General features: G+C 42.5%; 2 protein-coding genes across 3 annotated transcripts; one reads left to right on the top strand and one right to left on the bottom strand.

Annotated features, from left to right (window-relative positions):
* The first annotated feature begins 50,989 nt into the window (after nucleotides 1-50,989).
* LOC135543509 (pinopsin-like) lies at nucleotides 50,990-81,348 on the top strand. The gene is made up of 4 exons (XM_064970825.1): nucleotides 50,990-51,383; nucleotides 74,092-74,417; nucleotides 77,894-78,127; nucleotides 80,508-81,348. The coding sequence occupies exons 1-4, from the start codon at nucleotides 51,014-51,016 to the stop codon at nucleotides 80,841-80,843; spliced, it is 1,266 nt and encodes a 421-aa protein (XP_064826897.1). The 5' UTR covers nucleotides 50,990-51,013; the 3' UTR covers nucleotides 80,844-81,348.
* Nucleotides 78,367-104,231, bottom strand: LOC135543507 (beta-galactoside alpha-2,6-sialyltransferase 2-like). Of its 2 annotated transcripts, XM_064970823.1 has the most exons (7): nucleotides 104,024-104,231; nucleotides 102,873-102,927; nucleotides 91,192-92,056; nucleotides 88,956-89,053; nucleotides 88,473-88,574; nucleotides 84,621-84,795; nucleotides 78,367-80,219 (listed from the first exon to the last, which is right to left on the bottom strand). In XM_064970823.1, exons 3-7 carry the CDS (start codon nucleotides 91,961-91,963, stop codon nucleotides 79,972-79,974), a joined length of 1,395 nt encoding a protein of 464 aa, XP_064826895.1. In that variant the 5' UTR covers nucleotides 91,964-92,056; nucleotides 102,873-102,927; nucleotides 104,024-104,231; the 3' UTR covers nucleotides 78,367-79,971. The 2 variants fall into 2 exon arrangements, with proteins under 2 accessions (XP_064826895.1, XP_064826896.1); XM_064970824.1 differs by lacking the exon at nucleotides 102,873-102,927.
* Between the last annotated feature and the right edge of the window lie 39,948 nt (nucleotides 104,232-144,179).

Below are 144,179 nucleotides of genomic sequence, written 5' to 3'. Positions count from 1 at the left end.
TGTGGTTGGAGTCGGCCAATGACGCACAGCTGCAATGCGGTCACTCTCCATTTCCACTCCTGATGTGGAAATCCGATGCCCTAGGAAGGAGTTGGACTGTTGAAAGAACAAGCATTTCTCAGCCTTGACATCTAGATCATGCTCAAACAGGCGTCCAAGCACTTTGCGCACCAGGGACACATGCTCAGCTCGTGCAGCGGAGTATATCAGGATATCATCGATATACACCACTACACCCTGCCTGTGCAGGTCTCTGAAGATCTCATCTACAAATGATTGGAAGACTGATGGAGCATTCATCAACCCATATGGCATGACACAGTACTCATAATGACCTGAGGTGATGCTAAATGCTTTCTTCCACTCATCACACTTCCGAATACGCACCAGATTGTACGCACTCCTGAGATCCAATTTTGTAAAGAAGCATGCCCCGTGCACGTGCCCCGTGTAACTGTACTTATAAGAGGTAGCTATATTTCACTGTGATTTTATTGAGACCTCGATAATCAATGCACAGGCGTAAACCGCCATCCTTCTTCCTCACAAAAAAGAAACTCGAGGAGACTGGTGAAATGGAGGGCTGAATGTACCCCTGACGCAGGGATTCGGAGACATATGTCTCCATAGCTAACGATACACGTGACTCCTGGGATATGCAGTGTCTACCAGGAGATCTATCGCACAATCCCCCCGTCGCTGGGGTGGTAATTGAGTCGCCTTCTTTTTACAGAAGGCGAGAGCCAAATCGGCATATTCTGGGGGAATGCGCAAGGTGGAGACCTGGTCTGGACTCTCCACCGTAGTAGCACCAACGGAAACCCCTAAGCACCTACCTGAGCACTCTCGCGACCACCCCGCTAGAGCCCTCTGTGGCCAAGAAACAGCGGGGTTGTGACAAGCTAACCAGGGTAGGCCTAGCACCACAGAATACACAGGAGAATCAATAAGGAAAAGACCAATCTTCTCCTTGTGACTCTCCTGTGTTATCATACACAAAGGAGCGGTGACCTCCCTGATAAACCCTGACCCTAATGGTCGACTATCTAAGGCATGAACAGGGAAAGGCATATCCACAGAAACAATAGGGATCCCTAAACTATAAGCTAAACTTTTATTAATGAAATTCCCAGCCGCATCTGAATCTACTAGCACCTTATACTGGGAATGCAGGGGGGGGGGGGGAGTCAGGAAAAGTGACAGAGACAAACATTAGTGCAACAGAGGGCTCTGGATGAGAATGGTGCCTACTCACCTGGGGTGATGCCAGAGTGCCTTGCCTGCCATCTCTATTCCCAGAGGAACCAACCCGGCACCGACCAGCGGTGTGACCTCTGCGACCATATATGGTGCTCGAGTGGCAGCCCCCTCCCATCTCCCGGGGCACCATCCCTCCCAATTCCATAGGTTCGGGAGAGAGGGTGCGGGAGGATGGAACAACCAGACCCCGATCTAGACGTCCACGAGTAGCCAGCATGTTGTCCAGCCTGATGGACATGTCCACCAGCTGGTCGAAGGTGAGGGTGGTGTCTCTACAGGCCAGCTCCCGACGGACGTCCTCACGTAAACTACAACGGTAATGGTCGATCAGGGCCCTGTCGCTCCATCCAGCGCCGGGCAGCCGGGGCCCTAAACTCCAGAGCAAACTCTTGTGCACTCCTCGTCGCCTGCCTCAGATGATAGAGGAGCTCACCCGCTGCTTTGCCTTCAGGTGGATGTTCGAATACTGTCCTGAAATGGCGGGTGAACTCCTCAAAATGGTCCAACGCCACATCCTCCTCTCTACACACATCGCTGGCCCACTCCAGGGCTTTCCCGGTGAGGCACGAGACGAGGGCACAACTCTTCTTTCGGTCCGATGGAACTGGGGAGACCGTGGCCAAATACAAATTCAGTTTAAGGAGAAAACCCTGGCAGCCAGCAGTATCTCCGTTGTATCCCATGGGTAGGGATAAATGGATCTTGTTAAGTTCAGGAGGGGAAAAGTGTTCAAGGAAGATCCCAGTTGTGGTGGTGGAGGCGCTGGAAAAACTGCTTGTCTCTCCCAGTGGTCCATACTCTGGACAACTTGATCCATGGCGGCGCTCAGACTGTCAACCTCCTCCACTTGTTCCATGACGCGTTCCTCCACCTCCATGAGTGAAGTACCTTCTCCTGCTGATTTCATATTAGGTCAGAGATTCTGTCAGAGTCGTGCGTATAGGTGGCAGGGAAGTCAGGTGCAGGAGAGTAAAACGAGTGGAATGGATTCTTTTTAATATACAGTGCCTTGCGAAAGTATTCGGCCCCCTTGAACTTTGCAACCTTTTGCCACATTTCAGGCTTCAAACATAAAGATATAAAACTGTATTTTTTTGTGAAGAATTAACAACAAGTGGGACACAATCATGAAGTGGAACGACATTTATTGGATATTTCAAACTTTTTTAACAAATCAAAAACTGAAAAATTGGGCGTGCAAAATTATTCTGCCCCCTTAAGTTAATACTTTGTAGCGCCACCTTTTGCTGCGATTACAACTGTAAGTCGCTTGTGGTATGTCTCTATCAGTTTTGCACATCGAGAGACTGAAATTTTTTCCCATTCCTCCTTGCAAAACAGCTCGAGCTCAGTGAGGTTGGATGGAGAGCATTTGTGAACAGCAGTTTTCAGTTCTTTCCAAAGATTCTCGATTGGATTCAGGTCTGGACTTTGACTTGGCCATTCTAACACCTGGATATGTTTATTTTTGAACTATTCCATTGTAGATTTTGCTTTATGTTTTGGATCATTTTCTTGTTGGACGACAAATCTCCGTCCCAGTCTCAGGTCTTTTGCAGACCCCATCAGGTTTTCTTCCAGAATGGTCCTGTATTTGGCTCCATCCATCTTCCCATCAATTTTAACCATCTTCCTGTCCCTGCTGAAGAAAAGCAGGCCCAAACCATGATGCTGCCACCACCATGTTTGACAGTGGGTATGGTGTGTTCAGGGTGATGAGCTGTGTTGCTTTTATGCCAAACATAACGTTTTGCATTGTTGCCAAAAAGTTCAATTTTTGTTTCATCTGACCAGAACACCTTCTTCCACATGTTTGGTGTGTCTCCCAGGTGGCTTGTGGCAAACTTTAAACAACAATTTTTTATGGATATCTTTAAGAAATGGCTTTCTTCTTGCCACTCCTCCATAAAGGCCAGATTTGTGCAATATACGACTGATTGTTGTCCTATGGACAGAGTCTCCCACCTCAGCTGTAGATCTCTGCAGTTCATCCAGAGTGATCATGGGCCTCTTGGCTGCATCTCTGATCAGTCTTCTCATTGTATGAGCTGAAAGTTTAGAGGGACGGCCAGGTCTTCGTAGATTTGCAGTGGTCTGATACTCCTTCCATTTCAATATTATCGCTTGCACAGTGCTCCTTGGGATGTTTAAAGCTTGGGAAATCTTTTTGTATCCAAATCCGGCTTTAAACTTCTTCACAACAGTATCTCGGACCTGCCTGGTGTGTTCCTTGTTCTTCATGATGCTCTCTGCGCTTTTAACGGACCTCTGAGACTATCACAGTGCAGGTGCATTTATACGGAGACTTGATTACACACAGGTGGATTGTATTTATCATCATTAGTCATTTAGGTCAACATTGGATCATTCAGAGATCCTCACTGAACTTCTGGAGAGAGTTTGCTGCACTGAAAGTAAAGGGGCTGAATAATTTTGCATGCCCAATTTTTCAGTTTTTGATTTGTTAAAAACGTTTGAAATATCCAATAAATGTCTTTCAAGGGGGCCGAATACTTACGCAAGGCACTGTATGTCCACTAAACATGCTCCAAACACTAAATGTACATACACATTACACATGGGTACGAGGACCCCGTCGCACACCTATACAAACAACACTGACATAAAACAATCTCTGACAAAGACATGAGGGGAAACAGAGGGTTAAATGCACAACAGGTAATGAATGGGATTGAAACCAGGTGTGTAGGAAGACAAGACAAAACCAATGAAAAATGAAAAATGGATCAATGATGGCTAGAAGACCGGTGACGTCGACCGCCGAGCACCGCCCGAACAAGGAGAGGCAACGACTTCAGCAGAAGCTGTGACAGTGTGTTACCATAGCCCCTGACCCCTTAACAGTACACAAGTACGCACACAACTGACCATTTCACCTTACCGAGCGCAAAACATTGGCAAACAAAATGTCATTGATTAAAGTATTATGAATCCAATAAACTATTGACACTTCCTGAAGGTTAGGATACACTATGTGAATGGACTACAGAATACATAACCTCCATTATTAATTGTTTTCTGTCAATATGACATTTAGGGGTAAGCTACCACAAACATGAAATAGAAGAGAAAGGCATGCATGATTGGTTGCTATGGTGAGGAATTGGCTGCTCAGCGTTGTCAAAGCAGATGTGTTATTAAAGCTCATGCTCAATAATAATCATTAAAGGGAATATGAGCCCCATGGTGACTGGCTCGACTGCAGTGTACTTCCCCCATAGTGAATTGATGGATGTCATGAACCTGTTAATGATGATCATAAGTGAGATGGTGGGATAGATACTGTATAGGTCTGTGTGATATGAACAATGGTCAGTGGAGAGTTAGTCAGTCAGGAGATCCAGTGGCTGAAGGTCTGTAGAAGATGGATACGACTCTCTAGGCTAATGTCGTATTTACATGCAATACTGCGTAAAATTGTGCTTTCACATTATTCAATGACAACAGTAAGTGAAAAATGAGCTTACGGTTAATAACAAATGTTTCTTTCGAATGGGAAGAATGTGCTCAGCTCGTTAGCAAAATTAATCAACCCAAACAAAGCACGCTTCACTTCAGTTGGTCTCAATCACATTGCTGATAAGAGAGAGTGGAATAGAATATGTACACATTTGTGTGTGAACTAAATGAAACTTGAGTTGGATGGCTGAAAGAAAGTCTTCATTATTTCCCCTTGAACAAATTCTGACCTTGATAACAGACACTGTCATGCATAACACCATTCAGAACATCGGTGTAGCTTTGGCAACACTTGAAAGACGTGAGGTTACACTCAGCATTCTGTACATGGAGAACTTCTGCAGTCTGTTGTCCTATACCTACTCAATTCTCCGTCAACCTTGGGTACTTGTTGTCCTGGAGTTGTTGTTACGTGTGATGCTATGTTAAACAGATGAATATAGTCATGGTGACTGGCAAAAACAATCTTCAAAACAGATTCATATATGGTTATGCTTGTATTTAGAAAATCATCTTCCAATCTCCGTGGTAACCCTTCGTCCCAAGCCTCGCTGCACTCGCTGCCTAGAACTGATAATTTTCTGACCCATGACTAAAATTCATTGTTGTCATATTACACTGCTCAATTTCAGCAAAGGTTTGAGACCGACATTTCAGAAACGTGTTCCGGCATTTTGAGAGCATTCCAGCACTTTGAGAATTCACATTCAACCTTTCCCTAAGTGCCTGTAATGTATGACCCCTTTTACAAATAGATTTATATTCCTTTGGATTTATTGTCTTCTTGGACGCCTTTTTCCTCTGCCCTGCTCTGCCTTCACCTGACATGGTTGCTGTAAATAGACCGTGTTCTGTCCCTGATAAACTCTGCCTATCCGGGCAGGGTGAGCTCATCTTTCTACAGGCTGGTTCCTCTCAAAGAAACATTTTCCTACATGTTTGACATTAGAATTCTTTGGGAATTCCTGTACTTCAGCATAACGTTTCTCCAATAGGTTACTTCGTGGTCCTAATAAAAGTCATGTTCTCAAACTGTTTCAAGAACATTAAGAAAGTGTCACAACCTGATCTATTTCACCTGTCGTTGTGATTGTCTCCACCCCCCTCCAGGTGTCGCCCATCTTCTCCATTATCCCCTGTTTATTTATACCTGCGTTCTCTGTTTGTCTGTTGCCAGTTCGTCTTGTTTGTCAAGTCAACCAGCGTTTTTGTTCTAAGCGCTTGCTTTTCCCAGTCTTTGCTTTTCTCGGCCTCCTGGTTTTGACCCTTGCCTGTCTTGACTCTGAGCCCACCTGCCTGACCACTCTGCCTGCCCCAGACCCTGAGCCTGCCTGCCGACCTGTACCTTTGTCCCACCTCTGGATTGTTGACCTCGACCTACCCAGACCATGACCCTGAGCCTGCCAGCCGTCCAGTACCGTTGCCCCACCTCTGGTTTACTGTCCCCTGCCTGCCTTGACCTGTCTATTGCCTGCCCCTGTTGCAACATTAAACCATTGTCAATTTGACGTGTCTGCATCTTGATTCCTGAAAGAAATAATGGTCTTCTGTGGGAATTTCAGTACTTCAGCATATGGTTTCCTACAGGTTTACTCGTGGCTCTGTAAAAGGTAAAGTCACAAATAAAATAAAATATTCTGTTCTAATATACACTGTACAGTGCATTCGGGAAAGTATTCAGACCCCTTGACTTTTTTCCACATTTTGCTACGTTACAGCCTTATTCTAAAATGTATTAAATATTTTTTTCCCTCATCAATCTATACACAATAACCCATAATCACAAAATAAAAATGGGTTTTTAGAAATGTTCCACATTCATTAAAAATAAAAAATAGAAATACCTTATTTACATACTGTAAGTTTTCAGACCTTTTGCTATGTGACTTGAAATTGAGCTCAGGTGCATCCTGTTTCCATTGATCATCTTTGAGATGTTTCTACAACTTGATTGGAGTCCACCTGTGTTAAATTCAATTGATTGGACATGATTTGGAAAGGCACAGACCTGTCTATATAAGCTCCCACAGATGACAGTGCATGTCAGAGCAAAAACCAAGCCATGAGGTCGAATGAATTGTCTGTAGAGGTACAGATCTGGGGAAGGGTACCAATTTTTTTTGCAGCATTGAAGGTCCCCAAGAACACAGTGGCCTCCATCATTCTTAAATGGAGGAAATTTGGAACAACGAAGCCTCTTCCTAGAGCTGGCCGCCCGGCCAAAGTGAGCAATTGTGGGAGAAGGGCCTTGGTCAGGGAGGTGACCATGAATCCGATGGTCACTCTGACAGAGCTCCAGAGTTCCTCTGTGGAAATGGAAGAACCTTCCAGAAGGACAACCATCTCTGCAGCACTCCAGTATTGGCTAGATGGAAGCCACTCCTCAGTAAAAGGCTGAATGCCAAGCCTCACATCTGGAGGAAAGCTGTCACCATCCTTACAGGGATTCACGGTGAGGGCAGCATCAAGCTGTGGGGATGTTTTTCCGCGGCAGGGACTGAGAGACTTGTCAGGATTGAGGGAGAGAAGAACGGAGCAAAATACAGAGAGATATGATGAAAACGTGCTCCAGAGCTCTCAGGACCTCAGACTGGGGCAAAGTTTCACTTTCCAACAGGACAATGACCCTAAGCACACAGCAAAGACAATGCAGGAGTAGCTTCGGGACAAGTCTCTGAATGTCCTTGAGTGGCCCAGCCAGAGCCCGGACTTGAACCTGATCGACCATCTCTGGAGAGACCTGAAAATAGCTGTGTAGCGACGCTCCCCATCTAACCTGACAGAGCTTCAGAGGATCGGCAGAGAAGAATGGGAGAAACTCCCCAAATACAGGTTTGCCAAGCTTGTAGCTTCATACCCAAGAAGACTCAAGGCGGTAATTGCTTCCAAAGGTAGTTCAATAAAGTAAAGGGTCTGAATACTTATGTAAATGTGATATTTCAGTATTCTATTTTTAATACATTTGCAAACATGTCTTGCTTTTGTCATTATGGGTTATTGTGGGTAGATTGATGAGGAAAAATAACAATTTAATACATTTAAGAATAAGGCGGTAACACATTTATTTTGTGGGAAAAGTCTGAATACTTTCTGAATGCACTGTATATGCAAAAGTATGTGGATACCCTTTCAAATTAGTGTATTCAGCTATTTCTGCCACACCTGTTGCTGACAGATGATAAAAATCGAGCACACAGCCATGCAATCTCCACAGAGAAATATTGGCAGCAGAATGGCCTTACTGAAGAGCTCAGTGACTTCCAACGTGGAACCGTCAAAGGATGACACTTTTCCAATAAGTCCGTTTGTCAAATTTCTGCCCTGCTAGAGCTACCCCGGTCAACTGTAAGTTCTGTTTTTGTGAAGTGGAAATGTCTAGGAGCAACAACGGCTCAGCTGCGAAGTGGTAGGCCACACAAGCTGACAGAACGGGTCCGCTGAATGCTGAAGCACGTAGCGCATAAAAATCGTCTGTCCTTGGATGTAACACTCACTTCCAAACTGCCTTTAGCAGCACCATCAGCACAAGAACTGTTCATTATGAGCTTCATCTGAGGGATCTCCAAGATGGAGATCCCTCAGATGCTAATAACTATCGTCATATCTCCAAACTCCCCATCCTGGCCAAAGTCTATGAATCCCTAGTGAACTCCCAGTTAAAAAAACATCTAAATTGAAAAGAACATACTGAGCGGTGTTCAGTCTGGCTTTAGATCGGGGCACAGCACAACGACTGCAGCTACGGCAGTGGCAAATCACATCATAAATGTACTTGATAAAAAGCAACATTGTGCTGCTCTGTTTGTTGATTTATCAAAGGCATTTGATTCCGTTGACCAATTGTTGCGAGCTAGACTCAGTAACATTGGTCTCAGTGAAGGGGCAGTAAATTGGTTTAGGAACTATCTTTCTGACAGAGCACAATGTGTATATACTGACAATCACAAGTCTAGCTTTCTTGAGATTAATAGAGGTGTGCCCCATGGTTCAATTTTAGATCCTGTGTTGTTCTCAATTGATATTAATGATTTGGGAAATGGGATGCCACCAGAAAAGTTGCATCAATACGCAGATGACACAGTCATATATTCATGTGCTCCTTCTCTGGTTCAGGCTGTTGAAGAGCTCCAGACTGCTTTTCAGTCACTGCAGGCCTCCCTTTATGGTCTCAAACTGGTCTTGAATGTACAAAAAACTAAATGCATGACCTTTACCAGAGTCTGCACTCAGCCAGAGAAGGTTAGCATTGTCACATCTGGTGGCTTATTCATTGAAAAAGTGTCATCCTACAAATACTTAGGTACAGTGGAGCAAAAAAGTATTTAGTCAGCCACGAATTGTGCAAGTTCTCCCATTTAAAAAGATGAGAGGCCTGTAATTTCCATCATAGGTACACTTCAACTATGACAGACAAAATTAGAAAAAAAATCCAGAAAATCACATTGTAGGAATTTTTATGAATTTATTTGCAAATTATGGTGGAAAATAAGTATTTGGTCACCTCAAACAAGCAAGATTTCTGTCTCTCACAGACCTGTAACTTCTTCCTTAAGAGGCTCCTCTGTCCTTCACTCGTTACCTGTATGAATGGCACCTGTTTGAACTTGTTATCAGTATAAAAGACACCTGTCCACAACCTCAAACAGTCACACTCCAAACTCCACTACGGCCAAGACCAAAGAGCTGTCATAGAACACCACTTTTGTAGACCTGCACCAGGCTGGGAATACTGAATCTGCAATAGGTAAGCAGCTTGGTTTGAAGAAATCAACTGTGGGAGCAATTATTAGGAAATGGAAGACATACAAGACCACTGACAATCTCCCTCGATCTGGGGCTCCACGCAAGATCTCACCCCATGGGGTCAAAATGATCACAAGAAAGGTGAGCAAAAATCCCAGAATCACACGGGGGGACCTAGTGAATGACCTGCAGAGAGCTGGGACCAAAGTAACAAAGCCTACCATCAGCAAGGGTATTGAAGATGAAACGTGGCTGGGTCTTTCAGCATGACAATGATCCCAAACACACCGCCCGGGCAACGAAGAAGTGGCTTCGTAAGAAGCATTTCAAGGTCCTGGAGTGGCCTAGCCAGGCTCCAGATCTCAACCCCATAGAAAATCTTTGGAGGGAGTTGAAAGTCTGTGTTGCCCAGCAACAGCCCCAAAACATCACTGCTCTGAAGGAGATCTGCATGGAGGAATGGGCCAAAATACCAGCAACAGTGTGTGAAAACCTTGTGTTAGACTTACAGGAAGCGTTTGACCTCTGCCATTGCCAACAAAGGGTATATAACAAAGTATTGAGATAAACTTTTGTTATTGACCAAATACTTATTTTCCACCAGAATGTGCAAATAAATTCATAAAAAATCCTACAATGTGATTTTCTGGATTTTTGTTCCTCATTTTGTCTGTCATAGTTGAAGTGTACCTATGATGAAAATTACAGGCCTCTCTCATCTTTTTAAGTGGGAGAACTTGCACGATTGGTGGCTGACTAAATACTTTTTTGCCCCACTGTAAATGTTTGGATGACAAGTTGTCCTTTAAAGTTCATATGGATAATCTTGCGAGGAAGCTTAAATTAAAATAGTTTTTTATTTTCATAATAAGGTTTGCTTCCCACTTACGGCTAGAAAGAAGCTTGTTCAGGCCACTTTTCTCTCTGTTATTGATTATGGTGACTTGTTGTATATGCATGCAGCCTCCTCCGTCTCCAGTGACTGGACTCTGTATATCATGCATCCTTGCTCTTTATTACAAATGCCAAGTCACTCACCCACCATTGCACCTTGTACCAAATGATAGGTTGGACCTCACTTTATACGCGCAGAAACTACATTTGTATGTGTTCATCTACAGAGACATTTTGGGTAAACTCCCTCTTTACCTCTGCAGCCTGGTCTCCTTCACCACCAGCAGTTACCATACCCAGTCTGCTAGGTGGTTGCTACTTAAAGTCCTCAGGACATTTACAGTATTAGGCAAGACTGCATTCTCGTCTTGTGCAGCAGAGGCATGGAATAGTCTGCAATCCATGCTTCATCTAGATGTGTTAGTGCCACTGAATGAATTAAACATATTGATGGGGGACTCTGTTACAGAGGAGTGTAAATTCTATTTTTAGGCTGGATCTTTTTGGTGTAGTGTATTTGTTGTATGTTTTAATTCTGTAATATATTGATTGTTGCTGCCTTCTTGGCCAGGTCTCCCTTGAAAAAAGAGACTCTGGGTCTCAATGGGCTTTTCATGGTGAAAAGAATAAATAAAATAATTCATGAAATAGGTTTCCATGGCCGAACAGCCACACACAAACCTAAGATCACCAATGCAATGCCAAGAGCCGGCTGAAGTGGTATAAATCTCACCGCCATTGGACTCTGGAGCAGTGGAAATGCGTTTTCTGGAATGATGAATCTGGGTTTGGCGGATGCCAGGAGAATTGAGGAGGAATTATGGTATGGGGCTGGTTTCAATGTTTCGGGCTAGGCCCCTTAGTTCCAGTAAAGGGAACGATACAGCATACAATGACATTGTCACGCCCTGACCTTAGAGATCCTTATTATTCTCTATGTTTGGTTAGGCTCGTGTGGGAAAGTCTATGTTTTCTATTGCTTTGTTTTTGGCCGAGTGTGGTTCCCAATCAGAGCTGTCTATCGTTGTCTCTGATCGGGGATCATATATAAGTTGTCATTTTCCTTTTGGGTTTTTGTGGGATCTTGTTTTCTGTTTAGTTTCTTAGCCTTACAGAACTTTGCGCTTTTGTTTTTTGTCTTTGTTATTTTTGTTTTGGTGTCATCAATAAAAAGACGATGTACGCCTACAACGCAGAAAAGTGGAGGCTGTTAGAGCAGCAAATGGGGGACCAACTCCATGTTAATGCCTGTGATTTTGGAATGAGACGTTCAATGAGCAGGTGTCCATATACTTCGAAATGTATAGATGAAAGATGAATTGGCCATTTGGATCACTTCAAAACGAATAAAGGTTTTACAAATTACAAGTACAGCAGCTTTGTGTACAAATTACAGATCAGATTTCTCCAGGTAATTATGATGCACAGGCCTATTGATAATTGATCTTGTGCAGGTTCTATCTGTCCCTCTGATCCATCCACGACTACAGCAACACAGCAACAATACATATGTACAGTAGCTATCCCTCTCATTACAAACGAGACTCATAAATGAGAGTTGAGATATACAGAATAAACAGGCCATTTAGCTGACGAATGCATGTCGTAGCTGTTAATAATACTGGCTCCTGGCTGTCAGTCTGTCTCTGCGTCTGCCTGTCTGTGTGACAGCTGGTCTACGCAGGAGTGCAGATTTGAAAACACTGGTGGGTCTGTCGTTGCTTTGATGTTGCTAGCTTTAGGTTTCATTCAGCAAGGGATTTAGAATATTTTCCTAGTGAAACACTTGCTGGTTGGACCATATTTCAGACAGAATTCTGACCAATCGCACAGCTAAATATATCCTATATCACTGTGGAAAAGAGAATGCTATATACGTCACGTTGACATGATTTTCAGTCTGCTTCCATATGGTTGGTTTCACATTCGTCTCCAGGGATCATAAGGAAAAATCATCTAAAACAATTGCTATGGGTATTTACAATTCCCTTCTCCAAATGGATTACTAATTTACCTAGCTCTTATCAGTAGATCTTATAAATTACAGTGCATGAAGAATGCTGTTATTTCTATCAAAAAAATAAAATACATTAGATGCTTTTTTCACTTGGAACGGGTAGACTTTCTCGGCATTATTAATGGTTTCCTCAGGCATAAAGGTGGTGGAATTATGAGGGAATTAAGTCTAGGTCAGAATACAGCGTATATGCAGACATTCCTAATGAATAGTGGGTGAATAGCATGCTATTCTCATGCTTAAGTTTAAGATCAGAATACGTATAAAGAAAAGCAATAAAAGGAAAATTTGTTCCATTCACGCACGCTTAACTCCGGTCGGAATCTGGGCCTTAAAGCATTGGGGAGTTAGAGAGAAATCCCCTTTTTGGTTGAAACCCAAAGAAAATCACTGCAGTTACTCCCCCTCGCGAAGTTCATGACTTGGGTGCATGGGTAAAATGTATCATTCAGAACAACATTAGCCTGGTCCCAGATCTGTTTCTGCTGTATTGCCAACTAGATGGTCATTGTTTGGCATGACAACTACTACAGTATAGGAGGTGGCTATACGGCACAAAATGATATGGGACCCAGACTAGAATAAACACGTGCAATCCTCAACAAAGAAGGATCTCAATGCTGACAGTCTGCTGAGTTGAACCAGTAAGATGTACTCTCAGACTGCAGGTGCAGAGCAGCTCAGGAATATCGTACACGAGAACTACACAGCACATCTTCACCCATAGCACGCAGAGACTGTATCTCACTGTCTCCCTCTCTGGCTAGTCTGTTTCAAGCTAGTTTATGAGGAATATCTCATTTAATGTCTTTTCGATATATGGTTCAATGAAGAATCCATTCCGTTGAATTTATGAGTGACTTTTGCATGGGTTTATGAACAGTATTGTTTCCTGAAGAGAAGGTAAAAACCCAGGCTCCACTTAAAGGGGAATTTCACCCTGGCTCTGCCCCGGCAGATAGTCATGACTATATTAGCAGTATTATGTATCAGGTTTGAAGGTAAGACCCAGATGCAGACTGTGTCGGTGTAACAATGTTTATTTTGGTAACAGGGCAGGCAAACGACAGGTACGAGGCAGGTAGGAGTTGATAACCAGAGTAGTGGGGGAAAGGTATAGGATGGCAGGCAGGCTCAGGATCTGGGGCAGGCAAAGTGGTCAGGCAGGCGGGCTCAGAGACGGGACAGGCAAGGTTCAAAGCCAGGAGAGAGAGAAAAAGAAAGACTGGGGAGAAGCTGGTTGACTTGACAAACAAGACAAACTGGCAACAGACAAATAGAGAACACAGGTATAAATACACAGGGGATAATGGGGAAGATGGGTGACACCTGGAGGGGGGTGGAGACAATCATAAAGACAGGTGAAACATCAAATCAAATCATGGTGTGACAGTACCCCCCCCCCCCCACCTCTAGGGACCGGGGTGCCGGCGGTGGAAGTCGGCGATGAGGACTGGGTCCAGGATGTCTCTAGTGGGGACCCAGCACCTCTCCTCCGGGCCATAACCCTCCCAGTCATCCAGGTACTGGAAACCCCTGCCCCGCGGTCGAACACACAGGAGGCATCTCACCATGTAAGCCGGTTGGCCGTCGATAAGACAAGGGCTGTGATACATGGGTTTAACTCGGGACACATGAACTGTGGGGTGTATACGAAGGGTACGGGGCAACAGAAGACAAACAGCAGAGGGACTAATCATTTTAGAGATGGGAAACGGGCCAATAAACCGTGGGGAGAGTTTGTGGTTTGTAACCCGGAGGGGCAGATCCCGGGTGGATAGCCATACCTTCTGTCCGAGTCTATACCGGGGTGATCTGCTTGCCGTCGATACCTGGAGGTGGTCTTGAGGACGACGACAGTCCTGACCTTAGTTCCTTTTTTATGTCTCTATTTTAGTTTTGTCTGGGCGTGAGTTGGGGTGGGCATTCTATGTGTTCTATGTTTTTGTATTTCTGTGTTTGGCCTGGTATGGTTCCCAATCAGAGTCAGCTGTTTATCGTTGTCTCTGCTTGAGAACCATACTTAGGCAGCCTGTTTTCCCACTATGATTTGTGGGTAGTTGTTTTCTGTCTTTGTATTAGTTACCAGACGTAACTGTTTCGGTTGTTATTTTTGTTTACTTTGTATTGTAGTGTTCAGTTCAGTTTAATAAAATGACGAAAACTTACCACGCTGCATATTGGTCCGATCCTTCCTACTCCTCCTCAGAAGAGGAAGAAAACCATTACAGATATATTAAAATAATTGTTATTTGTCAAAATCTAAAATACAGGGGAGTGTACAATATTTAATAGTAACTCAAAAAGAGAACTGGGTATTCACCAAGAATGTTATATGGTAAAACTAACGAACAAAAGAACTTGTTAAATCACATTATCTGGTGTAACAATCTAGCTAAGAGAACAAGTGATCAACATATGCTGGGAGAGATGGTCATGATGAAATTGCCATTCCAAATAAACATACTGTACAGTAAGTTCTATGAACACTTGTACAGCTGTGGGAGGAACGTTGTCATGATCAGACTGCCATTCAGCTCATTTTAATTTGTAATTTTAATTTATTTCACCTTTATTTAACCAGGTAGGGAAGTTGAGAACAAGTTCTCATTTACAATTGCGACCTGGCCAAGATAAAGCAAAGCAGTTCGACACATACAACGACTTTACACATGGAGTAAAACAAACATACAGTCAATAATACAGTATAAACAAGTCTATATACGATGTGAGCAAATGAGGTGAGATAAGGGAGGTAAAGACATAAAAGGCCATGGTGGCAAAGTCAATACAATATAGCAAGTAAAACACTGGAATGGTAGATTTGCAGTGGAAGAATGTGCAAAGTAGAAATAATGGGGTGCAAAGGATTTGAGTAATCTTCTGCATGAAATCCAGCATAATGTCCAATCCATCGAGAGGGATTCAGTTCACGGGATACAGTTCTGCTACAATGACATGCAGGCAAAGGAATTACGTTTCTCTCCAAGAATCAACTCCAGAAAGAAGCCCAGACACTACAAAGTATTTTCTGTAAGACAAAAAAAAGATAATTAATTATACTCCATTGCACAGTTTGAATGACAGTTGAACTGTATCAGCATAACACTATTAGGGTAGACTAGTTGAACATGTATACAGTACATGTGCATAGGCACAGAGATTACATTTAGAACAATAACCTAATAGAAAGAAATATGGCCTAACCCTCAACCTTTGCACATTGTCCAGACTGTACAAATGTACCTAGGTAAGTAGGCAGACAGTATCTAGCTACAGCCATGTTTAAAACAGGCATGCGTAGGCACATATTTTCATAGTAAAAACAGTTTATCAGTTTGAGATTTACAATAGTTAAATTGTTGTGTTATTGTTTCTCCTCACTGTTAGCTAGTAAACTTAGCTAGCTAGATTGCTGGATAGACAATAATTGCTTTTTTTTATCTTGTGCCTTGCCTATAATTTTGTGATTTTGAAATGCATCCACAGTCATAATCATAGTCAATGTCAACCCTTGTCAATTATGTTACATAGCTAGCTAGTAAACCTATTTACAGTTGCTGGAGGCCTGGCACATGGTAACAAATGAGAGGCCTGGTGCATAGTAACAAGTTAGAAATTGCTAGACTAATTAGCTAGTCAACTCCAGTAATGTGCTAACTTTTGCTGGTAAACCTAGCTTTACTGTAGGTGGCTGGTTGTAACTGTCACTTTCGTCATAAGGATCGGACCAAGGCGCAGCGTGAGTAGAGTTCCACATAATTTTAATAAATCGAAACACTGAACAAAACAACGAACGAACGAACGAATGGACAAACGAACCGTGACACTACTGATGTGCACTAAGGCAACTATACATAGACAAGATCCCACAACACAAATGAGGCAAATGGCTACCTAAATATGATCCCCAATCAGACAACGATAAACAGCTGTCTCTGATTGGGAACCATATCAGGCCAATATAGACATACAAAAAACCCTAGACATAAAAAAACTTGAGTACCTACCCTAGTCACACCCTGACCTAACCAAAATATATAGAAAAACAGAGATATCTAAGGTCAGGGTGTGACAGTAACGTTATAGCTTGCTATTTAGTAGCCATATTTATGACTAAAAATAGATGTTCGATTATAAAACCTATTTTATTTTTAGTCATAGATATGGCTACCTGTAGTTGTTTAGCTTACTTAGCCTAGCTACCTAAGTTAGCAAACATAAAAAATAATTAGATTTCCCCACACTGTAACACAGTAGTGTGTTAGCAAGCAATACACAATATGGGTTTCAGTAGATAAACTAAAGTTAACTAGCTAGCTAGTTGGCTTGCAGGAAAAATAACTTACTTAGCTAGCCACAATATTTGTAATCTACCCTCTTGGTGCTGGCATTTGCTGAGCATCGAGCTAAATTCAATGCTTTGTTCCGAATCCTCTTCGCTATATTCCGGTTGAAACATGTAAGGTTGAATGTCACCATGTAGCAATAAAAAAAAGCTGTGTTGATGAGAGGAATCACTTGACGTTTTTGTGGTCTGGTCAGTTCTTTTACTTTTGCCCAAAGGATTGTGTTGTTAGTGTCCGCTTCCCTTTCATTGGCACCTTCCTTGGGGAGGGACAGGGCCAGAGCACAAAGCACTGCCCCACATGAGTTGTACTCTTTCAAAGATTGAAAAAAATGTCAGCTTGTATATTAAGCAATACATTTGCTGATAGGAACATCACTGAAAGACATCCAATGGCTCGATTGAACAAGGACAAAGCCATCATAGGGTATATCATTCAGCGTGAAAAGCCCAGACCTGCCTTCCTCCTGGGCAATTATGTGTGAAACATATCTCACAGACCTAGAAAGTCCTCGGACATGATTAATGCAAACCCAGATTCCCCCAGGGTGAAATTCCCCTTTAAACTCTTTGGCTTTGTTTTTTGTTGGAGACAAAAATTGTTGCACTCATTTTTGATAATTTTTCAACTTTTTTACAAGATAAAACGGGATTAAATCAAAGGAATTGTTGTCATTATTGAATACATGTATTCTCAGTATTCTCAGGCTTTAGTCAGACTAACTCATGAAATGATCGCAATCCGTCTACCTCCTGAAATGACCTCATTCAGTCTACCTCCTGAAATGACCTAAATCAGTCTACCTCCTGACCTCAGTCTACCACCTGAAATGACCTCAGTCTACCTCCTGAAATGACATCAATCGGTTTACCTCCTAAAATGACATCAGTCTACCACCTGAAATGACATCAATCAGTCTACCTCCTGAAATGACATCAATCAGTCTACCTCCTGAAATGACATCAATCAGTCTACCTCCTGAAATGACATCAGTCTACCCTATCAACCCTCTTTGAACTCCTCCACTGCCACCATTGAGTGGGTGTGCTCTAGGGCATCCACCCCCCCATCACCCCCACCCCTCTCTTCCCTCGCCATGTCATCCACCGCCATCCCCTCTCTCCCCTCTCTCCCGTAGACATGCCACCCGACCCCCACCGCCCCCTCTCTCCCCTCAATATGCCATATTGGCACGCTTCCCTGGGGCATCTCTGCTTCCTCCCCAAACACGCCTCACTTTCAATCAGTGTCTGTGGACACTGTAAAGGTTAAAACAATACTTGCTAATGGTTCAGACTCACATGATGTTGAAATAAGGAGACTGACAGATACGTGATAGCCAAAACATCGACATCAATGTCTCGCTTACCATCTGCTGTACTGACATTGATTTTGAGACATGTTACATATACATTTTTCGATTTAAATTATCAAGCTTTGGAACTATCAGTGGCGATTTTAACATGTAACATCTTGGTGGGGCAGATTAAAAAAAATTTTTTTTATTTTGCATACCAGCAAAGCCACTACACAACACAACACTAAACAATACATTAAGTGCACAACAACGGTGACAAACGGTGCCCACAAACTGTTAGGGCCTACATACAGCAGTCCCAACAGAGTCCCAACAGCAGTCCCAACACCTTACTACTGCTACACCTGGCTATCAGCAGATCCTTGTCTGGTAGTGAAATAGTTCATTCCGCCTCATTAACTGCCTTTAAAAAAAACGCTGATATGGCTGACTTGTTTAAACAAATGTGGTTTCTACTGGCAATTGAGATGTACAAACTATGGCATAAGGGAACGACGAGCTGATAAGAGACAGTCCGTAATTTTGATTTAGACATTAATGAGAAAGCTAGGATGGACGTTGTCAATGTAACTATTTGCTCAGCACTTTTGAAATGTACAGCGACAGAATTCAGAACATGGGCCGTTCTTACAGTATTCTGACTGTACACCAAGTCAGAACCGTAGGCTAAACAACGGGGGCATATAAGCAGACAATGAAAGCTTGTACAATATTCGATGATTACCATTCTCTAAAACAGGCACAGGGTAATTAAGAGTGGAAAAGGGACCAGATGATTAGTGTTAGGCACATGGGCTACTAACAGCTTACTACACAACATACACTACCGTTCAGAATTCTGGGGTCACTTATCAATGTCTTTGTTTCTGAAAGAAAAGCACATTTTTTGTCCATTAAAATAACATCAAATTGATCAGAAATACAGTGTAGACATTGTTAATGTTGTAAATGACTATTGTACCTAGAAACGGCTGATTTTTGAATGGAATATCTACATAGGCATACAGAGGCCCATTATCAGCAACCATCACCCCTGTGTTCCAATGGCACGTTGTGGTAGCTAATCCAAGTTTATAATTTTAAAAGGCTAATTGATCACATGAAAAGCCATTTGCAATTATTTTAGCTCAGCTGAAAACTGTTGTTCTGATTAAAGAAGCAATAAAACTGGCCTTAGACGAGTTGAGTATCTGGAGCATCAGCATTTGTGGGTTCGATTACAGGCTCAAAATGTCCAGAAACAAAGTAATTTCTTCTGAAACGCGTCAGTCTATTCTTGTTCTGAGAAATGAAGGCTATTCCATGTGAGAAATTGCCAAGAAACTGAAGATCTCGTACAACGCTGTGTACTACTCCCTTCACAGAAAAGTGCAAACTGGCCTTAACCAGAATAGAAAGAGTGGGAGGCCCCGGTGCACAACTGGGCAAGAGGACAAGTACACTAGAGTGTCTAGTTTGAGAAACAGACGCCTCACAAGTCCTCAACTGGCAGCTTCATTAAATAGAACCCACAAAACACCCGTCTCAACGTCAACAGTGAAGAGGCAACTCCAGGATGCTGGCCTTCTAGGCAGAGTTCCTCTGTGCAGTGTCTGTGTTCTTTGCCAATCTTAATCTTCTCTTTTTATTGGCCAGTCTGAGATATGGCTTTTTCTTTGCAACTCTGCCTGACGTGTCGCCACTGGGAACTATCAATATGCTTTCAAAAGAGAGCAGGGCAAATAGAGTACAGATAAGCTAGAAAACATCATGCAATTACCTACATTTCTTTGAAACGTTATTACTTTCTTAGCTACAGTATACATATCTCCCTGACATGCTACATAATTTATGCAGCAGCCACAATACATCTTTGAACTCACCTTCCAAACCACTCACTGTTGAATTTGGGATTGTGTAATGTTCATGTCCAATGGCCGATGAGCACTGATACGTTTTACCTATCATTTCTCTTCATGATTTATCTTCATATGACAAGGATTGAAAAGGATTTGCCAGTAGATTGTTGACTTGTTTCATGATGATGACTGCCAGCAAAAATGTTGAAAGTATGATGTTAACATGATCAGTTCAATCAAAGCTACTGTACATATAAGGTGATTTGACATCATTTTATCTGTGGCCAATGACCTTGAGCCTTCTTGGATGGGCACTTCTAATGTCAGCAGCCAAAGGGCTAACATTTTCGAGGTCTCCCTTTACACTTCACGGTGGCTTAGTTTCCCCATGAGAGACAGAACACTGAGCCAATCACGGCGTAACGCCACGTATTTCCTGCTGCCTTGCCCCACCACCACAGAAAACACAGAGCTAGGCTGAAACCTCTGCATTTTGGAGATGCCTTACTGAAGAAAACAAAAAAGAGACCATGGCTCTGCCCCACCTACCCTGAATGACGGGTCGCCACTGGGAACAATCAATATGCTTTCAGGGCAAATATAGTACAGATAAGCTGGAAAACATTATGCAATTAACTAAATTAGTTACCAAGTATTTTGTATTTATCTGGCTATTTTCTTTAAAAGGTGGCAGCTCCAGCCATAGAACTAGAATGAGATTATTTTTTTCTATGATTCCACCCCAGTAATGCTCACAGACTCAAACTGACTGGGTAAATGAGATTGATTTGTTGGGTTCTCTGTTTACATGTTTGCCAAATCAAGTGAATCCACCAATGGCAATGTAACCTGTCAATTATACAGTCAAATCAAATTGCATTTAGTCACGCCGAATACAGCAGGTGTAGACCTTACAGTGAAATGCTTACTTATGAGCCCCTAACAGACAATGGAGTTCAAAAAAATAGATATGAATAAGAAATAAAAGTAATAAAAGGCAACAGCAAAATAACAAATGCAAGACAATATTCAGGGGGTTACCAATACAGAGTCAATGTGCGGGGACACCGGTTATTTGAGGTAATATGTACATGTAGGTAGAGTTATTAAAGTGACCATGCATAGATGATAACAACAGAGAGTAGCAGCGGTGTAAAAAAGGGGGGGAATGCAAATAGTCTGGGTAGCCATTTGATTAGATGTTCAGGAGTCTTATGATTTGGGGGTAGAAGCTGTTTAGTAGCCTCTTGGACCTAGACTTGGCTCTCCGGTACTGCTTGCCGTGCGGTAGAAGAGAGAACAGTCTATTACTAGGGAGGCAGGAATTTTTAGGGCCTTCCTCTGACACCGCCTGGTATAGAGGTCCTGGATGGCAGGAAGCTTGGCCCCAATGATGTACTGGGCCATACGAACTACAGTCTATAGTGCCTTGTGGTTGGAGGCCGAGCATTTGCCATACCAGGCAGTGATGCAACCCGTCAGGATGCTCTCGATGGTGCAGCTGTAGAATCATTTGAGGATCTGAGGACCTATGCCAATTTTTTTCTGTCTCCTGAGGGGATAGGTTTTGTCATGCCCTATTCACAACTGTCTTGGTGTGCTTGGACCATGTTAGTTTGTTGGTGATGTGGAGCTCTCAACCTGCTCCTAATACAGCCCCGTTGATGAGAATGGAGGAGTGCTCGGTCCTCTTTTTTCTGTAGTCCACAATCATCTCCTTTGTCTTGATCATGTTGAGGGAGAGGTTGTTGTCCTGGCACCACACGGCCAGGTCTCTGACCTCCTCCCTATAGGCTGTCTCGTTGTTGTCGGTGATCAGGCCCACTATTGAGTCATTGGCAAACTTAATGATGGTGTTGGAGTTGTGCCTGGCCATGCAGTCATGAGTGAACAGGGAGTACAGGAGGGAACTGAGCACGCATCACTAAGGGGCCCCTGTGTTGAGGATCACTATGGCGAATGTGTTGTTATACCTACCCTTACTACCTGGGGGCGACCCGTCAGGAAGTCCAGGATCCAGTTGCAGAGGCAGGTTTTTAGTCCCAGGGTCCTTAGCTTATTGATGAGCTTTGAGGGCACTATGGTTTTGAATGCTGAGCTGTAGTCAATGAATAGCATTCTCACATAAGTGTTCCTTTTGTCCAGGTGGGAAAGGGCAATGTGGAGTTCAATAGAGATTCCATCATCTGTGGATCTGTTAGGGCAGTATGCAAATTTGAGTGGGTCTAGGGTTTCTGGGATAATGGTGTTGATGTGAGCCATGACCAGCCTTTCAAAGCACTTCACGGCTGCGGAGAGCGTGATCACAAAGTCTTCGGGAACAGCTGCTGCTCTCATACATGTTTCAGTGTTATTTGCCTCGAAGTGAGCATAGAAGTTATTTAGCTCGTCTGGTAGGCTCGTGTCACCGGACAGCTCCTTGCTGTGCTTCCGTTTGTAGTCTGTTTTTGTAGTCGTTTTTTTCCCTTTGTAGTAGTTTTTTCCCTCTGGTTGCACATTTAACATGCTGATAGAAATTTGGTAAGTGGATTTAAGTTTCCCTGCATTAAAGTCCCCGGCTACTAGGAGCACCGCCTCTGGGTGAGTGTTTTCCCGTTTTCTTATGGTGGAATACAGCTCATTCAGTGCAGTCTTAGTGCCAGCATCAGTCTGTGATAGTATGTAGACAGCTATTAAAAATACTCTCTAGGTAGATAGAGTGGTTTACAGCTTATCATTAGATACTCTACCTCAGGTGAGCAAAACCTTGAGACTTCCTTAGATATCGTGCACCAGCTGTTATTTACAAAAATAAATAGTCCGCCGCCCCTTGTCTTACTAGACGCCGCTGTTCTATCCTGCCGATACAGTGTATAACCAGCCAGCTGTATGTTGATATTGTTGCTGTTCAGCCACGACTCCGTAAAGCATAAGATATTACAGTTTTGAATGTCCCGTTGGTAGTTTACTCTTCTGCCTAGGTCATCGATTTTTATGATCATAAGATTGCTTGTTTGCTGGCAGAATGGAAGGAAGTAGTGGTTTATTCGACCGCCTACGAATTTTCAGAAGGCAGCCCGCCCTCTGGCCCCTTTTTCTCCGCCTTCTCTTCACGCAAATGATGGGGATTTGGGCCTGTTCCCGGAAAGGCATTCACGTCTGGCTCGTCGGACTCGTTAAAGGAAAAAAAGGATTTTGCCAGTCTGTAGTGAATAATCACAATTTTGATGTCAGAAGTTATTTTCGGTCATAAGAGACGGTAGCAGCAACATGTACAAAATAAGTTACAAATTAAGTTACAAACAACGCAAAGACACAAAAAACAAAACATAATTGGTTAGGAATACGTAAAACGTCAGTCTTGTTCTCCGGCGCCATCTTGTCTACTGCTCAATATAAGATCACAGTGCTACTGAAACACATGTAACTCTGCATAAATGATTATGTTTATTTCATAACCAACTCATTTTTACACAACATGATTAGGTTGGCAAGCAACACTGAGATATCATGTTCCTCAAGGCAGCTGGTCTATGAAATTACTTTCATAACATTTCACTTCAGTGGGCTTTTTTGAAGCTTCAGGATTTGCAGGCTTTGGTTCTAGCTCAGCATTACCCAACACTACACAAAACCGGATTCCACAAATCACTAACCAGGACCAGGGTTGAAGACCAAACCAATGCTTAAGATGTTGCAATCCCCTGGACTTTTCCATCCAGCATTCAGCAGACTGGAAAGAGCATTGGGGTAAGCATCTGTCTGGCTGTCACATCACTACAACTGCTCCCATCCTATAACATACTACATTAGCTGGACAGCAACAATATCCAGTAGTAGATTTAGTACTTGTTATTTGTTTATTGTATTTAACCAGGCTAAGAACACTTAGTAAATAAGAGCATATTTATTTACAATGACGGCTTGGCAAAACTGAAATGGAAAGCTATAAACATTGACCGACCACATTTTAAGAGCCTCCAAAAATACCTAATCTAGAACCAAAACAACTGACAACAGCAAGCATAGCAACATCGTGGGCATCATTAACAAGGAATGCATGCCTGAGTCAGGAAATAAATACCAACACCGGCAGTGGCACCAGCAACAATCCCTCCATGCTCCCACTCACAGTGGTACAATCTGCACGTCATCGCAGATAGTCCCTAGTTAACCTTCGCACCCATGATTAGCCAGACCAAGACCCTCACCACAACCTGGACCAGTCATACCTAAAGGGAGATCATACTCCACCACGAGGGAGCCCAGATAAAAGTCTCTTTAGCCAACCTCTTGAAATATGTGGTTTAATAGATAACAATTCTATCATAGTATACAATTGTGTCATGGGGTATGAATTGGGGACCTGGGAAACCAGCAATCCAGTCGCATCATGTTTCTAGCTTCTTCTGAGCCCAGTGATACAGTACTTATAATTGGTGGAATGTAAATATCCAAATGGATTGTTTACTTGACAAGCGACTGAGAGCTACCTCTGAGCCAGATGGGGAGTTAGGGGCCAGTAGAGTCTACCAAGTATGCCCCTCCCTAAGGAGGATCTCAGTTACCAAACATAGCTTAAACTACCAGTGCTATGTCTAAATAAGGCTAAATCTTTACTGTTTGACATAAAATCACTGTTTTTGGATGCACCAGCCGTTTAGTATACACGTTCCAATGCCATGACTTTGGATTCAATGGGGATTTTTGTTACATTTGTAACTTCTCATTAACCTGTTGGATAAGAATCTAACGCAATGGAAAAAGGGTGAGAAATCATTTTGAAATGGGGATGTTGGCATAATAAAGTTGAAACATATGCGGTTCGTTATAGTTAGTGTGTGTGTGTCTGTGTGTGTGCGTTTGTGTGTGCCTACGCGCATACATGCATGCATTCGTGCATTTATGCGTTTAAATCTAATCCTAAACCAATTGAATAAGTTCCAGACAGTACAGTATTGCATATGTGCGTGTAAATCTAATCCTAAACCAATTGAATAAGGTACAGACAGTACAGTATTGCATATATGCATGTAAATGTAATCCTAAACCAATTGAATAAGGTTCAGACAGTACAGTATCCGACAAGTATCAGAGCCAGTGTAGTTGGATTCAATCTTAGTCCTGCATTGACGCTTTACCTGTTTGATGCTTCGTCTGAGGGCATAGCGGGATTTCTTGTAAGCATCTGGATTAGTGTCACACTCCTTGAAATCAGAAGCTCTAGCCTTTAGCTCGATGCGGATGTTTCCTGTAATCCATGGCTTCTGATTGGGAAATGTACGTACGGTCACTGTGGGAACGACGTCATCGATGCACTTATTGATGAAGCCGGTGACTGAGGTGGTATACTCCTCCATGCCATTGGATGAATCCCAGAACATATTCCAGTCTGTGCTAGCAAAACAGTCCTATGGCATAGCATCCACATCATCTGACCACTTCTGTATTGAGTGAGTCACTGCTACTTCCTGCTTTCATTTTTGCTTGTAAGCAGGAATCAGTAGAATACAATTATGGTGAGATTTGCCAATTGGAGGGGGGGGGGGGCGCAAAAGTTCCGGAACACTGTGGAACACTGTAAAGCTGTTTGAGGTAACATGAGTATTCCAGCTATCTGACAAGCCCATCCTCAGATTACAGCATGAATCAGCAGAGATAAGTGACATGTTGTCTAAGATGAACTTGTCAGGGCTGTCTGAACCAACGTATGCTTGTGGTGCAGATTGCCTATGAAGGGGAAACACAGTGATTTGGTTTACTTTAACACTTTCTGCATGATCATAACCTGGATAATTTTCAGACGACATTTCTGAAAACACATTTGTCAAATTAACTTGTCGGAAGTGGAAAGCTATTATACAGTTGAAGTCGAAAGTTTACATACACTTAGGTTGGAGTCATTTAAACCCATTTTTCAACCACTCAACACATTTCTTGTTAACAAACTATAGTTTTGGCAAGTCGGTTAGGAGATCTACTTCGTGCATGAGACAAGTAATTTTTCCAACAATTGCTTACAGACAGATTATTTCACTTGTAATTCACTGTATCACAATTCCAGTGAAGTTTACATACACCAAGTTGACTGTGCCTTTAAACAGATTGGAAAATTCCAGAAAATTATGTCATAGCTTTAGAAGCTTCAGATTGGCCAATTCGAGTCAATTGAAGGTGTACCTGTGGATGCATTTCAAGGCCTACCTTCAAACTCAGTGCCTCTTTGCTTGACATCATAGGATAATCAAAAGACATCAGCCAAGACCTCAGAAAAGAAAGTGTACACCTCCACAAGCCTGGTTCATCCTTGGGAGCAATTTCCAAATGCCAGAAGGTACCACGTTCATCTGCACCATGGGACCATGCAGCCGTCATACCGCTCTGGAACATACTTTGGTGCGAAAAGTGCAAATCAATCCAAGAACAACAGCAAAGGTCTTTGTCCTATATCAACATAATCTGAAAGGCCGCTCGGCAAGGAAGAATGGCCATCATGTTGTGGGGGTGCTTCGCTGCAGGAGGGACTGGTGCACTTCACAAAATAGATGGCATCATGAAGCAGGAAAATTATGTGGATATATTGAAGCAACATCTCAAGACATCAGTCAGGAAGTTAAAGCTTGATCGCAAATGGGTCTTCCAAACGAATAATGACCCCAAGCATACTTCCAAAATTGTGGCAAAATGGCTTAAGGACACAAAGTAAAGGTATTGGAGTGGCCATCACAAAGCCCCACCCTAAAGCCTATAGAAAATAAGTGGGCAGAACTGAAAAAGTGTGTGTGAGCAAACCTGACTCAGTTACACCAGCTCTGTCAGGAGGAATGGGCCAAAATTCACCCAACTTATTGTCATAGGTGTCACTTGACTTGGAATCGAGTCACAAATATGATGACTTGCAACTCGACTTTGACTTTAACACCAATGACTCGTGACTTAACTTGGACTTGAGCCTTTTGACTCGAACTGACTTGATACCCTCCCCAAGCCCAAATATAAGAAAGTATGCTATTAAAAAAAGTGTGCAGCACATCAACTCTTCATTTAACGGATTACAGTTTGAATCGGACAGCAGCCAATCAAATTGTGCCAGCTGAGAAAAAGTTGTGTGTGGCAGTGCAGAGGAACGTCGGCGGGTGAATTCAGATGGAGCCCTTGGAAAGATGATACCTCAGATAAAACTTTGTTCGTCATTGTAAGCTGCACAAAGAACAGTAAGTCGTGGCTAATATAGCCGACGGCTATATAATTTATAACTTTGCTCGTATAGCATGTAGGCTAACGTTACGTTAAATCAATGAGCCTCCACACAGACAGTCAGTGCGGGAATGGGATCATTGCACCCAAGATTGAGCTACACCTGGCTAGGCAGTTGGTAGCCTAAATCCTAACTGATGTTACTGCTGTTCCTATAACCATTGACATACGTTAGCCTACTGTAACGACATACAGAGAGTGTGTGTGTGTGTGTGTGTGTGTGTGTGTCTGGGGGGAGGCGTCTTTCTCATGGCTACTCATGTATTTCCATGGAAATATAGAGTTTATTTGGAAAGTAATAAATATCTATGTTTTTAAAAGCATTCATGATTTGCATAAATGTAATATACTAACTATTACTCTTGTTAAAAATATGAAATGGTATTACATTTGGTGAAGAGCACATTATGACTTGTTTAGGACTTGAGACTTGATTTGAGACTTGTTGGTCTTGATTTGAGACTTGACTCAGACTTGCCTGTCTTGACTTGGGACTTGACTTGGGATTTGAGTGCTAAGACTTGAGACTTACTTTTGACTTGTAAAACAATGACTTGGTTACACCTCTGCTTATTGTAGGGAGCTTGTGAATGTCTACCCGAAACATTTGACCCAAGTTAAACAATTAAAAGGCAACACTACCAAATACTAATTGAGTGTATGTAAACTTCTGACCCACTGGGAATGTGATGAAAGAAATAAGAGCTGAAATAAATCATTTTCTCTCCTATTATTCTGACATTTCACATTCTTAAAATAAAGTGGTTGATCCTAACTGACCTAAGACAGGGAATTTTTACTAGGATTAAATGTCAGGAATTGTGAAAAACTGGGTTTAAATGTATTTGGCTAAGGTGTATGTAAACTTCCGACTTCAACTGTATATGCAGATGGAACATTCTGAGAAAAGAACAACCAACATTGCCAGTTGCCTTGCCCAAGGCTGCATATATTACATTGTAGTGTTGTATTGGACGTTTAATGACCCTTGTGACTATTGCTTTATAGTAAAAACAGAACATGTCCTTAACCTTTTATGACAATGGAAATTATGTCTTCTATTTCTCCCCACCCCCTGAGACAAAACCAGTTCAGTCCAGTTCCCAGTCCAGAAAATATCACAACAAATACAATCCATCTCCCTCAAAGTAGCAGTGGATCCCACATGCCATACAAGCCTATCGAGAGCACCAAATTTTATATTTCTTAATCACTGCAGGGTCTCGAAGACCTGAGACTGAGGCTTTTGACAGCCGGGGAAAACACAGAGGGAAATTAAGACAAAGAGCTTGAATGGATCAAATTCTGCATTCTATGTCATTATACTCTTTTCCCCCCAGGTCCCTAAACAGAATCTGAATTACTCCAGTGTGTTCTGTATATACACAATGAGGGTGTGCATTTCATTCACAATCTACGTTGATGTTGCTGCTGCAGGAAATGCATTTGTGTGCCGATATCAATGTCCACTTGTTAGACCTATTCATTCGATACGCCAATATCCTCCAGTCTACTGGACAAGGCCACGCGGGTCTGTAAGAATACAGTCTTCTTTAATGATCTCATATCAGTGCCTCTTATATGAGGTAAATCATTCTACTCAATGGTATTTAGAGTGACTTTGTAGAGTACAATGTTAGCAAGTATTTCATAAATCTTAATATATGCAATTGAACGAGTACACATTCACAGATTATGCTCAAAAGTGCAGGGTTAGGTTGAAAAGGGATTATTGCTGTCAGTCATTTATAATCATGCTCTTCATGTCAAATTTATGAACTAAGAAACGACTCAAGGAAAGCGATGAGGCATATTTCCTTTTACTTCTGTTGTTTATTATTTGTACACTTTTCAAGGCTATAACACTGGCTTCGATGTACTCCAAATCGAATCAACAGAGAAGGTAATATTCCTGAAATCCTCACAAGATTGGAGATAGATATGTGAGATACTGCATGTTGTAAATCTGGAATTCCAGAGTTAATCATTGGATTGTTCCTGAAAGCATCTGGTTGAAAGGTGTTAGCATGGTGCTTGTTAAATGGACCCAAAAACATCTGGTACAATGGGAACATACTCAACTATTTCCTCATTATGAGCCTCAGAGTTTGGCATGTGATGTAATTATGATTCAGACAGCCTCCCAACCTCCAGATCGTAATTAGCCTTACTCCAAATTAAAATTTAATAGACACTAAACAAGAATATAAACACAACATGTAAAGTGTTGGTGCCATGTTTTATGAGCTGAAATAAAAGATCCCATAAATGTTTCAAACGCACAAAAAGCGTATTTCTCTCAAAGTTTGTGCACAATTTGTTTTTTTTACACCACGGTTAGTGAGCATTTCTCCTTTGCCAAGATAATCCATCCACCTGAGAGGTGTGGCATAACGAGAAGCTGATTAAACAGCATGATCATCACACAGGTGCACCTTGTGCTGGGGACAATAAAAGGCCACGTAAAATGTGCAGTTTTGTCCCACCACACAATGCCTTAGATGTCTCAAGTTTTGAGGGAGTGTGCAGTTGGCATGCTGAGTACAGGAATGTCCACCAGAGCTGTTGGCAAATTATTTAATGTTCATTACTCTACCATAAGTCAACATCGTTTTAGAGAATTTGGATGTATGTCCAACTGGCCTCACAAGCGGAAAACATGTGTACGGCATCGTGTGGGTGAGCATTTTGCTGAAGTCAACATTGTGTACAGAGTGCCCCATGGTGGTGGTGGGGTTATGGTATGGGCAGGGATAAACTACGGAAAATTAACACAATTGCATTTTATCAATGGAAATTTTTATTCACAGAAATACCGTGATGAGATCCTCACTCATTGTGAGGCCCATTTTTTTAAGGGAGCTGTGATCAACAGATGCATATCTGTATTCCCAGTCACGTGAAATCCATAGATTAGGGCCTAATGAATCCATTTCAATTGACCGATTTCCTCATATGAACTGTAACTCAGTAAAATCTTTGAAATTGTTGCGTTTATATTTTTATTCAGTATATATCAATTCCAAAGAAACAGAAACCATATTTTTGTGATGTGTAGGAGACTATGGTGTTGCTGCTGTAATCATTAGTAATAATGAAATTTATGTGTACACACAGTGCCTTCAGAAACTATTCATACCCCTTGACTAATTGAAAATGTTGTTGTGTTACAACCTGAATTCAAAATGGATTAAATATGTTTTTTTCTCACCCATCTCCACACAATACCCCATAATGACAAAGTGAAATCGTGTTTTTAGAAATTTTTGCAAATGTATTGAAACTTAAATACAGAAATATCTCATGTACGTAAGTCTTCACACCCCTGGGTCAATACATGTTAGAATCACGTTTGGCAGCGATAACAGCTGTGAGTCTATATGGGTAAGTTCTGCACATCTGGACATCATTTTTAAAATTCTTCAAACTCTGTCAGGATGGTTGTTGATCATTGTTAGACAGCCATTTTCAAGTCTTGCCATAGATTATCAGGCCGATTTTAAGTAAAAACTGTAACTAGGCCACTCAGGAACATTCAATGTCATCTAGGTCAGCAACTCCAGTGTATATTTGACCTTGTGTTTTAGTTTATTGTCCTGCTGAAAGGTCGATTTGTCTTCCAGTGTCTGTTGGACAGCAGACTGAACCAGGTTTTTCTCTAGGATTTTTGCCTGTATTTAGCTCTATTCTGTTTCTTTTTATCCTTGCCAATGGAAAGCATACCCATAACACGATGAGGCCACCACCATGCTTCAAAATATGAAGACAGACTCAGAGACAGTGATGGAAAAAGTACTCTATTGTCATAAAAGTAAAGATATCTTAATAGAAAATGACTCAAGTAAAAGTGAAAGTCACCCAGTAAAATATTACTTGAGTAAAAATTACAAAAGGTCGGCTGCCTGTTAAACCACGAATAGACTGACAGCTTGGAATGTCTTCTGCCTCAGAAAATGTCCTTTCTCTTTGATCACCTGAACCACATGAAAAACACATGAACACTTCCTATCTTACTATAAGAACTTACCATAGCACAGAGCAAACCCAATGACATTGCAGTATCTATCCATCACCTCACAGCACTGCTGCTGCTGAAGGTAGCCCACATGTTCCCATGCTCTTAAAGATCTGCATAGAAGATAGTACTGTAGTGATGGAGCCTTCTGGATGTTTCCATGTGTGTCCTCTTCCAGAACCTCTCTGCTTCATTCCCTTCATCTCCTGAAGAGAGATATTTCACAACAATGGCTTTAGGATTAACATTGGATGCTTAATTTAGTGTGCCAGGACAGGAGAGAAATCAAGCTTAAAATATCAACTATTCAACACTTTGTCTTTCTCCATCTGATTGCAGCATAAAAAAGTCTAACATTTTGTAGGCTACTGACTGAGTAGTAGTATGTAACTACAGTGTTGACTGTGTTCAGAGAACAAGTAAAACATGTATAATTACAGAAAGTATCAATATTAGTAGCTCGGTATCAGTGAAGGTACAATTCCCTTAGACTGAAAACAGTGTTGCTGTCCTCTGTTACGCTTCTGCTGCTACACACAGAGTTGCTGCAATCCCACACATACAACATCCTCATGGGAAGACATAAATTGTCAGGTAGAAGGAATTAAAAGAAGTGAAAATCAGTGGTCTCAAAATGGTATGGCATCTTTAATTGTAGGTAAGAGACTGGCAACAGACCCTCATTTTCTCTACATCTTCTATGCACAAATCTGTTAAGCATAGACTCTTTTCAATATAGCCCATTATACACGGCCTGATAACCCGGTTCCGGGTTGGAGCGAGCGGTCGCATCTACACTTCGGTCCGCAGGTAGTATAACTTTTCATTACATTTCATTATAGTACAACGGTACAACGGTTTGATTTGTCTAATCTTAGCAATCTCTCCTTAGCTAGCTACATAGCCGTCTTTGTATCAAAGATAATTGCGTAATTATCGTATTTCGTCGTCCTAACGTAGTCCACACTGCTATCTGCCCAGCAGCTAGCTAACGTCCACCGTCTACCAGCACTGTAGAAACTATTACACTCAACTGAACGACTTGATTAGTGTAGTGTTACCTAGCTACATAGTTGTCTTTGCTGTCTTCATATCCAAGATAATTGTGTAGTTTAGAGTGCGTAGACTTAGAGTGATTATCTTAATTTACCGAGGTTAGCTAGCCAGCTATTTGTCGTCCTTAACGTAGGAGATACTGCTAGCTAGCTAGCCAACAGCTAGCCAACATCTACCGAATAGAACTTCAACAACCCGGTCTACATTCCGCTTCGCTCCACAGGTAGTATCACATTTTCATTTCACTTCATTACAGTACAACGGTTTGATTTGTTTGATCGTAGCTAGCTAGCTACATAGCCGTCTTTGTATCATAGACAATTGTGTAGTCTAGAGCGATTTTCTAGGTTAGCTAGCCAGCTATTGTCGTTCTTTTAACGTAACGTAACGTAATCAACACTGCTAGCTAGCCAGCTAGCCCCGGAATAGCAGCACTGTAGAAACTATTCACTCAACGGAACGACTTGATTAGTGTAGTGTCAACAACGCAGCCACTGCCAGCTAGCCTACAAAATCAACAACGCAGCCACTGCCAGCTAGCCTACTCCAGCAGTACTGTATAATTTCAATCATTTTAGTCAATAAGATTCTTGCTACGTAAGCTTAACTTTCTGAACATTCGAGTCGTGTAGTCCACTTGTCATTCCAATCTCCTTTGCATTAGCGTAGCCTCTTCTGTAGCCTGTCAACTATGTGTCTATCTATCCCTGTTCTCTCCTCTCTGCACAGACCATACAAACGCTCCACACCGCGTGGCCGCGGCCACCTAATCTGGTGGTCCCAGCGCGCACGACCCACGTGGAGTTCCAGGTCTCCGGTAGCCTCTGGAACTGCCGATCTGCGGCCAACAAGGCAGAGTTCATCTCAGCCTATGCCTCCCTCCAGTCCCTCGACTTCTTGGCACTGACGGAAACATGGATCACCACAGATAACACTGCTACTCCTACTGCTCTCTCTTCGTCCGCCCACGTGTTCTCGCACACCCCGAGAGCTTCTGGTCAGCGGGGTGGTGGCACCGGGATCCTCATCTCTCCCAAGTGGTCATTCTCTCTTTCTCCCCTTACCCATCTGTCTATCGCCTCCTTTGAATTCCATGCTGTCACAGTTACCAGCCCTTTCAAGCTTAACATCCTTATCATTTATCGCCCTCCAGGTTCCCTCGGAGAGTTCATCAATGAGCTTGATGCCTTGATAAGCTCCTTTCCTGAGGACGGCTCACCTCTCACAGTCCTGGGCGACTTTAACCTCCCCACGTCTACCTTTGACTCATTCCTCTCTGCCTCCTTCTTTCCACTCCTCTCCTCTTTTGACCTCACCCTCTCACCTTCCCCCCTACTCACAAGGCAGGCAATACGCTCGACCTCATCTTTACTAGATGCTGTTCTTCCACTAACCTCATTGCAACTCCCCTCCAAGTCTCCGACCACTACCTTGTATCCTTTTCCCTCTCGCTCTCATCCAACACTTCCCACACTGCCCCTACTTGGATGGTATCGCGCCGTCCCAACCTTCGCTCTCTCTCCCCGCTACTCTCTCCTCTTCCATCCTATCATCTCTTCCCTCTGCTCAAACCTTCTCCAACCTATCTCCTGATTCTGCCTCCTCAACCCTCCTCTCTTCCCTTTCTGCATCATTTGACTCTCTATGTCCCCTATCCTCCAGGCCGGCTCGGTCCTCCCCTCCCGCTCCGTGGCTCGACGACTCATTGCGAGCTCACAGAACAGGGCTCCGGGCAGCCGAGCGGAAATGGAAGAAAACTTGCCTCCCTGCAGACCTGGCATCCTTTCACTCCCTCCTCTCTACATTTTCCTCCTCTGTCTCTGCTGCTAAAGCCACTTTCTACCACTAAATTCCAAGCATCTGCCTCTAACCCTAGGAAGCTCTTTGCCACCTTCTCCTCCCTCCTGAATCCTCCTCCCCCTCCCCCCCTCCTCCCTCTCTGCAGATGACTTCGTCAACCATTTTGAAAAGAAGGTCGACGACATCCGATCCTCGTTTGCTAAGTCAAACGACACCGCTGGTTCTGCTCACACTGCCCTACCCTGTGCTCTGACCTCTTTCTCCCCTCTCTCTCCAGATGAAATCTCGCTTCTTGTGACGGCCGGCCGCCCAACAACCTGCCCGCTTGACCCTATCCCCTCCTCTCTTCTCCAGACCATTTCCAGAGACCTTCTCCCTTACCTCACCTCGCTCATCAACTCATCCCTGACCGCTGGCTACGTCCCTTCCGTCTTCAAGAGAGCGAGAGTTGCACCCCTTCTGAAAAAACCTACACTCGATCCCTCCGATGTCAACAACTACAGACCAGTATCCCTTCTTTCTTTTCTCTCCAAAACTCTTGAACGTGCCGTCCTTGGCCAGCTCTCCCGCTATCTCTCTCAGAATGACCTTCTTGATCCAAATCAGTCAGGTTTCAAGACTAGTCATTCAACTGAGACTGCTCTTCTCTGTATCACGGAGGCGCTCCACACTGCTAAAGCTAACTCTCTCTCCTCTGCTCTCATCCTTCTAGACCTATCGGCTGCCTTCGATACTGTGAACCATCAGATCCTCCTCTCCACCCTCTCCGAGTTGGGCATCTCCGGCGCGGCCCACGCTTGGATTGCGTCCTACCTGACAGGTCGCTCCTACCAGGTGGCGTGGCGAGAATCTGTCTCCTCACCACGCGCTCTCACCACTGGTGTCCCCCAGGGCTCTGTTCTAGGCCCTCTCCTATTCTCGCTATACACCAAGTCACTTGGCTCTGTCATAACCTCACATGGTCTCTCCTATCATTGCTATGCAGACGACACACAATTAATCTTCTCCTTTCCCCCTTCTGATGACCAGGTGGCGAATCGCATCTCTGCATGTCTGGCAGACATATCAGTGTGGATGACGGATCACCACCTCAAGCTGAACCTCGGCAAGACGGAGCTGCTCTTCCTCCCAGGGAAGGACTGCCCGTTCCATGATCTCGCCATCACGGTTGACAACTCCATTGTGTCCTCCTCCCAGAGCGCTAAGAACCTTGGCGTGATCCTGGACAACACCCTGTCGTTCTCAACTAACATCAAGGCGGTGGCCCGTTCCTGTAGGTTCATGCTCTACAACATCCGCAGAGTACGACCCTGCCTCACACAGGAAGCGGCGCAGGTCCTAATCCAGGCACTTGTCATCTCACGTCTGAATTACTGCAACTCGCTGTTGGCTGGGCTCCCTGCCTGTGCCATTAAACCCCTACAACTCATCCAGAACGCCGCAGCCCGTCTGGTGTTCAACCTTCCCAAGTTCTCTCACGTCACCCCGCTCCTCCGCTCTCTCCACTGGCTTCCAGTTGAAGCTCGCATCCGCTACAAGACCATGGTGCATGCCTACGGAGCTGTGAGGGGAACGGCACCGCAGTACCTCCAGGCTCTGATCAGGCCCTACACCCAAACAAGGGCACTGCGTTCATCCACCTCTGGCCTGCTCGCCTCCCTACCACTGAGGAAGTACAGTTCCCGCTCAGCCCAGTCAAAACTGTTCGCTGCTCTGGCCCCCAATGGTGGAACAAACTCCCTCACGACGCCAGGACAGCGGAGTCAATCACCACCTTCCGGAGACACCTGAAACCCCACCTCTTTAAGGAATACCTAGGATAGGATAAAGTAATCCTTCTCACCCCCCCTTAAATGATTTAGATGCACTATTGTAAAGTGGCTGTTCCACTGGATGTCATAAGGTGAATTCACCAATTTGTAAGTCGCTCTGATAAGAGCGTCTGCCAAATGACTTTAATGTAAATGTAAATACACTGCCAAGTTTTTTGAGCCAATATTGTCATGCAATTTTGCAGGCTAGAGGGTATGAGACACTGGCACAACGCTGGGCAACAGGCAACACAGAGACAAAATGTAGTAAGATGCAAAGGCTCAGATCTCATCCTACCAAGACGGCAACTCAACAACACTTGTGTTTCATGCGCTTCTGTTTGTTTGTTTTTCTGGTGTTTTTTGTTAGAATCATTCCAAAAAATCTGTAATGGTAATGTATGTGTGTCTACTTCTATATTGTGTTTATAGGGTGTCTATGTCCATTATGGTATGTCTATTATCTGCTGTCTTGGTTGGACCAGGTCTCTCTTGAAAAATAGATTTTTGCTCAATAAAACTAACCTGGATAAACAAATGTTAAATAGAAATATACATTTCAAACAAACTTGCACTTGTATACATCTCATATAGCTTATTGTCTGTTGTCTGCCACATCTGTACTGGAATTGACCATCTAGAAATAGGACTCTGTTATGTTCAAAGGGGAGACACTCTAGACCCAAACTGTTAGAGACCTAACTCCATCCTGCCCTGCCTTTCTCAAATCTTTGAAAGCCAAGTTAATAAACAGATCACCAACCATTTCGAATCCCACCATACCTTCTCCACTGTGCAATCTGGTTTCCGAGCTGGTCATTGTATGGGTGCACCTCAGCCATGCTCAAGGTCCAAAACGATATCATAACCGTCATCGATAAAAGACAGTACTGTGCAGCCATCTTCATCGGCCTGGCCAAGGCTTTCGACTCTGTCAGTCACCGTATTCCTATCGGCAGACTCAATAGCCTTGGCTTCTAAAATGACTGCCTCGCCTGGTTCACCAACAACTTCTCAGATAGATTTCAGTGTGTCAAATTGGAGGGCCTATTGTCTGGACCTCTTGCAGTCTCTATGGGGGTGCCACAGGGTTCAGTTCTCGGGCTGACTCTTTTCTCTATATATATAAATGATGTCGCTCTTGCTGCTGGTGATTCTCTGATCCACCTCTACGCAATCGACACCATTCTGTATACATCTGGCCCTTATTTGGATACTGTGCTAACACACATCCAAACGAGCTCCTTCCGTGGCCTCCAACTGCTTTTAAAAGTGCATGCTCTTCAACCGATTGCTGCCCTCACCCTCCCGCCAGGTGTCTGGTTAGACTGTAAACTCTCCTTCCAGACTCACAGTAAGCATCTCCATCTCTTCGGCGATGTCATTTACAAAATAGTCCCCAACACTCTACTCAGCAAACTGGATGTAGTCTATCACAGTGCCATCCGTTTTATCACCAAATGTCTCGTTGGCCTGTATGCTCTCGTTGGCTGGCCCTCACTACATATCTGTTGCCAAACCCACTAGCTCCAGGTCATCTATAAGTCTTTGCTAGGTAAAGCCCCACCTTATACATTTACATTACATTTAAGTCATTTAGCAGACGCTCTTATCCAGAGCGACTTACAAATTGGTGAATTCACCTTCTGACATCTTATCTCAGCTCACTGGTCACCATAGCAACACCCACCTGTAGTACGCGCTCCAGCAGGTATATTGCACTGGTCATCTCCAAAGCCAACACTTCCTTTGGCCGCCTTTCATTCCAGTACTCTGCTGCCAATGACTGGAACGAATTGCTAAAATCTCTGAAGCTGGTCTTATATCTCCCTCTCTAACTTTAAGCATCAGCTGTCTGAGCAGCTTACCGATCACTGTACCTGTACACTGTAAATAGCACACCCAACTACCTCATCCCCATATTATTACTTACCCTCTTGCTCTTTTGCACCCCAGTATCCCTACTTGCACATCATCATCTGCACATATATCACTCCAGTATTAATGCTAAATTGTAATTATTTTCGCCTCAAGGGCCTATTTACTGCCTACCTCCCTATTCTTCTACATTTGCACACACTGTACATAGATTTTTCTATTTTTGTTTTCTTTTGTTTTATTGACTGTACGTTTGTTTATGTGTAACTCTGTGTTGTTTTTGTCGCACTGCTTTTCGCACTGTAAATGAGAACTTGTTCTCAACTGGCCTACCTGGTTAAATAAAGGTGGAATTAAAAATTAAAAATGTTCTGCAAGTACACAAACTTCTGCCAGGCTAACCAACAAGGGCAATGCCGACACAACAGCACCACTTGCTTCATTCTATAGCAGTGGAGGCTATATAATGCCATTACCATGAGCACCTCCTCCCCAATTAAGGTGCCATCAACCTCCTGTGTTCTATATCTAGAGGACTCTTGATATCTCCAGGAGTGATAAGTATACAAAAAATGAATCTGTTGTCTAATACTGTCTTTTTGCTAGCTAGGGCCATCTACTTTAAGTGCTGCCTGTGTTCCCAGAAGCTTACTTGGTGTGTGAACTGCTGACTGCTCATAACTTGTTGTTGACACATCAACCAGGATTAAGGGGCAGTGCAATTTTTTGTAATCAGTGGCTGTACTGGAGTGGGAGTGGTTTCTCCTCTCCTAGGCTATCCGCAATTACTTCCGGGAGGTATGCTCTTCACCTCTGCTAGGCAATTAGCAATTAGTATTAGTACTTCCGTCTCCCCACACTCTCTCACACTCTCACTCTTACTTAGTTATTTTCAGATGATATAATTTAGCTCCTTGTAGCTTTGGCAACAATGTGTGTGTGTGTTTTCTATACCTGTTTTCTCCCTCCTGTAAGCATTAGAGACGCTCCCACCCCTTGGATGCAGCATCTCTTCTAATTTAGTGTACCCTGCACGCACAACCCATATGAAATAGCTGGTCTGCCGATTTCATCTCAGCCTATGTCGTGGAAAATTGCGAGATTATGCTATAGTGCTTGTAAAATTATATTATAATCTTTGGATTGCATTAGAATGGTTGTTTTATTCGACAGAATATAATCTGTCAACTATTGTGTTTGTGTGTTCCACTGAGGATGGGCCTTTATGAGATAGCACTGACAGACGATGTCTTTGGCCAATAAAGCCTAAAGAGCATTCCAGATAGTGAGGTAATGTTTTTACTATGAAGTACCAGGAATGACATTAGAACCTTGTTTTAGAGACCAAACTGAGCGATAATTTATAGCGAATGCAATCTGGCTAAGGGATACTCCTTTCTCATTAAAAGGCCCTTTGTGAAGAGTTCCTAAGATCTGTGGTTCGTCATGTAATTTGAGAGGGGTGTATCTTGGCTATAAAAGATCTTTGTATTCTACTGTAGGGACTCTCAGAATTCATTATAGACACTGAATTGATCTGAGAGTCAAAGGGCTATTGTAAAGCTTATATTATTAAAGATGAAGTTTAAGTATAAGTCTGACTGGTGTGTGGTTTGTAACTCTCCTCATTTGGTAATACAGGAAATTGCCACAACACCTATGCTGCCCTTCAGTCCGTTCAGTCTAGTCGTCGCTGCTTATTTCGTCTAAGTGGAGATTTTGTATTTTCTCCCTCATTCACCAGTCCATCTCCATCTCCTCATTTGAATTCCATGCTATTATTGTCATTTTTCCACTCAAGCTTAACATTGTTGTCATCTATCACCCACCAGGTTCCCTTAGAGAGTTCCTCAATGAGCTAAACACCTTGATAAGATAATTTTCTGACGATGGCTCACCACTCTTCATTCTTCAACTTAAATTTCTGTCTATGATTTATTTATTTCCAACTCTTTTGACCTCAACCTTTCCCAATCCTCTTCCACTCACAGGGAAGACAATACACTTGACCTCATCTTTACTAGAGGCTGTTCGCCTACTAATCAAACTGTAAGCCCCCCCTCCAGTTCTCTGATCACTACTTTGTTTGTTTTTCTGTCTTCCTCTCCTCCAACCCTAGCTACTCCTCTAACACTAGCTAAACACTTCTCCAGCCTGTCTCCTGATTCTGCCTCTTCGATCCTACTCTCCTCTTTCAACAATTTATGTTTTGCACTGTCCCCTTTCCTCCCGGCCGGGTCAGCCCTCCCCTCCTGCTCTGTGGCTGAGTGACTCACTGAGCTTACAGAACAGGGCTGCATGCAGCTGAGCGAAAATGCCGGAAAACTAAACCTATCATCCTTTCACACCCTCCTCTACCTTCCTGTGTATCCGTTGCTAAAGCCACTTTTTATAACTATCAAGATTTCAAGCTTCTGTTTCTAACCCTATGAAACAATTTTCCACCTTCTCCGTCCTTAATACTCCTCCCTCTTGTGGACAACTTTGTCAACCACTTTGAAAAGAAGGTTGACGACATCCGCTACTCATTCGTTCAGCCTATTGAGTCCACTGGACCTTCTCACACAGAACTACTCTACATTTGACCTCTTTCTACCCTCTCGCTCCTGATTAAATCCTGCAACTAGTGAGGTCCGGCCGCCCAATAACCTGTTCACTCGACACAATCCCCTCCTCAGCCAACAGAAAGTGGTAGCCAGCTAGCTGGCTACTGTAGCTATATCACTCCAGACACTCAGGGCTTGTCTCAAACAACTCAAATCACCATAGTTTTCATATCATCATAAATATCTCACCCACCTGTCCTGAAACTATTGTTGCATTCTCAAGAGTTCAGCAATCAGATCATACAGCCTGAATACCTAATCAATAAACCCTATATGTAGCTATCAGATTGTTTACAATGGCTAGCCTCATGAGTGCAGCCATATTTTTCAGGGTTGTATTCCCTAGGAACCAAACGGAAACAAATGGATTGAAGCAGGGAGGGAATAATCTGAATTTGTACAATAAGAAATGCAGGCTTTCCTTGCAAAACTTTCAATGTTGCAAAACGATTCGTTACTGTTGGCTATGGTCTTCACTAAGGAATACACCCCAGTCTTCAATTGGAGATGTCGTTGAATATTAATTACATTTGTCAAAAATATCAAGACATAGCTACTAAGAGACAAAGCATGTATGTATAATGACCATTAGCTACAGTCTAATAACATAGCTAACGTTAACTAGCTAACTAGCTAGCTAACTGGCCACTGTTCATGCACACTGATTTTCATACACTTCTTTTCAGGTTTCATTAACATAGCATTTTTCTGCAGATAAATCAAGCTATGTATTGACCTCAAATTAAATAACAACTTTAGCTTTCAATTAAACATACCTATGAGTCCTGCCCTGTCTCTTCCATTGAGCTACAAAACAACAGTCTTTTCTAGAACAAAAACAATGAGCCATTTTCTATAGCTTCTTCTTTTCTATGGTATAAGTAGTTGCTCTAAAGCAATTGGGCACTCATGAGTGCCAAACTGTGTTCATATTAATGACTACACATCAGTGAGAATCCGCAAGAGTGCCACCCTGTCAGTACTCGTAAATTAATTGAGAACTCACTAGCGCGCCACTGACAGAAAAAATGTTTAACACTTCAGCTAGGTAATCAGCTCACTAGCACCCCTTTGACAGGAATAGTAACCTGACAATTACTAGACAGTAGGAACAGAATGACCTCAGTGAGACTGCTATTATCTTTGACTGCAAAACAAACTAAAAAATAAATATATATAATAAATTATGTTTAAAAAAATATATATTCTAAACTTTGGCCAAAAATCAAATGGGGTTTTCAAGCTTTTTTTTCTATTGGGGTTTTCAAGATTCTAATTCTGGCGGGTAGATGCTGCCAGTAGATGCAGATGTTTCAAATAGGCCTAGCTTGTGCATCATTATCACTAGCTATCACTAGCTAACAGGGAAGAAAACCTAGCGAGAGCGTGGAGCATGACTGGGCCAAACTAGAGCAGCTTTTGAAGTTGCTGGAGCCGTTAGTGATCCACACTGACCAACTTGTTGACTAGTGAATGGGCCAAGCTAAAGCAGCTTGTGAAGTTGCTGGAGCAATTCGCAAATCACACCAGAAACTTTAAACTGACAGCCAGTCTCTGTCTGATGTGGTGCCGTGCTTTCTCAACCTTGAGGCACACTTGCAGTCAACTACTGCTGCAAAACAGTTGGCACAGGTCCTCCTGACATCACTGCGTGAGTGCTCCGCATGCTTACTCCTCTAGCAGCCAACTTCATCCACTTTTTAATCTGATGATTATCTCAGGTGCTGTCCCCAAGGTTTTGAGAGCGGCACATGTGCTTCCTCTCCACAAAGGTGGTGACCTCTCTAACCTAAAGAACTATCGCCCTATCTCAAACTTGTCTTTTCTATCAAACATTTTAGAATCATTAATCAACTGTCAGCTTAGATCCTTCCTCGCTACAAGATGTGTTCACCAGTCTGGTTTCAGGCAGGGTCATAGCACCATATATGCTGCAAACTTGGTGTTAACTGATGCGGCAAAGGGCATGGATAGGAGGAAACACTGTGCTGCCCTCTTTATTGACATATCAAAGGCTTTCGAGGCTGTTGATCAGTCTTAATTCATTCAAAGATTGTATGGATCAGTTGTCATGTAATTATTTCAAATATTACTTGACAGACAGGACACAATGTGTTTTTTTCTGATGGTATTAAGAAAGGTGTCCCACATGGATCAATTTTAGGTCCTGTACTTTTTACTGTCTATCTGTAAAAAATGGTATCTTACACCTGTATGCAGATGACACTTGTGTACACCATAGGAGTTTGGTGGCACCTTAATTGGGGAGGATGGGTTCGTGGTAATGGCTGGAGAGGAATGGGTGGAATGGTATCAAATACATCAAACCCATGGTTTCCATGTCCCCCTCGTCAAGACGCATCTGTCTCCAATTACCTATTCATTCTGAAGCTATATAAAAGCCAGTGTTCTGTTCAGGAGAGAGGTTCATTGCTGGGAGGTCATTGAAGAGTGATTGAATGTGATAGAGGGTCATTGCTGGGAGGTCATTGCAGAGAGATTGAATGTGAGGGAGGTCATTGCTGAGAGAGGAGGCTGATGGCTGTGGATAATTTACTATGTTAGTTGTTGGTAGCAGTTGGTATGTTCTGTGAGTTTGTTGCTCAGATAGAGCTTATTTGATGTCCTTTGTTTCTTAGGTTGTTTGAGAAATTATTTGTTCTCCTGTTTCATTTGTTCCCAGGGGGAAGGGGAAGGCACCTAGGGAGTGCTTAGGCAAGAGGCCCGCGGGCATACATATACCCATAGTATATTCACTGTCTAGGCACACTAGGTAAGACCTGGGCGGACCACCCCCTGTATTTTGGTTAGGGCACCAGGTGGTGCTAAATTAGTTAAGTATTGGTTAGGCAGGTAAGATAGGAGAGGGGGCTTTGAGATTTACTTTCTTTGCTTTGGTTCCGTCCAGCCCGTTTTCCCCATATTACCGTGTAAAGGAATAAAGTCCTTGTAAACGGTACCACATTCTGCCTGTTGTCATCCTTACTCACGCCTACAGTCCAAACCTCTATCACTTCACGGAGAGCTGAGTTGTAGCAGGGGTTCCCTCTTCATAGAGGTGTGCGTAACACACTACATGACCAAAAAATGTGGAAACCTGCTCGTCGAACATGTCATTCCAAAATCATGGGCATTAATATGGAGTTGGTCCCCCCCTTTTGCTGATATAACAGCCTCCACTATTCTGGGAAGGATTTCCACTAGATGTGGGAACATTGCTGTGGGGACTTGCTTTCATTCGGCCACAAGAGCATTTGTGAGGAAGGGCACGGATGTTGGGCGATTAGGCCTGGCTAGCAGTCGGTGTTCCAGTTCATCCCAAAAGGTGTTCGATGGGGTGGAGGTCAGGGCTCTGTGCCTGCCGGTCAAGTTCTTCCACAACGATCTCGACAAACCATTTCTGTACGGACCTCTCTTTGTTCACGGGGGAATTGTCACGCTGAAAAGGGAAAGGGACTCCCCCAAACTGTTGCCACAAAGTTGGAAGTACAGAATTGTCTAGAATATCATTGTCTGCTGTAGCGTTGACTTCCCTTCAATGGAACTAAGGGCCGAGCCCGAATCATGAAAAACAGCCCCAGGCCATTATTCCTCCTCCTCCAAACTTTACAGTTGGCACTATGCATTCCGGCAGGTAATGTTCTCCTGGTAGCTGCCAAACACAGATTTGTCTGTCGGACTGTCAGATGGTGAAGCGTGATTCATCACTCCAGAGAACACATTTCCACTGCTCCAGAGTCCAATGGCGGCGAGCTTTACACCACTCCAACCAACACTTGGCATTGCGAATGGTGATGTTAGGCTTGTGTGCGGCTAAGTTTTTATGCTGACTTTGCTTTCACAGGCAGTTTGGAACTCGGTAGTGAGTATTGCAACTGAGGACAAACGCTGAACATTTCAGCACTTAGTGGTCCCGTTCTGTGAGCTTGTCGCTGAGCCATTGTTCCTAGTCGTTTCCATTTCACAATAACAGCACTTACATTTGACAGGGCTAGCTCTAGCAGGGCAGAAATGTGGCCACATACTTTTGTATATATAGTTGAAGTCAGAAGTTTACATACACCTTAGCCAAATACATTTAAACTCAGTTTTTCACACTTCCTGACATTTAATCCTAGTAAATATTCCCTGTCTTAGGTCAGTTAGGATCACCACTTTATTTTAAGAATGTGAAATTTCAGAATAATAGTAGAGAGATAGAGATTTCTTTCAGCTTTTATTTCTTCCATCACATTCCCAGTAGTCAGAAGTTTACATACACTCAATTGGTATTTGGTAGCATTGCTTTTAAATTATTTAACTTGGGTCAAACGTTTCGGGTAGCCTTCACAAGCTTCCCACAATAAGTTGGGTGAATTTTGGCCCATTCCTCCTGACAGAGCTCGTGTAACTGAGTCAGGTTTGTAGGCCTCCTTGCTCGCACACGGTTTTCAGTTCGGCCCACATATTTCTATGGAATTGAGGTCAGGGCTTTGTGATTACCACTCCTCCAATACCTTGACTTTGTTGTCCTTAAGCCATTTTGCCACAACTTTGGAAGTATGCTTCGGATCATTGTCCATTTGGAAGACCCATTTGTGACCAAGCTTTAACTTCCTGACTATTGTCTTGAGATGTTGCTTCAATATATCCACATCATTTTCCTGCCTCATGATGCCATCTATTTTGTGAAGTGTACCAGTCCCTTCTGCAGCAAAGCACTCCCACAACATGATGCTGCCACCCCGTGCTTCACTGTTGGGATGGTGTTCTTCAGCTTGCCAGCCTCCCCCTTTTCCCTCCAAACATAACAATGGCCATTATGGCCAAACAGTTCTATTTTTGTTTCATCAGACCAGAGGACATTTCTCCAAAAAGTAAAATCTTTGTCCCCGTGTGCAGTTGCAAACCGTAGTCTGGCTTTTTTATGGTGGTTTTGGAGCAGTGGCTCCTTCCTTGCTGAGCAGCCTTTCAGGTTATGTTGATATAGGACTTGTTTTACTGTGAATTTCTTTTGATTTTCCCATGATGTCAAGCAAAGAGGCACTGAGTTTGAAGGTAGGCCTTTAAATGCATCCACAGGTACACCTCCAATTGACTCAAATGATGTCCATTAGCTTATCTGAAGCTTCTAAAGCCATGACATCATTTTCTGGATTTTCCAAGCTGTTTAAAGGCACCGTCAACTTAGTGTATGTAAACTTCTGACCTACTGGAATTGTTATACAGTAAATTATAAGTGAAATAATCTGTCTGTAAACAATTGTTAGAAATATTAGTTGTGTCATGCACAAAGTAGATGTCCTAACCGGCTTGCCAAAACTATAGTTTGTTAACAAGAAATATGTTGAGTGATTGAAAAACTAGTTTTAATGACTCCAACCTAGGTGTATGTAAACTTCTGACTTCAACTGTATAGTGTGTGTGCATTGGATGGTGCTCTCATTGATCATGTCCCCGCTTAAAAGTATCTGGGTATCTGAACTGACTGAAAAGGATGATTTAGGATCTTTTTACTGTTGAATGTGTTTGTTTTCTATGATTGTGTTTTGCTTTTCGTATGTTGATGTGAATATTGATGTGTGCTCGTGTGTGATGGTGTGTATACAGGGCTCATCTGTGAAATAGACCTTGGTCTCAACATGACTCCCTGTCAAAATAAAAGTGAAAAAGGGGAAGATATATTCTCTCAACCGAACGCAAGATCAATGTTCTTTCCAGAGGGTACAACAATCATACTCCCTAAGGGACAATACCTGTAATAAGCACATGATATTGGCAAATGGTGAGTGACATTTTTTTCATCCCACACACCCTGTGCTCAAACAGAGCTCTCTTTTCATTCAATGACTGTTTTCACAAAATGTTACGGATATATTTATTGGACCCTATTCAATACATTTTCTAAAGTTTGCCTGATGTTGGGCCTTAATAGCTTCATGACGATAACAGCACTGTGTTAGGATATTTTCAGAATTACATGTTGAGGTGGGTTAATAAACCGGGAATTCGTAAACTCATTCCTCTGTCTGGACAATTGTTCATTTATGATCTAGCCAGGTCATTACAATGGTGTCAGAAGTAAAAACGTGGATAAAAGTTAGCCAGCTAGCTAGCTGACTACCGTGGATAGCTAATGTTTTGTGGAGAACGGGGGTTGAAAATGCTTTGAGGGAATCCGAAAATGAAGGTAGGGGACGATTATGTCCAAGGAAGTGCGTGTGTATGGAAGTCTGAGGATCTGGCTGAGGAGATCGCCAGGGCATCTGAATATAATTTTTACAATTTTATTTAACCAGGCAAGTCAGTTAGAACAAATTCTTATTTACAATGATGGCCTACCCCAGCCGAACCCTCGCCTAATCCAGACGACGCTGGGCCAATTTTGCGCCGACCTATGGGACTCCCGATTGCAGCCGGGTTGTGATACAACCCGGGGTCAAACTAGGGTCTGTAGTGACGCCTCCAGCACTGCAGTGCCTGAAACTGCTGCGCCACTCAGGAGCAATCTACTGTGCCTTATGTATCTGTTTTCTGTCTCTCCATCCGTTCATCTTTTAATCTACGATATTCAGTCCCTCAACACCCATATTATTTTTTACTCTACTGTATTTGATTCAAGGTCAAGAAGGACCTGTGCCTGTGGCCTGACCAGCATGCGACAGCCAGATGCTGAACCCCATGTCTGGAAGCTCTTCCAGTGCTCCACATGCTTTGTCTTTCTGACAGATTATTATCAGAATCATACACCAAGCAACAGAACAACAGATGAGAGTGTCTGCTAAATGACTCAAATGTAAATAAGAAACAGTTAAGATTAGCATTCCTGCAACATTATTCTGTTGAAATGTAATTTGATCTCTGAAAATGGAAGCTAATTGATTACTCACTTGATATGTGCATGCATATTGTAGTCTCGACATAACTCATCCTACATAACAACTTTTGTACACTACATGGCTCGTCGAACATCTCATTCCAAAATATGGAGTACAGTACAGTTACACTGATTTGAAGGGGTGTCCACATACTTTTGGCCATGTGGTGTACCTTATTCCTACTTATATATTGTCCATACTGTCTATACGCATCACATATGTATATCCCAGACTCTGATATTGCTCCTTCTGATATTTCTTAATCTATGGTTTCTTATTCTTTCTTTAAATCTTTTTTTCTTGAGATTATTTGTGTATTAGTACTTTTAGACTTTATACTGCACTGCTGGAGCTAGAAACAAAAGCCTTTCGCTGCACCTGCTTTAACATCTGCTAATCTCTGTACGCGGCAAATACACTTTGAGTTGATTTGTACAAGGTTAATCAATGCATTATGAGTTACAGGCCTTCAACAGAGGAATATATCCATAAATATCAGCGTGATTACAGGAGCGTGACCAGACATAAACGACACGGCCAGCGTGAGCATAAATCCTTCACTAACAGGGTCTGGTGGTGGCAAGGACACAGGAAGACGCACACCGACCGTCCCACATCTCCTTCACTGCCAAGTTGGTAAATGGGAAAACGCTCACAGCTGTTTCACATTGTCAGTAAAGAGACTGTCGACTTAGCGTAGAAGGATGGTGATGTGGTGATGAATATGATGGTGGTGGTGATGGTGGTAATGACGATGATGAAGCACCGCACAACCTCTCCTTGACTGCTATTTTGGTAAATGGGAAGATGCTAGGAGCTGCCTTACTTATATGCTGTTTATACACACCACGTATTTATATTCTGGATTCTGACACATGCTCACTCTAATATATCTACCCAGGGTTGTTGATTAGACCCATTCTGTCATTTCTTGAGTTCATCTTTTTATTATTTGTGTGTTTGCATTCTATTTGTTAGACATTATATAGCGCTGTTGGGAGCGAGTAACATAAGCATTTCTCTGCACCTGCTGTAACACCTTCAAATCTGTGTACGCCAGGAAGATCGTTTGGTGAAGGATATTGATGTGGTGGTGATGATGGTGGTGATGAAGAACAAGAAAATATTATTAAAGTGATAAGACATGAGAGGGGGAGCGTCTGTAACTAGGCAGCGCTGTGCTGTACAAAAAGTCTTGAATATCACGGACCAGCATGGATGTGTGTCTAATGAGAACTATGGTACATTTTGCAGCCTGTGAAAAGGTGTTCACTATACGTTTGAACTCGGTCATATAACTAGTTAGTGTGATAACGTGTAAAAGTAACATGGGATAGCATGAATCTACACGTGTGACTGGAACATTTGAATGTGATTTCATGAAACTACACCTTTTTATTTTACTAGGCAAGTCAGTTAAGGACTTATTTTCAATGACGGACTAGGGACAGAAATAGAAACTGCCTGTTCAGGGAAAGAACGACAGATTTGTACCTTGTCAGCTTGGGGATTTGAACTTGCAACCTTTCAGTTGCTAGTCCAACGCTCTAACCACTAGGCTACCCTGCCTCCCCTGACAAGTATTGAACGTTTTTCACATGTAAAACCTCAAATTTGATTGTCACGTGAATGTTTTTCACATGTGAAAATGCAATTCCACGTGTGAGAGTTAGATTTTCACGTGAAAACATTTTTACATGGGAAAGTGCAAATTCAATTTTCACACGTGAACGTTTTTCACATGTAAAACTGCAAATTTCAAATGTGAATCAAAAATTCATGTCTGACGTGAAAACCTGTTATTATCCTTCATGTGAAAAGTGGTGTTAATATGTGAACTCTGAATGTAATACAGGTGAACATGTGGTTTGAACAACTGACCTCGTGTGTCTCTTGTTTTCATGTGAGAATTTCAGCTCAACATGAAAACTGCACATTGCACATGTGTTTTTTGTAAGGGAAGTAGTGAAATTGTATGGGGTTTTAAGGTATGTGGTGTGCTGTTCAGCTAAAATAGCGTAAACATCTTTAATCAAGATGATGACATTTGACATGATCACTTAGTACTGACTTTTTCAATATGACCCGGACTGGGATTTGAACTCACAACCTCTGGATTTGGGACATGCTGATATTTCTGCTGTGGCACAAAGTCTGTAGCATTCATAAAAGTCCTCTAAAGATTCTTGACCTATAATACATCTTTGCACTTAGCAAATGAGTGCCATCTGCACTGCTATCTTAGTTATCAGTTATTAATTGGACTATTCTCCCCTCATTGATTTAATTTACTTATTTCAGCAATTTCGGTGGTTTTCTGTGTAGTTGTCTAATGTTGGTGGGGAATATTATTCTGTTTTAATGTTATTCCTGAATCACTTTGATGAATATAATCGTTTTTCTTGAGTGTATTTTTAACAAAGCTGAGATTTACTTTGAAGTTCAAAGTGTAGGAATACATATGCAATTAAATCGGAATGCCATGAACCAAGAGGTTGTGAGTTCAAATCCCAGGTGAGGAAATGTTGAACAACAATTACTGTATAAAAAAAAACATACACAATGTAATCATGTGGGTCAAATATGTAAATTGAAAACACTGCGTGACGTTCTGAGGACATCTTAACGACAGGGCACCGCGTGAACTATTATCACATATGAAGTGTCATAGGCTGCAATATATTCTATGCTGCATTGCTCATCATTCTACAAAGATTATAGTAAACAGTCAACTTAATATTATGTGAAATAGAGAGGGAAAATCAGTGTGAGAATCCGTGTCCTTCATGTTCAAGTAAAGCCGAATCTCAGAGAGAGAGTTGTGGTTGAACTCAATCCCCCCGCGATCACCTATGAAAGGGCAGTCTTTCGTTTTACACTTTCCTTGGGAATTTTCCCATTTTTCAGCTCCAAAATGAAAACAATCACATGAAACACCATTCTATGTAATTTTGCAAACAAACTCCCACTTTTGAGTTTGTGTCATTTGTTTAAATAACTTCTTTAATAAATTCAATATGAATGTAGTAAGTTTAGTGTTACTATTCATAATAAATAAAGTCCCTGTTTACCCACCATAAAATAAGCTACCAGGGGCTTGTCCCCCTTCGACTTGTTTGCGTGATAGATCTCAGAAATGACTCACCCATCGGGGAATGGGTGAGTTATACCAACACACAAGGGGGAGACTACAGTGCTTTTTCTCATTGATTGGTAGAGGATAGCAATTTTATTGCGTAATCATGTTACACTCTAGTTGCCTTCACGACAGATAAACGCAACCCATCGGCGCTACTAAAGGGAGGCCAGCCAAGTAAGCGCGCTCAGTCTATGCATTCTAGTCTGAATGTGGTGGAGCTATGAGAAGAGCAGTGCCATTGGATTGCATTCGTCTGTGCCATTGCTTTTGTAGAGAGACAAGCCAACTAAATTTACCTTATAATAATAATATTATTATAAGGCTTCGACTATTTTTATATTACGCAAATTTGGATTAATCTGGATTGATCGGATATTAGTGACTATTATTGTTGATTATTATCCATTTATTATTATTTCTATTTGCATTATACATTATTTTCAACCAGCGTCATAATTGTCTACCACAGTTTCCAAGCGGAATGAGCCTGTTTTGCACCTCCTGGGGACACAAGGCTTGAGTCTGGATTCATGTTCGGAAAAATGAAAAAGTTATCCGGTGGGCTCTATACGACCACCTCTAGCCTACAACTCCGTCGGCAGTTGATATTGCCAATTGAAAACGTGATGCTGTAGCCTATTGTAGTTCATTGACGGTAGAAATGTTATAATTGTTTCTCCATGTGAGATATTCTCGAATGTGGATCACTGAAAACGATGTATACCGAGGCGGCTAATTTAAATTTCAGCTCGAATGGAAGCATCGACGATCCACTGAGCTCTCTGGATCAAGAATGGAACGAGCCCCCGGCGAAAAGACTGTCTCGGACGGGACACCATGTTATGTCCGTCTTCCTTGGATCTATTATGGTTTTTGGTTTCATCAATAACCTGGTGGTATTGATCCTATTTATTAAGTTCAAAACTCTGCGGACTCCTGTGAACATGCTTTTGCTGAACATCAGCGTGAGTGACATGCTGGTGTGCCTCTGTGGCACCACGCTCAGCTTCGCCTCCAGTCTACAAGCACGCTGGCTGTACGGGAAGCACGGGTGCATGTGGTACGGCTTCGCCAACTCTTGTTTCGGTGAGTTTAGTCAACTGTTACATAACAAAATAGTCACCAAAGTAACTATATATATTTTTCTCACAATAACACAATCAATGCCTCGATGCCTCATCAATGCGTTTAAAGAAATCATTGTGCCAAATAATTGATTCACCTTATCAACCTGCTAATAATCCGAATCAGGTGCGCTAGGACGTTTAACTCTCCAGGAACCGGGTTGGAGAGTCCTGAACTCGGGACTGTCTGTCTATAGGTAATTTTTATCAGATAATGTTGCCGATGAAAGGTGTAGTGTAGGGTACAGTGATTGCATTATTGGAGCGAAGTGATGGACTTCCACTTTCAGGTTTCCCACGTGCCACATGACTGGGTTAGCCCACTATTGTTCCTGATGTCACACATACAGCAGAATTGTTTTATGGATAGTGTGTTCTCAGCAGTTGCATCTGTGCCCCACAGACAGTTTAATTGTGACTCCTCTGACGTGTGAAATCATTGCTTCTGTAATCTCACGGCCAAGTGGAACAGAAAGAGAGGGAGAGAAAAATAGAGACCCATTCTGTCAGCATGATGATGCTAGTTATCTCACTGTACTTTAGAGATACCTTCAATGAATCTGTTCATTTTCCTGCCTCATGATGCCATCTATTTTGTGAAGTGCACCAGTCCCTTCTGCAGCAAAGCACCCCCACAACATGATGCTGCCACCCCGTGCTTCACGGTTGGGATGGGGTCCTTCGGCTTACAGGCCACCCCCTTTTTCCTCCAAACATAACAATGGCCATTATGGCCAAACAGTTCTATTTTTGTTTCATCAGACCAGAGGACATTTCTCCAAAAATTACGATCTTTGTCCCCATGTGCAGTTGCAAACCGTAGTCTGGCTTATTTATGTCGGTTTTGGAGCAGTGGCTTCTTCCTTGCTGAGCAGCCTTTCAGGTTATGTTGATATAGGACTCGTTTTACTGTGGATATAGATACTTTTGTTCATGTTTCCTCCAGTATCTTCACAAGGTCCTTTGCTGTTGTTCTGGGATTGATTTGCACTTTTCGCACCAAAGTATGTTCATCTCTAGAAGACAGAATGGGTCTCCTTCCTGAGCGGTATGACGGCAGCGTGGTCCCATGGTGTTTATACTTGTGTACTATTGTTTGTACAGATGAACGTGGTACCTTCAGGCATTTGGAAATTGCTCCAAAGGATGAACCAGACTTGTGCAGATCTACAATTTTCTTCTGAGGTCTTGTCTGATTTCTTTTGATTTTCCCATGATGTCAAGCAAAGAGGCACTGAGTTTGAAGGTAGGTCTGGAAATACATCCACAGGTACACCTCCAATTGACTCAAATGATGTCAATTCGCCTATCAGAAGCTTCGAAAGCCATGACATAATTTTCTGGAATTTTCCAAGCTGTTAAAGGCACAGTCAACTTAGTGTATGTAAACTTCTGACCCACTGGAATTGTGATTTAGTGAATTATAAGTGAAATAATCTGTCTGTAAACAATTGTGGGAAAAATTACTTGCCATGCAAAAAGTAGATGTCCTAACTGACTTGCCAAAACTATAGTTTGTTAACAAGAAATTTGTGGAGTGGTTGAAAAATGTGTTTCAATGACTTCAACCTAAGTGTTTGTAAACTTCCAACTTCAACTGTACATAATCCCCCAAAAATCAAAATAAAGAAATATCAGAATGAGCAATGTCCGTGTCCGGAACATACATATATATGTATATAATGGTGTGTATGGACGGTATATGAGTAGAAAAGGTGTGATGAGCCTTGACTAGAATAGAGTATATACATATGAAGTGGGGCTCACTCACTGTAAATCAAATGGAGATGAAAGATCAGCAGGAGGAGTGGGGATTCACACACTTTCAAAGGGTGCACTCAGGAGGGGAATTGAGGAGCAAGGGTGGGCTTTGAATATCATTATCATTCAATATAATTTAATATAAAAAAGGACAAATGCATAAGGTAGCCCTGTTGCTTCAAATGCCATTCTGTTACTTCTCCTAATTTGCCCCAAGAGGTTTTCTCCAGCAAAGCTTTCCACAAAAGGTGCACTCATGAGGGGAATTGAGAAGTGAGTGCAGGCCAGGATTGTAATATCATTATCATTTAATTATCATTTAATATCAAAAAAGGAGAATGCACAACCATGTCCTGTTCCTTAAAATGCCAATCTGTTACATCTTCTAACGACCGTAAGATTATATTATTCCACCAATGTTCCACAACCTGCTATATTGCCCTTTACCACAAAAAACGTTGAACAAATTGTCTCAGCAATAAGTCTGCCAACGCCTCTTTACAGCTGTAGTCAAGAGTACGACACAGAGGCGACGTGTGCCCATGCACACTTGACTAATTCAGGAGACCGTTTGTAGTTTTTAATCCCCTCTTATATCAGGAATGGTGGCGAAAAGTTTGATTAAACGATTCAGAGACTAAACGAATAAATCATCATTTAAATAGAGGTAATCGATATACAAACCCAAAATCATTGGCTCTTCTTGCAGGCTGTATATCCCTATGTCAGAGCATAGCGAACTGTAGGTTGTGATTTTTGACCTGCTTACTTGTACATTGAACAATACAGCAACAATAGAGAGTACTGTTTGTTTTCCTCAATTTGTGGGTGTGGTCAAAGGGAATTCCTTCAATATCTACTCGGAGTATCTCTGCCTTCTAGAATTCCTCTCGGCCCAGCCCATTTGTCTCTGGTTTGAGGTGGCAAAACTAGGGTAATTCTCAGTGTTTGTGACATCACATGAGTCAAGTGTTTTGAAAACGGGCTGAGGGGTGTTTATGGTTGATAAGAAGGTCAGTCTGTTCATGGGATAGCAGAGCACTGAGCCCAGCACCTATTATGCCATATCTCTGCCTGGCTGTTGGCTTGCTAGGCTACCCTCTGCAGTTGTTAGATAGAAGAATAGTCTTCTGGGCCTTTGTGTGTTTACATATCAGGTCATGGATTTTTTTTCAGTAATATCAACTATTGGAGTAATTGTGTCACAGGCAAGCTCTTATTTTCTGAGCTGATTATTTAACAAGCAGCTAATGAGCACACCATTTCAAACAATGTGTTAACTGTTTATGATAACCGTTTATTGCAGATCTACAAACTAGAAATGAACAGTTTATAAAATACTTATAAACCCTTATAAATAACCCCTGGGGAGGGTAGGCAACAACACATCCGCCACCATGACCCTCAACCTGGGGGCCCCTCGGGGATGCATGCTTAGTCCCCTCCTGTGCTCCCTGTTCACCCATGGCTGCGTTGGAATGTTAGTGTAGCATGTGTGCATAGAGCCAGTGCAAGAAAAGGGGGATCAATGCAGATAGTCTGTGTAGCCATTTGATTAACTGTTCAGCAGTCTTATGGCTTGGGAGTAGAAGCTGTTCAGGAGCCTTTTGGTCGCAGACTTGGCGCTCTGGCACCACTTGCCTTGCGGCAGCAGAGAAACCAGTCTATGACATGTGTGGCTGGAGTCTTTGACACAGCCTGGTATAGAAACAGAACTCACCCAAACATTCAAAACGATAGTCATGGACTATCTGAAGGAGAAATATGATGACCTCCTGGACTTATCCTCGTTGGTCAACCTTCGGTTTAAAACACATTACACCAAAGAGGAGAAGGTGGGCCACAATAAAGCAAGAGCTGTCTCAGAGATGGTCAATGAGGGACATGAAAACCCAAGCTCAGCACAGGGAGTCGTTGCTGCTGCTTCACCACAACTGCCAGCTAAAAAGAGAAAGTCACTGGGCAGTTGTTTCAAGAAGCCTCTCCACTACCACAGGTCTCACTGAAATCCAGCTGGTAGAAAAGGAACTCAGCTGCTACCTTCAGTCTCCTTGTTCCGACAGTGAAACCAATCCACTGGACTGGTGGAAGATCCACCCCATAACACTTTCCCAAAGTCCTCCACCTGGCAAAGCGCTACCTGTGCATTCCTGCGACCAGCTCCCCCTCATAGTGACCTGCCATGGGACAGCTTTAAAGACAAATCAAATGTGATTTTGATTTGAATATGAGTATTTGAGAAGGGTTACACTACTGCAATTTGGAGTATACCAATACTTCCCTCTATTGGAGCATAGTAGTGTTGATGTCAACTTGTAGACAGACTTGTCTTTCTTGCTTGTAACTTGTCAGACAACACCTACCCCAACTTCAATTGTGATGTGCCGTTATGCTATCAGTTAAAATGCATTGTAACGACGTTCTTCGTTTGTCGAAAGAGAGTCGGACCGAAATGCAGCGTGTTTGTTACTCATGTTTATTAGTGAAAACAAATAACGAAACTATACATGAAATAACAAATAAATACAAAACAACAAAACAGAACGTGAAACCTATTACAGCCTGACTGGTGAAACTAACACAGAGACAGGAACAATCACCCACGAAATACAAAGAGAAACCCAGGCTACCTAAATACGGTTCCCAATCAGAGACAGCGATAATCACCTGACTCTGATTGAGAACCGCCTCAGGCAGCCAAACCTATTAAACACACACCCTAATCAGCTACAATCCCAAATACTACAAACCCCAATACGAAAATACAATACATAAACCCATGTCACACCCTGGCCTAACCAAATATATAACGAAAACACAAAATACAATGACCAAGGCGTGACAGAACCCCCCTAAGGTGCGGACTCCCGAACGCACCTCAAAACCATAGGGAGGGTCCGGGTGGGCGTCTGTCCATGGTGGCGGTTCCGGCTCGGTACGTGGACCCCACTTCATAAATGTCATTGTTCCTCCCCTTCGCGTCCTGGGATGATTCACCCTCTCCGCCGACCATGGCCGAATAGTCCTCACCCAGAACCCCACTAAACTGAGGAGCAGCTCGTGACTGAGGAGCAGCTCGTGACTGAGGGGCAGCTCGGGACTGAGGGGCAGCTCGGGACTGAGGGGCAGCTCGGGACTGAGGGGCAGCTCGGGACTGAGGGGCAGCTCGGGACTGAGGGGCAGCTCGGGACTGAGAGGCAGCCCAGTACTGAGAAGAAGCCCAGTACTGAGAAGAAGCCCAGTACCGAGAAGAAGCCCAGCCAGGCAGTTGAATCCGGCAGATCCTGGTTGACTGGCGGATCCTGGCTGACTATCAGATCTGGCAGATCCTGGCTGACTGGCGGATCCTGGCTGACTGGCGGATCCTGGCTGACTGGCTGATCCTGGCTGACTGGCAGATCCTGGCCGACTGGCGGATCCTGGCTGACTAGCAGATCTGGCAGATCCTGGCTGACTGGCGGATCCTGGCTGACTGGCAGATCCTGGCCGACTGGCAGATCTGGAAGAGTCTGGCTGACTGGCAGATCTGGAAGAGTCTGGTTGACTGGCAGATCTGGAAGAGTCTGGCTGACTGGCAGATCTGGAAGAGTCTGGTTGATTGGCAGATCTGGAAGAGTCTGGCTGACTGGCAGATCTGGAAGAGTCTGGCTGACTGGCAGATCTGGAAGAGTCTGGCAGATCTGGAAGAGTCTGGCTGACAGGCAGATCTGGAAGAGTCTGGCTGACTGGCAGATCTGGAAGAGTCTGGCTGACTGGCAGATCGGGAAGAGTCTGGCTGACTGGCAGATCTGGAAGAGTCTGGCTGACTGGCAGATCTGGAAGAGTCTGGCTGACTGGCAGATCTGGAAGAGTCTGGCTGACTGGCAGATCTGGAAGAGTCTGGCTGACTGGCAGATCTGGAAGCTCCTTGCAGACTGGCAGCTCTAGCTGCTCCATGCAGACTGGCAGCTCTGGCTGCTCCATGCAGACTGGCAGCTCCTTGCAGACTGGCAGCTCTAGCTGCTCTATGCAGACTGGCAGCTCCTTGCTGACTGGCAGCTCTAGCTGCTCCATGCAGACTAGCAGCTCAGGCTGCTCCGAACAGACTGACAGCTCTGGCTGCCCCATACAGACTAGCAGCTCAGGCTGCTCCGAACAGACTGACAGCTCTGGCTGCCCCATGCAGACTGGCAGCTCTAGCTGCTCCATGCAGGCTGGCAGCTCTGGCTGCTCCGAACAGGCAGGAGGCTCAGGCAGCACTGTAGAGGAGGAAGGCTCTAGAACTGCTGAACAGGTGGGAGACTCCGACAGCGCAGGAGAGGGAGAAAGCGCTGGCTGCGCTGAACAGGCGAGGCGCACTGAAGGCCTGATGCGTGGTGCTGGCACTGGTGGTATTGGGCCGAGGACACGCACAGGAAGCCTAGTGCGGGGAGCTGCTACCGGAGGGCTGGGGTGTGGAGGTGGTACTGGATAGACCGGACCGTGCAGGCGCACTGGAGCTCTTGAGCACCGAGCCTGACCAACCTTACCTGGTTGAATACTCTCGGTTGCCCTGCCAGTGCTGTGAGGAGAAATAGCCCGCACTGGGCTATGTAGGCAAACCGGAGACACCGAGCGCAAGGCTGGTGCCATGTAAGCCGGCCCAAGAAGACGCACTGGGGACCAGATGCGTAGAGCCGGCTTCATGGCATTTGGCTCGACGCTCAATCTAGCCCGGCCGATACGCGGAGCTGAAATATACCGCACCGGGCTATGCACCCGCACTGGGGACACCTTGCGCACCACTGCATAACACAGTGCCTGCCCGAGACCCCCCCGATAAGCACAGGGAGTTTGCGCAGGTCTCCTACCTGACGCAGCCATACTCCCTGATAGCCCCCCCCAAGAAATTTTTGGGGCTTCGCTCTGCGCCTCCGTGCCTTTTTTTTTGACTCCATTCTCCTATAGCCCTCTTCGCACTGCTCCAGCGAATCCCAGGCGGGCTCCGGCACTCTCTCTGGGTCGGCCGCCCACCTGTCTATTTCTTCCCACGTCGTAATATCCATACTGTACTCCATTCTAGGCTGCTCCTGTTTCCATCCACGTCGCCGTGCTGCCTCCTCATACCAGCGCCTCTCCGCTTCAGCCGCTTCTAGTTCCTCCTTAGGGCGGCGATATTCACCAGGCTGAGCCCAGGGTCCTTTTCCTTCCAGCTCCTGTTTCCTCTTCGCCTGCTGCACCTTTGGGCGGCTACACTCCCCTGGTTTAGCCCAGGGTCCTCTCCCGTCAAGGATTTCCTCCCATGTCCAGAAATCCTTAATACGCGGCTCCTCTTTGGGCTGCTCCTCTTTGGGCTGCTCCTGCCTGTTGACACGCTGCTCGGTCCGTATTTGGTGGGTGATTCTGTAACGACGTTCTTCGTTTGTCGAAAGAGAGTCGGACCGAAATGCAGCGTGTTTGTTACTCATGTTTATTAGTGAAAACAAATAACGAAACTATACATGAAATAACGAATAAATACAAAACAACAAAACGGAACGTGAAACCTATTACAGCCTGACTGGTGAAACTAAAACAGAGACAGGAACAATCACCCACGAAATACAAAGCGAAACCCAGGCTACCTAAATACGGTTCCCAATCAGAGACAACGAGAATCACCTGACTCTGATTGAGAACCACCTCAGGCAGCCAAACCTATTAAACACACACCCCTAATCAGCTACAATCCCAAATACTACAAACCCCAATACGAAAATACAATACATAAACCCATGTCACACCCTGGCCTAACCAAATATATAACGAAAACACAAAATACAATGACCAAGGCGTGACATGCATATTGACTTGCACTATTTGTTTTATTTGTATTTATTTTAAATTTCTTGCTCATGACTTGTAAGGGTTTACAAGTTAAAATGTTATTTGTGAGTTCTACTTCTGACAATAACTAAGAAACATTAAAGTCTTGGGTTTGTTCAGGCATTCTTGAGTCTGAAGCAGAAATTACCCTTTTTAAACATGATTTGATTAATATCGTGATTATTATCGTTATCGAATGACAAAAAAATATATATATCATGATCATTTATTTGCCATATCGCCCAGCCCTAGTTCTACATGGAATTCAAAAGGGTTCTACCTGGCACCAAAAAGGGTTCTTCAAAGGGTTCTCCTATGAGGACAGGCGAATAATCCTCTTCGGTTCTAGCACCTTTTTTTTTTGTAAGAATATACAGCTGTTTTATTGGGCACATGCGAATAACATGTGATTTTGATTTGAATATGAGTATTTGAGAAGGGTTACGCTACTGCAATTTGGAGTATACCAATGCTTCCCTCTATTGGAGCATAGTAGTGTTCATGTCAAAGTGTTATGTTAATTTAATAGGGTGCAGTACATGGTGTTCCAGAATCCAGGAACTCCAAACCACTTTCACACCCTGTCCTTTTAGTGGACAACATTTCCCAATATAGGTGTGAGTTCTACAGAACAGCGGCCCATTCCACAATGACACAGTGAAAGGGACAGTCATTTTTCTCACCTACAAGTCCATATACTATTCTCCTGGCAAAAAAAACTGCCATCCAGACCCCTCTCCGCTGGCTGTCCCTATTGGACCACCAAGATGACCTCAACCTCTGAGATGGAATCTGCAGGATGGCGTGTGAACTGTGAATGGCATTGAAATACCAAGACATTTCTCCCTCTGTTAGTCACACCACACCGAGCACAATGTCAGCCCCACCCACTCTCTCCATCCATTCCCTGGTTCTCAATAGTGCTCAGAGCTTAACTCATCCGCAGGTTGTGGGTGGTGGGATACCATAGAAATAAACTTACTAGAACCGGCATCTCAATTGAAGTCAATGTACCATGATGGGTGGACCAGCGGCCACAAAGTAAAGCAGGAAGAGTAATTATATTATATTTCTATGTGCCATACTGTGCGCAGTTGAAACCCTCTACAGAATACGTGCACACAAACTGCACTGCAGTGGTCAGTCAATACAGATGTAGGAACTTTACTTTGAGAAAAGTGGACGCACCTTGCATTTTCACATAATATAATGTTCAATAATTTAGACTTTTTGTGGCTACTACTGTTGAATAATTAACAGATGTCCTGGGCCTCTGAAGCATCTTGGGTAGTTAAATTAAGAGAGGTTTCCATGCAGAGTCATTGTGCCCTTGGCAGATAGCTACGTAATGGGTTACAGCTGTTGCTTGGGGTCCTCATTCCAAACCTGGCCTCCCGACCATCCGCTACCCAGCAGTACCTAAAATGAAGGTCTGAAGCAAAAACAGCTCCCGAACATCTACTCTTCTCCTAAAATAGACTACAACCGCAAACTTTTATGTCTATTCTCCAAAAAAACAGCCTCCAAACAGAAGAAGGGATCCACAAGCATCTGCACAACCATAGACAATTCTCTTTATGTGGAATGTGGCTTCTTTTTTCTCTGTGCTCAAGGGTGGCAGGGCCCGAATCTCTGTTTCGAGAGTAATCTGGAGGGGCGCTGATAGACATGATTAAAAAGATCTTTGAAGATTAGAACATGCTGTGAGGAGAGGAGGATCTTTTGGAGTGTAGGAAGAACTCTCACAGAAATGAACTAACATGGGATGGAGATGGCGGGAGATTGGGAGATGAGATTACACAAGTCATCATGGTTCAAAGCATGGTGTTGTGATTGCTTTAGATTTAAAACCAAAGTGACTGTATGTACGTAGAATGACATACAAATATAGAACGATGTACGTGTGTAGAAGGAAGTATGTACACTGTAAAAAATGACCCTTTGGATCAACCCTAACATCTTTTACAAGTAAATTAGTTAGGTTTTCTCAATTGAAAAAAAGTACATTTGTTGAAACCAAATATATGATTCAATGTCAACCGTTATACACTGCTCAAAAAAATAAAGGGAACACTTAAACAACACAATGTAAATCCAAGTCAATCACACTTCTGTGAAATCGAACTGTCCACTTAGGAAGCAACACTGATTGACAATACATTTCACATGCTGTTGTGCAAATGGCATAGACGACATGTGGAAATTATAGGCATTTAGCAAGACACCCCCAATAAAGGAGTGGTTCTGCAGGTGGTAACCACAGACCACTTCTCAGTTCCTATGCTTCCTGGCTGATGTTTTGGTCATTTTTGAATGCTGCAGGTGCTTTCACTCTAGTGGTAGCATGAGACGGAGTCTACAACCCACACAAGTGGCTCAGGTAGTGCAGCTCATCCAGGATGGGACATCAATGCGAGCTGTGGCAAGAAGGTTTGCTGTGTCTGTCAGCGTAGTGTCCAGAGCATGGAGGCGCTACCAGGAGACAGGCCAGTACATCAGGAGACATGGAGGAGGCCGTAGGAGGGCAACAAACCCAGCAGCAGGACCGCTACCTCCGCCTTTGTGCAAGGAGGAGCAGGAGGAGCACTGCCAGAGCCCTGCAAAATGACCTCCAGCAGGCCACAAATGTGCATGTGTCTGCTAAAACGGTCTCCATGAGGGTAGTTTGAGGGCCCGACGTCCACAGGTGGGGGTTGTGCTTACAGCCCAACACCGTGTAGGATGTTTGGCATTTGCCAGAGAACACCAAGATTGGCAAATTCGCCACTGGCGCACTGTGCTCTTCACAGATGAAAGCAGGTTCACACTGAGCACTTGACAGACGTGACAGTCTGGAGACGCCATGGAGAACGTTCTGCTGCCTCATCCTCCAGCATGACCGGTTTGGCGGTGGGTCAGTCATGGTGTGGGGTGGCATTTCTTTGGGGGGCCGCACAGCCCTCCATGTGCTCGCCGGAGGTAGCCTGACTGCCATTAGGTACCGAGATGAGATCCTCAGACCCCTTGTGAGACCATATGCTGGTGCGGTTGGCCCTGGGTTCCTCCTAATGCAAGACAATGCTAGTCCTCATGTGGCTGGAGTGTGTCAGCAGTTCCTGCAAGAGGAAGACATTGATGCTATGGACTGGCCCGCCCGTTCCCCAGACCTGAATCCAATTGAGCACATCTGGGACATCATGTCTCGCTCCATCCACCAACGCCACGTTGCACCACAGACTGTCCAGGAGTTGGCGGATGCTTAAGTCCAGGTCTGGGAGGAGATCCCTCAGGAGACCATCCGCCACCTCATCAGGAGCATGCCCAGGCGTTGTAGGGAGGTCATACACACACGTGGAGGCCACACACACTACTGAGACTCATTTTGACTTGTTTTAAGGACATTACATCAAAGTTGGATCAGCCTGTAGTGTGGTTTTCCACTTTGATTTTGAGTGTCACTCCAAATCCAGACCTCCATGGGTTGATAAATTTGATTTCCATTGATAATTTTTGTGTGATTTTGTTGTCAGCACATTCAACTTTGTAAAGACAAAATGATTTAATAAGAATATTTCATTCATTCAGATCTAGGATGTGTCATTTTAGTGTTCCCTTTATTTTTTTGAGCAGTGTATTTGATTAATAAAAAACCTAGATTTCAAGTTGCAACCTATTTCTTTCAATACTCAACTTACTTTTCCCCTTTGGTTAAACCTAATAAATAACATAACTACTAATATACCACAACATTCTACCAAGTCGATTTTTCACTTCAGAATTAACTATCAGATTTTCTGCAATTGGGTTCCAAACAATTAAATACATTTCCCGGTAGTCATGATACTGTATTAAGTTGGTACCATAACTCAAACGCTTTCTTTAAATAATACTTTTTTTAACCAAATTGTGACCATTTCTTTAGTATCACAGTTCGTACACAGATATCATTTAAGATTTAGTGCTGGCAGTAAATATATAATCATTAAAAAAAAAAATACAGAACACACTACCTGGAATTGAATTCACTCGCAAGGGTGGCCAAAAATAACCAATTGAAAGCCACGCCCCACAACAGGCCACACACCCAACTCTTCTGATAGGCTGCCGCCGCTACATTGCACCCACTGCTATGCAATGAAAATGTCCATGAAGTACTGAAAGCAATTTATAAGCTTTCCGTCAATAAAAAATAACATAAACTGTCAAATTTGGCTAGAGCTGGCCGTCTGGCCAAACTGAGCAATCGGGGGAGAAGGGCTTTGGTCAGGTAGGTGACCAGGAACCCGATGGTCACTCTGACAGAGCTCTAGAATTCCTCTGTGGAGATGGGAGAACCTGAAGGACAACCATCTCTGCAGCACTCCACCAATCCAGAAGCCACTCCTCAGTAAAAGGCACAACAGCCCGTTTGGATTTTTCCAAAAGGCACTTAAAGACTCTCAGACCATAAGAAACAATATTCTCTGAGCTGATGAAACCAAGATTGAACTCTTTGGCCTGAATGTCAAGTGTCACGTCTGGAAACCTGACACCATCCCTACTGTGACACATCGTGCTGTGGTGATGTTTTTCAGAGGCAGAGACTAGGAGACTAGTCAGGATCGAGGTAAAGATGAACGGAGCAAAGTACAGAGTGCTCCTTGATGAAAACCTGCTCCATAGCGCTCCGGACCTCAGACTGGGGTGAAGATTCACCTTCCAACAGGACAATGAACCTAAGCACACAGCCAAGACAACGCAGGAGTGGCTTCGGGACAAGTCTCTGAATGTCCTTGGGTGGCCCAGCAAGAGCCCGGACTTGAACCCGATCGAACATCTTTGGAGAGACCTGAAAATAGCCATGCAGCAACGCTCCCCATCCAACCTGACAGAGCTTGAGGGGATCTGCAGAGAAGAATGGGAGAAACTCCCCAAATACAGGTGTGCCAAGCTTGTAGCGTCATACCGAAGTAGAATTGAGGCTGTAATCACTGCCAAAGGTGCTTCAACAAAGTACTAAGTAAAGGGTCTGAATACCTATGTATATGTGATATTTCAGTATAAATTAGCAACAAAAAAAGTACCTGTTTTTGCTTTGTCATTATGGAGTATTGTGTGTAGATTGATGAAACATTTAATAAATTTAGAAAAAGGCTGTAACGTAACAAAATGTAGAAAAAGTCAAGGGGTCTGAATACTTTCCGAAGGCACTGTAAGTCCTTTGTAACTCCCTACATCTAATTTAATTATATATTAAGAATGTATGTAATGCCCACTGATATATGTATCACATATATTCAGTCTGTGTGAGTTACTGGATGCTCTCATGCATACTATAGTTTGGTAAGTTATTGGTATTGGTTCACTGTTTCTTGTTGATCTATTTATAGAAAATAATGATGTTGAGATAGTTACATTCTGATACATGTGAGAAAATGTAATTACTCTTTAAGGGCAACCCAGAGGTTGATGAGATACCAAAAAATAAATAAATGTAAAGGCAAATAATCGATGAAAACCTTGGCAAATTCATAATGTATAATTGGGCAGGGGGGTTTCTCAAGAGGGAAAATATATACAATCACGGACTCCTATGAGATATCTAGATGGAATCCAATATGGAATATTGGCATATGAGAAACCTGGGCATGATAAACGGACCATGGTCTGAGTCCGACTGTCTCTCTAGTCTCTTGGTGGAGGGAAGGGGGTTAAAGGACATGGATGAACTCGGCCGCTTCCTCATCTGCACTGACAGGTCGGCTCCCCTAGGGGTCAACCAGAGGGAAGAGCCAATCACTGGCTTTGCTGCTGTAGCGTCTTTTCCGCCCTCTGGTCCTCGAAGGAGGGAGTGTGATTGTGTGCCTTACACTGATTGAGTCAAAGAAATGTAACTGGGGAGTGGGGTGGAGTAGATTGAATATCCAATCTGTAATGACCAGGCATGCAGCATGTGCCCACTGTTTTGAGCTACAGAGCTAAGCCAAGGCTGTTTCTGAATTTCACATCGCTTTCTCTCCCCTGGATAAATTAGTAAACTTATGTTGAAAGATGACCCGTCGGGGCTCAGAGGTCCTTATTAAAGCAACAGCCTCGGCAGCTTCCGACAGCAACGTTTTCATTTGCAACGGCATTTTATATAATAAGAATAATACATTGTATTTGTGCCTTTGAAGATACCTAGGGACACATACAGAGTAAAACATAAAATAGCCTAAATAAACACGACAATACTAAAAGCAAAGTGCATTACCACAAAGGCGCGCGGCACCCCAAAAATAGCAAGATCATTAATACATGGGGGAAAACAGCAACAACAGCAATAACAATGTCAAGCTCATGAAGGCAGTTCAAATCGAGAGGCTACTTGAAAGACCTCTGTGACCCGATTGGTAGAAAAAAAATAGAAAGAGCTAGACGGTTTAAAACGCTATAGGCTGAATGCTATTCTGAAAAGGTTGTTTTTGCCTGTGTCAGAGGATGGGGGTGTAGATGTGTAGCATGTCAGAGAGACAGGTGGGGCCCAAGCCATGCGAGGATTTGTAATGTACAGATTTTGAGTTTCAGAGAGTTCAGCTTATCCACGATTTTATTTATTTTAAACAGCTGATGCGTTGATGGTGGGGGGGGGGGGTTGAACATAGATTTGTGTGTCATCAGCTTAGCAGTGGAATTGGAGAGCATGTTGGGGGATGATTTGGCCAAGGGGTATATGTAGATAATGAATACTGTCGATATCGACACCTGGCTTCCCAGTTACCGCTCCAAAAACAAATCATAGAACCTAGATGAACTGTATGGTTAATCTTCTACAATATACAAGCAAAATGTATATTTCTATTCAATGACTTCAACTTTAAGACCTATACATTGACATAACATTACCATTATAATGTCCAATTGTCCAACACAATTATCAATTTCTCAAAATGATTGGCCATATTCCACACCATAGAATTATAATTAAATATTTTTTCTATTACCTAGAATTATAATTAAATATTTTTTCTATTACCTAGAATTATGATTGACATATTTTTCTATTAACATACAATATATTACATGAATATGAATGGTTGGTGCCTGGAGGTTGTGTGTGTGAAGAGCCTGAAGACAGAGAGAGTTGATTAAGATGGGTGTGCATGCCACTGCATGTAGAGATGAGTCAGTTTGGGCTGATTACTGTCCTCTTGGCTGGACAGGGTAACAGTGACAGGGGGTTACTCATCTGTGTGTGTGTGTGTGTGTGTGTGTGTGTGTGTGTGTGTGTGTGTGTGTGTGTGTGTGTGTGTGTGTGTGTGTGTGTGTGTGTGTGTGTGTGTCTTCATTATACATGGGGCTGGAGGATCATAGGGGGTTCTTGATTGTAAATAGTTGTCATTAGCATAGACAGGTTATGTAACTGATGGAGAAAGCAAACGTTCACAGCCAGGAGAGCATTGTGTGACATTTTCCATTGTGTGATTCACTGTAGGAAAAGCACTGGCACATCTGAGTTGCCTTTTTACAGGTGTGTGGAAATAATTTGATTATATCTCAGAAGAAAAGAAGGATCCACACACTGCTATAACCAGTACCACTTCGGTTTATCCATTGTGTGATTCACTGGAATCGGTTCTGGGTAGGTTGTGACAGATAATGGACCTCCGTTATTGGTTGCAGTGATAGAAGTATCAGTAGTGAATTATAGGGATTTTGACACTTCAGTTGCTCAACTTTGGGATTTGATTAAGCCATATGTACATGTTGCTAATACCCTGCAGGCATTTCCCAGTGTCTTATTCCAAATGCATAATATGAACCACTTGATCAGCTGTCAATGAAATCATATCTGATAGCGCAGTAATTATAGTGGAATATGTGGAGTGATGGAATGACTCATTTGCAGCAAATGCGTCATTTCAGCCCACCCCTAACACCCCTATACACACATAGTCACACTCACAACTCATAACTTGCCGTGATGTTGAGAAATATATGAGCGGAAAAGGTATTTTCTCCTTTAATTTCTCATTTGGTTGATATGTGATGTGTAAACATAGTGTGTCCAAGATGGCATAGCAGTCAGACGTCCTTTGTCCTCGTCTTGTCGTGTCCCGTGTATATATATATTAAAATCTTTATTCGCATATCTTTTATATATTTTCTTTTCCAAAAACTCAACTTCAAAACACTCTCCTGTAACCCGCCTCACCAATTAAAAAAATAAGTATTATTTACCTCAAATCTGAAATCCACAATAGAAGCTAGCCTGAAGCTAACCAGAAGCTAACCAGGAGCTAACCAGAAGCTAGCCAAAAGATAGCCAAAAGCTAGCCAGGAGCTAACCAGGAGCTAGCCAGAAGCTAGCCAGTTTACTGGATAACGTTAGTATTTAGCTAACCACGGTTGATGGTCATCCTCTATCCTTTAGCTCAAAAAGCTATCGGCAGTTTTGTACAACGCGACTCAGACCAGAATATACCGGACCTATTTTTCTCTCCATATCCACGGATTTCAACCGAAAGCTCTGAACATTTACACCTGATTCTCGCAACTAGCTAGCTGCTATCCGTTTGACTATTGGCTTACGTCCGTCCTGGAGCAAACTTCAAGTATTCCGTAGCTAGCCAGCTCAAGAGTTCCATCAACCACTCCTGGGCTAAAATCAACAATCCGGACCCGTTTTACTGCCGATGCGGAGCCCCACCGGGCCTTCATGACGGTACTACCGACGTTATCTGCACGAGGGAGTTATCCAACTGGCTCCTCCGTCGCGACGTTACCTGAATGGCCATCTGCGGCCCGCTAATCGTTAGCTGTCTTATCGGCTGCTATCTGAATAGGTCTCTCAGACAATTTTTCTTGGGTCACTATTACTATATCCATTTTGCCAATTGGATTGATCCCATCTACCACACGGACCCCCACTAATCTACTAACGGAAACGTGCGAAGTGGCTAAAAACAGAACACCGTCCTACGCTAGCTTGCTACCGATGGCCCGGCTAGCTGTCTGAATCGCCGTTACCCCAACCAACCTCACTACTAACTGGACCCGTGTGATCACTCGACTAAGCATGCCTCTCCTTAATGTCAATATGCCTTGTCCATTGCTGTTCTGGTTAGTGTTTATTGGCTTATTTCACTGTAGAGCCTCTAGCCCTGCTCCATTATACCTTATCCAACCTTTCAGTTCCACCACCCACACATGCGATGACATCACCAGGTTTCAATGATGTTTCTAGAGACCATATCTCTCTCATCATCACTCAATACCTAGGTTTACCTCCACTGTATTCACATCCTACCATACCTTTGTCTGTACATTATACCTTGAAGCTATTTTATCACCCCCAGAAAGCTCCTTTTACTCTCTGTTCTGGACGTTCTAAAAAAATTATTGTATTTTTATTTATTTTTTACCTTTTATTTTACTAGGCAAGTCAATTCTTATTTTCAATGACGGCCTAGGAACAGTAGGTTAACTGCCTGTTCAGGGGCAGAACGACAGATTTTGTACCTTGTCATGACCAATTCTCATAGCTTTTAGCCGTACCCTTATCCTACTCCTCCTCTGTTCCTCTGGTGATATAGAGGTGAATCCAGACCCTGCAGTGTCTAGTTCCACTCCTATTCCCGAGGCGCTCTCTTTTGATGACTTCTGTAACCGTAATAGCCTTGGTTTCATGCATGTTAACATTAGAAGCCTCCTCCCTAAGCTTGTTTTATTCACTGCATTAGCACACTCTGCCAAACCGGATGTTCGAGTCATGTCTGAATCCTGGCTTAGGAAGACCACCAAAAATTCTGAAATCTCCATTCCGAACTACAACATTTTCAGACAAGATAGAATGGTCAAAGGGGGCGGTGTTACAATCTACTGCAGAGATAGCCTGTAGAGTTCTGATCTACTATCCAGGTCTGTACCCAAACAATTTGAACTTCTACTTTTCAAAGTCCACCTCTCTAAAAGGAAGTCTCTCACTGTTGCCACCTGCTATAGACCACCCTCTGCCCCCAGCTGTGCTCTGGACACCATATTTGAACTGATTGCACCCCATCTATCTTCAGAGCTCGTGCTGCTAGGTGACCTGAACTGGAACATGCTTAACACCCCAGCCATCCTACAATCTAAGCTTGATGCCCTCAATCTCACACAAATTATCAATGAACCTACCAGGTACCACCCCAAATCCGTAAACACGAGCACCCTCATAGATATCATCCTAACCAACTTGCCCTCTAAATACACCTCTGCTGTTTTCAACCAAGATCTCAGCGATCACTGCCTCATTGCCTGCATCCGTAATGGGTCAGCGGTCAAACGACCTCCACTCATCACTTTCAAATGCTCCCTGAAACACTTCAGCGAGCAGGCCTTTCTAATCGACCTGGCTGGGGTATCCTGGAAGGGCATTGACCTCATCCCGTCAGTAGAGGACGCCTTCCTCACCATCTTAAATAAGCATGCCCCATTCAAGAAATTTAGAACCAGGAACAGGTATAGCCCCTGGCTCTCTCCAGACCTGACTGCCCTTAACCAACACAAAAACATCCTATGGCATTCTGCAACAGCCCCCGTGATATGCAACTTTTCAGGGAAGCTAGAAACCAATACACACAGGCAGTTAGAAAAGCCAAGGCTAGCTTTTTCAAGCAGAAATTTGCTTCCTGCAACACTTACTCAAAAAGGTTCTGGGACACTGTAAAGTCCTTGGAGAATAAGAACACCTCCTCCCAGCTGCCTTGGATAGGAAACACTGTCACTAACGATAAATCCACTATAATTGAGAATTTCAATAAGCATTTTTCTACAGCTGGCCATGCTTTCCACTTGGCTACCCATACCCCGGTCAACAGCACTGCACCCCCCACAGCAACTCGCCCAAGCCTTCCCAATTTCTCCTTCTCCCAAATCCAGGCAGCTGATGTTCTGAAAGAGCTGCAAAATCTGGACCCCTACAAATCAGCCGGGCTAGACAATCTGGATCCTTTCTTTCTAAAATTATCTGCCGAAATTGTTGCAACCCCTATTACTAGCCTGTTCAACCTCTCTTTCGTGTCGTCTGAGATTCCCAAAGATTGAAAAGCAGCTGCGGTCATCCCCCTCTTGAAAGGGGGGGGACACTCTTGACCCAAACTGGTACAGACCTATATCTATCCTACCCTGACTTTCTAAGGTCTTCGAAAGCCAAGTCAACAAACAGATTACCGACCATTTCGAATCCCAACATACCTTCTCCGCTATGCAATCTGGTTTCAGAGCTGGTCATGGGTGCACCTCAGCCACGCTCAAGATCCTAAACGATATCTTAATCGCCATCGATAAGAAACAATACTGTGCAGCCGTATTCATTGAACTGGCCAAGGCTTTCGACTCTGTCAATCACCACATCCTCATCGGCAGACTCGATAGCCTTGGTTTCTCAAATGATTGCCTCGCCTGGTTCACCAACTATTTCTCTGATAGAGTTCCGTGTGTCAAGTCGGAGGGCCTGTTGTCTGGGCCTCTGGCAGTATCTATGGGGGTGCCACAGGGTTCAATTCTTGGACAGACTCTCTTCTCTGTATACATCAATGATGTCGCTCTTGCTGCTGGTGAGTCTCTGATCCACCTCTACGCGGACGACACCATTCTGTATACTTCTGGCCCTTCTTTGGACCCCTCCAGACAAGCTTCAATGCCATACAACTCTCCTTCCGTGGCCTCTAATTGCTCTTAAATATAAGTAAAATTAAATGCATGCTCTTCAACCGATCGCTGCCTGCACCTGCCCGCCCGTCCATCATCACTACTCTGGACGGTTCTGTCTTAGAATATCTGGACAACTACAAATACCTAGGTGTCTGGTTAGACTGTAAACTCTCCTTCCAGACTCACATCCAACATCTCCAATCCTAAGTCAAATCTAGAATTGGCTTCCTATATGGCAACAAAGCCTCCTTCACTCATGCTGCCAAACATACCCTTGTAAAACTGACCATCCTACCGATCCTCGACTTCGGTGACGTCATTTACAAAATAGCCTCCAATACCCTACTCAATAAATTGGATGCAGTCTATCACAGTGCCATCCGTTTTGTCACCAATGCCCCATATACTACCCGCCACTGCGACCTGTACACTCTCGTTGGCTGGCCCTCGCTTCTTACTCGTCGCCAAACCCACTGGCTCCAGGTCATCTACAAGACCCTGCTAGGTAAAGCCCCACCTTATCTCACCTCGCTGGTCACCATAGCAGCACCCACCTGTTGCACGCGCTCCAGCAGGTATATCTCTCTGGTCACCCCAAAAACCAATTCATACTTTGGCCGCCTCGCCTTCCAGTTTACTGCTGCCAATGACTGGAACGAACTGCAAAAATCTCTGAAACTGGAAGCACTTATCTCCCTCACTAGCTTTAAGCACCAACTGTCAGAGCAGCTCACTGCACCTGTACATAGCCCATCTATAATTTAGCCCAAACAACTACCTCTTCCCCTACCGTATTTATTTATGTATTTTGCTCCCCCATTATTTCTCTCTACTTTGCACATTCTTCCACTGCAAATCTACCATTCCAATGTTTATTTTATTATTATTTAAAAAAAATTTTTTTATATTTTTTACTTGTTATATTGTATTTACTTTGCCACCATGGTCTTTTTTGCCTTTACCTCCCTTATCTCACCTCATTTGCTCACATTGTATATAGACTAATTTTTCTACTGTATTATTGACTGTATGTTTGTTTTACTCCATGTGTAACTCTGTGTTGTTGTTCGTTCCAAACTGCTTTGCTTTATCTTGGCCAGTTCGCAATTGTAAATGAGAACTTGTTCTCAACTTGACTACCTGGTTAAATAAAGGTGAAAAAAACAACAAAAAAACAAGCCCCGTCAGGGGCCTTCACTGTAGATTAAGTCTATACCATTTCAGTTGTTGGGAATTGCTATTTGCACAGTCATGTGATCTGTGAAGCATGCACTTGTACTTTAGCTTCAAAGAAAAATCCACTAAGCTTGTTTCTGTGGTATAATTCAAAAGTACAGTGCAGATAGGCTACATACAGTGCATTCTGAAATGATTCAAACTTTTTCCACATTTTGTTACATTACAGCCTTATTTTAAAATTGATTGAATTTCTTTTTTCTCTCATCAATCTACACACAATACCCCATAACGACAAAGCAAAAACAATGTTATTGTTGCTAATCAATAAAAATAAAAAAACTGAAATCACATTTAAATAAGTATTCAGACCCTTTACTCAGTACTTTGTTGAAGCACCTTTGGCAGCAATCACAGCCTTGAGTCTTCTTGTTTATGAAACTACAAGCTTGGCACACTTGTATTTAGGGAGTTTCTCCCATTCTCCTCTGCAGATCCTCTCAAGCTCTGTCAGGTTGGATGGGGAGTGTCGCTACATAGCTATTTTCAGGTCTCTCCAGAGATGTTTCATTGGGTTCAAGTCCGGGCTCTGGCTGGGCCACTCAAGGACATTCAAAGACTTGTCCCGAAGCCACTCCTGCGTTGTCTTGACTGTGTGCGTAGGGTCGTTGTCCTGAGTTCCTAAGCGCTCTGGAGCAGGTTTTCGTCAAGGATCTCTCTGTACTTTGCTCTGTTCATCTTTCCCTCGATCCTGACTAGTCTCTCAGTCCCTGCCGCTGAAAAACATCCCCACAGCATGATGCTGCCACCACCATGCTTCAACGTAGGGATGGTGCCAGGTTTCCTCCAGACGTGACGCTTAGCATTTAGGCCAAAGAGTTCAAACTTGGTTTCAACAGACCAGAGAATCTTGTTTCTCATGGACTGAGAGTCCTTTTGGTGCCTTTTGGCAAACTCTAAGCGGGCTGTCATGTGCCTTTTACTGAGGAGTGGCTTCCGTCTGGCCACTCTACCATAAAGCCCACAGTGGTTGTAGAGGGTGCAACAGATCAGCACCCCAGGAGTAAATGTCAGTTTGCTTTTCATAGCCGATCATTCAGAGTTAGAGACAGCAGGTGCGGTAGAGAGTCCAAAACAGCAGGTATGGGACAAGGTAGCACATCCAGTGAACAGGTCAGGGTTCCATAGCCCTGCCTGCGGTTGAAACAGTTGAAACTGGCGCAGCAGCATGATCAGGTGGACTGGGGACAGCAAGGAGTTATCAGGCCATGTAGTCCTGAGGCATGGTCCTAGGGCTCAGGTCCAATGAGAGAAAGGGATAGAGAGGGAGAAAAAGAGAGTGAATTAGAGGGAGCATACTTAAATTCACACAGGACACTGGATAAGACAGGAGAAATACTCCAGATATAACAGCATGACCCTAGCCCCCTGACACAAACTATTGCACCATAAATACTGGAGGCTGAGATGGTTTGCACATGCACATACAGTACATGCGTCATATGATATTACCCTTGAAGTGATAAGATATATTTGGGGGTTTTAAGTGGCTAAATTAAAGTATTATCCGGTAAAACCTGCTATCTAGAACCCAAAATGGTTCTTTGGCTGTCCCCATAGGATAACCCTTTTTGATTCCAGGTAGAACCCTTTTGGGTTCCATGTAAAACCCTTTCCACAGAGAGTTCTACACAGAACCCAAAATAGTTAAACCTGGAACCAAAAAGGGTTTTTGTTGGAATCCTTTTTTCTAAGAGTGTAGAAATCCAGTATAGAGAACCATATGCATATGATTACTGGACTTGTCACTCCTATCTGATAACCTAACACCGTGCACAACTTCTCACAGATCCCACTGAACTTAGACTACTGAAGGCAGTTTGCTTTCAAAATGTAACTGAAGCCTACAGTATTGTTTTCATAATTGCAGGGCTGCAATATTCCTCTTCATTGCTGTAATGCACACTCTGATGTGTTCATGGGGCTGCTTAAAATAGCTGCATAAAATAGGGAATTTCACATGTTCCCCCTTCAAAAGTGATTGTTTACTTGGGTATTAAGGCTCAGTTTAGAAAAGCCAAACAGAACGCATGAAGTTAGTCTGTGGTGCACTGGCAGGCTACCCTTGAAAACAATCTGTCTCAGTGACTGTCTCGCAATAATCCATGTAATGGGTAATCACGGTATACCACCATCCCTCTTGTTCTCTCTCTCTCTCTCTCTCTCTCTCTCTCATTCTCTCCCTACCTCCCTCTCTTTCTCTATCCATCTCTCAGGAATTGTGTCGCTAATCTCGCTGGCCTTCCTCTCCTATGACCGCTACAGCACCTTAACCGTGTACAACAAGCGGGCCCCCGACTACCGCAAGCCTCTGCTGGCTGTGGCGGGCTCCTGGCTCTACTCCCTGTTCTGGACAGTGCCCCCCCTGCTGGGGTGGAGTAGTTACGGCCTGGAGGGGGCCGGGACCAGCTGCTCGGTCACCTGGACATCCCAGACTCCCCAATCTCACTCCTACATCATCTGCCTGTTCATCTTCTGTCTGGGGCTGCCTGTGCTGGTCATGGTCTACTGCTACGGGAGGCTGCTCTACGCTGTCAAACAGGTGGGCTGTCCCACCTGTCCACATGGGTTCAAATGAAAAATGTCTTGAAATCAATCAAAACACACCATGCAATGTTTGCCTACACATATTCTGTTTATTCGCTATTCTTCACGCAAACTTCTTATTCTGAATAACTGTAATCATCTACCTGTGAAGAAGTGGTAGGTGTTTACAGTACCTAAAACCAACATGGATGGGTGCATTTGCACGTGTGTGTGTTTTCGTCAATAAAACATCAATAGAAATTAGGCTTGAGCAGAGGAGAGTCAAGTTTACTCATGCAAAGCCCCAGATCAGCATGTTGTGTCATTGGTCTGAACCTGCTGATAAACCACTGATAATTAGAAAGACTTGCAGTGTTAAAACTGTCAGTTATTGGGTAGAATGCTGAAGCACTGCCTAGTGATATCTCGCTCTTCCAGTCAGCGTTATCTGGTGTCTCCACCCTTCCGTGTTTAAGTAATAATTTGTTTGACATACATTAATATAGTGAACCCAGCCAGCCAGCCCTGCAAAGTCAATGTATTGCTGATTACTAGCACGGTCACCACTGAATTATAGAGGACTAAGCACCGCGAGTAAGTAGCTTTGCACAAGCGAGCCAAAACAGCTCTCCTTCTTCTGTAGCACGAGGCAGCTTGATGTACATCTCCCTGACAGGATGCTAGTCTATCGCAGGGCCTTGCCTCCAATGATCTCCTTCATGCTGAGTGCCAAGCAGAGATACACCGGGTCCCATTTTTACTGTCTTTGGAACGACTCAGCCGGGGATCAAACTCTCAACCTCCCAATCTCAGGGCAGACACTCTAACCACAAGAACACTGAGTTGGTAGCAGCTACCATCCATTGTTAGGCTACCATTCAAGTGTCTAATTGCACATACTACCACAGTGGTAATCCTGCAGTTTAACTGCCAAATCACACTTGCATGTTCACAGTCATGTATTTATAGAACAGCTAATGGGCTATCTGCCCACAATATGAATAACATAATGCTGCAGCTATATACAGTGGGGCAAAAAGGTATTTAGTCAGCCACCAATTGTGCAAGTTCTCCCACTTAAAAAGATGAGAGAGGCCTGTAATTTTCATCATTGGTACACTTCAACTATGACAGACAAAATGAGAAGAAGAAAAAAAATCCAGAAAATCACATTGTAGGATTTTGAATGAATTTATTTGCAAATTATGGTGGAAAATAAGTATTTGGTCTATAACAAAAGTTTATCTCAATACAATGACAGAAGTCAAACGTTTTCTGTAAGTCTTCACAAGGTTTTCACACACTGTTGCTGGTATTTTGGCCCATTCCTCCATGCAGATCTCCTCTAGAGCAGTGATGTTTTGGGGCTGTTGCTGGGCAACACGGACTTTCAACTCCCTCCAAAGATTTTCTATGGGGTTGAGATCTGGAGACTGGCTAGGCCACTCCAGGACCTTGAAATGCTTCTTACGAAGCCACTCCTTTGTTGCCCGGGCGGTGTGTTTGGGATCATTGTCATGCTGAAAGACCCAGCCACGTTTCATCTTCAATGCCCTTGCTGATGGAAGGAGGTTTTCACTCAAAATCTCATGATACATGGCCCCATTCATTCTTTCCTTTACACGGATCAGTCGCCCTGGTCCCTTTGCAGAAAAACAGCCCCAAAGCATGATGTTTCCACCCCCATGCTTCACAGTAGGTATGGTGTTCTTTGGATGCAACTCAGCATTCTTTGTCCTCCAAACACGACGAGTTGAGTTTTACCAAAATGTTCTATTTTGGTTTCATCTGACCATATGCCATTCTCCCAATCTTCTTCAGGATCATCCAAATGCTCTCTAGCAAACTTCAGACGGGCCTGGACATGTACTGGCTTAAGCAGGGGGACACGTCTGGCACTGCAGGTTTTGAGTCCCTGGCGGCGTAGTGTGTTACTGATGGTAGGCTTCGTTACTTTGGTCCCAGCTCTCTGCAGGTCATTCACTAGGTCTCCCCGTGTGGTTCTGGGATTTTTTTTGCTCACCGTTCTTGTGATCATTTTGAACCCACGGGGTGAGATCTTGCATGGAGCCCCAGATCGAGGGAGGTTATCAGTGGTCTTGTATGTCTTCCATTTCCTAATAATTGCTCCCACAGTTGATTTCTTCAAACCAAGCTGCTTACCTATTGCATATTCAGTCTTCCCAGCCTGGTGCAGGTCGACAATTTTGTTTCTGGTGTCCTATGACAGCTCTTTGGTCTTGGCCATAGTGGAGTTTGGAGTGTGTGGACAGGTGTCTTTTATACTGATAACAAGTTCAAACAGGTGCCATTAATACAGGTAACGAGTGGAGGACAGAGGAGCCTCTTAAAGAAGTTACAGGTCTGTGAGAGACAAATCGTGCTTGTTTGTAGGTGACCAAATACTTATTTTCCACCGTAATTTGCAAATAATTTCATTAAAAATCCTACAATGTGATTTTCTGGATTTTTCTTCCGCATTTTGTCTATCATAGTTTAAGTGTACCTATGATGACAATTACAGGCCTCTCTCATCTTTTTAAGTGGGAGAACTTGCACAATTGGTGGCTGACTAAATACTTTTTTGCCCCACTGTATGTATATATAGACACCTAATATGCACTCAGTACTACTCCTTCATATGGACTTCCTGTAGAAAGATGCCCTGTCTTCAGTGGTCTGTAGACTGAGATGCATGGAAAGGAAGTTGGTGGTTACAGATTGGTAGGGTTGAGAGAAGAGTGTGCGCAAAGAGAGAAACTGAGCACTACTTTTACATGATTAAGACAGTGTTCATTGGACAGATGGAGTATCCTTTAAAAAAAAAATAACACTTGGTTCCCTTTCTTCCACTGCAATTAAGACTGATATCCTATTAAGAAAGCATCTTGTGACTAGATAATTAGGCAGTTGCCTAGTGTGACTTTTTTTCTCAGCTGGGATGGATCTTATGGCTACAGGTGTTTCAGAATACTCAGATCAGACAGGTCTGGCCTGGTAATGAGATTAAGTGTTTCGACTTGCGTGACTAAAGCGTAGCCCTGTTAGAATAGTTTTTAAAAAGCGCTCTGCCTTCCTGGAAGTTCAAGCAATAACTGATGTGACATGACAGGATAAGTAAAAGGTAGTGAACTGGAAACCCTGCTTCACTCATCCAGTCCTGTCAGGTCACTTAGCCTTTTTTTTAAAGTCAATTAGGGAAGGAAGTTTTTTATTAAAATAATTGAAACAGTGATTATCCCATTACAAGGAAGGATGATTTTTTAAAAGTGTAGGTGAAGTATGACACCGAGCAACCTATGTCGAGGGAAAGGAGGCTTTTATATAAAATACAAATGTAAACATTGATTAGCCTAAGCAGTGAAGGAAGGAAATTACATTTCTCTTAAGTATTGTAACAAGACCTTGTATGTCCTTCTCCATCCTCCTATGTGATTGGCCTCTCAGGACATACATTTATGCACAACTTTATGTATGATCATTTCCTCGCAGGTGGGGCGGATCCGTAAGTCGGCGGCGCGGCGGAGAGAGTTCCACATCCTGTTCATGGTGATCACCACGGTGGTGTGTTACCTGCTGTGCTGGATGCCCTACGGCGTGATCGCCATGATGGCCACCTTTGGACACCCGGGCCTCATCACCCCCATCTTGACCGTGGTGCCCTCCATCATGGCTAAGAGTAGCACCGTCATCAACCCCCTCATCTATATACTCATGAACAAACAGGTGAGCAGAACCTAAACCAAAACTGTGTCCTCTACTCACCTCCTCTCCTTCGTTACGTTGATGTGAAAGATGTGAACAGATGAAAGCCAATGAGGAGCTTCCACCATTATTTCTTCCACTGGTCAAGTATGTTTCAATCAAAGGGAGATGAGCAGGTAATACATTTTTAAGCAATTGAGATATATCCCACAATTCAAGAGGCAAAGGCTGTGTAGTGAAACAAGGGTCAACTCACAAGGTAAGTAAGATATCTTTATTCACAACAGTTTAAGTATAAAAGAATGGAAAAGAAATACAAATTTTAGACAAACTAACAAATTATGTTCAGTACAAACTGATTCTGGCTATAGAAAATTCTGTAAAAACAGGATTTTTTTTTGAAGATCCCAAAAGGTGTCAATATTAGTGTTTACCCTCAACAATAGATCAGCCAACACATGACATTTCTATTGTTGTGTTTTTGTGCATTCAAGTCAATGTACACAAACAAGTGAATCATCATAAGGACATTTTGTCCTTTTATATTTCAAATCCAGGCTGTATCACATCCGGCTGTGATTGGGAGTCCCATAGGGCGGCACACACCAGGTTTGGCCGTCATTGTAAATAAAAATGTGTTCTTAACCGACCTGCCGAGTTAAAGGTTAAACTTCTTTTTTTTATATATAAATGTGCCTCAAACTATTCATAGCTGCATTCATTGCATTACACTTGACCAGACTTCAATAGGCAAACAAACCACATTTACATTCTATTTACACAGTGTGGCTGTAGAATCATGTCAAGGCCAGGAACAGTAACTGCTGACAGTTTAACCATCTGGTCTTGCGGTACAGTAACTTTAAATAGCGTACGTACATCGAGGACACTGATAAGAAAGTTTGAGTTCCTTACACACACACACACACACACACACACACACACGTGGTTAGGTTAAGACTGGTCCATACACAAAAAAAGTGGTTGTTTTTCCTCAGACCTACATACACTACTATCCCTGAATTTCTCAAATAAGGTCTGCAATATTTTTAAACCAAAAAGGAACACAACATGCTTTTTGAACTGCTTAAATTCAAACCTACCCTCTCAAGTAAACCCTTTACACTGCATGTTTTCAATTATCTATTTCCATGCTCTAAAACATGACCTGTACATGGAAATGCACCTCATTAGTTGAATCGGCAAAAAAAAATGCCTTTTGACCGATGTTCAATATTTTAATCTATAGATCACTTTTCCACGTTCATACCCAGACCTCGCCCATGTACAACATTGTGTCACAAGAACAATACCTTAAAAAGATGACCCATCTCTCCAGTAGGAATACATTCCTGAAGGACTACTTCATTACACAATACAACATGACATCCACATTCCCTGAACCCCCCCTCCTTACAACATTGATGACTATTGCGATCCTAACCAGCAGCAACAGGCTGTTTGTCTTTTTCCAGGCTCAGCGAAAACAAAGAAGTTCCTCTGCAGGCGTCACTTCAGAGTTTGGCCTTTAAAACTATTTCACTTCTTTTAAATGTTTAAACGGCTTGTGAAACAACTATCATTTCAACACCCTGACAGTCTCTGGTCTCCAAACCGGATGGCCAGAGCAGCTTCAGTTTGACACTATCCATTGCGGCAAAAGCAGTTCTGGAGCATGCTAGCTTAAGCTCTGCAGCCTAAGATTTATTAGTATTGGCACCACTCTCCTCCTCTTCACTTACGTCCAGGTCAAAGGTCAAACGCCAGAGCATGGCCCACAGACAGTGCTGACTCAATTTAGTCTCTTCATTCGCTTGATTAGTATCGGCACACGCCGTCTCATGATGGCCATAGGAGGTCAAAGGTCAGGGCCCACAGTTGACCGCGTTGAACCCCGAGAGCGTGACCTTTCCCTTGGTTTTGAGGTCGTGTTGCGAGGCGCTGTTCATCCTCTGGACCAGTAGCTTCTCAAAGAGCAGGGGATGGTACGCTCCAAGGGTGCAGGCGGCGTCATAGTGGTGCTCGTGGTAGTGGCACAGGTCTGTCTGACGTAGAGAGGGGATGTACTCATAGACATGGACCTCCTCGCACAGCGACATCATCAGGATGATGCCTGGAATTAAAAACAGGGCAAACATTAATTAATTACAGCTTATACTGCAATATATGGGTCAAAGCATTTTAGGGCCAGTTGCCCAGACAGACTCAAAATAATTCACCACGGAAATTCTCTGTAATCTGACCTTTAGTTTGCATCTTTTTAATTTTTTATGTGAAGAAATGGGTTTACACGGTGTTGAAAAACGGGGAGTGACTCGCTCTGTCTGACACACCTTCACGTACACACTCCCCCCTTTCACAAACACTCTTCACATACGCTCTCTTTGTCCCTCTCTTGCAGTTCTACAGGTGTTTCCTGATCCTGTTCCACTGCAAACGGCCCAGTTCTGAGAACGGCGTCTCCTCCATGCCTTCCAAGACCACCGTCATCCAGCTCAACCGCCGGGGTCACAGTAACAACGTAGCAGTCACGCCCCAGCTCTCCACCGGCGCCAACCACCATAACCACCATCCCCACACAGTGGAGTGCAGCTCTAACAACCGTGAAGTCACCACCCCAGTCTCCGAACAGACCAGCCCAGACCCCAACCAAGAGATCACCTCCTGGGGACAGCCGCCTACCCCCTCACTACCCCCCGGAGCCCCTCTCAACCCACCCCCCCTTTCCCCCACGTGACAAACGCTATCCAGTGATCCACTGTGTTGTATGATAGTGTCACCCCCGAGAACTATAGAGGATATGGTGTTAACCCTGGCATTTGTCATTTGGTGTCGCCCCCGCCCCCCCAAAAAACGGTCTACACAGTGATCTCTCATGTGGCGTCACCCAACAACTCTGCATAGTGATTTGTCATCATGAGAACGCCTCAGACTACCCTTAAAATGATCCATCATGAGTCATTGGGTCACCAGAGAACTCTTCTATACAGTCAGTGACCTAATCCACAACGTTACCCAGACAGAACTATCAATATCTTCTACTAACAAAGTGATCTATTCCAAGTCATCACCCCAGAAACTAACCTGTGATCTATTATCTTATAAAAACAGGTTATCCCAACTGGCAGCCTGCAGGTGGATTTATTTGGCCCCACAAGTTCATAGCAAAATACATAATATATATATTGGAATTTACATATTGGAATTTACATTGTCGGATGTAAGACTAAAAACACCATGAAATCAGCTCCAATTGATTTTAAGTTTTGAAATGATTAGGCTTTAGTAAATGTTAATCTGTTTTGACTTCTACAGCAATTGTTCTGTCCCCCCGCCCATCCGCTCAAGAAAAAAATAAATACGTCGTCCCGCGGCTGAATCTAGTTGTTATCGAAGGTGTGTCAACCGCCCCAACCCAGCTAGATTGACAAAGTAACAGTTGACTCTCAGTAAAAGTTGTCTTCCTGTCAAGTCTTGCCGTGAGAACGCAACAGTGTGGTGGTGTTTACTTAAATATAAACTTGTATTTTTCCTCAACTCCTGTTTTCATATTGTTACACGTTACGTTGATAATACAACTCTGGGGTCTAAGACTGCAGCGGCAGTGTGGCCATTACTGTTACAGTACCTAAAAGGCTTTGGTCATAACTGTTATACACCGAACCCAACCCGGCTGCGCGCGTGCGCCATCGTGCGCTGTTATTTGCCCCCCACACCAAATGCGATCACGACACGAAGGTTAAAATATCAAAACAAACTGAACCAATTACATTAATTTGGGGACAGGTCGAAAATCATTAAACATGTATGGCAATTTAGCTAGTTAGCTTGCACCTGCTAGCTAACGTTAATTTGTCCGATTTAGCTAGCTTGCTGTTGCTAGCTAATTTGTCCTGGGACATAAACATTGAGTTGTTATTTTACCTGAAATGCACAAGGACCTCTACTCCGACAATTAATCCATACATAAAACGGCCAACCGAATCGTTTCTAGTCATCTCTCCAAATTCCAGGCTTTTTCAACGTTTAACTTACATGGTGATCGCATCTAAACGTTCATTGTATTACCACGATTACCGGCAAAACAGTTCGTTTTTTAGTCACCCACGTGGGTATAACCAATGAGGAGATGGGAGAGGCCGGACTTGCAGTGCGTCAGAAATAGGAATGAGTTCTATTTTAGCCCTTGGCGTCGGACGCTCGTTGGCGTGCGCAATAATTGAATAACATGGATTTCTACATTTATTTTGCGGCGCACGCGACGTGTCCGGTCTGGTCAGCATGTTACAGTATACGGTCATAACTGTGTCCATTTCCAATTAAGTGAAATAATAGACAGTTCATCTTAATTGGTTCTAAAGCTTCTATGAAGCCTATGTGAATGATGTTGGTGAAGCTGAATGCTTTGTACCGCATCTGTGAGATCAAATTGGGCCTCTTTATTTGCTCAGTTTTTATATTACACTTAATATCAGTTCAAGAAATAATATGAAGGATAATCACAATGTTTATACAGATAAGGGTGTAAATCACATAACCATGCTCATTTCTCGATCGCACTAAGTTGCTAAATCAAAATGTTCACGCCTACTTTGTGGTTATTAAATCACTATATAGCTGTGGATTAACTATTTAAGATCATATCTGTGCGTAAGAACATTTTATAGATGATGCACATGGGTGAACTGTAAAACTGGCTAGTATTACACTCTAAACCGGAATTAAATGTTTGGCAATGTGAAGGGATTTTCCATTTCACTGCAGGGTGGGTAGGGCAATAAACCAGAAACAGTTGGAGAAGTGTAACAGAAAGTGTGCATATGTTTGCAACACTTGAAGCCATCATCCCATTGGGCAAAAGACATCACATTAATGTTCAATTGTCAGTTTGAAATGTTGTTTACAATTATGACAATGTGGAAACAATGCTGACCCAACCAATATTTGCATGTCAGGATGACAGCCAGGCGTTGTATGAAAGCCACAACCTGTTAAAGTTACCATCTTTCTGTGCCTGTAGTGTTGAGTCATGCAGTATCTGACTTTGCATGTTGACATGTGCCTCAGTCCACAAGTCTAAATGATGTACATGGGTACCTACCAGATCCCAGCAGGCAGTCAACAGCCTTGCACCCCACTGGGCTGCCACAGTGTCTGGCTGTAGCCATCATACGGCACTTGCTTGTCTTTATCCACATGACAAACTGAACAGCACCGCCTCTCACTGCCTAATAAACTAACCCCAAAACAGTTAAATAAATGGACTGCAATCCTCCTTCTGTGAGTTATGGTCTGCCTCACTGAGCACTGCTGCTGGCAGTGAGTGTGTGTGTGTGGCGGTAGCACAGTAACGTGCTCGGGCCAACAACCTCAAGCCCTCCTGCTGGGATTCCAGGAATTGCCATGGGGGTCTGTTGTAACCCCCCCCCATCCCCAGCCTCATGTAAATTGAGAATAAAACAAGAGGGGGGAAAAGACAACACACAGGAATGAATCACCATTCTGCTGTTCTTTCTGGACTCTCCTCTGTACTTTTGGTCCGGGTGGAAATATTTGATGCAGGTTTCAAATGATATAGATACCCAAGTAGAAACATATGATGTAACTGTGAACTCGCTTTGAAAAAACGATTCAAAGTGAAACAGGTTGCTTCGCTTTGACAATAGCCCATTTTTTTGCCTTGCCATAATCTTATCCCTAATATTCACATAATTTCTCATGTCTCACCACCCTGCTCTTCCCAGAGTCCAAAAACAGCAACACGGGACACAATATGGGAAAGTGGGACACCTAGTCAGTTGTACAACAATGCAGTCCGCACTTAACCCAACCTCTGAATCAGAGAGGTGCGGGAGTCTGACTTAAAAATCGACATCCAGGTCGTCGGCGCCCGGAGAACAGTGGGGTAACGGCCTTGCTCAAGGGCAGAATGACAGATTCTTACCTCGTCAGCTCGGGAATTTGATCCAGCAACCTTTCGATTAATGGCCCAACGCTCCTACCTACCAGGCTAACTTGAAAATGAGTATTTGCTTAATGACGTTAGAAAATCGATAATCAACTTGACGGAACGCCAATCGTTTAATGAGCACCTGTGCCCTCTTGACTGTGTAACCTTGTAAATAGATGTTGAGCACACAGGGAATAACAATTAAGCTTTTTTTTTGCTTTATTGAGTGAGATCTGCAATTGCGCAAAGGTAAAAATGTAACCTTTGAGCAATTGCAGATCACTCACTAAAGCAAAAAAAATAAAAAATAAAATAAATACATCCTTCTGGCTGCCATTTCCTTAAAGCCTGCTTGTCTCCTTGAACCAAGGATACCACCATGTGTTCTGAACTAGGCCTGCAGTATGTGCTGCATCTCAACGGTTAATAGAGTTGTGTGAATTCGATGCACTTTGGCTGAAGAGTGTGTTCCCGTCATGGGCAACAGGGTACCATTTCAGGCACAGTGCTCAAACAAATAAATGGGTGGGTTGCCCGGGTGTATGATCAGAGGCGCATGCCCACCTATGAACCCAGAGGATGGGGGGTTAGGCTGGATGTTCTCCTGGGTGTTCCCCTGGATCACGTCCCACAACTGCCAGATGAACTTGGGGTGGAGGACGTAGAACGGTTGTGTCGGGTGGAGACGCCGGCGTTCCTCGTACGGGGTGAACAGGTCATAGTCTGGGTTCCTGTACCACTGAAGAGGAGAGGGAGACTGCAGTCAGCACCAAGCATCTCTCTTTACGCTATCTGAAATAGAACGCTGCTACTCCGGGTCAGCACAATCATGACAGCATCTCCCGAGGGTCAGACTCACTGCTAACACTGCAGTGTTGACACAGTACCAAATTAAACTACTCCTGAAGCTCAGCAGGGTCAGCCTGCTACAGAGCAGTCTACCTGCTACTGTATTTCTAGAGCACCTAAAATTAGTATTAGTATTAGTACTAGGACTTTATTTGACTACGGGAAAGAACGCATGTTAAAATGTTACAGATATTGCGCCAATATTGTGATGCAGATTTTCTTGAATCCATCACCACCATACTGATTGACTCAACACCACCACAGGAATCCCCACGCCCCAAGCTAAAATGTTGTATAAATCCACGTTCCTTTCATACACCACGGCTTACACAAGAGTACACTAAATCCACGATTCAGTGAACAAAGTCAGGCATGAATATCCCCTTGAAATTGATGACAAGAGACCGTCACAGCGCAAGTCAAGGTTTGTTACACCAATACTCATTCCCATAGCCGGTATTGATGAATGACTACAGCAGATGTGCTTTAATTAACTCTCTATTCTGGAAGATAATCTTAGTTTGTATCCCACATGGCACCCTATTCCCTACAGTACAAGGGCACTGCTTTGACCGCAGAGTGAACATAAAATCAGCCTTTGATCTGACACCCAGTGACGTTAAGCTGTTAGGTGACAGATACCGTGTTGGTAACTCTTTGGTTCTTTCAAACAGTCAGGATAACATGGGGCAAAATTGAGTAAATTATGCCTTTTAAGCATTAGATACAGAACAGTGATTAGTTTTAAATTGGATTCTGGGTCTGGAGCAAATTTCTTGGTAAAGTCTCAATGAATGCGTTTCAACCATCCATACAAATTGGGTGCATGGAGAACAGTAGGCGATATAAAACACACACATGCACTGCTGCAGGCGCACAAACAATAACATACAAACAATGGATTTCACTTTCAAAGTGGATGCCATTAGAATAACAGTCCTTGATCATTGGCCTTATGCATGCGCGTGTGTGTGTGCGCGCGTCCTACATGTATTTTAACTAATGCCATGAAATTGTGTGTGGCAGACAGCAGAGGTAATGTAAAACACTTTATTACATTGTTCTCCATATATAGTGGCTTCGGAAAGACCTAGGCTTTTTCCACATTTTGTTACATTACAGCCTTATTCTAAAATTGATTAAATAAAACATTTTCCTCAGCAATCTACACACAATACCCCATAATGACAAGGTGAAAACTGTTTTTTTTATTTTAGAAAATGTATTAAAGCGAAACAGAAATACCTTATTTACATAAGTATTCAGACCCTTGCTATGAGACTAGACATTGAGCTCAGGTGCATCCTGTTTCCATTGATCATCCTTGAGATGTTTCTACAACTTGATTTGAGTCCTCCTATGGTAAATTCCATTGATTGGACATGATTTGGAAAGGCACATACATACGTGTGTGTGTGTGTGTGTGTGTGTGTGTGTGTGTGTGTGTGTGTGTGTCTCTCTCTCAACTATTCGACAGTGTATTTCAGAGCAAAAACCAAGCCATGAGGTTGAAGTAATTGTCCTTAGAGCTCCAAGACAGGATTGTGTCGAGGCACAGATCTGGGGAAGGGTACCAAAACATTTCTGCAGCATTGAAGGTCCCCAAGAACACAGTGTCCTCTATCACTCTTAAATGGAAGAAGTTTGGAACCACCAAAGCTTCCTAGAGCTGGCCAAAAGGTCCCTACAGACTCTCAGACCATGAGAAACAAGTTTGTCTGGTCTGATGAAACCAAGGTTGAACTCTTTGGCCTGAATGCCAAGCCTCATGTCTGGAGAAAACCTGGCACCATCCCTACAGTGAAGCATGGTGATGGCAGCATCATGCTGTGGGGATGTTTTTCAGGGTTAGGGACTAGGAGACTAGTCAGGATTGAGGGAAAGATGAACAGAGCAAAGTACAGAGAGAGATCCTTGATGAAAACCTGCTCCAGAGTGCTCAGGACCTCAAACTGGGACAAAGGTTTACCTTCCAACAGGACAACAACCCTAAGCACACAGCCAAGACAACGCAGGAGTGGCTTTGGGACAGGCCTCTGAATGTCCTTGAGTGGCCAAGCCAGAGCCCGGACTTGAACCCGATTGATTATCTTTGAAGAGACCTGAAAATAGCTGTGCAGCAACGCTCCCCATCCAACCTGACAGAGCTTGAGAGGATCTGCAGACAAGAATGGGAGAAACTCCCCAAATACAGGTGTGCCAAGCTTGTAGCGTCATACACAAGAAGACTCAATGCTGTAATCGCTGCCAAAGGATCTTCAGCAAAGTACAGAGTAAAGGGTCTGAATACTTATTTAAATGTGATATGTTTTTTTATTAGTAATAATTTGCAAAAACATCTAAAAACCTCTTTTTGCTTTTTCATGATGGGGTATTGTGTGTAGATTGATGAGGGAAAAAAACTATTTAATCAATTTTAGAATAAGGCTGTAATGTAACAAAATGTGGAAAAAGTCAAGGGGTCTGAATACTTTCCGAAGGCAATGTATACAAGGGTACGTTCAGCAATGGAACATTCAGATGTAGAACAAACATGCCTCTCTGACATGTAAAATAAGGAATTGCGTCTGCTATACTTGCAACGTTCAAAGTTTGCCAACTGAACTGTGTGACAGAGGAGGAAATTCTAACAAACTGACAAGGCCTAAATTTGTGTTTTCATAAAAAACATTTAATTAGTGTTTGTTTTAATGTGATTGATTTTAGGACCATTAGGCTAGTTACCGTCTCTTTCAACTGACAAGACAAACAAATCACATCTCACATACTCTGAGAATGGAAGATTGGAACCCTACCAGTGTCTCAACAAAGAACTCGGAAGAATTCCCTTTCACACTTACATTGTTGGAAATGTAACAGCAATTTGTCAAACTACTTTAAAACAAAACGGAGCATCTCCAGAGGTTATAGCCTGTTGATGAACACTAATTAACTAAACAACCATTTCCCCACTTCACCAGGACTGAGTAAGTCTAAGTCCGTATCGTTCAGCTTTTTCTCATTACCACCCAGTTGGTCATGTTTCCTGGCATCTGGAGAGTCACACGTGAACCACATTAAATCAAAAGGCTGAAGATAGCACTGTCACCATTGAGCGTGTTCACACAGTTGGTTAACTGACTGTTAGTTGCACTGGAGAAAAAGCCTCTGCTATAATGTTAGCATGACCGCTACCACTAACAGGATCTCAGGAAGGGGCCTCTGTAAGCCACACAACAGATACCTGAATCTAAACAGACACTTTCTGAATTATTCAGTGGAAACCCTAAGATGGTTTTGTATAAAATATTAGGCACTTTATTGTCCATTTAGAACGGAAATTAAGTGTTTACGCTCTCTCACAAGACACACCATTGCTGGAAGCAGCGCTCCTGGAGCAATTGTAGGGGTTTAAGTGCTTTGCTTAAGGCCACAACGGCAATGCGTGCTGGCTCACTCTGCACCAGACTTTCCCTAAGATGAACCAGGAGATGATTAGGAAGTCATTAATGACACACACACTACAGCGCGTGACTGACAGTGTGAGTGAGTGAGTGAGAGAGAGAGAGAGAGAGCAGAGAGACCTACCCTGAGCAGGTCCACAGAGTACGGTGCAGGATCCCAGGCCACCAGTGTCATACCCTTATACAAAGAGCTGGTGTTGAAGCGATGTCTGGGCCGGGCCAGGATCTGCAGGGAGACAAATTACTGATCGCTGTACTGACAGCTCTCCAGCCCCCCAGGCTAAATGTAATCTTAGCTGGAATTGGGGTATTGGACACACAAATATGCAGCAAGCAATAAGAGTACATCTCACCTACAGTCCACATGTACAGATCCCATACGCCAACTTGTCCTCTCCCAGTGATAGGTGTATCATGAATGACTGACTAGATAAGTGTGGTAGTGCTGGGATAGACTGTCTTAGTGATCGGACTAGCGGTTTCACTCAGCTCTAGATCAACTCAAATCATATTCAAAAAAAGGCAGTGTCAGTGATTCCACTGTCAATCAATAGGGGGTCCTGAGTACCAAAGAAAAGGGTCACAGGAGGAGAAGTGGGCGACCCACCTGAGAGTTAATGATGCGGATGGTGGTCTTGTTGCCCACGTCATTCTCATAGCCCTCTGTAGGAGCAGCGTTGAAGCGAAGCACAGCCTCATGGGAATCTGAGTACAGGGTATGGACATTAGCTGCATCCATCAAACCAACAGTACCATTAAAATGGCATGGTTGATCTACATAAGTAATGTGGTTGGTGAATGTGGACCAACATTTCTTCAGCCAGAATTTCACAACCAAATGTAATAATTATTATTATTTTTTTTACATAAACAAATAACCTTAAATTTCATTGCATTTTCATGTCTTATCAAAATGAAAATAAATAACTTTTTATAATTATCTTCTCAAACATTTGTATATCGTCTCATTCAATAGTCTGAACACTTCATTTTTTATAAATTATATATAAACACAGTACCAGTCAAAAGTTTGGACACCTACTCGTTCAAGTTTTTTTTTTTTTACTATTTTCTACATTGTAGAATAATAGTGGAGACATCAAAACTATGAAATAACATATGGAATCATGTAGTAACCAAAATAGTGTTAAACAAATAAAAAACTGCCACCCTTTGCCTTGATGACAGCTATGCACACCCTTGGCAACTGTACCGGCAGACAGCATGTTTGGCGTCGTGTGGGCGAGCAGTTTGCTGATGTCAACGTTGTGAACAGAGTGCCCCATGGTGGAGGTGGGGATATGGTCTGGACAAAGAACACAATTGTATTTTATCAATGGCAATTTAAATGCACAGAAATTGTCGTGCCATTTATCCACCGCCATCACCTCATGTTTCAGCATGATAATGCGTGGTCCCATGTTGCAAGGATCTGTACACAATTCCTGGAAGCTGAAAACATCCCAGAGGCACATGGTGGTCACACCAGATACAAACTGGTTCTGTTCCACGCCCCTACGTTTTTTTTTAAAGGCATCTGCGACCAACAGATGCATATCTGTACGCCCAGTCATGAGAAATACATAGATTAGGGCCTAATGAATTCATTTCAATTGACCGATTTCCTTATGTGAACTGTAACTCAGTAAAATCTTTGAAATTGTTGCATGTAGCGTTTAAAAAAAAAATAAAAAAATTGTTCAGTGTACATGTAGTCTAGGCTCTGGTAAGCTACAATATTATGCTCATCATGACGCTTATGAGTCACTAACCAAACTCCAACACTAGAGAGCGGCAAACCCTGTCCTTTGGAGGTCTGATCTTACGGGCTGAAGTGTCACTTGTAAAAAGCTGCCTGCATTACTGTCACGGCTCTTCCTCCTCCTTTCAAGGACACACGGGCTTTTCATCACATCAAATGAACAGATACATGAGGAGTGACAAGCCAGTCTGATGCGATCAACACGAAAGGCTACTGAATGAAAACAAAGCAGAGTGGTCTAAAGATCCCTGTAGTGTAAGCCAGGGTTCCCATTCACACGCACTGAACGCGGAGCGATTTCTATTGTCGTGAGGAACTTCCCAGCTTCAGAGCTCTTACGCACTGTAAGGGTAGAGGCCAGTTCAATTCCAAGGTTGAATCAAACCTACCAAAACAATACACTTATGCAGTGATGAAGACGAGTCTGACAATCAGCTGTAATAACTTGTACAATCAGTCTGATTAGTAGTACTAACTTGTTATTAGTTAGGATGTTGGAGCTTGAGTGTAATATTGCATTGTATGTCTGTCCAGACATGCTCTTCATTTCATGTGAATAAAGGTCAACAGTTGAGCCTCAGTTCCTGATAAGATAGCCTAGTCTCTGTGGAACTAGGGTCAGGAGAAATGTGGTCATCAGAGGTTGAGGTGAGGACAACAGTTGAAGAGACCACTGAGATGGGGGCCAGAGGAGCCCAACCCAATAACACTCCAACTGAAGCCTTCACCCACACACACACACCTCCCCGCCTACGAAAGTTCTGGGTTCAGGCCGGGCCAAGACACTACCAAGAACAGACTTAAACAGTTTCTCTGTTGCTGGGCAGGAATTATCTTAGACATACAAGGAGATGACTCTGCCCAGTTAGAAGGTATACATTTGTGATTATGTGACTTGTATGTTGTGTTATGCAGCTGCAACATCCTGCTGGGTGTAATAAATCTAGTTTGAGCTTTACTTCCATCTAGATTTATACCAGAACTTGGCAGCTGTGTCTTTATTTACATTGGAGCTAACAGTTAGGTTATAAATCCTGGCGATTTTCGGAAAAAAATGTATCACCTGTCCCACAGCACTCACCAATTTCTCTCCCTAAAGAAGAGTTGAGGATAGCCCCGGCCGAGGTGACCACCGCACACGACTTGAACCTTGACCCCTGGCCCCAAAGCTGCTCCAGAGGTCGTGGGGGCACTAGCCTGTCCCAGCCCAGGCCAGAGAAGGGTTGCTCTGTCCCATCCAGTGTCCTCAACCTGGCCTGCTCCTTCAGTTCACAGAGTACGTCCCTCCTGCTCTGCCTACCCCTGCGCAGCCCCCTGTAGGCCACGTGGTGCCTGTTGAGATGCAGGTAGTCCCTCATGGACTTCTGCAGGTGTGGAGCAAGCATCCCCGCTGAGGCAATGCCCCTCCGCAGCCACTGGACCACTGCCTTGGACTGGGATAAGTAGTATTCGTCTCTGCCCCCTCTCTTCTTCCTCCTCCTCCTCCTCCTCCTCCTCCTCAGGCTCTCCCTCCTAATCTTCTCTTCCCTTTCCTGATCTCCCACCTCATTCCAGACCACCTCACCATTCTGGTTCAGCTCCAGGGCCTCCTGTTTTCCTTGTCGGCTGTGGCTGGGGTCCTGGTTGGCGGGGGAAGAGGAGGACGACACCTCGAGAGGAGAAGCCCTGATGCCTGATGGACTGCCCTGGATGGAGGCCAGACGGCGGGTCTCGGTGTGGGTGAGCGAGGAGGGCAAGCGGAGCTCCAGGTCCCGGGGGTCTAGGAAGTGGGAGAGCAGGGCCAGGAAGATGAGGAGCCAGGCCAGCATCGCCACCAGAACCAGCTGCCTCCACTGCTTCATGGTTGGGGTCATGGTGGAGGACCTGGGAGACAGGGTGGGGTGCAGCTGGGGTTCTGTCCCGTCAGTGACCCCTAGAGGCCGACCTGGAAGTGTTCAGAATGAGGCCTAAAAAGAGATGTATTCATTTATTAACTTTATTAGTATAGCACATTTTCATACAATAAAGTGGATGAGCAACTTCAGTAGTACAGGCCCATGTCATTACAATGCATCTGTAAGTGTAAGCACTATAATAGCTTATGGTCTAAGGGCCCGTGGCTGGGATTATACTAAGCTAACATATGGAATTGTTTTAAGAAGGCAATACTAAGAAACATTTAGCTATCTGATTTAGAATCCCTGTAAGTAGCATATATATATATATATATATATATAATGACACTTTGAAATGTAGCTATTAGCCCATAGACATGCATTGAATAACACATTCATACAGTGCCTTGTGAAAGTATTCGGCCCCCTTGAACTTTGCGACCTTTTGCCACATTTCAGGCTTCAAACAAAGATATAAAACTGTATTTTTTTGTGAAGAATCAACAACAAGTGGGACACAATCATGAAGTGGAACCACATTTATTGGATATTTCAAACTTTTTTAACAAATCAAAAACTGAAAAATTGGGCGTGCACAATTATTCAGCCCCTTTACTTTCAGTGCAGCAAACTCTCTCCAGAAGTTCAGTGAGGATCTCTGAATGATCCAATGTTGACCTAAATGACTAATGATGATAAATACAATCCACCTGTGTGTAATCAAGTCTCCGTATAAATGCACCTGCACTGTGATAGTCTCAGAGGTCCGTTAAAAGCGCAGAGAGCATCATGAAGAACAAGGAACACACCAGGCAGGTCCGAGATACTGTTGTGAAGAAGTTTAAAGCCGGATTTGGATACAAAAATATTTCCCAAGCTTTAAACATCCCAAGGAGCACTGTGCAAGCGATAATATTGAAATGGAAGGAGTATCAGACTACTGCAAATCTACCAAGACCTGGCCGTCCCTCTAAACTTTCAGCTCATACAAGGAGAAGACTGATCAGAGATGCAGCCAAAAGGCCCATGATCACTCTGGATGAACTGCAGAGATCTACAGCTGAGGTGGGAGACTCTGTCCATAGGACAACAATCAGTCGTATATTGCACAAATCTGGCCTTTATGGAGGAGTGGCAAGAAGAAAGCCATTTCTTAAAGATATCCATAAAAATTGTCGTTTAAAGTTTGCCACAAGCCACCTGGGAGACACACCAAACATGTGGAAGAAGGTGTTCTGGTCAGATGAAACCAAAATTGAACTTTTTGGCAACAATGCAAAACGTTATGTTTGGCGTAAAAGCAACACAGCTCATCACCCTGAACACACCATACCCACTGTCAAACATGGTGGTGGCAGCATCATGGTTTGGGCCTGCTTTTCTTCAGCAGGGACAGGGAAGATGGTTAAAATTGATGGGAAGATGGATGGAGCCAAATACAGGACCATTCTGGAAGAAAACCTGATGGAGTCTGCAAAAGACCTGAGACTGGGACGGAGATTTGTCGTCCAACAAGACAATGATCCAAAACATAAAGCAAAATCTACAATGGAATGGTTCAAAAATAAACATATCCAGGTGTTAGAATGGCCAAGTCAAAGTCCAGACCTGAATCCAATCGAGAATCTTTGGAAAGAACTGAAAACTGCTGTTCACAAATGCTCTCCATCCAACCTCACTGAGCTTGAGCTGTTTTGCAAGGAGGAATGGGAAAAAATGTCAGTCTCTCGATGTGCAAAACTGATAGAGACATACCCCAAGCGACTTACAGCTGTAATCGCAGCAAAAGGTGGCGCTACAAAGTATTAACTTAAGGGGGCTGAATAATTTTGCACGCCCAATTGTTCAGTTTTTGATTTGTTAAAAAAAGTTTGAAATATCCAATAAATGTCGTTCCACTTGATGATTGTGTCCCACTTGTTGTTGATTCTTCACAAAAAAATACAGTTTTATATCTTTATGTTTGAAGCCTGAAATGTGGCAAAAGGTTGCAAAGTTCAAGGGGGCCGAATACTTTCGCAAGGCACTGTACATGGCAAAACAGATGCGGAAGGCCAACATTAGTGGATACAGTGGATTGAGATGCATCCCACGCAAAAACAACAACAAAAAAACAGATATCTCGCTTAAACAGAAATTTTGATAGGGATTTTGTATTATGGTAATTAGATTTTCCGCAGGGTCACGGACAGAGAGTCATAAGAAACACTACAAAGACCAGGATGGACACATCTCCCTTGTTGAAAATGCTTCCTCCCTGCCTTTCTTTCTCCTCTTTGAAGTTGTAACGGAACTGGACTGTCTTTTACTTTTGAGACATGAAAGCCTTCCTCTCTCTCGGACGTATCCTGCCCGTGTCAGAACTTTCTACTTAAAATAGAAGGTGCTGATTCCTAGTTTACCAAGCAATGTGGAAATGTAGAATAATAATCCAATCCTTCCAACTATCCTCATATTCACTCTTTGATCCTGTTGAGGTTGACTGTAGTTTTGACAGCATTGTGGCCCTGAGTTGGTTAGGTTAGGTCATGTCTGTTTACATTCTCTATGGGCACGGGCAGAGGAGGGGTTGGGGAGCTGTGCTGTACCTCTCCCACGTACCACAGTGAAAACAGAGCAGACAGACTGTTTTTCCACACTGTAGAAAAAGCTTAATCATCCACAGTGGGACCTGTTTGTGAAGTGAAACCTGAGGTAACGTGATGTGCATCGTTTCAGGATATTTCTGAGCAAAACGTAAATTGGTGTGCTCACTCAGGGAAAACATGTTGTCCAGAGAAAACATTGGAATGCGTCCTTCTCTGTTCACCACTGTGCCACGTTCTTTTGTTTGGGGGGAGGAACATATTGGATGACCAAATGAACAAGAACAGTAGCCGTCATTATAATAGCAGGTAAATGTAGTCACAGGCTGTGGCACGCAGTGTAGCTCTCACAACAGCACTCGCTAATTAATGACGTTTCTCCAATTTGTAGTGGAATTGTCCCCTGGAGTCTTCTTTAGACTACATGGAGAGTCTTGATGTTTTCAAACAGCAGTGCTAGAGACGGAGCCATCACAGCTGAGTATTAAGCTAAGATTTACTTAGGTTTAAAAATCAGCTCGAATGGATACCTTAATGAGGCAGTGAATGAACAGAGAGAAAAAGCACGCAGGGCATTCTATGCCATTAAAAAAACAAATTCAAATGCCTATTAAAAATGTGGCTAAAACTAATTGAATGTGTCATTGAACCAATTGCACTTTATGGCAGCGAGGTGTGGGGTCAACTTGCAAAACAAGATTTCATCAAATGGGACAAACACTCCATTGAAACCCTGCATGCAGAATTCTGTAAGATTCTCCTACATGTCCAGAGGAAAACTACAAACAATGCATGCAGGGCAGAATTAAGCCAATATCCACTAATTATAAAAACTCAAAAATGAGCAATTAAGTTTTAGAAACATCTGAAATAGTGACTCCCTCTCATATCAATACCAAGCCCTGCAATACCAAGAGCTGAGCAAAGAAAAGAGTCCCCTCATCCAGCTGGTCCTGGGTTGACAAACCTGTTCTACTAACACACTGAAGCCTCAAGACCAGAACATCCAATCAATCAGAATAAACCAAATTACAACACAGTCAAAATAAAATTACATTGCTTATTGGGAAACACAAGCAGAAGCACAAAGCAAAATGCAGTGCTATCTGGCCCTAAATCGACAGTACATCGTGGCTAACTATTTGACCATGGTTACTGATCAAAACCTTGACAAAGTACAGACTCAGTGAGCACAGCCTTGCCATTGACAAGGGTAGACACAGGAAAACCTGGCTCCCTGTAGAGGAAAGGCTGTGCAACTATTGCACAATCTGAGACAGAGATGCATTTCCTGATGAAATGTAAAAAATAAAACAATTAGAGTGTCATTTCCCAAAATTTGAAACCCTAATTCTAGGTTTCAAATACCTCTCTGGTGAGAGTAGGCTACCCTTCCTGTTGGGGGAAGATGCAGAGAAATTGCTGCCTGCCATAAGATGAGGGACAGTGTCTGACAGACCAATCAACCTGCACATGTCCTCTACTGTATGCTTATTGTTCAATTGTCGTCCCGTTGACAATTTTGATTCTTGAGAGAGCGAGCGATAGGATAGACGATACCGATTATTGGAGGACCAAAATGACAATTACAACAATACTGAATGAACACTTATTTTAACTTAATACATAAATAAAAATCTATTTAGCCTCAAATAAATATTGAAACCTGTTCAATTTGGTTTAAATAATGCAAAAACAAAGTGTTGGAGAAGTAAAAGTGCAATATGTGCCATGTAAGAAAGCTAACGTTTGAGTTCCTTGCTCAGAACATTTGAAAGTTGGTGGTTCCTTTTAACATGAGACTTCAAAATTCCACGGTAAGAGGATTTAGGTTGTAGTTAATATAGTATTTATAGGACTATTTCTCTATACCATTTGTATTTCATATACCTTTGACTATTGGATGTTCTTATAGGTACTATAGTATTGCCAGTGTAAAAGTACAGCTTCCGTCCCTCTCCTTGCCCCTACCTGGGCTCGAACCAGGAACACATCGACAACAGCCACACTTGAAGCAGCGTTACCCATCGCTCCACAAAAGCCACGGCCCTTGCAGAGCAAGGGGAATAACTACTCCAAGTCTCAGAACGAGTGACATTTGAAACGCTATTAGCGTACACCCAGCTAACTAGCTCGCCATTTCACATCGGTTACACCAGCCATTAGGCTGATAGGCATGAAGTCAAACAGCGCAGCAAAACGCACGAAAGTGCTGTTTGAATGAATGCTTATGAGCCTGCTGCTGCCTACCATCGCTCAGTCAGACTGCTCTATAAATCACAGACTTAATTACAACATAACACACAGAAATACAAGCCTTTGGTCATTAATATGGTCGAATACGGAAACTATCATTTCGGAAACTAAACGTTTATTATTTCAGTGAAATACGGAACCTTTCGGTATTTTATCTAATGGGTGGCATCCCTAAGTCTAAATATTCTTGTTACATTGCACAACCTTCAATGTTGTGTCATAATTACGTAAAATTCTGGCAAATTAGTTTGCAATGAACCGGGCTGCCCAAACAGTTGCATATACCCTGACTCTGCGTGCAATGAACGCAAGAGAAGTGACACAATTTCACCTGGTTAATAATTGCCTGCTATCTGTGTATTGATTTTAAGAAAGGCATTGGTGTTTATGGTTAGGTACAGTCGTCCAGTGATTGTGCTTTTTTTGCAAATGCGCTTTTGTTAAATCATCCCCCAGCGTTGCATCGATTATATGCAACGCAGAACACGCTAGATAAGAGTAATATCAACCATGTGTAGTTATAACTAGTGATTACGATTGAGTGATTGTTTTTTATAAAGATAAGATTAATGCTAGCTAGCAACTTACCTTGGCTTCTACTGCATTCGTGTAACAGGCAGGCTCCTCGTGGAGTGCAATGAGGCAGGTGGTTAGAGCGTTGGACTAGTTAACTAAGGTTGCAAGATTGGATCCCCCGAGCTGACATGGTGAAAATCTGTCGTTCTGCCCTTGAACAAGGCAGTTAACCCACCGTTCCTAGGCCGCCATTGAAAATAAGAAAGTGAACTTAACTGACTTGCCTAGTTAAATAAATGGTGTTAAAATATATTTTTTTTAAATAAATTCTGCAAAATTGGCATCCAAAAATACCGATTTCCGATTGTTATGAAAACTTGAAATTGGCCATTCCGATTAATCGGTCGACCTCTAATGCAGACTAGGTTAAGTGTTGCCAGAACCTAGAGTCTTAATTATGAGTTTACGGGGTTTGAAAAGTCAGAGAGCTGATTCCCCCTCACAGCAAGAGCTTGCCCCAGGCAAGGAACCACCAAGCCTCAGCCTCTCTCTCAGGACTTCACCCACACAAATTACATCTTCAAAGGGTCTTTCCATCTCCTCCAGTGAGCCAGTGCAGTGGAGGCTAGCGTGAATGACACAGAGGTTATTATTTCAGTTTAACCTTCCATCTGCATCGGGAAACGCTACTGAATGGTGGGAAATTAAGGTGATGAATTTAAATTCCATTGGGTAACCCACTGGCAGTATTCTGAAGAGAGAAGTCTCTTCTTTGTTCCATTCAATTGTGCTTAAACTAGGCTACTAAAGCAGGCCCTCCATTTCAAAAGCAGGATTTGAGTGGCATTAGTATGGCATGGGAGAAAAGAAAAAAAGAAGAAAAATAGGACTTCCCAAACCTTGTTTTTAGCAAAAAACACCATGAATGAACTCTGCTCTGACATATCCACAGGCACGGACTATATATATTCCTCACTACAAAGCAATGTGGAAAGCTGGCTGGCCTAAACTGATCCTTGCATCACTAACCCCCCCCCCCCCCCCCCCAATAAGGACACAGGGGTCAGAGGTCACACAACTGTCTCCAATCAGAGAGACAATCTTGCCCCAGGAGGAACACAATTGGCCCTCTGCTTTCTCTCCAACCACACTCACAAATTGAACTGGGCGAGCACGAGCGTCATTTGCCTGCCTGAACGCAGTGCTGTAGCAACAACCTGAACACTGTGCTGTAACAGCAATAACACAACGCTTCATCAAACACACATTGGCTAAGTCAACACATAAGAACACACCAAGATCCTCTCCCCACAGATACACCCAGATCCTCTCCACATAAAAACAATCAATCTAGATCCTGACGGTAATGTCAAGGTGTAGGCGAAAACAGAAACAGCATGGCTGAGACAGACAAGGGAAGCCAAACAACAGCTGTGGATGTTTCCTCTCTGCCTCTGAGATGACTGAGATGACCCATAAAACCACATCTGACAGAGGGGGAGATAGAAAGATGAAAAACAGAGATAGGGTCTGGTTCCTGCCTTATAGCCAATCATAGACATAGCAGGTATTATGTTCTAAAGTGGAAAAGAGACATCTTCAGCTCCAGCCTGGTTGGGAACGCAACTGACCGCTGGCCCTCTTCACACACCAGCTGGTCTCACAATGGGCCACGGGGTTTGGCACATGGCCCCTGGTCTCTCCAGCAGTGCCCACGCACACACAGTCATGCAAACACACAGGCAAGCGCACACACACACGCGCAAACCCACACACACACGCAAACTCACACTGGCACACAGTGTGACACACACACACACACACACAGCCTGTAGAAGTCATTCCAGAGACCCGGCAGTAGGAGGTCTCTCCGTGGAGAGATGATATCCCACCTGTCCTGTTTCTGCTGACAAAATGCCTTCCTCCATCTTCAATGACATGCCTCGCTAAGCTCCATCTTTTCTGTTATTCTCTTCTCTCATGTGCTGCTGGCCTGTTTAGAAAACGCTCCTACATTGCCATTGTCATGGCACATAATGCATACTGTATATGCATAATTATAAACTGGTTGGTTCGAGCCCTGAATGGTGATTGGCTGACAGCCGTGGTATATCAAACCGTATACCATAGGTATGACAAAACATTTATTTTTACTGCTCTAATTTCATTGGTAACCATTTTATAATAGCAATAAGGCACCTTGGGGGTTTGTGATATATGGCCAATATACCACAGCTCAGGGCTGTATCAAGGCACTCTGTGTTGCGTTGTGCCTAAGAACAGCCCTTTACCGTGGTATATTGGCCATATAACCCACCCCCGGGCCTTATTGCTTAAATCTACCTCTTGATGTGGTGCGTGACAAAAGCTCTTGATGTGGGAGGAAGGTAAATGTAGCTTTGGCTCCTGGCTAAAGCAACATTGAGGGAGGCTCTCTAATAACCATGGCAGGAGGAGAATTGACAGTACACGTTATACCACCAGGCTTATCTACCCTACTACTTCTCAGCTCACGTCACATGTAGAAGATAGAGACTCAACGCCCACATGGCTGCAGGAGAAAAACATCAAGTGGTTATTTTCAAGCAAATGGAGTGGTGTTTTGTGTTGGCTTGCGATTCCCTTATCTGTCAGTGTTTCTCCCTCGATAATATTACGACTGGGGAGACAGCAAACACATGCTCTTCACTGTATCATGATAATAAATTGTACTTAGTTAAAGTACCTAGAAACTTTCATGTGACTATGGGGGGGAAGACGGGGGGGGGGACTACTGTAACAGTACTGTATGCTACCCAGAAATATTACATTTCTGTCAAATGAAAACTGCAATCCTCTCAACTTCCTGATTTGTGCAGATATCACACAATGCATGGATAGAAAAAGGTACACGATAACATCTGTGGTCAGGAAGGAGCCAGCAAAGTTCTGTGTTTGTTTGATGGGAGCTCTAGATTAAAGAAAAATGAGTCACACATATATGGGCTCCTAGGGGATGTGTGGTGATCAGGTCCTACCTCCTGTGACCCGGTTTTCCTGCGATCTTATCCCAAAATGGATGTCAGTCTCAGGACTCTCAGTGCCGCCAGAGCAAAAACCACCTCATCCTGAGACAGAGAGGCTGACTCACTCAGCTCCAGTGTTCGGTGGTAATGGCAACTTATTAACATTTCCAAACATCCTGAGGACCTCGTAAGTCTCCCTGCGGATTCAAATGAAAAGTCCGGGATCCACTGTGGTAATATAAATGATACAGGAGTGAATGAAGAGGTCTTTCTTCTTACCTTTTTGGGGGCAAGTTGGTTAGCCTATCACAAAAGAGTAAGTGTGATAAAGGCATAATGTCTCGTGTGGACCAGTTTTATCTAGCCTACAAACTCACTAAGCAGTTGTTTCCAGTTTTGCATTAAAAGAGAGGAGCAAGACATCAGAACTCTCTACTCGAATGGCTTTAGGGAGAGAACCCCTGTTTTGTGTAGCCTAAGCCTCGTGACAGAGTCTGTGACTGAATGAAATCTCATAACAACTACTGTAGTGGGCCTCTCTTACGCAGGCTGGCACCAGACGTGACTCACAGCAGGGGCCAGGGGGTTCAAAGCAACAACAAAATCAAATAGGGGCTATTCCACAGTAACAGAATGATGCTGAACCATTGATTGCCAAGTTAAACAACCCATACAACTCAATGCACTACCTTCAATTGGTCACATTGATGCGAGCCACACCTTCTACATGGTCACTTGACTCAACTGTTAGATTGATACATGGCTACTTGCAGTGAGTATTATATTTATTGCTTTCTGAAGTTTTTGGAATTTGCACTTACTCAGGTGGTAAATTATCCCCACATAAAATGTGCCTATGATATTAGTGCACATAAAGATGATGGAAAATTCATCTGTATTAAAAAAAGAAAAGAAAAAAGAAATAAGACATTTCTGGGGCCCTATTTTAACAGTCAAAAATAACAATAGCCTAATTGTTAACCCAAAATGCACGACAATCACTGGATTAGGCTGCACACTCAAATCCCAACATTAAAAAATGCAATACCATCTCAGTTCTCTTACACTTTTTAATAAAGCACTGAATTACATTAGATGATAGAAAAGAAAAAAAATACATACATACATATATTTTGTATGACGCAGAAATTGTTTTGGGGGTGTGTCCAAACCATGGACTGGAGCAACCAACAGAAAAATCACAGTGGCTCCAGTGGCCACCAGGGGAAAGTGTCAGTCTGGAGTGTGATGTGTGATCAATTACTTCCCAACCCGGGCTACCATACTGTCCTACACTCTACTTTTCTTTACTGTCCATGATTGGTTTAGATTTGGACTGACCAAACTTCAACATCCATGGAAGTCCGGTGTGGGTCAGAGTTCAGTGGGTGAAGGGGCTGGTTACAGTAAATGGAAAGAGAGGGGGCTCATGGGTAGGTGTCAGTAAGAGCTGGGAGAGGTGACATTAACTGGAGAGACAAAGAGGGAGGGGTTGTCCAGACTGTTTTCACACTCTTGGTTTGACCATCACGTGACAGAAAGAAAACAGTTATGAGCTGAACTTAACAGTATGCCAGTGGAAGAGAAGACCGTAGCAGGTGACCCAACTGTGGTTTGTGACTACTATGAATTCCCATTGCAGCCAATTCAGTTGTCATTCTGAGTTGTTTTGTAATTGTCTTTTACTGATTTATTAACAGAATGACATGTTTGAATCACTTAATAAATCATAAACCAAATTGATATCTGTAAAAACCTACAGCTAATTGATAGGTCTACCTTTACTTGTTAATTCTGTAAGCTTCCATTCTCCTCCGTCCTCATCAGGGAGAGAAATTATAAAATATCTTAAAGATATGTGTTTTTTTTGGTAACAGAATGACAAGACACTAGGCAATATTTCTTAAACTTACAGAAGACTAATCATTTTTGCAAAACTACATTATGAATGTAGATATTAGTTGGCAGGGGCCTTTACTTCAACGTTATTGTGTTTTGATGCATTTCTAATTGCTTATAAAAAGACTGTCTGCTAGATGTTTTCTAAAACCCCTTGTCCATCCGTTTGGCTAGAAATCAAAGCCTTTGCTTAATCCTAATTTTTTGGAAGGAGATTGGTTTAAAAAAAGTAGATACACCTTAATTTCTAAAAATATAGAGTATGAGTTTCATGTGACGCCAAATTTGATGTGATCATGGGGCATTTTACATGGACATGACCTATACTGTCTGGAACAAACCATGGCGCTTTCAAAAAGCCCCAGAAATGAATTCATGCTGTATCTTGCAGCATAACGCAGGAAGCTCGTCTTCCAACACATTTCTGTGAAGGTGTTGACTTAACATTCTAAATTGAATGGTTCAAGCCCCAAATGCTGATTGGCTGAATCCTGCATAAGAACAGCCCTTAACCGTGGTATATTGGCATTCATTGGCTATATACACATACACACACACACACACACACAACACCTCCTTTGGCCTTATTAGGTAACACACCACATGGCGAGACAAGGTGTTCTTTACCTGCATGTCATTTTCTCACCAAATCACCGCTACAGCGATACGCACTTGTGTAGATCTGAGAGAATCAGAAAATAAAAATCAATTTGGTGACAACTTCACCCATTATTAGAGAGCAAAGAGGAGCTATTACCTTACTGACAGCTGTACCTATCCAGGGTTAGGCGGTAGGGGCTATGGGTTGATTTGGGTGTTTTAACAAAGGGCTGCAATTGACACACACACACACACACACAAAGGGAGGGATACCCCATTCCCAACACCAGGTGTTCACAGGTGTCCAGTAATTAAGATGTCAGTACTGTTAAAGGTCGCTGAACAGACTGGGCCTAGTCTGCTGGTATCTGGGGCTACTGACCCAGAAGTGTCGGGCCAGGTGTCCTGGAACTGGTGGTATTGAGGTAGCCTTGAGAAGGGCTATCAGACAGGGCTGCAAGACTCGGTCACCCTGCCTCTCACCTGTCTGTCTCTCTGAGCACACACCAGACCCTGACACTCCTCAATCCTAAACCCAAATCATTCCACAATGGTCATTTGTGGTCATATGGACACTGAATTAATTAACATGTGCGAGTCCATCTGCACAGTGTAGTTTATCATGTCCAAAACGTAAAATAACATTGTAAAGTTATGAAAAGATTAGTCAATATAGTCCAATGTGTGTATGATTCGTTGTGCTGTAAGAGGTAGCCAAGTTGACTTTGAGAACCAATATTGATTCAAATAAACGCCTTCACATGGCAGCTCGTGTTGATCCTCTCAACACTCATCAATAGGTGTGCTGTGGGATCAGTTCACTGTAGGAAGGAAGACTGTTACAAAATATTGAGAAATATTCCAATTAGACATTAAGAATATAATATCACTGGTGTTTTCAGCTCGATGGGAACCCATATTTTTGTTGTAGGTGAAATAGGCACAAGTTTTGAACATGTTATTAGGATGTAGGCAACTTTGTAATTCACGCTATATTTCGGATAGAAGCCAATGACAATGTTTTAACCATTCATTCTGCATGCCCCCTTTTCCGTGGCACGGTTTCAAACCCATTGTGATGTCTATATAAGCGTCCCACTCATCACAACCCTCTGTTTGAAATACCCATGGCATCGTTGATTGCTCTGTCTGGTACAAAGATGGTAAAAATGCCTTACCTGAGCTAGTCAAACGCTCTTAATTCCGGCGAACATCGACATTTCTTCAGGTTTCGATACGAAATGCAAAGACTAAACGGAATGCATGCTTTCACGCCATCTTCAAAAAAAAAGTGGCAAGTTGCAATCGAACGCTATTCAGTGCTGCTCGACAACACACTATAGGATGTGTAATGTGGCGTTGTGGTTCTTTCAATTGAGGTATAAAAGAGCGGTCCTTCCAAGATAATTGTTTTGGAGAGGGGGGGTGAGCGAGTGGGGTGGGGTGGGGGGTGAGCGAGCGGGGTGGGCGGGGCATAAATGCATGTACTGTGTGCCAGGCCGAGCAGTTTACTTGTCATGATGTGGAATTTAACTGCTAATTAAGGAGACAAAATATTCAAACAAAGTTGCTATTTTACTTCTGTGTCGACTATATTTACTCCATGCCTAGTTTATCTAATCTTGCAGACAGATCAGAATCACAGTCTAAAGCTTCCACGTCAAATATAGCCCTACCCAATTACAGCCTGCCACCACAGAAGAGTAGCCCAACATATTTGCTATTATTTGCTATCTGAGTCAGATAACATAATGTCATTTGTATAGAGATTTGTATTGGGATAGGGGCGATTCTTGATGCATTGCACACCATAATTGTCACGAGACCATGCCCTTGGCAGGCAAAATCTCTACAGTGACACTAGTCATTTATAGCATACATACTGAGTCTGTTGGTCGAACTGTCAGCTAATCTAATCATGTTCAATTGCCTTGCACAGCCTCAGCTCTCCATGGAAAAGCAACCCAGAGTAGCGCAGATGTACGACATGAGATACTAAAACGAAACACCCCAGGATTTCTACAATACTGCAGTGCATAAATGTAGGCTACAAAACAAATCCTAATCGCCCTGGGTTTATACTGCCTCTTATTAGCGGTGCTTGCTGAAATCAAGAACAATTAGTCTACTAAAATTAAAACAAAATGTCTTCTTATTAATTGCCTTATGCTGGAATTTGTAGTGCTAAACCCGTAAAAGCTACCGACTTTAAAACGTGCACGCTGACTGTCTTCAGGTTGCTTGAAAAAACATTTTGATACTGTTATACTTTTCATACTACATCCATATAGGCATTAATCCCAATGCATTTCAAGGACCGTAGACTTAAATGAATTTTTTTACAAAATCAGGTATTCAACTACAAACACCAAACCAACATTAAAACGTACAGACTGACTCAGCGTAGATTGCTTGTCAATAGAGATTTGATACGGTTTATTATTTTTCAACTGTAGCCATTTAAAATGTGCATTAAGGCTCCATAAACTACGATGGGTCATTCCTGGATTCGCCACTGCTCTTGAATTGTTTAAACTACAAATACGGAACCAATGTTCAAATGTGCAGACTGACTTTTGCTTGTCAAAAGATTGCTGAACATATTTATACTTTTGAACTAAAAGCATATCCCATTTGCATACAAGATCCATGGGCTATAATAGTCGATTTTAGCATTTCCCACTGCAATTAACCATTTTTAGCTACAAACACCAAATCAAATTTGAAATGTGCAGACTTTCTCATCTTAGATTGTTTCAAAACAGTAGTTTGCTCCTATTTTTTCTTTTAAAACCATAAAGCCTTCTGTACCCCCATTTATTTAAATGGTGTAATGCAGACTCAAACATTCTAAATTGAAATCACTGGTACAGAACGTTCAAATATATAAGCGCAACATGCAACAATTTCAATGATTTCACTGAATTAAAGGTCATATAAGGAAATTAGTCAATTGAAATAAATAAATTAAGCCCTAATCCATGTATTTCACATGACTGGGTGGGGCTTTATTACAGACATAAATAAACCTCAATTTCATCAGCTGTCCTGGTGGCTTGTCTCAGACGATTCCACAGGCAAAGAAGCCATATGTGGAGGTCCTAGGCTGGCATGGTTACACGTGGTCTACGGTTGTGACGCCGGTTGGACTTGGGAGGTGGCTTATGGTAGAGAAATTAATATTAAATTCTCTGGCAACAGCTCTGATGGACAATCCTGCAGTCAGCAAGCCAATTGCACACTCCCTCAAAACTTGAGACATCTGTGGCATTGTGTTGTGTGACAAAACTGCTCATTTTAGAGTGGCCTTTTATTGTCCCCAGCACAAATCAAATCAAACGTTATTAGTCACATGCGCCAAATACAAAGGTGTAGACCTTATAGTGAAATGCTTACTTACGAGCCCCTAACCAACAATGCAGTTTTAAAAAATACAGCGAAGAATAAGAAAAAAAGTATCAAGTAATTAAAGAGCAGCAGTAAGATAACAATAGCGAGACTATATACAGGGGGTACCGGTACAGAGTCAATGTGCGGGTGCACTGGTTGGTTGAGGTAATATGTACATGTAGGTAGTGACTATTCAAGTGACTATGCATAGATGATAACAACAGAGAGAAACAGCGGTGTAAACGGGGGGGAGGGGGCAATGCAAATATTCTGGGTAGCCATTTGATTAGATGTTCAGGAGTCTTATGGTTTGTGGGTAGAAGATGTTTAGTAGCCTCTTGGACCTAGACTTGGCGCTCCGGTACCGCTTGCAGTGCGGTAGCAGAGAGAATAGTCTATGACGAGGGTGGTTGGAGTCTTTTACAATTTTTAGGGTCTTTCTCCGACACCACCTGGTATAGAGGTCCTGGATGGCAGGAAGCTTGACCGCAGTGATGTACTGGGCCGTTCGCACTACCCTCTTTTTTTATTTTACCTTTATTTAACTAGGCAAGTCAGTTAAGAACAAATTCTTATTTTCAATGATGGCCTAGGAACAGTGGGTTAACTGCCTGTTCAGGGGCAGAACGACAGATTTGTACCTTGTCAGCTCCGGGGTTTGAACTTGTCCTGGTAATCCATCCATCCCTGCAGCCGTGTGAATGTTGACCTGTTTAAAGGTCTTCCTCACATCGGGTGCGGAGAGAGTGATCACACAGTCTTCCGGAACAGCTGGTGCTCTCATGCATGTTTCAGTGTTATTTGCCTCAAAGTGAGCATAGAAGTAGCTCATCTGGTAGGCTCATGTCACTGGGCAGCTCTCAGCTCTCCCTTTGTAGTCTGTAACGTTTTGCAAGCCCTGCTACACCCGATGAGCGTCAGAGCCGGTGTAGTACGATTCGATCTTAGTCCTGTATTGCCCGTTTGATGGTTCATCGGAGGGCAAAGCATGATTTCTTAGAAGCTTCTGGGTTAGAGTCCCACTCCTTGAAAGCTGTAGCTCTTGCTTTAGCTCAGTGTGGATGTTGCCTGTAATCCATGGCTTCTGGTTGGGGTATGCACGTATGGTCACTGTGGGGACGATGTCATCGATGCACTTATTGATGAAGCCAATGACTGATGTGGTGTACTCCTCAATGCCATCGGAGGTCTGTGCTAGCAAAACAGTCCTGTAGCTTAGCATCTGCTTCATCTGACCACTTTTTTATTGATCTAGTCACTGGTGCTTCCTGCTTTAATTTTTGCTTGTAAGCAGAAATCAGGAGGATAGAATTATGGTCAGATTTGCCAAATGGTGGGCGAGGGAGCGCTTTGTATGCATCTCTGTGTGTGGAGTAAAGGTGGTCCAGAGTTTTTTGTCCTCTGGTTGCACATTTAACATGCTGATAGAAATTTGGTAAAAAGGATTTAAGTTTCCCTGCATTAAAGTGCCCGGCTACTAGGAGCACCGCCTCTGGGTGAGCGTTATCTTGTTTGCTTATGGCGGAGTACAGCTCATTCAATGCTGTCTTAGTGCCAGCTTCTGACTGTGGTGGTATGTAAACAGCTGTGAAAAATACAGATGAAAACTCTCTAGGTATATAGTGTGGTCTACAGCTTATCATGAGATACTCTACCTCAGGCGAGCAATAGCTCGAGACTTCCTTAGATATTGTGCACCAGCTGTTATTTACAAAAATACATAGTCCGCCGCCCCTTGTCTTACCAGACGCCGCTGTTCTATCCTGCCGGTGCAGCGTATAACCAGTATGTTGATAGTGTCGTCGTTCAGCCACGACTCCGTGAAGCATAAGATATTACAGTTTTGAATGTCCCGTTGGTAGTTTAATCTTCCGCGTAGGTCATCTATTTTATTGTCCATAGATTGCATGTTTGCTAGCAGGATGGAAGGAATTGGGGGTTTATTCGATCGCCTACGAATTCTCAGAAGGCAACCCCCCCCCCCCCCTCTGGCCCCTTTTTCTCCGCCTTCTCTTCACGCAAATCACGGGGATCTGGGCCTGTTCCCGAGAAACCTGTATATCGTTCGCGTCGGGCTCATCAGACTATAGGTAAAAAAGGATTCTGCCAGTCTGTGATGAGTAATCGCAGTCCTGATGTCCAGAAGTTATTTTCGATCATAAGAGACGGTAGCGGCAACATTATATACAAAATATAAGTTACAAACAAAGCAAATAAACAAACAAAAAAAACATGATCGGTTGGGGGCACGTAAAACATCTGCCTTCTTCTCCGGCGCCATTTGTGTGCACCTGTGTAATGATCATGCTTTTTAATCCGTTTCTTGATATGCCACACCTGTCAGGTGGATGGATTATCTTGGCCAAGAATAAATGCTCACTAACAGGGATGTAAACAAAATTTGAGCGAAAATAGCTTTTTGTGCATATGGAACATTTCTGGGATCTTTTATTTCAGCTCATGAAACATGCGACCAACACTTTACCTGCTGCCGGTAATCTGCAGCTGAATTCAAAGGCTGTGGGGCTTAGCAGTGGGGCAGGCAGATGAAAACCATTTTTAACCGGTAGACTGTCAGTCAGTCTCTAACTCAAATCCATTCCTCTCTCCCCAGGCCTGTGGGTCATGGGTTCATAAGAAGCTGCTGAGCCCTGTATGAAAATGAGACGAGGGGAAGACTCTGTGGGATAGGGATGGTGTAATATGCTTTCTTCCCCATCAGTCAAAATAACAGCACTGACAACCTGCTATTTCCCTTGGTTGATGGTTCTGGATCAGCATGTGAACAGGTGTTATGTACTATTTTTTCCACTGCATGCTGTATGGTTGGATCCAGAAGAATATGATCTAATATCTGTACATGCCAGACTTCCTAACAATGTTTTGGGTTGACATAACTAGCTGTTGCTGTCTCGGGGGAGCTAGGGGACATTTCATGTGCTAGTACAGTCCCCAGACAGAACCCTAATGCTTTCTTTAGTTCAAACCTCTATGTGCCAAATCAAATCAAAATGCATTTGTCACTTGCGCCGAATACAACAGATACCGTGAAATGCTTACTTACAAGCCCTTAACTAACAATGCAGTTCAAGAAATAGAGTTAAGAAAATATTTACAAAATAAAACAAAGTAAAAAATAAAATAAAAAAGAATAAAAAGTAACAATAAAATAACCGGTACCGAGTCAATGTGCGGGGGCACAGTTTAGTCGTGGTCATTTGTACATGTAGGCAGGGATAAAGTGACTATGTACAGATAATAAACAGTGATTAGCGGCATTGTAAAAACAAAGGGACTTCACCCGAACTGTAAATAGTTCTGGTGGCCATTTGATTAATTGTTCAGCAGTCTTATGGCTTGGGGGTAGAAGCTGTTAAGGATTATTTTGGCGCTCTGGTACAGCTTGCTGTGCAGTAGCAGAGAAAACAGTCTATGACTTGGGTAACTGGAGTCTTTCACAATTTTTGGGGGCCTTCCACACGGGCCCAGTGCCAGCCAGAACTAGGTTGTTTCCACGACAACTTTGGTAATGAGTGGGTGTGTGTGTCCACTGGCCCAATATGCTGATTTCCTTGCCTGGAATTTGAATGAGATTGCTGTACAGTAACCAGCAATATTCTTACCCTCAAGGCTGGGTGCTAGGCGCTCTACTGCGCCTCTCCTCTGAAATATCACATTTGGTTTCGTCCGCTAAGAGGCCGATACTAACCTTTATGGAAAAACCACATGAGACGTCATACTGTATATATGAATGGAATCTTAATTTGATATCATGTTTTTAATGTTAAACAGTGATACAACATTCGTTAGTGGCACATGATTGTATTTCTGAGTGCGTGATGGGCCATTACATATCCTGTATTAGATAAATGGCATCGTGCTTTTTCAAAGTTTCTGTGCATGAAAGAAATAACGTCAAAACAACATTGAGTCTACCTGTTTAGCTCCAGCGGGAACATCAACATGCATTCTGTTTTAGAGATGTGTGTTCATGAAGCCCATCATTGTTTGGAATGACCAGATAGCATGCCTGCTACAGTATATCCTCCTTCCCCTTTCCGAACAAGCCTCGTGAAAGTGGTAACAGCGGGATTGTTTTTGGCTTAGAAAGTGTCTCATAAATATGAGAGGAGTTGGAGAAGGATGCATTTATATTGAATGAAGCTTGAGGAGAATAACATGTAAGCCTACAGTTCCAGATGATACGGCCTGATATGGAGTCCCACTTCCACAGTGATTATTACATAGGTATGGAGGTGGTATTCTGTTGTGCAACAATGATATAAATGAAAGCCTTCAGATATTGGTATCATGGGGATATGAATGTGTCTTGGTTGAATTACAATTTTCTAGCCTAGGCATCACCTAGCAGCCATCTAATGCATCCGTAGGCTCAAATCAACAGAATGGCCACAGCATCTCCGTGAGGTAGGCCATTACGTTGGGCGTTGCAGCAGGCAGACAAGGATATTGCGTTTTCTGCCAAGGTGATTTAATTTATTTTTGTAAAGTGGGGAATAAATACACACTGACGTTCTTAGAATAAGTCTTGTAAAGTGGTGTAAAGTACTTACAGTTGAAGTCGGAAGTTTACATACACCTAGGTTGGAGTCATTAAAACTAGTTTTTCAACCACTCCACAAATTTCTTGTTAACAAACTATCGTTTTGGCAAGTCGGTTAGGACATCTACTTTGTGCATGACACAAGTAATTTTTCCCACAATTGTTTACAGACAGATTATTTCACTTATAATTCACTGTATCACAATTCCAATGGGTCAGAAGTTTACATACACTATGTTGACTGTGCCTTTAAACAGCTTGGAAAATTCCAGAAAATTATGTCATGGCTTCCGAACTTCTGATGGGCTAATTGACATAATTTGAGTCAATTGGACGTGTACCTGTGGATGTATCTCAAGGCCTACCTTCAAACTCAGTGCCTCTTTGCTTGACATTATGGAGAAATCAAAAGAAATCAGCAAAGAAACCAATTGTAGACCTGCACAAGTTTGGTTCATCCTTGGGAGCAATTTCCAAAGGCCTGAAGGTACCACGTTTATCTGTACAAACAATAGTATGCAAGTATAAACACCATGGGTCCACGCAGCCATCATACCGCTCAGGAAGGAGACGCGTTCTGTCTCCTAGAGATGAAGGTACTTTGGTAAGAAAAGTGCAAATCTGTCCCAGAACAACAGCAAAGGCCTTTGTGAAGATGCTGGAGGAAACAGGTACAAAAAGTATCTAAATCCACTGTAAAACGAGTCCTATATCGACATAACCTGAAAGGCCACGTAGCAAGGAAGAAGCCACTGCTCCAAAACCGCCATAAAAAAAGCAAGACAACGGTTTGGAACTGCACACGGGGACAAAGATCGTACTTTTTGGAGAAATGTCCTCTGGTCTGATGAAACAAAAATAGAACTGTTTGGCCATAATGACCATCGTTATGTTTGGAGGAAAAACGGGAAGGCTTGCAAGCCAAAGAACACCATTCCAACCGTGAAGCACGGGGGTGGCAGCATCATGTTGTGGGGGGTGTTTGCTGCAGGAGGGACTGGTGCACTTCACAACATATATGGCATCATGAGGGAAGGAAAGTTATGTGGATATATTGAAGCTACATTCAAAGACATCAGTCAGGAAGTTAAAGCTTGGTCGCAAATGGGTCTTCCGAATGGACAATGATGTATTTTTAAATGTATTTGGCTAAGGTCTATGTAAACTTCCGACTTCAACTGTAAGTAAAAAATACTCTAAAGTACTACTTAAGTAGTTTTTTGGGGTATTTATACTTTACTTTTTATATTCTTGACAACTTTTACTTAACTACATTTCTAAAGAAAATAATGTACATTTTAATGAATGCATTTTCCCTGACACCCAAAGTACTCGTTAGATTTTGAATGTCTAGCAGGACAGGAAAATTGTCGAATTCACACACTTATCAAGAGAAAATCCATAGTTGTCCCTACTGCATCTGATCTGGCAGACTCACTAAACACAAATCTTTAGATTGTGAATTTTGTCTGAGTGTTGAACTGTGCCCCTGGCTATCCGTAAATTTAAAAAACAAGAAAATTGTTTTGTCTGGTTTGCTTAAAATAAGACATTATTTATACTTTACTTTTGATACTTAAGTACATTTAAAACCAAATACTTTTAGACTTTTACTCAAGTAGTATTTTACTGGGTGACTTTCAGCTTCAATTGAGTCATTTTCTTTTAATGAATCTTTACTTTTACTCAAGTATGAAAATCTGGTACTTTTTCCACCACTGTGTGGTTGTTAAATAGTAGTGGTAGTGGTAGTGACAGCATTAGTAACTGTAGTAGTAGTAATAGGGTTGTCAAAGGCTATGGGTTAGTTAAAGTTAGTTATTTTGGGATTTGTAAGTGTGGAGTTATTATAGTAGGATATAGTGTGCTAGTATTGTAGGCTAGAGTATTATGGTAGAATATAGTGGCTAGTGTAGTAGTCTAGATTATTGTAGTAGGACATAATGGGCTAGTGTAGTAAAATAGATTATAATAGTAAGATATAGTGTGCTAGTATAGTAGGCTAGAGTATTATGGTAGAATATAGTGGGCTAGTGTAGTAGGCTAGATTATTGTAGTAGGACATAATGGGCTAGTGTAGTAAAATAGATTATAATAGTAGGATATAGTGTGCTAGTATAGTAGGTTAGATTATTATAGTATGATATAGTGGGCTAGTATAGTAGGCTAGAGTATTATTGTAGGATATAGTGCGCTAGTATAGTAGGCTAGAGTATTATAGTAGGATATATATTATAGTAGGATACAGTGGGCTAGTATAGTAGACAAGATTATTATAGTAGGATATAGTGCGCTAGTATAGTAGGCTAGAGTATTATTGTAGGATATAGTGCGCTAGTATAGTAGGCTAGAGTATTATAATATGATATATATTATAGTAGGATATAGTGGGCTAGTATAGTAGGCTAGAGTATTATAGTAGGATATAGTGAGCTAGTATAGTAGGCTAGAGTGTTATAATAGGATATAGTGCACTAGTATAGTAGGCTAGATTATTATAGTATGATATAGTGGGCTAGTATAGTAGGCTAGAGTATTATAGTAGGATATAGTGCGCTAGTATAGTATACTAGATTAGTAGGATATAGTAGGATATAGTGCGCTAGTATAGTAGGATAGAGTATTATGGTAGGATATAGTGGGCTAGTATAGTAGGCTAGATTATTATAGTAGGATATATATTATAGTAGGATAAAGTGGGCTAGTATAGTATACTAGATTATTATAGTAGGATATAGTGCGCTAGTATAGCAGGCTAGAGTATTATCGTAGGATATAGTGGGCTAGTATAGTAGGATAGAGTATTATGGTAGGATATAGTGGGCTAGTATAGAAGGCTAGATTATTATCGTAGGATATAGTGGGCTAGTATAGTAGGATAGAGTATTATGGTAGGATATAGTGGGCTAGTATAGTAGGCTAGATTATTGTAGTAGGACATAATGGGCTAGTGTAGTAAAATAGATTATAATAGTAGGATATAGTGTGCTAGTATAGTAGGCTAGAGTATTATGGTAGGATATAGTGGGCTAGTATAGTAGGCTAGAGTATTATCGTAGGATATAGTGGGCTAGTATAGTAGACTAGATTATTATAGTAGGACATAGTGTGCTAGTATAGTAGGCTAGAGTATTATGGTAGGATATAGTGGGCTAGTATAGTAGGCTAGAGTATTATGGTAGGATATAGTGGGCTTGTATAGTAGGCTAGAGTATTATGGTAGGATATAGGCGGCTAGTATAGTAGACTAGATTATTATAGTATGATATATATTATAATAGGATATAGTAGGCTAGTATAGTAGGCTAGAGTATTATAGTAGGATATAGTGCGCTAGTCTAGTAGGCTAGAGTATTATAATAGGATATATATTATAGCAGGATATAGTGCACAATTATAGTAGGCTAGAGTACTATAATAGGATATAGTGCGCTAGTATAGTAGGCTAGATTATTATAGTAGGATATAGTGTGCTAGTATTGTAGGCTAGAGTATTATGGTAGAATATAGTGGGCTAGTGTAGTAGTCTAGATTATTGTAGTAGGACATAATGGGCTAGTGTAGTAAGATAGATTATAATAGTAAGATATAGTGTGCTAGTATAGTAGGCTAGAGTATTATGGTAGAATATAGTGGGCTAGTATAGTAGGCTAGAGTATTATGGTAGGATATAGTGGGCTAGTATAGTAGGCTAGAGTATTATCGTAGGATATAGTGGGCTAGTATAGTATGCTAGAGTATTATAGTAGGATATATATTATAGTAGGATATAGTGGGCTAGTATAGTAGACAAGATTATTATAGTAGGATATAGTGCGCTAGTATAGTAGGCTAGATTATTATAGTATGATATAGTGGGCTAGTATAGTAGGCTAGAGTATTATTGTAGGATATAGTGCGCTAGTATAGTAGGCTAGAGTATTATAGTAGGATATATATTATAGTAGGATACAGTGGGCTAGTATAGTAGACAAGATTATTATAGTAGGATATAGTGCGCTAGTATAGTAGGCTAGAGTATTATTGTAGGATATAGTGCGCTAGTATAGTAGGCTAGAGTATTATAATATGATATATATTATAGTAGGATATAGTGGGCTAGTATAGTAGGCTAGAGTATTATAGTAGGATATAGTGGGCTAGTATAGTAGGATAGAGTATTATGGTAGGATATAGTGGGCTTGTATAGTAGGCTAGAGTATTATGGTAGGATATAGGCGGCTAGTATAGTAGACTAGATTATTATAGTATGATATATATTATAATAGGATATAGTAGGCTAGTATAGTAGGCTAGAGTATTATAGTAGGATATAGTGCGCTAGTCTAGTAGGCTAGAGTATTATCGTAGGATATAGTGGGCTAGTATAGTAGGATAGAGTATTATGGTAGGATATAGTGGGCTAGTATAGAAGGCTAGATTATTATCGTAGGATATAGTGGGCTAGTATAGTAGGATAGAGTATTATGGTAGGATATAGTGGGCTAGTATAGTAGGCTAGATTATTGTAGTAGGACATAATGGGCTAGTGTAGTAAAATAGATTATAATAGTAGGATATAGTGTGCTAGTATAGTAGGCTAGAGTATTATGGTAGGATATAGTGGGCTAGTATAGTAGGCTAGAGTATTATCGTAGGATATAGTGGGCTAGTATAGTAGACTAGATTATTATAGTAGGACATAGTGTGCTAGTATAGTAGGCTAGAGTATTATGGTAGGATATAGTGGGCTAGTATAGTAGGCTAGAGTATTATGGTAGGATATATAGTGGGCTTGTATAGTAGGCTAGAGTATTATGGTAGGATATAGGCGGCTAGTATAGTAGACTAGATTATTATAGTATGATATATATTATAATAGGATATAGTAGGCTAGTATAGTAGGCTAGAGTATTATAGTAGGATATAGTGCGCTAGTCTAGTAGGCTAGAGTATTATAATAGGATATATATTATAGCAGGATATAGTGCACAATTATAGTAGGCTAGAGTACTATAATAGGATATAGTGCGCTAGTATAGTAGGCTAGATTATTATAGTAGGATATAGTGTGCTAGTATTGTAGGCTAGAGTATTATGGTAGAATATAGTGGGCTAGTGTAGTAGTCTAGATTATTGTAGTAGGACATAATGGGCTAGTGTAGTAAGATAGATTATAATAGTAAGATATAGTGTGCTAGTATAGTAGGCTAGAGTATTATGGTAGAATATAGTGGGCTAGTATAGTAGGCTAGAGTATTATGGTAGGATATAGTGGGCTAGTATAGTAGGCTAGAGTATTATCGTAGGATATAGTGGGCTAGTATAGTATGCTAGAGTATTATAGTAGGATATATATTATAGTAGGATATAGTGGGCTAGTATAGTAGACAAGATTATTATAGTAGGATATAGTGCGCTAGTATAGTAGGCTAGATTATTATAGTATGATATAGTGGGCTAGTATAGTAGGCTAGAGTATTATTGTAGGATATAGTGCGCTAGTATAGTAGGCTAGAGTATTATAGTAGGATATATATTATAGTAGGATATAGTGGGCTAGTATAGTAGACAAGATTATTATAGTAGGATATAGTGCGCTAGTATAGTAGGCTAGATTATTATAGTATGATATAGTGGGCTAGTATAGTAGGCTAGAGTATTATTGTAGGATATAGTGCGCTAGTATAGTAGGCTAGAGTATTATAGTAGGATATATATTATAGTAGGATACAGTGCGCTAGTATAGTAGGCTAGATTATTATAGTATGATATAGTGGGCTAGTATAGTAGGCTAGAGTATTATAGTAGGATATATATTATAGTAGGATACAGTGCGCTAGTATAGTAGGCTAGATTATTATAGTATGATATAGTGGGCTAGTATAGTAGGCTAGAGTATTATAGTAGGATATATATTATAGTAGGATATAGTGGGCTAGTATAGTATACTAGATTATTACAGTAGGATATAGTGCGCTAGTATAGCAGGCTAGAGTATTATCGTAGGATATAGTGGGCTAGTATAGTAGGATAGAGTATTATGGTAGGATATAGTGGGCTAGTATAGAAGGCTAGAGTATTATCGTAGGATATAGTGGGCTAGTATAGTAGGATAGAGTATTATGGTAGGATATAGTGGGCTAGTATAGTAGGCTAGATTATTGTAGTAGGACATAATGGGCTAGTGTAGTAAAATAGATTATAATAGTAGGATATAGTGTGCTAGTATAGTAGGCTAGAGTATTATGGTAGGATATAGTGGGCTAGTATAGTAGGCTAGAGTATTATCGTAGGATATAGTGGGCTAGTATAGTAGGCTAGACTATTATAGTAGGACATAGTGTGCTAGTATAGTAGGCTAGAGTATTATGGTAGGATATAGTGGGCTAGTATAGTAGGCTAGAGTATTATGGTAGGATATAGTGGGCTTGTATAGTAGGCTAGAGTATTATGGTAGGATATAGGCGGCTAGTATAGTAGACTAGATTATTATAGTATGATATATATTATAATAGGATATAGTAGGCTAGTATAGTAGGCTAGAGTATTATAGTAGGATATAGTGCGCTAGTCTAGTAGGCTAGAGTATTATAATAGGATATATATTATAGCAGGATATAGTGCACAATTATAGTAGGCTAGAGTACTATAATAGGATATAGTGCGCTAGTATAGTAGGCTAGATTATTATAGTAGGATATAGTGTGCTAGTATTGTAGGCTAGAGTATTATGGTAGAATATAGTGGGCTAGTGTAGTAGTCTAGATTATTGTAGTAGGACATAATGGGCTAGTGTAGTAAGATAGATTATAATAGTAAGATATAGTGTGCTAGTATAGTAGGCTAGAGTATTATGGTAGAATATAGTGGGCTAGTGTAGTAGTCTAGATTATTGTAGTAGGACATAATGGGCTAGTGTAGTAAGATAGATTATAATAGTAAGATATAGTGTGCTAGTATAGTAGGCTAGAGTATTATGGTAGAATATAGTGGGCTAGTATAGTAGGCTAGAGTATTATGGTAGGATATAGTGGGCTAGTATAGTAGGCTAGAGTATTATCGTAGGATATAGTGGGCTAGTATAGTATGCTAGAGTATTATAGTAGGATATATATTATAGTAGGATATAGTGGGCTAGTATAGTAGACAAGATTATTATAGTAGGATATAGTGCGCTAGTATAGTAGGCTAGATTATTATAGTATGATATAGTGGGCTAGTATAGTAGGCTAGAGTATTATTGTAGGATATAGTGCGCTAGTATAGTAGGCTAGAGTATTATAATATGATATATATTATAGTAGGATATAGTGGGCTAGTATAGTAGGCTAGAGTATTATAGTAGGATATATATTATAGTAGGATACAGTGCGCTAGTATAGTAGGCTAGATTATTATAGTATGATATAGTGGGCTAGTATAGTAGGCTAGAGTATTATAGTAGGATATAGTGCGCTAGTATAGTAGACTAGAGTATTATAGTAGGATATATATTATAGTAGGATATAGTGGGCTAGTATAGTAGGCTAGAGTATTATAGTAGGATATATATTATAGTAGGATATAGTGGGCTAGTATAGTATACTAGATTATTATAGTAGGATATAGTGGGCTAGTATAGTAGACTAGATTATTATAGTAGGATATAGTGGGCTAGTATAGCAGGCTAGAGTATTATCGTAGGATATAGTGGGCTAGTATAGTAGGATAGAGTATTATGGTAGGATATAGTGGGCTAGTATAGAAGGCTAGAGTATTATCGTAGGATATAGTGGGCTAGTATAGTAGGATAGAGTATTATGGTAGGATATAGTGGGCTAGTATAGTAGGCTAGATTATTGTAGTAGGACATAATGGGCTAGTGTAGTAAAATAGATTATAATAGTAGGATATAGTGTGCTAGTATAGTAGGCTAGAGTATTATGGTAGGATATAGTGGGCTAGTATAGTAGGCTAGAGTATTATCGTAGGATATAGTGGGCTAGTATAGTAGGATAGAGTATTATAATAGGATATATATTATAGTAGGATATAGTGCGCAATTATAGTAGGCTAGAGTACTATAATAGGATATAGTGCGCTAGTATAGTAGGCTAGATCATTATAGTATGATATAGTGGGCTAGTATAGTAGGCTAGAGTATTATTGTAGGATATAGTGTGATTGTATAGTAGACTAGAGTATTATAGTATGATATATATTATAATAGGATATAGTGGGCTAGTATAGTAGGCTAGAGTATTATAGTAGGATATAGTGCGCTAGTATAGTAGGCTAGAGTATTATAGTAGGATATATATTATAGTAGGATATAGTGGGCTAGTATAGTAGACAAGATTATTATAGTAGGATATAGTGCGCTAGTATAGTAGGCTAGATTATTATAGTATGATATAGTGCGCTAGTATAGTAGGCTAGAGTATTATTGTATGATATAGTGGGCTAGTATAGTAGGCTAGAGTATAATAGTAGGATATAGTGGGCTAGTATAGTAGGCTAGAGTATTATAGTAGGATATAGTGCGCTAGTATAGTAGGCTAGAGTATAATAGTAGGATATAGTGGGCTAGTATAGTAGGCTAGAGTATAATAGTAGGATATAGTCGGCTAGTATAGTAGGCTAGAGTATAATAGTAGGATATAGTGGGCTAGTATAGTAGGCTAGAGTATAATAGTAGGATATAGTGGGCTAGTATAGTAGGCTAGAGTATAATAGTAGGATATAGTCGGCTAGTATAGTAGGCTAGAGTATAATAGTAGGATATAGTGGGCTAGTATAGTAGGCTAGAGTATAATAGTAGGATATAGTGGGCTAGTATAGTAAGCTAGAGTATAATAGTAGGATATAGTGGGCTAGTATAGTAGGCTAGTATTATTGGATCATAAACCGTAGGATGTGTTTTTAAACTCTAGTTTAGTTTAGTGGTCACATGACCAGTTTCACAGCTCCAGGCAAGAACACACTCTCGGCCAGGTATGGAGATTGCGTTACCTAGGAAATACAGATGCAAGGAGAAAGACACTATGGGGTGATATAATTCCTCTTGCATCATCATTTGGATCAGTTGAATGAGAAATGCCTCATTTAGAATATGTCTTATCCAAATTTCAGAGCATGGCATTTCAATGTGCGATTTGAAAGGATTAGGGAGCTTTGTTGAGGTAAGAGAGGAAAACGATGCTATTCACTTTGGAACTAAGCACAGTCTGCACACTTGTGTTCGCCAAGCAGCTTGCAGGCGAGGAGAGAGCAGCCGCCCAGTTCACAAAATATAGAACTTGGAAATGAGATGAGATGACTGGCTCAGGGTCAGACAGTTCAGTCAGGATCACTTTGACACGCTGCATTCAAGATACAAGATGGCGCTGTACTGTATGGCTGCCGTCTTGAGAGCTCCGACCCAACTTAGCTACTTTATTATTGCCATGCGCCAAGGCTCAGACAAACTAAACCGCTTCTGTCCTCTGGCCACAAGACTGTTAAATGGCTAACAACTACTGCTCTCTCTCCCACGGACTATCCACACTGACTCTATGCCTATCCACAGGTCTCTACTCAGTCAGACACAACCTACGCTGCTGCTAAAATCATTACTCCATTTATTCTATTTATTACTCCATTGCACTGCTGTCAATTGATTATTGATTGCATTTACCATTAGTATTTATATATTGGTCACTATTATTTATCTTTACTCTATTCTATTCACTAGGCTACCTAGTGGTTAGAGCATTGGACTGCTAGCCTAGTGGTTAGAGCGTTGGACTGGTAGACTAGTGGTTAGAGCGTTGGACTGGTAGCCTAGTGGTTAGAGCGTTGGACTGGTAGCCTAGTGGTTAGAGCGTTGGACTGGTAGCCTAGTGGTTAGAGCGTTGGACTGGTAGCCTAGTGGTTAGAGCATTGGACTGGTAGCCTAGTGGTTAGAGCATTGGACTGGTAGCCTAGTGGTTAGAGCATTGGACTGGTAGCCTAGTGGTTAGAGCATTGGACTGGTAGCCTAATGGTTAGAGCGTAACCGAAAGGTTGCAAGATCAAATCCTGGAGCTGACAAGATAAAAATCTGTAGTTCTGTCCCTGAACAAGGCAGTTAGCCCACTGTTCCCAGGCCGTCATTGAAAATAAGAATTTGTTCTTAACTGACTTGCCTAGTTAAATAAATTAGCATTGTATACCGAGTGTACAAAACATTAAGAACCCCTGACATAGACTGACCAGGTGAAATCTATGATCCCTTATTGATGTCACTTTTATTTATTTGTATGCTGCTGCTACTTGCTGTTTATCTATGCATAGTCACTTTACCCCTACATACAGATGAAGTCGGAAGTTTACATACACCTTAGCCAAATACATTTAAACTCCGTTTTTCACAATTCCTGACATTTAATTCCAGTAGAAATTCCCTGTCTTAGGGTCAGTTAGGATCACCAATTTATTTTAAGAATGTGAAATGTCAGAATAATAGTAGAGAGAATTATTGGATATAAGGCAGGAACCAGGCCCTATCTCTGTATTTTTCATCTTTCTGTCTCCCCCTCTCTCGGATGTGGTTTTATGAATCATCTCAGTCATCTCAGAGGCACAGAGGAAACATCCACAGATGTTGTTTGGCTTCCCATGTCTATCTCAGACATGCTGTTTCTGTTTTCGCCTACACCTTGACATTACCGTCAGGATCTAGATGGATTGTTTTTATGTGGAGAGGATCTGGGTATACAGTACATGTACATATTACATCAATTATTTTGACTAACCTGTACCCCCGCACACTGAGTCGGTACCCCCTCCTTACAGCCTCGTTATTGTGTAACTTTTTTATTGTTTATTTTATATTTTTAGTAAATACATTTTTTAAAATTATTATTTTTCTTAACTGCATTGTTGGTTAAGGGCTTGTATGTAAGCATTTCACGGTAAGGTCTACACCTTTTGTTTATTCGGTGCATACAATTTGATTTGTTAAATCCCACTTCAAATCAGTGTAGATGAAGGGAAAGAGACAGGTTGAAGAAATATTTTTAAGCCTTGAGACAATGGAGACATGGATTGCGTGTGTGTTCCTAATGTTTGATATAAGTGTATATTCCTGATACCAGCCACTTTTCAGCCCTGTTTACATGTACTGTACCAGTCAAAAGTTTGAACACACCTACTCATTCAAGGGTTTCTTTATTTGTACCATTTTCTACTTTGTAGAATAATAGTGAAGACATCAAAACTATGAAGTAACACATATGGAATCATGTAGTAACCAAAAAAAGTGTTAAACAAATCAAAACATATTTTTCATTTTAGCTACCCTTTGCCTCTAAGAAAGCGTTGCACAGTCTTGGCATTCTCTTAACCAGCTTCACCTGGAATGCTTTTCCAACAGTCTTAAAGGAGTTCCCACTGTCAAGACTCAGGAGAAGACCCAGCTGCAGACAGTTTCGAAGTAACAAAAGTTTATTACAAAGACAGGAGGCCAGGCAAATGACAGGTCAAGGGCAGACAGAGGTCAGTAATCCAGAGCAGAGTCCGAAAGGTACAGAATGGCAGGCAGGATGGTCAAAACTGGGAAAACAGGAACCACAGAAAGAAAGGAGCACAGGAAAAACGCTGGTAGGCTTGACGAAACAAACCAAACTGGCAACAGACAACACAGGTATAAATACACTGGGGATAATGGGGAAGATGGGCAACACCTGTAGGGGGGTGGAGACAAGCACAAAGACAGGTGAAACATCAGGGGGTAACAGTACCCCCCCCCCCTCCCCAGGGGCAGGAGTCAAAGGGCTGTGAGACACAGGTTTAATCCTTGACACATGATAAGTGGGATGGGGCCGGAGGGGCAGATCTCAGATGGACAACCATACCCTTTGCCCGAGATGATACCGGGTAGCCGGGGTCCGGTGGCGGTCCACTTGTCGCCGACACCTGGAGGTAGTCTTGAGAAGAGCCAACTGGGCTCTCTTCCAGTTACAGCGACAGCGGCGGACAAACACCTGGGCCTTGGATATGCCGTCCTCTTCCTTATGCCCCGGGAAGAGCGCGGGCTGATAACCCAGGGAACACTCAAAAGGCGAGAGCCCGGTGGCAGAGCAGGGGAGCGTGTTGCGTGCGTATTCAACCCACACAAGTTGCTGGCTCCAGGTGGTGGGGTTGGCGAAGAGGCAGTGAAGAGTCGTCTCTAGGCCTTGATTGGCTCGCTCCAACTAGCCGTTGGACTGAGGAGAAGCAGAGTAGGTGAACGGATGATCTCTGCATGTATGGTTCCCACCGTGAAGCATGGAGGAGGTGTCATGGTGTAGGGGTGCTTTGCTGGTGACACTTGTCAGTGATTTATTTAGAGTTCAAGGCACACTTAACCAGCATGGCTACCACAGCATTCTGCAGTGATACGCCATCCCATCTGGTTCGCACTTAGTGGGACAATCATTTGTATTTCAACAGGACAATGACCCAAAACACACCTCCAGGCTGTGTAAGGGCTATTTGACCAAGAAGGAGAGTGATGAAGTGCTGCATCAGATGACCTGGCCTCCACAATCACCCGACCACAACCCAATTAAGATGGTTTGGAATGAGTTGCCCCACAGAGTGAAGGAAAAGCAGCCAACAAGTGCTCAGCATATGTGGGAACTCCTTCCAGACTTTTGGAACAGCATTCCAGGTGAAACTCGTTCAGAGAATGCCAAGATTGTGCAAAGTGTGGCTACTTTGAAGAATCTCAAATATATTTTATACTTTTGTGGTTACTACATGATTCCATATGTGTTATTTCATGTCTTTGCTATTATTCTACAATGTAGAAAACTGTAAAAAATAAAGAACAAATCTTGAATGAGTAGGTACAGTGCCTTGCGAAAGTATTCGGCCCCCTTGAACTTTGCGACCTTTTGCCACATTTCAGGCTTCAAACATAAAGATATAAAACTGTATGTTTTTGTGAAGAATCAACAACAAGTGGGACACAATCATGAAGTGGAACGACATTTATTGGATATTTCAAACTTTTTTAACAAATCAAAAACTGAAAAATTGGGTGTGCAAAATTATTCAGCCCCCTTAAGTTAATACTTTGTAGCGCCACCTTTTGCTGCGATTACAGCTGTAAGTCGCTTGGGATATGTCTCTATCAGTTTTGCACATCGAGAGACTGAAATTTTTTCCCATTCCTCCTTGCAAAACAGCTCGAGCTCAGTGAGGTTGGATGGAGAGCATTTGTGAACAGCAGTTTTCAGTTCTTTCCAAAGATTCTCGATTGGATTCAGGTCTGGACTTTGACTTGGCCATTCTAACACCTGGATATGTTTATTTTTGAACCATTCCATTGTAGATTTTGCTTTATGTTTTGAATCATTGTCTTGTTGGAAGACAAATCTCCGTCCCAGTCTCAGGTCTTTTGCAGACTCCATCAGGTTTTCTTCCAGAATGGTCCTGTATTTGGCTCCATCCATCTTCCCATCAATTTTAACCATCTTCCCTGTCCCTGCTGAAGAAAAGCAGGCCCAAACCATGATGCTGCCACCACCATGTTTGACAGTGGGGATGTGGGGTCAGGGTGATGAGCTGTGTTGCTTTTACGCCAAACATAACGTTTTGCATTGTTGCCAAAAAGTTCAATTTTGGTTTCATCTGACCAGAGCACCTTCTTCCACATGTTTGGTGTGTCTCCCAGGTGGCTTGTGGCAAACTTTAAACGACACTTTTTATGGATATCTTTAAGAAATGGCTTTCTTCTTGCCACTCTTCCATAAAGGCCAGATTTGTGCAATATACGACTGATTGTTGTCCTATGGACAGAGTCTCCCACCTCAGCTGTAGATCTCTGCAGTTCATCCAGAGTGATCATGGGCCTCTTGGCTGCATCTCTGATCAGTCTACTCCTTGTATGAGCTGAGAGTATAGAGGGACGGCCAGGTCTTGGTAGATTTGCAGTGGTCTGATACTCCTTCCATTTCAATATTATCGCTTGCACAGTGCTTCTTGGGATGTTTAAAGCTTGGGAAATCTTTTTGTATCCAAATCCGGCTTTAAACTTCTTCACAACAGTATCTCGGACCTGCCTGGTGTGTTCCTTGTTCTTCATGATGCTCTCTGCGCTTTTAACGGACCTCTGAGACTATCCCAGTGCAGGTGCATTTATACTGAGACTTGATTACACACAGGTGGATTGTATTTATCATCATTAGTCATTTAGGTCAACATTGGATCATTCAGAGATCCTCACTGAACTTCTGGAGAGAGTTTGATGCACTGAAAGTAAAGGGGCTGAATAATTTTGCACGCTCAATTTTTCAGTTTTTGATTTGTTAAAAAAGTTTGAAATATCCAATAAATGTCGTTCCACTTCATGATTGTGTCCCACTTGTTGTTGATTCTTCACAAAAAAATACAGTTTTATATCTTTATGTTTGAAGCCTGAAATGTGGCAAAAGGTTGCAAAGTTCAAGGGGGCCGAATACTTTCGCAAGGCACTGTATGTACAAACATTTGACTGATACTGTTAATATAAAATTATATTCATATCGGTAGAGGAATTTATTTCTACTGGATGCCTTTTATGAAGATTCTTGATTGTGCTTTTATTAGTTCTGCCAGAGTTTTTATAATATTTTGCACATTTTTTCTCACTAATAATTGTCTGAAAGCTCTCAAAATACACTGACAACCTCCAAATACAGCATCTATACAGCTAAATATAGCAATGCGCTGTCAACACAAGTTGACATTGAGATTATAGAAAGTATGCTTTATCAATTTACCCGATTTTGCTTACTGTTACTTTGGACAGAATCAAGACTTCAATATTCTTGTAAAGCCTGGAGAAATGTAACCACTATCAAATTATAGACAGAGCTATGGAGTCAAGTACTGACCATCCATAAGCATGTTTTGAGGCTATAAAGTGTTTGTTTAAATGTACTTGTTTCGAAACATTGGAGTAAAAATAAGCTTATAATTTGGGTTCTGATGGGCTACAACAGTTGAACTAAGCTCATAAGGCTATGGGTACATATCATTCATTTATCATTCTTAAAATGGATGTAGAAAATGCGGATTGTCCCTTTTTAAATTACAGTTCAATTTGAGCAAATTCTGAATTTGCGATTAATGTCAGCAAAACCTGCAATTAACTCGATTACATTTTGAATTGTTGACAGCACTGGTTTTTATCTCTCTGTTTTGTGCTTGAAGAGCAAGTCTAAACGGAAGTGGTCCCATCGTGTATCATTCAGATATGAGAAATCTTTCCACCCTTCATCATGATTCTGAAGGATGGCCATCAGATGTATAAGCCTTCTGTTTGGCTGGTGGGCCGAATCCAGAGCCCATTCCTCACTCAGGAGGGTGTACCATGCCAATGTGTCATGTAGTAAGCTGTCATCATCCCTCATCTACCCCCTCCAACAATTTTCATATTTTCATGTAGCTCTGCTCTCTGCAGCGTTCTCTCTCCTCTTTCATCTTCTTTAAGCTTCTCTCTCACTCTCTCACACACTCACACACTCACACTCACACACTCTCTCACTCCCACTCTCACTCTCACTCTCACTCTCACATCAGGCAGGAATGTGATGAACAGAACACAAAATCTCCCATCATTGAATAACCTTGCAGCTGCTCAGTCCGAGCCATCCTTCCATCTCTTCTTTGCTTTGGGAGGCAGAAAATTACACCCTTCAGCTCTCCAGTCTACTCTGCCAATTACATGTGACCCGTATTCATCTGTCCCTCCAGGGTGCCCAGCCGTCCTCCTCCAAATGAGTCAGAACTGAGCTTAGCATGGTACCCAGTACTCTCCAGCTGTCTCTCACCCACAACAAGGGCTGCGGAAGAGAAGTTTCTCTCTCCATCGCAGTCTGAAAGCTCTCCGGGCCCATTAGTTTAGTGGGTGGGGTGTGTGTGTGTGTGAGCCTACTTTTGCACTACTTCTCCAGATTTATTTTAAACCCTACTACTATGATAATGCCTTCTCATCTCCCGCTGTCTCTCAGAGAGCCCTTTGTAATTGACATATTGTTGTCTTTTCTGTCAGCACACAAATTCCAGGACAAAAAGCTCCTGTGAATTAAAGGGAGACTATTGTTTCTTTGTGCACCTGTCAGAAAAAAGAAAGCTGCAGGACTGGATGGCGACTAATAATCGGTCCAATGATTAGATCATGTTGACAACTAAAATGTGGTGTTTCATCAGGTGGAAACATTTGAAGTAAGAGTAAGTAGTAAGACACCAGTCTTCTCTCTCAAAACACACACCCTCACACACTCTCCACCAACTCTAATGGGGCATTTCATTCAGTCAAATATATTCGATGCTCAGTCTGCTGACTCAGGTGGGGCTTCTGCTGCCACCCCTGTGTGCTGCAACTCAAAAATATACATGAGTAGAAAGGAGTCTCGCAGTACATTTCTGAAATGGAATTACATTGTTAGGTGAAGCAATTATGCAGTCACACGTGCACGAGCGTGTGCACATACATTATATACAAATATTTTTTTATGCAAAAACTCACTGCAGAGAACACCAGTAGAAGAACTATCACTGTATTATCACATTGAATTATTGTAATGTTTTTTTTATGTCAATTAATCCCATAAGGGATGGGTTGCAAATGGCGATTTGTCATTCCTTCATGCATTTATTCATTGTGATCCATTAATTCTTTCATTCAGAAATGCAACTCATACACACACACACACACACACACACACACACACACACACACACACACACACACACACACACACACACACACACACACACACACACACACACACACACACACACACACACACACACACACACATTGCCCTCTATACACAGTGCTGTCTGTCTTACATTGCTGCTGACACACAAACATCACAGCAAGTCATGGTTTACTTACTAGGCAACACTCAAATTGATTCAATCCTCTTCACTAACAGAAGACGAGGATGTCGAACAGAACGACTCCTTCCCTCAAACATGTAAGCCTATCTTCCCAACACACACATGATGACGGCAAAGTCTAATCCTTTGTCTTTCGCCTCTGCAGCATAGATTTACAAACTGGAGATCAACAAAGAAAATTGGCTGCGGATGATTTTTCTTCCTGTTTTAATGTGATGTTTATTCCACCATACAAGCTGTACAGTGCAGTACGCACAGATATGCAGGGACAGATTGCAGTTAGTCCCTGTCTCGGTGACAAGACAGGAAGTGACAGCTGGTGGGATTGTGAAAGAGGAGAGGAGGTTCAGTAGGAATGAACTGAGTCAGGTTGTGTGACTGACTGAGCATCTGGAATGAACAGGAAGCATTCAAATTGCAGTAGGAGCCAAAAAGTAAACTTGGCTGCCCTGAGACATTAGCTCAGTCACGAACCCTCTGGGTGTGTTGATCCTCACAAAATGGACTATGGCCTTATTACTATATCTCAATGGGTTTGTTAACCTACAGTGGATGGGCACAGCAAAGCAGAAGTTCTACTTTACAATAACTTACTGTATGCTCTGATAGTCACCTGTATTCTGACATAGATAAGAGCTATACAGAGTCTGAATGTACAGAGCAAGCTGGATAAGGAAGGGTTTAAGGGACTGGTAAATATGTAGTCTCGGATGTCCCAGACCTCGGAGCATTGTGAGCTAGGCAATGGCCAGAACAATGGAATATTGAGGGAGGCAACCTGTCTGTCTCTAGAGAGACTAGTAAATACGTGTAAAAGGAGTGGACGAATGCTCCAATGGAGACACAGTAGGAGCTGATTTCCTGCCAAACACCTGCCATCTTGTTCGGAGGACAGAGATATTCATTACTCAATATTGAACCAACGTCTTCTCTGTAGGGGAACAGACTAGCCTGGCAAGCGTATATATGGAATCAACCTGTTTGTGTCTCCACATCCTTCTCTTTGTACTTCAGAGCGGTGATGATGGGAGAATGTAAATCGATTGATTCCAGTCTGCCTCTTGGTCATAATAAGGATATTTATGAGAGATGGAAGACAAAACTCACATCAAAAAGCTTTCACTCTGAGTACCCAGGTAGGAATAGACAACTGGCACAAAGCAAAAAAGATCCAGATGACATGTTGTGTTTACTCTGGGTAGATGCATTACAGTGTGGTCTGTGTGGTAACCATTCCACGTGTTTTCCTGTGATTCCTCTGCATGTCCAGGGGGTGAAGATCAACATGAGGATAATAGATCTGATTAGATGGCTTTGATGTGACCTCCAGGAAGTAGAGTGGATATTCCCCGAATCTCAGGCAGGCAGGGAGGGAGGGGTGAGGGAGGAGATGGAGAGGGGGAGTGGATAAAGGAAAGGGGTTGGTGATAGGGTTACATGCAGAGTACTCTACAGTCTGTCTGTGTTGCAGATTGATATCATAGTTTGGATTCCATGAACAAAAGGAAGTTAGGGGAATTCTTGTGGTGTGTACTACATGTAGTTTAACTAGTAATTGAAGTAGATTTTACAGTAGCTTGGTAGTAGTTGAACTAAAGTCTTGGTAGTGTTTTAGTAGTTAACTTTGTTTTGCCATGTAGCGGTGTAGCTAAGTAATGGAACAACACACAACTTTTTTTTGCTAAAATATACATTTTTTAAATGATTAAGCTGGCAAGAATTTCCTTTCTTTTTCGGGAGCAGACCCGCCTAATTCTCAATTGAAATATAGTTTTTGTGTCTAATAGGCTACATTACACATTCTGACTGCAGAGCGATCTGTTTTCTTGCAATTTGTAGTCTATGAAGTTTCAGATTTAAAAATAAATAAATAAATAAAAAAGTAGTTTTGTATATTCTTCTTAAGGGTAGCTTTGGTGTAGCTTAACTTCTTCCAGTGTGAGGTCATTGGTAGCTTGATAAACTATGTTTTCAGAGCCGGTTCCCCAACACTGTTCCTAGGCTAGAACCTATTAACTGCTTATTATCGGAAATTTGACAACAGGCTCCTCCTTCTCCTCCAAGCTCACTCACTAGAGATCTGAGGAAATGGTGATTGTGTAATAACACAGGACTGAGGGCCTTCTCAGAGTATGTAAGTGGCCAGGAAGCCCTGCTGTGTCTTCCAACCGGCTGGTGTCAGAGTGCCAGACGGACTGATAGTAGCTGCCAACCTCAAATGAATGCAATGTATCGACCGTCAGAGACTGGGATTATAAACGGCTTCTATTGATTTACAGTCTCAGTCAGAGATCACGTCTGTGTGTCTCTGTGGTTTTGAGAGACAGAAGGGGAGACGAGAGACAGGGAGAGAGTGAGAGATGCTTCATCTGTGTCTCGGTATTGGAACCGGAGAAAGCGACTTCTAATGTCTCTCTCAGTATTGGGAGGGGGTAGAAGGCGAGAGAGAGAGAGAGAGAGAGAGACAGTATCGAGTGACACACAGATCCCTCTATAAACACTTTCTCTCTCTGTCAGCCAGGCCTCGGCGGGGATGTTTGGCACTGAAGGTCAGACACCATGCCAGTTGTATAGCTTCAGACAGAAGAGTAGCCACTCTTCAGAAAAATAAAAAACTCTAATTTCTCTCTCAAAAGGATAGGTTTCCTGAGTTTCACAGCAAAGTAATTGGGAGATTGTGATTTAATATCTCTGCTCTGTTGAGCGAACAGCTTGAGTTGAGATAAGCTGGTGGATGAACATGAAAATAACATGAAAGCGTGACATAGGACAGTCAGAAACACACTCTCCAGAATAGACTACCATCTTAGATATTAAGAAATATGTATCTAAACGAATGGACTTTATGTTCAAGTGGACCATCTCCCAGCACCACCACCATACCCAGGAAGGATGGTAGTAGCCTATCCACGAAAGTTGGGGTCAATTCCATTCCCTGTCGGGTGGAACATGGAACTCTTCAATTAGAGAATAATCTAATTCTGACTGAATTAACTTCAGACTGATAGAGTTGACACTCACTCTGTCGTTCACTTCAAACACACATGGGTAAAGGATTCCATAGTAATTTTGGAGAAAAGAGACATCCTTTATGTATACAGTATATATACACTGCCGGTCCAACGTTCTAGAACACCTACTCATTAAAGGGGTTTTCTTTATTATTACAATTTGTAGAATAATGGTGAGGACATCAAAACTATGAAATAATATGTATGGAATCATGTAGTAACCAAAAAAAAAAGAGTTAAACAAATGTTATATTTGAGATTCTTCAAAGCAGCCACCTTTTGCCTTGATGACAGCTTTGCACACTCTTGGCATTCTCTCAACCAGCTTCATGGAATGCATCTGGAACAGAAGATAGACCAAATCCATATTATGGCAAGAACAGTTCAAATGAGCAAAGATAATCCATCATTACTTTAAGACATGAAGGTCAGTCAATACGGAAAATGTAAAGAAATGTGAAAGTTTGAAAGCTCAGTCGCAAAAAATATCAAGCGCTATGATGAAACTGGCTCTCAAGAGGACTGCCATGGAAATGGAAGACCCAGAGTTACCTCTGCTGCAGAGGATAAGTTCATCAGAGTTACCAGCCTCAGAAATGCAGCCCAAATAAATGCTTCACAGAGTTCAAGTAACAGACACATCTCAACATCAACAGTTCCGAGGAGACTGTGTGAATCAGGCCTTCATTGTCAAATTGCTGCAAAGAAGCCACTACTAAAGGACACCAATAATAATAAGAGACTTGCTTGGGCCAAGAAACATGAGCAATGGACATTAGACCGGTGGAGATTTGTGGAACTCCGCATGTGTATTTCCCAACGTAAAGCATGGAGGAGGAGGTGTTATGGTGTGGGGGTATAATTTGTTTAGATTTGTTTAACCCTTTTTTGGGGGGTTACTACATGATTTCATATGTGTTATTTCATCATTTTGATGTCTTCTCTATTATTCTACAATGTAGAAAATAGTACAAATAAAGAAAAAGCATTGAATGAGTAGTTGTTCTAAAATGTTTGACCGGTAGTGTATATACACTGTATATATATATAAATAATCCAATTAATGAAGAGATGGCAGCTACTGTAACTACACATCGTCATGAAAGGCCCACAAAACTGCCGGACGAACAAGGATAAGGCACAATCAGAGTATTGTACATTTGCATTGCATTCATTTAGCACTCTAAGCCACAGTTTAGGAACAAGTCTAGGACCAAAAGGCTCCTCCACAGCTTCTACCCCAAAGCCATAAAACTGCTGAACAACTAATAAAATCGCCACCGGACCATTTACATTGACACCCCCCTACATGTACACTTCGCCCCCCACCTACATGTACAGATTATCTTAACTAACCTGCACACTGACTCGGCACCGGTGCCCCCTGTATATAGCCTCGTTATTCTTATTGTGTTACTTTTTATTATTACTTTTTATTTTAGTCAACTTGGTAAATCTTTTCTTAACTCTTCTTGAACTGGACTGTTGGTTAAGGGCTTGTTCGTAAGCACTTCACGGTAAAGTCTACACTTGGTGTATTCGGCGCATGTGACGAATAAAGTTTCATTTGATTAAAGACATGAACAACAGCACAGACAGAAACGAGCATCCGAAGGAAATGGCTTCGAGGTACTGTAGCAAGTGGGAGAAAACAATTACCGTGCTGAAAATAGAATCAAATCAAGTCCAGAATTCAATCTCCACAACACAAACCTCAAGGTGCCTTAAAAGTTGGTAATACAATATGTTGTGTTCCTATATGAGATAGTAATACACTCTTAGCTCAGTGATCCACTCTCCTGTTTCACATACTGTGGCACTACGACATGGCTTCAACAATTTGGAACTGTAATGTCCTTGAACATTCTATATAATGGAAAGCATCCATTCTCTGCTACCTCTCTCCTCACGTCTGCTTGCCCCCCTCTGAATTCAAAGCACTGTGCCTTCCAATTCCCTCACTCTCTCTACCACGGGAACTAAATCACTCCATTTCATCTGCAAATTGAGCATTGACCACTTAAAGAGGTGCGAATGATGTATTGGTTTTCTCCACTCACTGCATATAGATATCCCCTCCCCCTCCTCTCCTCTGAGTCTATCTATAGGACTTTGAAGGACGTGGAAGAATCGTGTGATCAAGGTAGAGGAAGGGTTAAACAGAGGTAGATTCTCTCTCTCTCTGTCCTCTAGGGTGGTGCTTGAGAGAGAGAGAGAGAGAGAGAGAGAGAGAGAGAGAGAGAATCTACCTCTGTTTAACCCTTCCAATACCTTGAGAGAGAGAGAGGTTGTGTAAAGGAATGCGAGGAAGAATCTCACTATGTTGTTAACCCTTTCACTTCATGTTGGTTTCTCAGGCTACTCTATGTGGTGGGATTGAGATACAGATGATATTTCTATACTTCAATAAACCATGGTAGACAATTGTAGAGCCAAGCACAAAATAAACAGATATGGTGTTATCCTGAGTGCAACATGTTTAACATGTTTACTGTGACAATACTTCAATTTGGAAGCTGCATGATTGTAATATGACTGAAACTTTGGCAAGCTGAGTTGTTGATTAACCCAGTGAACGGTAACAGGGTAGACCCCAGAGAGGCTGGTTAGGGTCGAGACTAGGAGCTCTGACTGTGGGAACGGATGAGGATGACATCATCACATGTGCTCTCTCTTCCTGGAGCCAGACTTTCCAGTGGGGGACAGGGAATAGCCAGATTATAGTGTGGCAGCTCTCTCACTCACTCACTCAGTCACTCACTCAGTCACTCAGAGATCAGCACTCAGCTCGTGGCTGAAAAACAGGAGCAGTAACTAAAGTTAAAATCTGCCTCTCTGAGATTGACTGTACTCTGCAGTCAGGATGCTCCTGTCCTAGACACGTGTTTGCTCATAACGAGAGTTGATTCAGCAGGAACGTGTTTGGCACGGCAGAATGATCATCTGTGTATGGAACACAGAGAACTCTTAGTGCCCATCTATTAGGGGTACTTGAGTCATGCAGCATTACCATAATTACACCAAACATCACCCCGCTCTCTCTGTTCTGTACATCGTAATGTGGTGACACATACTAGTAGATGCTGAGTGGCCAGGCTTCTCCACCAGGGCTCAAATGTCTCAAGGGTGCTTCGACCTAACGTGTGTTTTGTATGAAAGGCACATTCAGTACATTCATATGACTATCTGAACATGTACATGTTTCCCCATTGTAAATATTTTGGAATCCAAACGCAGAAATGTCTAATTATATTTTACTTGACGTTGTCACACTAACACTGATTGCACCTTTAGACCACAAAAAACAGCCGTTTCCAGCTTTTTGTTAACCAATAATGTCACTGGCGTAATTCCCTGCCTAAGCTGTAATAGCTTTGTCTGGTGAATTGACATCCGCAGCATTTATCTTTATCCATTGAATTCTTCGCAGTGAATCTATCACCGGGGCTTTGTGCATTCTGCCATATAAATCCTGCCCTACTTCTGTGGATCAGATTTAGACAGAGACAGTACATGCTGAGTTGCATGAAAGTGCTTCAACTCGTTTCACCACTGACAAAGGCTGTGAGGAATATGGACTCACTCCAAGCATTGGGCCTGCCTCCATCCTCTCCAACATAACCATTCTTTGACGCAGTCCATTTCTCTCTCTCTCTCTCTCTCTCTCTCTCTGTATCTCTCTCTCTCTCTGTATCCCTCTCTGTATCTCTCTCTCTCTCTGTATCTCTCTCTCTCTGTATCTCTCTCTCTCTGTATCCCTCTCTGTATCTCTCTCTCTCTCTGTATCCCTCTCTCTCTCTGTATCCCTCTCTGTATCTCTCTCTCTCTCTCTCTCTATCCCTCTCTGTATCTGTATCCCTCTCTGTATCTCTCTCTCTGTATCCCTCTCTGTATCCCTCTCTGTATCTCTCTCTCTCTCTCTCTCTCTCTCTCTCTCTCTCTCTCTCTCTCTCTCTCAGCCCTGTATAATTCCACACACATTGTGAAAGGCAACATCGGCTGTGGTTGGAGTCTAACGTTCTAACCATTTATGGACTTGTCACACTATCAACAGTCTATCCTATTTTCGTGCAACAACATATTTGTGTAGCTGTTATTGAGATGAAAGCTGATGATGATGACGGCGATTGTGTGTGTGTGTGTGTGTGTGTAATAAGGTGGCTTTAGAATCTCTCTCAAAACCACTGAAAGCTCCACAACCACCGTAGACGCCACTGGAGAGCACATTAGGCACACCCCATTAGGCCTGTGGTTTGATCACGAAACACGCTCGTCTTCTAATGCAATCAGGTGATATGACCGCAATGATCTCTCACCCTTTTAAAAGCCACAGATCCTCGGCTTACACCAGTTGACACACAGGGTACTGTAACAGAGACAAGTCAATAAGTAGCCTAGAATCGGGGGTTTCATCCCAGTGTAATACACACTGACTGATGATAGTTGAGGGATCGCGAGGCAAGTTAAAACCCAAAATATTTTTAACTTTGAAAAAAAAAAAAAAAGTGCAATCTTCTTGTGTGTAGACTACACATTGACATTGTAGTAGACAGACAACATCCTTCAGTTATGTTGAAAAATATTGTGGTGCTTCAGGCCTGAAGGTCCTGGCAGATAGAGGAAGGAGGTGTTTTGTTGAAAGGAGCTGCAGCCACACGGTCAGATAACCACTAACAGGGAGAGGCTAGGTGGGATTACTGGAGACAACAGTGAGTAGGGGCATAATTTGGTTTTCAGGCCATGCAGGGTAACTGCTGGGAGTTCCATGTCAAGAAGTAATTGGAGAAACACACGCACACACACATACACACAGACACACACATACAGTTAATGAGAAGTAACTTGAGATCCCTACTGATAGATTAGATGCTGGCTCTGTTATTTCAAAAGAGATAGTTATAGGCTAAGTCTGAGTTCATACCTGCTTTGACATGGTAGTGGCTGGTGGTTATGTTTTTATTTATGACTGGCCGACTAGATCAGACTTCAGGACTAGAGCTTCTTAAAGGCGCCTTGTGGCTTGGACCAATTCTATAACTCAGTTTACAGATTGACTGGTGGTGGTTAGCAAACCTGATCCAGAAGCCCACAGGCAGGTTTTAATTGCTGTGGTGATGGGTCACACTCAAGACTGTATGGGAGTCAGGCTGTTTGCATGCAATAGTACTTGCGTGTTACAACAGAAAGGCATCTTACCTGCCATACACCCTAATCAGAATGCACAACCACTCATAACATCTCTGGAAAATATGGCACTGCTTTTTTCTCACTCTGAGACAGAGTACCCACATGAAAGAATACTACAGTTTACTATCGAATATTACAGAACTTAATATAGAATTCTATAGTAAACTGTAGTATACTATACTACACACTGTGTTATCCCTCAATCGTGTATAGTACTTACTATAGAATGTTGTAGCATACTGTAGAATACTATAGTAAAAACACTGTAGCAAATAGTACAATGTCTGCAAAACAACTACACTTTTTTAACTACAGAAAATACTACAGTATTGAATTTGCATTTTCCCTGCTCATTCCTCTCCTCATGTCGCAATTTGTGCATACCGTAAGTGAGAAATCTACATGCCAAGTGAAGACCATATATTGTCTTCACTACATGTTATAGAAAAGAGCAGAATCTCTGAACTCTGTTCAGACCCCAGCCCGCCCTTCCTTCTTTCCTACCTACAGGTTATGAAAAATGAGGTATTTTAAGATTTCTCGAGTAGGTTTCCTGAAGGAGAAAGCCTCCACTTCTATTTTTTTAATTGAACCTTTATTTAACTAGGGAAGTTAAAAAGGGAAACCCAGACGCGAACTACCCAGTGACGTGAGCCTACCAGACGAGCTAAATGCCTTTTATGCTCTCTTCGAGGAAAGCATTACTGAAGCATGCACGAGAGAACCAGCTGTTCTGGATTACTGTGTGATAACGCTCTCGGTAGATGATGTGAACAAAACCTTTAAACAGGTCAACATTCACAAAGCCGCTGGGCCAGACGAATTACCAGGACGTGTACTCAAAGCAGGCGCGGACCAACTGTCAAGTGTCTTCACTGACATTTTCAACCTCTCCCTGACCGAGTCTGTAATAACTACATGTTTCAAGCAGACCACCTGCCTAAAGGATTACCGCCTCGTGGCACTCACTATGAAGTGCTTTGAAAGGCTGGTCATGGCTCACATCAACATGTACCCTAGATACACTGCAATTCGCATACCACCCCAACAGATCCACAGATGACCCAATCTCAATCGAACTCCACACTGCCCTTTCTCACCTGGACAAAAGGAACACCTATGTGAGAATGCTGTTCATTGACTACAGCTCAGCATTAAACACCATAGTGCCCACGAAGCTCATCACATACATTAAGGGAACATTTCGACATTTTCTGTATGGTTAGTGAGAAAGTCCATATTGCAAATGTACCGTCCCTTACTAGACGTCCGAAAACATTTGTTAAATTCGGGGACGGCGTCGGGCCGAGCGGCAGGGCCAGACCTACTGGGAAGTCATCAAATGACCTTTGTCGGACATTCGGTTTTTGTTTTATAAAATAATCAAATTTTGGTCATTTTTCCGCTATCCCGGAAAATCCCACAAGAGGGCATAAGCAATCATACTGCAATTTGACAAAACATCACGAATCACGACGGGCCTTATCTCGAAAACTGAAAATATTTTGAAGCCGAAACTTGGTGAGCATAGGTTTGGCATAATGGGCAGTTGGCCCCGAACAAGATGGCGTCTAGGCCTCAACGGTTTTTGAGTTATGGACATTTTTCTGGGATTAAAGGTCCAAAATGAAAATAGAGAAATTATTTTTTCACTTCACGTCAAAGTCAAGGAGCCTCCGGTGTCAATAACAAAAAAATCAGCCATTTATCTATCGCCATTTAAGAGAAATCGTACAATGACAGATTTGTGATGTTCAAATATAGGTGTTTTTTTTTTCAACAGTTACAGATCCAGTTGCAGGGTGTTCATACGAATATTTTTAAAGTGTGCTGCGGAGCTCTGCGAGATTTCTGTGATTTTCTATGATTTTCTGAAATAACACACACTCACTAAACCCTCCGTAAATAACTCAGTTCTTAACGCAAAGACTTAAAACTCAGGATTCTGTAAAGGCATACCCCAATGAGGATATGAGTTTATTTATAGCTTCCTGTGCCAACAGGAAGTGCCTTAAATGGTGTCATAGTGGCTGTATCCAAGGGTTAAAAAGGACAGATCTTTTCAAAACTTCATATGTGTGATTAGGCAACCCTCCAGAACTGTAAAATCAGTCATTTCTCCCAACAGATGTCAAAGAAAAGCTCTCACACACACACAGCAAGGATAGAGTGACAAAGTGCGGTGTTTAAAGACACAGAGAGCAGGCAATGGCATAAACATAATCCCAAGGCCGTGCCGAGTTCAACGAGATATCCCGCTTGACCGTAGCTCGCTCGGTCTAAGCGCAGCGACCATTAGAAAAGTAGGCCCAAAATGAAGCCTGCACCACAACGTCATTTGATTTTGGGTGACAGCGGCGGAACTGTTAGGTTTATAAGGACAATTCAAACACAGGACTGTTCCTAAGGTCCTCCCGATCTGTGCAAGCCTAACCTTGACCGTGTGGCATTAACCCTTCACAGTTAAAAGAAGGTGTTTACATAAAAACAGTTTGCATTGACTTCTCTCCCCATAGGAATACATTGCCTGCTCCTCTAAATTCAACCTGAGGCCTATGTGGGTTATGAATGCCTTATGAACCTGTCTTTGATGACAGTCCATCAGGACACTATGAGGTCTACCTGTGTCGATTCTAGGCTTCCTGGACCAACCGGAAGTGCTTAAAATCACCCTAAAAGTGTATATCCATACCATGCCTGCAATTTGATGGACATAGTGCATTGAACCCTGTGTAAATCAGTCAATTCTTAACGTAAAGACTTAAAACTCAGGATTCTGTAAAATAATACCCCAATGAGGACATGTGTTGACTTATAGCTTCCTGTGCCAACCGGAAGTGCCATAATTGGTGTCTCATGGGCTGTTTGGAAGGGTTAAAAAAATCAGATCTGTCCAAAACTTCATATGTGTGATTAGGCAACCCCCATGAACTGTAAATCAGTCATTTTTCCCATAAAAATTCAAAGGAAAACTAAATCACACAGATACACAACTTGGATGGAGGGACGCATTGGGGTGCGTAGAGACTGACAGTGCCTCCAATAGTTAGCTTTGTTCGAGCTAAAAAAGAACCGTCAGACCTAGAGTTCCGAAACTTTAGAAACCTGTTCTAGACCTCAGGTCGATAGTGCGTGGTGAGTTAGGTGGCTCTAGAAGGTTCTCGGACCGAGAAACAGCCTCGTACATTTGCAATGACTTCAATTCATTTTGACCATTACGAAAATGGCGACATTTAGAAAAGTCTCAGAGACACAAGACTAGGTGTATTGAAACCGGCTCGGCCCATAGAGACGGACCCCAACGTTTCTGTCCGATAGCTCATTCAAGGACCCCGTAGCAAGTCATGGAAAAAAAGTGGATTTTCAGCACCAATTAGGGTTTTACTCGGGTACCGAAGGACCTATCGAGCCGAAACTTGGGATTCGGGGTCGCCTCACATAGGACTACACATAATGTCCGAACTGGACCCGCAGCTAGAACGTAACTATGTGTTTTACGTTTTTATTATGTTTTAAACTAATTGCGCTGTGAATTATGGGCCTGCTCTGACATATGTGATAGTTGGCTTCTAAATGAGTTGGAAAAAGTGGGTTTGGTGTCAATTGATATCAGTTTGGTGTCAGAATGACATCTAATTGACTGATGGACACTGACTTGCTAGTTGACTTTTGTTAATTTGCAATATGTTTAAGCGGAGAGGGACCATCACCAAAATGGCATTCTGAAATCAACACAAAAAATGGCATCACCATAGTGTCTAGACTGTGCCGAGTTCAACAAGACGCCCCGCTTGACCGTAGCTCGCTCGGTCTGAGCGCAGCGACCATGAGAAAAGTAGGCCCAAAATGAAGCCTGCACCACAATGTCATTTGATTTTGGGTGACAGCGACAGAACCGTTAGGTTTAGAAGGACAATTCAAACACAGGACTGTTCCTAAGGTCCTCCCGATCTGTGCAAGCCTAACCTTGACCGTGTGGCATTAACCCTTCACAGTTAAAAGAAGGTGTTTACATAAAAACAGTTTGCATTGACTTCTCTCCCCATAGGAATACATTGCCTGCTCCCCTAAATTCAACCTGGAGCCTATATGGGTTATGAATGCCTTATGAACCTGTCTTCGGTACCAGTCCATCAGGCCACTATAAGATCTACCTGTGTCGATTCTAAGCTTCCTGGACCAACCGGAAGTGGTTAAAATCGCCCTAAAAGTGTATACCCATAACCTGCCTGCAGTTTGATAGACATAGTGCATTCAACCCTGTGTAAATCAGTCAGTTTTTATGGTAAAGACTTAAAACTCAGGATTCTGTAATAGAATACCCCAATGAGGATGTGTGTTGAGTTATAGCTTCCTGTGCCAACCGGAAGTGCCATAATTGGTGTCTCATGGGCTGTTTCGAGGGGTTAAAAAATCAGATCTTTCCAAAACTTCATATACGTGATTAGGCAACCCCCATGAACTGTAAATCAGTCATTTTTCCCATAAAATTTCAAAGGAAAACTAAATCACACACACACACAGCTTGGAAGTAGGGACCCATTGGGGTGCATAGAGACATACACTCCCTGCATTAGTTAACCTTGTTGGAACTTTTAAACTTTTAAAGACCTAGAGTTCTGAAACTTTAGAATCGTGTTCTAGACCTCAGGTCGATAGTGCGTGGTGAGTTACGTCGCTCTAGAAGGTTCTCGGACCGAGAAACAGCCTCGTACATTTGCAATGACTTCAATTCATTTTGACCATTACGAAAATGGCGACATTTAGAAATGTCCCAGAGTCACAAGACTAGGTGCATTGTGACCGTCTCGGCCCATAGAGACAGAACCCAACGTTTCTGTCCGATAGCTCATTCAAGGACCTTGTAGCAAGTAATTGAAAAAAGTGGATTTTCAGCACCAATTAGGGTTTTACTCGGACACCAAATGACCTATCGAGCCGAAACTTGGGATTCGGGGTCGCCTCAGCTAGGCCTACACATAACACAAGAAATGGACCCGCAGCTAGAACGTAACTACGTGTTTTATGTTTTTTTTATGGTTTGAACCGAAGGCGTTGTGAATTTTGGGCCAGCTCTGAAGTATGTGATAGTTGGCTACTAAACGAGTTGGGAAAAGTGGGTTTGGTGTCAGTTTGTATCAGTTTGGTGTCAGAATGATATCAAATTGACTGATGGACGGTGACTTGCTGGTGACTCTTGTCCATTTGCAATATGTTTAAATGGTGAGGTACCATCACCAAAAGTGACATTCTGAAATCAACCCTAACGAGCGATTGAGAGGTACCAGAATTACTGCCCAGCCATCCCGAGTTCATCGGGCCAGTCAATTTGGCATTCCTGCACGATTTTTATAGCATGACAAATTCGTGATGGTGAATGCCCAGTTAACCATATTGCAAATGCACAGTGACTTTGCAAGAGTGAGAAAACATCAACAAATGGACATTCTGAAATCAACCCTAACGAGCGTTGGAGAGGTACCAGAATCACTGCCCAGCCATCCCGAGTTCATCGGGCCAGTCAATTTTGCATTCCTGCACGATTTTCAGTGACTTTGCAAAAGTGAGAAAACATTTGCAATATGTTTAAACAGTGAGGTCCCATCACCAAAAGTGACATTCTGAAATCAACCCTAACGAGCGATGGAGAGGTACCAGAATCACTGCCCAGCCATCCCGAGTTTATCGGGCCAGTCAATTTGGCATTCTTGCACAATTTTTATGACATGACAAATTCGTGATGGTGAATGCCCAGTTGGAGAAAACACATGCCTACATATTGCAAATGCACAGTGACTTTGCACGATTTTTATAGCAAAGTGAGAAAAACAGTGAGGTACCACAAAAAGGACATTCTGAAATCAACCCTAACGAGCGTTGGAGAGGTACCAGAATCACTGCCCAGCCATCCCGAGTTCATCGGGCCAGTCAATTTGCATTCCTGCACGATTTTTCAGCATGACAAATTTGCAAAAGTGAATGAAAACATTTGCAATATGTTTAAACAGTGAGGTCCCATCACCAAAAGTGACATTCTGAAATCAACCCTAACGAGCGATGGAGAGGTACCAGAATCACTGCCCAGCCATCCCGAGTTCATCGGGCCAGTCAATTTGGCATTCTTGCACAATTTTTATTCTTGCACAATTTTTATGACTGACAAATTTCGTGACAAATGGTGAATGCCCAGTTAACCATATTGCAAATGCACAGTGACTTTGCGAAAGTGAGAAAACATTTGCAATATGTTTCAACAGTGAGGTACCATCACCAAAAGTGACATTCTGAAATCAATCCTAACGAGCGATGGAGAGGTACCAGAATCACTGCCCAGCCATCCCGAGTTCATCGGGCCAGTCAATTTGGCATTCCTGCACGATTTTTATAGCATGACAAATTCGTGATGGTGAATGCCCAGTTAACCATATTGCAAATGCACAGTGACTTTGCAAAAGTGAGAAAACATAAACAAATGGACATGATGAAATCAACACCACGAGTGATGGAAAGGAACAACCATCACTGCCCAGCCATCCCGAGTTCATCAGGCCAGTCAATTTTGCATTTCTGCAGGATTTTTGAGCATGTCAAATTTCTTATGACATTTGGCCCCCACAAAACATATGCCACTTTTTAAGGGTGTGTGAAGTTTTTTATAAAATTTAGCTATTTTTGACTTTTGACTTCCTATGAAATCATATTCCAAATGGAGAAAACACATGCCTAATGCACAAGTAAAAAAAAAATAATTATGATAATAAAATATGACTAAAGTATGTTGATACAGTTCTTATACGTGTGTAATTGACACAAAATTCTAAAGAATTTCGAAAAACGGTCCAGAAAGCACTTTTTTAGGGGTGTGTGAAGTTTATGAAATTTTGCAATTATTGACTTTTGACTTCTGACTTCCTATGAAATCATATTGCAAATGGAGAAAACAAGTCACTTGGGGGTAGTCAGTTCACCCCCGCCTACATACAGTATACAGATTACATCAACTAGCCGGTACCCCCGCACACTTACTCGGTACCGGTGCCCCCTGTATATAGCCTCGTTATTGTGTTACTTTTTAATGACTTTTTGTTTTAGTCTATTTGGTAAATATTTTCTTCTTCTTGAACTGCACTGTTGGTTAATTAAGGGCTTATATGTAAGCGTTTCAAGGTAAAGTCTACACTTGTTGTATTCGGCGCCTGTGACAAATAAAGTTAAGAACAAATTCTCGTTTACAATGGCGGCCTACCCTGGCCAAATCCGGACGACGCTGGGCCAATTATGCGCCTATGTCAAAGATAATAAAACAAAAACACTATAATACTACAGTAATCTCTGCAAAAACACTTGAGTAAATAATATAGTATAGTCCACAAAACACTACAGTAATTACTTTAGCATATACTACAATTTTCTTTAACTAGAGTATTTATACTATAGTGAAATGTAAATCCTACAGTATACTACAGTAAATATTACACTTTAGTACTTTAGTATGCAAAAACACTATAGGGAATAGTATTTATACATTTGTTTTATGTGAGTAGGTGTCTGTAGGTCTACCTTCTATGCTAGGAACCATATCATACAGTGGTATAAATACTTTTGTATATATATATATATTTTGTACCTTTATTTATCTAGGCAAGTCAGTTAAGAACAAATTCTTATTTACAATGACGGCCTACCAAAAGGCAAAAGGCCTCCTGCTGGGACGAGGGCCTGGGATTAAAAATTAAAAATAAATACAATATAAATATAGGACAAAACACACATCACAACAAGAGAGACAACACTACATAAAGAGACAACATCATAGCAAGGCAGCAACATATGACAACACAGCATTGTAGCAACACAACATAACAACAACATGGTAGCAACACAACATGGTAGCAGCACAAAACTTGGTACAAATATTATTGGGCACAGACAACAGCACAAAAGGCAAGAAGGTAGAGACAACAATACATCACACAAAGCAGCCACAACTGTCAGTGAAAGTGTCCATGATTGAATGTTTGAATGAAGAGATTGAGCTAAAACTGTCCAGTTTGAGTGTTTGTTGCAGCTCGTTCCAGTCGCTAGCTGCAGCGAACTGAAAAGAGGAGCGACCCAGGGATGTGTGTACTTTGGGAAACTTTAACAGAATGTGACTGGCAGAACTGGTGTTGTATGTGGAGAATGAGGGCTGCAGTATATATCTCAGATAGTGGGGAGTGAGGTCTAAGAGGGTTTTATATAGTGACAGTGGCAATGATTTTTGCTGTCATGTTCAAAATGTCCTTGTCCTCAAATTACATTTTCTTTCTAAAATGAAGCTATACT

This window comes from Oncorhynchus masou, chromosome 7 (assembly GCF_036934945.1).
Source record: "Oncorhynchus masou masou isolate Uvic2021 chromosome 7, UVic_Omas_1.1, whole genome shotgun sequence".
NCBI classification, from domain to species: domain Eukaryota; kingdom Metazoa; phylum Chordata; class Actinopteri; order Salmoniformes; family Salmonidae; genus Oncorhynchus; species Oncorhynchus masou.
Note: the sequence above shows the minus strand (reverse complement) of the source record. Positions and strands in the feature narration are given on the sequence as shown.

What these genes read in the sequence shown, in the direction of transcription:
- LOC135543509 (XM_064970825.1), top strand. Translation starts at nt 51,014, where the DNA reads ATGTATACCGAGGCGGCTAATTTAAATTTCAGCTCGAATGGAAGCATC. An exon ending in TGCTCTACGCTGTCAAACAG is followed by an intron (nt 74,418 to 77,893) that starts GTGGGCTGTCCC and finishes ATTTCCTCGCAG; the next exon opens with GTGGGGCGGATCCGTAAGTC. An exon ending in ATATACTCATGAACAAACAG is followed by an intron (nt 78,128 to 80,507) that starts GTGAGCAGAACC and finishes CCTCTCTTGCAG; the next exon opens with TTCTACAGGTGTTTCCTGAT.
- LOC135543507 (XM_064970823.1), bottom strand. Translation starts at nt 91,963, where the DNA reads ATGACCCCAACCATGAAGCAGTGGAGGCAGCTGGTTCTGGTGGCGATG. An exon ending in TCCGCATCATTAACTCTCAG is followed by an intron (nt 88,575 to 88,955) that starts GTGGGTCGCCCA and finishes GTCTCCCTGCAG; the next exon opens with ATCCTGGCCCGGCCCAGACA. An exon ending in ACTCTGTGGACCTGCTCAGG is followed by an intron (nt 84,796 to 88,472) that starts GTAGGTCTCTCT and finishes TCTCCTCTTCAG; the next exon opens with TGGTACAGGAACCCAGACTA.